The sequence below is a fragment of the Fringilla coelebs genome (genome assembly GCF_963513975.1).
Source record: "Fringilla coelebs genome assembly, chromosome: 3".
Classification (NCBI taxonomy): domain Eukaryota; kingdom Metazoa; phylum Chordata; class Aves; order Passeriformes; family Fringillidae; genus Fringilla; species Fringilla coelebs.
The window spans coordinates 36,208,521-36,352,699 of NC_140030.1; the positions used below are offsets into that span (position 1 = coordinate 36,208,521).

At 40.3% G+C, this 144,179-nt stretch overlaps 5 protein-coding genes across 9 annotated transcripts; 3 read left to right on the forward strand and 2 right to left on the reverse strand.

Annotated features, from left to right (window-relative positions):
* Window positions 1–1,579: 1,579 nt before the first annotated feature.
* On the forward strand, window positions 1,580–15,665 carry CFAP206 (cilia and flagella associated protein 206; the record flags this gene model as incomplete). Its single annotated transcript, XM_084201746.1, has 12 exons — window positions 1,580–1,687; window positions 2,982–3,065; window positions 3,360–3,450; window positions 4,509–4,697; window positions 4,964–5,122; window positions 5,581–5,789; window positions 6,498–6,617; window positions 8,607–8,805; window positions 9,527–9,664; window positions 11,615–11,808; window positions 12,827–12,970; window positions 15,435–15,665. The coding sequence occupies 12 exons, from the start codon at window positions 1,580–1,582 to the stop codon at window positions 15,663–15,665; spliced, it is 1,866 nt and encodes a 621-aa protein (XP_084057872.1).
* Window positions 15,666–17,322: 1,657 nt separating this feature from the next.
* On the forward strand, window positions 17,323–34,400 carry SLC35A1 (solute carrier family 35 member A1; the record flags this gene model as incomplete). The annotated part of the gene is made up of 8 exons (XM_084202864.1): window positions 17,323–17,551; window positions 20,659–20,836; window positions 25,935–26,094; window positions 26,417–26,569; window positions 27,898–27,964; window positions 31,276–31,452; window positions 31,873–32,007; window positions 33,295–34,400. 8 exons carry the CDS (start codon window positions 17,323–17,325, stop codon window positions 33,423–33,425), a joined length of 1,230 nt encoding a protein of 409 aa, XP_084058990.1. The 3' UTR covers window positions 33,426–34,400.
* An 827-nt stretch (window positions 34,401–35,227) lies between these two features.
* RARS2 (arginyl-tRNA synthetase 2, mitochondrial) lies at window positions 35,228–64,609 on the reverse strand. Of its 2 annotated transcripts, XM_084202334.1 has the most exons (20): window positions 64,549–64,609; window positions 63,851–63,924; window positions 63,123–63,228; window positions 60,230–60,313; window positions 58,801–58,898; window positions 57,587–57,642; window positions 55,968–56,051; window positions 52,471–52,547; window positions 50,877–51,032; window positions 49,705–49,811; window positions 48,997–49,092; window positions 47,045–47,105; window positions 43,589–43,665; window positions 42,173–42,297; window positions 40,820–40,887; window positions 40,611–40,720; window positions 39,507–39,602; window positions 37,660–37,734; window positions 36,687–36,750; window positions 35,228–35,366 (listed from the first exon to the last, which is right to left on the reverse strand). In XM_084202334.1, the coding sequence occupies exons 1-20, from the start codon at window positions 64,585–64,587 to the stop codon at window positions 35,280–35,282; spliced, it is 1,740 nt and encodes a 579-aa protein (XP_084058460.1). In that variant the 5' UTR covers window positions 64,588–64,609; the 3' UTR covers window positions 35,228–35,279. The 2 variants fall into 2 exon arrangements, with proteins under 2 accessions (XP_084058460.1, XP_084058461.1); XM_084202335.1 differs by lacking the exon at window positions 55,968–56,051.
* A 191-nt stretch (window positions 64,610–64,800) lies between these two features.
* ORC3 (origin recognition complex subunit 3) lies at window positions 64,801–100,262 on the forward strand. Of its 4 annotated transcripts, none has more exons than XM_084202703.1 (20): window positions 64,801–64,927; window positions 67,288–67,342; window positions 69,078–69,175; window positions 72,721–72,865; window positions 74,102–74,206; window positions 74,961–75,115; window positions 76,051–76,187; window positions 77,847–78,006; window positions 78,846–78,959; window positions 80,414–80,547; window positions 81,045–81,108; window positions 84,067–84,183; window positions 85,096–85,175; window positions 88,908–89,041; window positions 91,475–91,560; window positions 92,036–92,133; window positions 93,032–93,173; window positions 97,342–97,458; window positions 98,519–98,598; window positions 99,722–100,262. In XM_084202703.1, exons 1-20 carry the CDS (start codon window positions 64,904–64,906, stop codon window positions 99,825–99,827), a joined length of 2,151 nt encoding a protein of 716 aa, XP_084058829.1. In that variant the 5' UTR covers window positions 64,801–64,903; the 3' UTR covers window positions 99,828–100,262. The 4 variants fall into 4 exon arrangements, with proteins under 4 accessions (XP_084058829.1, XP_084058830.1, XP_084058832.1 ...); XM_084202704.1 differs by having other exon boundaries at window positions 91,478–91,560; XM_084202706.1 differs by lacking the exon at window positions 67,288–67,342 and having other exon boundaries at window positions 64,859–64,927.
* Window positions 100,263–104,548: 4,286 nt separating this feature from the next.
* AKIRIN2 (akirin 2) lies at window positions 104,549–121,259 on the reverse strand. Its single transcript, XM_084201959.1, has 5 exons — window positions 120,599–121,259; window positions 110,176–110,319; window positions 109,323–109,472; window positions 105,547–105,618; window positions 104,549–105,232 (listed from the first exon to the last, which is right to left on the reverse strand). The coding sequence occupies exons 1-5, from the start codon at window positions 120,801–120,803 to the stop codon at window positions 105,222–105,224; spliced, it is 582 nt and encodes a 193-aa protein (XP_084058085.1). The 5' UTR covers window positions 120,804–121,259; the 3' UTR covers window positions 104,549–105,221.
* Between the last annotated feature and the right edge of the window lie 22,920 nt (window positions 121,260–144,179).

Consider the following 144,179-nt stretch of genomic DNA (forward strand, 5'->3'; position numbering starts at 1 on the left):
CAGAAAAGCTAGAATTAATTGCATATTGACAAACTGAACCACTTACAGCAAGGCAGTGCATTCATCCAGTGGTGTGCCCACTGGTGTGTGCAAGAACTTGGGGCTCACTGGGCTGCTACTTGCGGGCTGTGACCTGTAGTACTTGCAGGCACTACACCCAGAGGAGCTGCCACCTCCAGCAGCAATCATGAGACCTGAAGGCAAAGATGGCTCTCTTGCTTGTGTTGAAAAGTTGCCTCATCTGTGCTGCCTCTGCCTACAGCACTCGCTGTGTACCATACACACATTTTGTTTCTACATCTATGTGTGAATTTATCTATGGATTGTATGCATTTAGAGGTATGTAAATACATTTATCTGTACCGGGTCTGGCTGGGATGGAGTTAGCTTGCTTATCAGCATTCCCTGTGATGCTGGGCTTTGGATTTGTGGTGCATTGTTAACACACAGGTGTTTTGGCCATGCACTTGCTTGGCATGAAGGTTTTCTTTTTCCCACTATGCCCCCCTCCAGCAGATCATTCATAGAATGGTTTGGGTTGGAAGGGCCCTTAAAGATCATCTAGTTCTGACCCCTGCTGCCACAGGGTGGGATATATACTGTATGTATGAGTATATATGGGTCTAGAGGAGGGCCATTAAAACAATTTGGGGTCTGGAACATCTCTCTCCTAAGGAGAGACTGCAGGAGGTGGGCTTCTTTAGTGTTGAAAAGACTGAGAGGGGATTTCGTTAATGGACATAAATATCTCAAAGATGGGTGCCAAGAGGATGGTGCCAGACACTTTTCAGAGGTTCCCAGTGAGAGGGTGAGGAGCAATGGCCATAATCTAAACCACAAGAAGTTCTACCTCAACATGAGATAGAACTTCTTTACACTGAGGGTGGCAGAGCCCTGGAACAGGCTGCCCAGAGAGATCATGGATCTCCCTCTGGAGAGGTTCCAAACCCAGCTGTACACGCTCCTGAGTAACTTGCTCTACATGACCCTGCCTTGGCAGAGGGGTTAGACTGGATAATTTCTATAGATTCCTTCCAGCCTTAACAATTCTGTGATTCTGTGATATTAAGGTACATATGTATGTGTGTACATAGGTATGTATGTGTGGTTTTCATACGTATGTATGTATATTTACACACACCTGCATAGAGCCATAGCTGCAGACGTCCACTCACACGGTTTGTGTGTGCGCCGAGACACTCACACCTCCACTCCTGTGCCTCCACAGCCGCGTGTTTGGAGTACATGCGGGCGTGTAAGTTTTGCACGCACACTGCCCTATCTATCCTGCACAAACACTGTCTCCCTGTGCTCGGAGTGTAAATTCACATCCCCGCCTGCCCTCGCCGCTCTCCCGGCAGGCCGGGCCGCGCCGGGCCGGGCCGCGTCCCCATGGCAACGCCCGGGGCTGGCGCTCGGCCGCGGCCGCTCCTGCCCGTCGCTAGCGGCCGGACGCGGGGACAGCGGCACCGGGGAGCTTCGGCGTCGGGAAAGCTGCTCAGCAAGCGGCGGGCTCTGGCCGGGACGGACCCTCGCTGAAGTGAATGTAAGCCGGTTAAGGCCTGCGTGCTTGGCCAGCATGTCCGGCGAGCTAAGCCAAAGTGTCCTCAAGAGAATAATCCGCCAAGTGGGCCTGGAGTGCGCTGCCCAGGGAGAAAACCTCTCGGAAAGCTTGGTGGCCTTCATGGTAAGCGCCAAAGGAAGCGTTCAGGGGCTGGCGGCAGCTGGGGCTGTCAGGGGTGACCTGAGCTTGGACATATCTTGGTTTCCAATTGCCTGCTGTGAGGTGTTTTAAAGGGGCACTCAGCCACATCCAGTATTGGGTCCTAAAAACATGAAAAAGTATTTTATTCCCCTGAAATCTTATTAATATAATGCTCCAAGAAGGCTGCAGGTCCCGAGTCCCGCAAATTATCTGAACTCCAACTCGGAGCTTTCTTCTGGCAGATAAACCATTGTTTTCTTACAGAAGTAAAAAAGAGAAGTTTTACCAAGTTTTAATAACGTTTCTTCACACTGTCATAAATGAGCCTGAGATGCATAGGTGAATGTTTACCGCAGCAGCTATATTTATTCTTCTATGTTCCCCTCCTCTCTCTCTTGTGATGGATAATTTTGTTTCTCTGCTCAGACAGGGCTAGGTAGTATAAATGGGCTGAATATTTGAAGGAATGGGCTTTGATCTCATTTAAAGTGAAAATTTAATGGAATCAATCTCAGTATTGTCCTTGGTAGACAACTGTAAGTATCCTAAAAGCATTTTACATTTTGGCATCTCTTAGGAGACACAGCATGGCTGCAGAATATAATCTGAATGCACCTGCAAAGCTGTGTCTGAAGAAAGATGGGCTAGATACCTTTTTTATTGGTGATCAACTCTGGATAAACTTGTAGATAAATGTAAATGCTTCACAGCAGTACTGTTAATATGCTATTTTTCCCCCTAAGGTGACATTGCAGCTTTAGAGAAAATATTGGGCTCGAAAGCAGTATTAATCAATTAAGCAGGAAAATTTTAATGAGTAAAAAATTTGTACAAGTGGCTGGCAAGACACCTAGCATGAATTGCACCAGTTGCAAACATGCACTTATTTTCCTGCATGTAGAACACTATAGGTTTTTTTTATTCAAATGGTAAGTGTTTATATGGATGCATATAACACCAACTTAGAAGTTTATAAACAACCATAATGGATTTTCAAAAAAAGTTACTTAGGAAAATATTTTTCCAAGTAAATTTTAAAGGAGCTATATTTAAATATTTGTATCACAATTTATTTTTTTTCATTTGTGCCTGAGAACTGAGATTGAAACTGGCGAGATGTGAAACGAAGTAATTTTGTTTCATTATCAAAGACTGAAATGGATTAAAAAAATAGTAAAGAAATATTGAATGCATCTGAGATCTTTCAGAAAATAAAAAGTGAGTTGCAAAGATATTTTGTGATGTAAATTAGTGTCTTTCTTTTGGCAATCTCTAGGTGAAAGCTGTTGTTTTAGATCCAAGAAATGATTTTAATACGGATCGAACACTTACAGAAAACGATATGCAGGATCTTATCCAGGTAATTCTAACATGATGTTGAGAGTCACTACTTATCTAAGACTATAGCATTATTTGCTACCTGTTCCTGTAACTAAAATTCCATGAACACTTCCAAAATTTTAATGCTGCTTTATTCTCATGGCTCTGTAGCTAAAGACTGGACTATGTTTCCGTAAATAAATGCCTTAGAAAAGCTTTATATGGAGAAAATGGTAGTGAGGGGGCTCTACAGCTGTTGTGAACCTTTACTAGATCACTATCAGTTAGATGTTTCCCCAGAGATGATAAAGGACTCACTTCTCTCTCTTTTTAGCTCTGTGTTACCAGACTGCTTGATACAACAAACCCATCCCTAAGCACAATTAAGATGCAAGTTTACTTTGATATGAACTATGCAAACCGAGGTAATTTCAAATATGTTTTCATAGAAGTTGATGCTGAGTTTATAATTTAAGAATAGTAATTACTGTTAAATGAATCCTGGCAGTAAACAAAATAAAAATCCCAGGAGAAATTTACTGTACAGGAGTCTGATGTTTCAGTATGGATATAGTAGGGAAAAGTGTACATTAGGTTTGAGAGTACACTCTTGTCATTCTGTCTGAGAGATTTACTGAACATAATGTATTAGGTTGCTTGAGGACACTTACACTTTCTGGTTCAGTGGTTAGCTGCCTTCATCAAGAAAAGCTTGCACCTGCACCTGTGTGTCTGAAGGCACTCAGAACTCAGTATTTTATCAATATCCCTAACTGAGAGATTTGAGTAATCTTGAACAATCAGTTACAACTTTAGCTGAGTATGTTTTTGTCTCATTAGTAGTAATTTCATATGGTCTGAGAATGAGAATGTGAAAATAAAATGAGATGGGGAAAATGACTCTGCTGCAAATGTAATTCCTGATCTCAAAGGGACAGTGGAGGCTGCCTGGAAAATAGAAGACACAGAACGAGAAACGATGTGAAAAAAGCATTTCGCTGTGGGGAGATAATGAAAATATTTTCCTGTTAGCATGGATTAAAACCAAAAATTAGTGCCACGGGGAGCTGCTCCTAAATCCTCTGAACTCTATAACCTCAGTAACTCCAGCAAGTTTTTGAGATCCTGAGTAGTATTCAGACTTTAGCATGTAACTTCAGGTGCCTTTGAAATATGTGTTGGTGTAAGTTATGTCCTCCTACAGTCAGAGGAATCCAGAGAGCCAGAGACTTGCTGTCTAGTTTGGCCTGCACGGTTCTCAGGACTCTACTGACTGATGTTAATCATGCTAATTAACATCCCAATCATGTTTAACTCTGCTGGTTTCAATTCTAATGGTGTGGTACTATGAACATCCCTTTCACGTACCTGCGCTTCAGAAACATTAAGTTGGTGCTCTGACTGTGGAAATGAATTACACCTTCTGTATAAGACAAATTTCAAAGGATTTAGATAGCACTTTTTAAGTGCCCTTCTTTCCTAGATGAATTACTGAGTGAGCAGGAGCGTGTTCTGGAAGGAAAACTGGCTCCTGTAGTCAGAGCCATCACTGAGAGTGGTCCACATGCGCAAGGAGAAATGGAGAATGTGTATCAAAAGATTGTTACCTATGTGCTGCTGAGATCTGGCCTGGGATCCCCAACAGATATTGAGGCTGTCAGGGAGGTTACAGGTCAGTAAACTCCCAGCTGTGAAATTGAGCTTTTCTTCTTGAAAAAATAAAATTTCACTTTCTCTTCACTGATATTTAGATACAAACATGGTAAACTGTGATGAATGCTTGCTATCCAAACTGTCACTGCTCAGTCTTAAAGTGTAAATTTCCCATAGATTTCCTACTTTTTGCATTTGTTCAGGAGAGGCTGTTTTGCTTATTTGATGATTTTCTTTTCTGTTCCCTCATACTGAGGGTTTTCTCCCACTGTGTAATGCTTACAGCTGCCTTGCAGAGTGTGTTCCCCCAGACGGAGATGATTACTTTCATCTCACTTGATAAGAGGGACAAAGAACAACAGCTGAAAGATCTTGCCATGATAGTGACAGGAATTCGTTTGTACAACAAGCAGTGCCAGAAAGGAGGAAGCTGCATTGATGACTGTAAGTAAACAACTGCATTTGAGCTGGGTATTTCCAATTCATTCTTCCTGGACTTCTTCTCTGGAGCTGCTCCAATAATTTCCCATCTCAGGGACGCACGTTATTGGTATTTTACAAATTAGGAAACAGAATTGAAAATTGTGCAGATTTTCTCAGGAAACCCGTGTCAGTTGTAGCAACAGAGTTGCATCTACTATAAAGCAAGTTTTCTCACATTCCTTGATTTGACTGTGGTATTTCCACACCTGTAATTCTAAATATTTGCAACAACCTGACTAGTGAGATAGGGTGATTTAATCTGGTTTGCAAGTATTTGGAAATGCATGAATACAAGAAAAAAATGTAGAAATCAAAATTTAATTGGAAGACCATTGTGCTCAAATATTGCATTTTAACCATGTGATAATGATTTCATTAATTCTTTTTATACATATTTCATATTTATTCCCCATGAATAGTGCCAGGCATCCTAAGCGAAGCCATTCCGTCGGCTACACGGACTCTCGATGAGCGTCTGAACTCCTGCCAGCTGCTGGCCCACCGCTACACCGCCCTGCTGGAAGCCATGCAGGAAGAGCCCCAAAGGTTCTCCCGGCTTAGATTTCTTAAATTAAAAGAAGCACTATTCAATGTGAGACAGTACGAAGCCTTCCTTTGCATCCTTCAGGTGAGATGTTATGTCCTCTGGACTTTTATTGCAGGTGGAATGTCTTCGAGTTACCTACTTGCACAGGACAGAAATATAAGAAAAAATATTCAGAAAGAATTGAAATAAAATAAAATATATCTTTAGATAAAGAACCATAGATTGTTTAGGTTTGAAAGTATCTTTAAAATCATTGAGTCCAACCATTAACCTATTAGCCTGGCACTGCCAAGTCCACCATTAAACAGTTGTTTGCATACTGATTCTCTACCCCAAAAGGCATGAGAGAAAAAAATCTCCTTGATCAATCCATAAATCATCTCAGTTTTAGTCTGCAGACAACTCAAAAATATATTGGCATCAAAAGTCTTTGAAGAATACAATTTAAATTCTTGTTTTGTTAATGAAGAGATTTTCATTTGTCTTTTGAGAAACTGCAGTCTTTTATTAGTCTTTCCTCTATAAAGCATTGAAAAAAAGTATTTTTTTTCTTTTTGTTCTCTTCATTGGTAAAATCCAGAGGATTTTCTATAAAAATTGGTAGTTTATGTGTGACTGAAGTGCCTGAGCACCTGAACATTTAAGAAAAAATGTATTTTGTGGATAGCTAGAGTACATTTCATTCCCTAAAGCAATTGTTCTGAAAATAGTTGAATTAAGAGGCCCAGATAAATACTTATTACTTGATTTTTGGAGTGTGGTACATCTTACCTGACATTCTCTTTCCAGTCTAATGCTATTACAAGTGCTCAAGAAGTTGAATCGTTGGATGTTCAGTTTGAAGCAGCAATGATGGTATTGAAAGATACAGTCCAGGATAAGACTTCCATAGAGTCCAGACAAGTTTTTGTAAGTATTATGAATAGAAAACCCATTACTTCTTCAGTAGAAAACATTAATTAAGTAAGACACTTTGCTGGTGTGTTTTTTAATAGTTTATGTTTAGCAAGAGGCTACAAATCTTCTCTCTAGTACAATAACATCTGTGATTTTTGAAGGAGCATCTAAAAGACTTGCTCTTAAGGAAAGAAAAAGGATGGGGTCTGTGTGCTCTCTGGCCAGTGAGCAGCCACTGAAGGATTGATATTCTGTACTGTTGCACCCTTGGTTGGTAGCTACAGGACATGGGAAGGAGGTATTAGGGGGAAAGGGAATGACTGCTGTGAACTACTGGTGTTATGAGGGAGGCTGCTTACTGAGCCTGTGAAAACCTGGGATTATTATGCTGGCATGTTATAAAGGAAATCAGAGAGAAATATGGTAGAAACCAGCTTAATTTAATTTGCTTTTCTTGTAAGAGCTTGTTATTCTGTGTGATTTGATTATCATTCCAATTCCTTGTGGTTAGCTGCTGCACCAGCATGCAGTTTCATAAATGTTTTAGGTTATTTTTCAACATTCTAAGCCAATTATTAGAAAGGAAAATAAAGCCTACTGTGGAGGAAGAGGAAAATCATGACCCCCACCTACTCAGAGTATTTTTTACACTTCTTATAAGAGCATCCAAGTAGGCAACTCATGGGAACAGCACTTATAACATCTGTGATTTATAAAATGAGTGATCCAAGCTTCACTTTATGTATGCTTTTGATTTTATAAACGAGATATTCTTGTTTGGAGAACATTTTCCCCTTTTGTCCACCTACTCAAAGCAGTTTTTCCTCTTCTATATCTTTGTGGGGCTTGAGTGACTGATATACCTTACCCTTTTCCCTAAAAGCTGTCTTTTGTTTGCTGCCTTCCTGGATTTTTTTTCTCTTCTGCTTGGTTAGTTGTTTTGTCTTCTCTGCTGAAGGCAGAATATATAATGCCTTTTGACTTCAGATCCTTTTCAGGTAGAGATTTTTCTATTAACACACCATTTAAATAACTTTTCTCGTCTCTGGCTTATTGCTGACAAGCTGGATCCTCTACAAAGGTAGAGAAGCAGGGCATTCTTTCTTTAAAAAAGCATAAGATAAAGCCTATATTTGTAGCAAACATTTGTTTTGAGAAAAATAGTACATTTCATTAATATTCTTTGTTTATGCTATTAAGAATGTTTTTGATCTTCCTTTAGTTTCTTCCAGTTTTGTAACCATAACATTTCCACAGCATTAGCAATGCTGATGAATTCCAGATCTGGCTCTGTTGGCTGCTCTTATGGTAATGTTGTTAACATGCATAAAATGTGTGGTTAAGTGTGCATTTCAGATTGGTTGAATCTCTTCCTGTAAATACTCTGTGTGTTTAAATGTAACGGGGAACATTTTATGTCACTGTCATTGAAAACAGCATCTAAACTTAAAGCTTATAGGCTGCTTCTTTATGTGCCTACACCTGTATGCCAACAGCATGTCCGTGCTGGGAAGGGCAGCGTCCAGTTTTGCCCTGAAGCCTGGACCACTCTGAAGAGACCTGCACCCCTTCCATTTGACATACATGATGGCCTGGGGGCTGTGGTACCAACTCACTCTGGAAGCAGGGTAGACAAAATAACAAAACCTATTGTATATAGGTGTGGTTTTACCTACTTTGGTAATTAATCAGGTGTGTTCCTTCTGATCTTTACTCCTCTACACCATATTTTCAGTTATAAAACTGTATTATCAGTGAAGTGCTAAATTCAAAGCATGGTCACACAGTATATTTATTTAAGAAAGGCTCTGAAGTAAAATACAGAAAAGTACAACTCTTGCCTGTGGGTTGACATGCTGGATATACTTGCTTTAGGCATATATGATAGAAGCTCCTCTTACAGTGTCCCTGAGTTCCCCTGGAATTGTTGTGCACAGTGCTTGGGTTACACTGTAGACATAAAACAAATCTGCATTTCAGATAATTTTCTTTATGTTCTAGCCTCTGTTTATGGAACTTTCTAAGCTTTGGACCGGGTTTCAGGATGAAATGCTACTGCTAAGTTTCCTCACAAATATGGCTGACAATCTGCAACAATTCTTGGAAATCCAATCACAGCTTTTTCCAGAGGAAATGCTAACATCTCTTCTGGAAGGAGTGACTGTGAAAAGTGATGTGGAAAGGATAAAAAAAACCATGGGTATGGAAAGTTGAAACTTTTTGATTTTCCTTAATTTTCCAAGATTTTGTAGTTTGAATTTTCTTTACAATAGGTGCTTTACAGAAGGTGCTATATATTGATTTTTTAATACTCAGAATTTTCACTGTAAATTAAAATAAGCCTTGTAGGGTGTAGACTTACATTTTCATGTAGTGTAGCTTGTGATTCTATTTTTACAAATAAAATTAAAATAGAGCTTCTAGATACAAGTATGCTTTACAAAAATGGCAGAATGATCAGAGAATATTTATAATTTAAAAAAATAATTAAGTGTATTCATGTCTTTTTATACCTTTCAGAACTTTGGAAATTGAGAGGTAGGGTATAAACAAAATAATTTAACTGGGCTTTGGTTACCAGAAGGGATTGTTTGTAAAATGATATCCCCAGGAACCAACTTTTATGCCAGGGAGCTTGTAATGCATGTGTGGGTGAAAACAAAATCAAAGAATAAAATATTATCTTCCTGTTGTTGTCCCATGTTTCCAAAGAAAACTAATGCTACTAAAGAAGGTTCTCACAGGACTGATTTTTCAGTAGGTTCTCTTTCAAGGTAGGACTAAACTTCGGCTTTTGGGATCAGGGCACTGCAGGTCATCCTGTGAAAATCGGAGTAATCTGGTCATCCTGTAATATTATTAGCTTTTAGACATCTGATATTTTAATATTGAAGTCCTCCCTTTGTTTTATCTTTTCTTAGGATCCAGAGTGAATGTTTCTGATTTCATGAATAAAGAATGGCTTTTTCCAGAGACTACTGATAATTTTGATCAGTTGCTGATCCAGTACCATGGTTTCTGTGCATATTCAATTGGCATGAAAGGTATCACCATACCAGGTATGCTTTGTGGTTAGATATTTTCCATACTATATATTTACACAAGGATTAGGAAAAATGTAAAGGCATTCTGAATGCATCCTCATATGTCAAAGCTGGAATACTGTTTCTCTACGTTTGCAATTTTCACCCCAGATAATTTATTACCCTTGTTAAAGTATCTTTTTTAAAATACACAAATAAACTGCCCTTAGTAGAAGGCAGGATGGCTTGAAGAGGAAGCAAGGGCAGAAACAAGCTGGGATGGATAAATGTTTCTTCCTGCTCTATGTGTGTCTCTATAACCTACACTGCAACTGAATACAGGTTTGGTTTCTGTAAATGTGCTGTAATGCAGGCATAAGGAAATGGCCATTCCTTCTATTTTGTGCATCCATATCTAGCAAACATAGCCATTCATGTCTTCCTCATATGTATTTTTAAATAGTCATGACAAAGTACTAAAAATCTTTCCTGAAAAGAATACAAAAGTGCACTTAAGTCAATTAATCATAGGAATTTTTGGTCTCTCTAGGCTCATTTGTCTTGAAAGTTAGCCTTATTTCAGCCATCCTAGTTCATGTTTTCCATCTCCCTATCCTTTCTAGAACCTGTCCATATAGAATTTTTTTAAACCTATGGGGGTTTGGAAGGAAAATATGGCCATTTACTTGTCAGTATTAAAGAACTGATATTTTTATGGCAATGTAATTTACTTACACTTAATTAGTATGGCACATGAGAACAGCTGTCCTTAGTTGGATTGAAGGTCTCTCTAGCCCTGTATCTGATTATTGCATATGGACAGTCATAAACCTTTAAAATTATGAGAATTCAAGTCAGAGTGATCTTTCCTTAATTATATCCTTTTTTGTTCTAGCAGTTGGTGGTTATGGGATTTCCTCTGATTAGTGTTGAGTCTGTAACCTTGTGTTGAATAATCCTTCAAAGACGTTTTTCATTTATCTAATTGATTTTGGAATCCATCTAGAGTTTGTCATGGGATGTTCATATTCTCAAGAGCCCCACAATTATAATTATACATGCTATGAAAAGGTACCTCTTTTTGAGATGGTTTTAAGCTCTGGCTTGATAATTTCAACAAAGACTTGATAGTCCTTCTGTTAGGAAAATTACTAAATAGTAATTTTATATTGCCCATAATTAATGGTTTTATAACCCCCTATCATATTATTTCTTTTTTCTTTTTAATGCTTTTTAACCCCTCCTTCTATGAAAGGTATCACAAGCCTTTGATCACCCCTAGCTCCCTTTTACTTGTTCTGTTGTGTTGGAACAAATTGTATTTTTACAAATATTATTACAGGTTGTTATAATATTGGTCTTCTTCTCTTCCTCTGTTTGCATACTAATAATTCCTTTTTTGACTAAGTATGTTCAAGGCACTGTCTATGATGATTCTGGTCTTTCCTGGGCAATGACATCTGAAGCCCAACCTGCCGCTGTCCTTGAAATCAGTTTGTGTTTTCCTGTATAAGTTATTTGGCCTTTATTGACACTTCATGTTCTATGTTAATTTGTTGTTTGGCTTCCCAGCTGCTTTATCTGCTTCTCCAGTTCATCTCAGTGTTATGCCTTTGGTATAAATGCACTACTAATCTGCAATCAGATATTTGCTGAAGATTTTAGGGGAAACATTTGAGGGTAAAGACTGGTTTCTTATGCCTTTGCTATATGTGTTTTATCTGTTGTTTTTCTGAGACACACCTAAGGCATGGTGAATGTGAACTGATCAAAAGCAGTTTTACTGACCTAACAAAATAGAGTTTACTATATTTTAAAAAAGCTTGCTTTTAAGGGTTTATACTGAGTTCAGAAATGAAGGAAGTGAAACTAACTTGAGGAAAACAGAGAATCTTGATTATAAATGTCTTTTGTATTGGATATCATACTGTTCACTATTTTAATTCGTGGGGCTTATTTTGGGTTGGTTTTTCTTCTCATTTTTAGGAAATCCTGCTATTGGAATTTTGAAGCACAAGGAGAAATACTATGTTTTCAGTTCAAAAGAAGCTGCATACTTCTTTGCTAAAGATCCAGATAAGTTCATTAAATTGAATATAGAAAAAGCAAAAAAATATGCAGAGCTAATTCAACTGCTTGAGCTCCATCATCAGTTTGAATACCTTCTTCCACATGCACAGGTACACACTGCCCACGCCTCTTGCTAAACAGCTGTTGGGTCACTGGTTGGTCTGTCCTTTCTAAAAGAGAACAAATGATACCTACCCTTAGGAAAGAAGTAAAATCCTCTGCCTGTCTGAAGGTCCATCTTTTCCAGGTCTTGGGAGTGTTGAAGAAATGTTTCTACTTAGTATCATTCTCACCTTATGTATTCATGGGAGAATATGTAAATCCAAAGCATTCTGGCAGTGATAAAAGCTGCTAGTCCATAGCCTAGGCAGGTCTTTTGTCTGATGCTTCTTTTCCTCATTTTTGCAAAAGTAGCTTAAAGGACCAGTAAATAAATGGAACAGAAGATATGTCAGATATCAAGTTAACTGGAGCTTTAGCTTAGCAGTCCATGCATGTGTGCTGGATAAGGGCGTAGTTGTATCTGGAGACAGGAGTTATGGAACATATTAAAAAATAAAAGGAGAGTCACCAATAATCAATGTGATGGTGTTATTCTGTAAAATTCAAAGACTTGATTTGGATTTATAGACAGCATTCTCTGTGATCCACTTGTGAATTTTAGATCCCTTGCAGTGGAAAGAATGTAGTCTTAACTGACCCTTGGTTTGAAACATAGTTTATATTCCAGCTATAGCAGAAATGTGTGCACTTCTCCCAGCTATGATTTGTGATTTTTAGTCCATTTATGAAGACAAACTGGGGTGCCTGCATCATAAAATACTGGTGGTGATGGGACCCATGGTTTCTAAAATCAAACAATTAAGCACTTACAAGGTAGACAGGAGCCTGCAACTCAGCTGTGGCCTCTGCCTCAAAGGTTTTTTGTCAGAAATTAAATTCACCAGGAATTTAATGTTTTCCTTTTAGTGGGGGCATGGGGAACAAAAATACTGTTGAATGTAAAAATCAGTATCCACTTGTGGTTTGCAGGTGTCTAATTGCTTTTAAAAAGTACCATAGCCATATGCTATTTCTGTGTATTCTTCACAATGCCTTGCTTGGCTTTGGTTGTTTCTTTTCATCTAGGCCAGAAAGGCAAGCAGAAGTTTGATGAAACCACCCCTAAAACGTGAGAGTGGTACTCAAACTGATACTCATATCTTGCCTCCAACTATTGTGAGATCCTATGAATGGAATGAATGGGAACTGAGAAGAAAAGCTATAAAATTGGTTTGTACTGTTATTACCAGATTTTCATTGTTGGATCTAACAAATTTGAGAATAAATTATTCTTAACTTTTGTTTCTTGAAACATAAACCTAACCTTTATTCAAAGACATATACTTCATTATAACTTTTTTTTCCTAGATACTCTCTCTCCTTATTTTTAGACTTCTCTCACTTCTTACATATTTTTCCCTGTTTTTTGAGCAGTGCTTCCACTGCTATATCTGTTAATTTCAAATTTTTCAGTTGCCTTCTTTATGTAATAACAGTTTGTTGTTTTGAATTGAATTGCATTGAATATTAAGGTTGTTCTAAATTCAAATCAATTTAATGGGTTGAAGATACTGCTGTATAATTTCTTTGTGAAAAAAAGCCAGAGCAAATGTTTGTCATACTATCTGGATTTTCTGAGGGATTGGAAATCACAGTCTGTCCATAGAAGGTTGACCACATACATACATAAAAACTTTAAAATTAACACTAAATATTTCAGAAGCTTCTTTCTAGGGTTTGCCAGCCCATGTAGTTGTCAAGGTATAGCATCTGATTTTCAGAATTCAATCAAAATGAACAGCTTGTGAGTACAGGGAATATTGCAGTTAACAATATCAACTGAACATATAATACTAAAGGGTTTTTCTTTTCTTCTGTGAACAGAAGCACTGTGGAGGCCTGTGGTCTACTGGGCAACATATTTCCTTTCTGTTTTCCTTTTTGCCATGATATCTCGAACATTATGAAAGGAAACCAAAATTTTGGACTGAGGAGTCTTGCCAGTGTTGCTAGCTCATAAAGGATTCTAAGAAATAGTTGTTATTGAGGGACATAAAGAAGCCAATTAGGTTTACAAGAAGCCTAGCTAAAAGCCTCTTTTGCTTCAGTAAAAGACAAAAGCACATAAATAAACATAAGATGTGGTCAGTAGCTCTTCAGCATAAGCAAAAGTGGATATTTTCCAATATCTGGTCATGAAGACCATTCCCAAACAAATTTGTAGCTCGTTAGTTTGAAATATTTAGAGACAGTACTTCAAAGTACTAAGAGTGTTTTAGGCTCAGCTGTCCAAATGTGAGATTAGTGATGTGGAGCTGAAAGAAAAAATCCCAGATGCATGCAAAAGTGCTTTGACTATGCTAACTTGTAATATGGAGGTGATAAAACATTTAATAACAAAGTGATAAAATAACAGAAATAGTTTACCAGTGCATCAATGAATTTGATACTTCAGGAAAACAATCAGAGATATTTGTAGGTTTTGTTAGAGGATGAGCTCACATGCCTTTGGTGTTTTTTGTTGTGTTCATACCACTACAAGTTCAAAAAACTTGTACTGGTATGAAATATTAAGCTATTACTTTGTTAGAAAACCTATATGCTGTTAGAAGTAAAATTTTTAGCTCACATTTGTTTCTCTGTGCAAGCACAGTTCCTTGTAATAGCATGCATTCCATCATTAAAACCCTCAGAAAAAAAAACCCAGAAAACTTAATATATTGTCTTTCTTCCCATGCCATCTCCTCTGTAAGTTCCTTATTTGCTGGATTCTGCTTGATGACTCTGCATATAAGATTCAGTTGTAGATTAAGGTACCAAGATATGCCTACATTTAGGTGCTTCACCTTCCATTCCAGCAGAGAGAGACCTCAGTGGTGGAGGCTGGAGAATATTTTACCTTGCCCTGTTACAATATTGAGGACATTTGGTCAGCTGAATCACTCTCCAGCTTCCACTGACTCCAGTCTTCACTGACTGGACTGGACTTCAGGGACTTTCTCACTTACTTGGAGGGGTCTGAATTCCAGCATGAGAATGTATTTCATGTATTTTGAGGAGAACATTATATCATAATTTACAGTGGTTTACATTGTTCTGACATAGAAGGTTCAGTGGAATAAGGAGCATTTTTTTTGTTTCAAGTGCTGGCTTTGGAATATTAACATTTTGTGAGAAGTAGTTTTGTTGTTGTATCTACGCAATTTCTGTGAATAACCAGCATTAATCATAAATTGCCCTAACTTTTACCCCTTGTTAAGGGGTTAGTGAGCAAAGTGGTATAAGAAGGCATTTTTTCACTTTTATCTGATACTTTGTGACACCAACCTCTAAACTTCATCACATTCAGCAGAAATCAGACAAAGATTGGAAGCACTTGCCATGAAAACATTTGATTCTAACAAAACAAAGGTGAAGCATTTAACAAAATTTGAAGGACAATGACAAATGGTATGAAATTATTAAGAGACTCATTTAAAATTGTGTGGGGTACCTAAAGTGCTGTTCAGACATCGTGTTAAATCAGGATTTACCAAATTACAGTCACAACTGTGTATTGTCAGGAGGGTAAGGTGGGCCATGTTCCAGGTTTGTGAAGCCCATGGATGTAAATAGACAAACACTCCTGAGTACATACTGGTGCTAAAATGTTCAAACAAAATTTTGCTTAATCTGATCCTTTTTGTGTCTTTAGGCCAACTTGCGCCGCATGTTAACTCATTCCATGCAGACTGATCTCAGCCACATGAGAAGAGAGAACTGCACCCAAGTGTATCTGCCAAAAGATGCTGGCACCCAGACTAAGCGTGACAACTCAAGCAATGTGCCCAAACCCCAGATTTTCTTGAAAGGTCTCCGAGGAGGATCATCTCCCACTACTCATATGGTCTCAGTAGACTTAACAAGACCACTGGATGAAACTTAAGTGAAAATGAGAAACCTGAAGCTGCATCTTGAATGTGTATATAAAAATCCCTGAATATATCTGAATTTAGACAGTAAAGATTTTGCTGTGTCTGTTGATTCCAGGAACAGTTGGTCTGTTTCGTTTATCTTATCTGTTGGGACTGCTGACTGGCATTAAGTGACAGAAGTGATAAGCCTGAAGCACAGATTTTAAATAGCAGTTTAGAATCAAGATGTTCCCAAGGACTTTCACTTCCAACATTTAAATATGTAGCATTCTGGGATTTTACTGAAGTTTTAATGCAACAATTGCATGTTGAAATACTGTCTTTAAGTGAAAAAACTTACTCCGGGAGAGTCACTTGAATGTCACAGCTCCAGCCTTAGAGCACAGACTTGTCAAGAAGGCAAAACCAACAAAATGAAACCAGTCTGGGTCCTTGGGCCTGTCTGTTTGTGCTGGCATTAACCCAACCCAATGAGTGTAGACCAAGGCTGGGAGGTTGAGAAGAGGGCATCTGTCTTGGGTGGTTCTGACACCCTTTTAGGTCTCTAGCAATTTCTTGGCTTAACAATGTACTGGTGAGCATACTGCAAACCATAGGAACTTGACATCAGGGGACCTTTTTGAAAGCTCTGTTTTGCTTGTGTTTGAAAAACTAAAGCACAACAGAAAAAGTTTTTAGCTTTATGTCATGGTGGCAAAGAAATACATGCCAGGTCTGATGAATACAACTGCAGATGGTATTTCTGTTTGTGAAACCCAAATTATTTGAGCTTCAGGATGAAACATCTTCTCAAATGGAAATGGGGTACTTTAAAACAGATTTTTTTGATGACAACAAAGACTTCCTCAAGCTGCTATCTGCACAATGTCCAGGTGCACAGCTGTGATTGCATAGGCCTTGTTAAGGTTTCTAAATCTCTTTTTTTTTTTTTGGTGTGTATTGTGATGCAGTGTGGTTTCCTGGCTCATAGCTACACAAGCTTGTGACAATGAAGATTCAAGCTGCTGAGTGATTTTTCTGTGGCATTGTGCAGGATAGCATTCTTTTGTTTTCCAAGGTATTTGGCTTCACTTTTAAAAGTTACACAACAGGGATGAATCCCCAAAGCATAATAAAAAAACAAAAACAAAGGAGTGTGAGGGGAGCACTAAGAAAGAGCTTTGCTAAATTGTTTTTGACTACGTGATTTTCTCTGTTGGGAAAAAAAACTAATCAGTAGCATCTAGATGCACCTCCATGTTTTTAAATTCTTAGCGGGCACCAGTGATTAGATTTATTAATTAAAATATCAGTGCAATTACTAGCTGCAGCTCTTTTTTTTTTCCAGAGAAAAATACCCTGTCACTTCTTTATTATTGCTGTGATTGCTTGATTATTGCTGTGATCTCTCTATATTGTCATCATTTGCTTTGAGGCTTTTATATTACAGATCTTACCAATAAACAGGTATTTCAAAAATCCAGAAATACATTTTATTTAAAAGTAAACCGATTATTGAAATTTCATTTTATCCAACTTTGTTATTTTCCACTGGAGAAGGTACTGCAGCGCTGTAAAATACTGGGAAATACAACTGTAACCTCCATCTCGGTTTTTCTCGCGGCAGAAACGCGTCGGTAGCTACGAGCTTGCTCCTGGCAATACGAAATACGTGTGTGAGATTCCTGGATGTTTGCCGCCAGTGAAACAGCTCCGAAATGCGGCCGGGTGGAGCAGGACGCTCTCCAGGATATCCAGGCGGGACGGAGCTCGACTCGATGGTTCAGCGCGGGCGGCGGGGCGCTCTGGGCGGCCTCGCCGCACTCTATGGTGCGATGGGAGGAGCGGCGGGGCACGGCGGGCGGCCCCGGCCCGGCGGTCCTGAAGCCTTCGGCGAGCACCATGTCGCCTCCGAAAGGTAAGGCCGGCGGTGCGGGGCGCCCGGCAGGTCCCGCGGCTCCCGGTGGGCGGCACGGCCGGAGAACGGGGACAATTTTCACCCGCTTTCCCAAGAGGAAACGCGACCCGCGCGCAGACTCCCCCTGCCTCCCCCGTGCCAGAGGGAGTGGAACTGTCCTCCCCGCTGGAGGCTGTGGCACCGGACGCCACCACCGCCGGAGCGAAGGGGGGGAAGGGGCTGCGAGGGGCCGCGGGGTCGCGCTGGGGAGGGGCTCTCCCCGCCTGTTTTCCCGCCCTCCCGCTCTCCTCCCGCCGCCCGGGAGCTTCTCGCAGTGTGGCACCGCTGCGTTCCCGGCGTGTGGGCGGCGGGTGCTCCCGGTACGGTGTTTGCCGGGTCCCCGGGACGCCTCCACCTTTAGGATCCGCCACAATCTCGTGTCCCTCTCCACCAGTTCCCCTCTGGGAGCGTCTGACCGTGGCGCAGCATCTTTGGGGCTTATCCCGGGGCGCAGGCGGTCAGTGCACAGGGGCACCCCCTGCGCCCACCCTGTGGGCACCGCAGGTGGCCCTGGAAGCGCCGCCGCACCGAGGTGCATATTGGAGTGTGTTTAGGTTGGACATTAGGAATAATTTCTTCACAGAAGGGATAATTAGTTGCTGGAATGGACTGCCCGGGAAGGTGGTGGTGTCACCATCCCTGGAGATGTTTAAGGAAAGACTGGATGTGGCGCTTTGGGACACGGTGTAGTTCACTTGGTGGGGTTCGGTCATAGGTCAGGCTCGGTGACACCAGAGGTCTTTCCCAACCCAATTGATTCCCTGATTCTCAGGGATTCCGTGTACAACGAGGCCAGAGCCCACACGGTCCCAGAACCTCGGGCAAGCCAGGTCGGCGCCGCCTGCCCCTCTCCCAGCTCCCCCATGGAGGGCCTTGCCCAGGGCTCCCAGCTCCGGCGGTGGCTCGGCGGGGCCTGGCAGGGTGAGGGGCAGGAGCTCCCGCAGTGTGTGCCGGGTGCCTGCCACCCCAGATAACCCGGCAGGCAGCGGCCTGTGCTCCCATGCCAGGCTTGGCCTGGGGCTGCCTTTCAGGAGCCCTGGCAGCGCCCTTAGATGAGCCGTGGAGATGTGTGGGAGGCTCGCCCTTTTATCATGAGGCTTTTGGCCTGTCTGGTCCCCTTTTGCCAGAAATAATTTCATCAAGGTGGGATTTACTGGGGGAAAAACCAAAAGCTTTTTCCAGCTTTTCTTCAGGAGGTGTAAGTTCAGATTTATCAGCAGAAGTTATGGGTGCCCCAACTATGCTTTATTCTGCTCCCCTCACTGCACTGGTACTGATGCAGACATGGGATTCAGCCGGAGAAATGTCTGGGCTGAAAAGAATTACAAATACCTTTTTACATAATGCTGGAACTATCTAGTCTAAATATTAGATTTGTTATGTCTTGCTGCCTTTGGCTTACCCAAGTTTCCAAACCATTGCCAAATTGGGGTTTTATTTTTTTTTTTTTAAGTAGTTACTAGAGGGAAGGTTAAGTTTAGCTTTAGTTTGGTGATGCATAGACTTAAAATCTTAGTGTATCAAATCACAGCATTAATATAATTTCTGTCAGGACTGAAACATCATTTGAAGATACGTTTTTGTAAAACCAGATAGGGTTATTTATATTTCCTGGTTGTTATGCCCTTTTTTTTCCTCCCCTCAATCCAAATTTAATTTAAAAATGGGTTACAGCTTGTAAGTCTCTTCTAAGCATTGTTACTCCAAAAACTAATTGCCTCTACCTTTTAAAAGTGGTTACTGACGTGGGTAAGATTTTTATCTATGAGGAAGTAGCTAATTTAAATGATTGCCGTGGCAGGAGGTATTAACTGTACCTTGCAGAAATGTTATGCAATTGAAGACATCTCTGGTTTGAAAGTAACAGGAACCAAGGCATTGGTCACACTGGATTCAGGAACTCATTCCTTTATTAAATGAACATTACAAAACTACTTATCCTGTTTCTTACTCCCTAATCAGCAGAGGAATACGAACTTATGTCAATTAAAACACATTTCTTTAGGATATTTAGACCATGACAGTGGCCCCAAAGGTGCTGCTGAATGACCGATACCACCAGAGAGATGCCAAGCATAACAATCTAGCAGTGTGAAAAAGGATTTTGTAGAAGCCACACATTTGCTGATGTCTTGTGTTGGGACTTGCCTTTGTGCAGAGAAATCCCATTTGGAGTTGTGTGCTGTTCTCCTAGCTGGTTCAGATGCAGGCTCAGCATTCCCTGACCTGGGAATGCACTGGAGTGGCCTGATGGAGCTCTCGGGTCTTGGAGGAGTGTGGATGGATGAAAAACTGCCTTCTTCCAGGGGACCTTGGACAGGCTAACTCCAAAATTTTGCAGGATAGTTGTTGGTCCGGGTCAAAACTGTTACAAGTATTGCTACTGTTGTAGGAGTAAATCAGGGGGGAAGACAGAGGGGATTAACACAAATGATACACAGTTTTTGTGTGATTTAATTTACTGCAAGAGCCTTAGCCTTAGACCTTTCCACAGGGGTTTTTTCAAGAAAGTCCTTTGTGTGATGTCCCATCACCATTCAGAGAAAAATCTTCTTTTACTAACTTAGGTGGAAAATAGGGCTGACAGAAATGCTGCCTTTTTTATTAAGATTTGCTAGATTTCTTTGCTTATACTGAACTTTTCCTTTCTTTTTGCTTTCGCTTAGTCTGCCAATGCTGTTTGTGTCAGAGTTCAGTATATCACACGAAGAGGATCAGCTGCCATTTCAGAGCGAGTGCCTACTGTCAGCTGAAGAGCAGGAAAGCACAAAGACTTTTTGATTGTTATTAGATAAATGTTAATGCATGATTCGTTTTTCTAAATTAAGGATGATTACAAGGGCAAGAGAGCATCTCATTTTCTAATACTTGGAGTTCCTGTACAAGCTTCTTTGAGAAAGCTGTAAAATTTAACCAAAATTTTTTTATGGAAAGTGTTTCCTAACATTATAATTATTGTCTGCTGACACCATGGTGTTTGATACACCCCTCCAGCTGGAGAACACGCTGTTTTAGTTCTTAAATTAAAATGGGGGTCACACTGAGTCGTCTCTTCTGTTTTGTTTCAGAAAATGTCAGCTTGCTGTTCAAGCTGTACTGCCTCACGGTGATGACCCTGGTTGCCGCCACGTACACGGTGGCACTGCGGTACACCAGGACAGTGGAGACAGAGCTCTACTTCTCAACCACGGCTGTGTGTGTCACCGAAGTTATCAAGCTGTTCCTGAGCGTGGGCATCCTGGCTAAGTAAGTGTGGGAGTGCTGATCAGTGTTTTGAAAACCAGTCGTTGCTTCTAACCTCAGATTCTCGGGTCCTGACGTGCAGGTATGTTTGAGAATGTGGCTGGATAATGGTGCTGTGGAAGGGTAATTTAGAGCAGGTTAGAGCTTGTGAGTCCTCATCAACTGAAACTGCTTTGTATACAGCACAATATTCAGGTGTATCCTTTCTACATATTTTCTATTTTTGTATGCTTTAATCAGTTCAAAGTCAGCATGGATTATCCATGATGTTTTGGTCTTTAAGATGTTGGTGTAGATGAAAGTTGGACTTTGATCATCCGCTGTGAGCCATCATCTGCAGAGCTACATAAAATTCTAATGTTCCTACTAATAAATTTTCCCAATGTTACAGACAGACATTTTGCTGTCTCTAATAATCTGCAAGCCAATGCTGAAAGACTGTGATCAAAAAATATTAGTTTCTGTAATCCCAGACTGCTGCTAAGAGGTAGAAGTTTAGTCCATGCATGAGCGTCTCAAGCAGGGAGACTTTCAGTCTGCTGCCTTTTCTCCTTTTCAGCTTCCCTGTGCTACATACTTCCTAAGAAGAATCTTTATATTCTGGACTTTTCCAAAGCTCAGTTCTTGCTGCTGTGGTAGAACTTGTTCTTTTAGGGTCTCTGTCTCTCTTTGTGGCTTGTGGTACTTCAGAAGGCTGGCTGTTATGTGCTAGAGGATCGTGGAGTCACATGATGTACTTCAGATTTTCATCAGCTCTTTTCCTCTTAACACACAAATGGCATTTTACTTGCTTTACAAGTGAGGCAATATTTGAATTTGGTAAGGTAACTGTGACAAACTGGTTTTTTTCTTTAACCTTTCATTAATTGGAATGTATTAGAGAAGGCAGATGTGACCTGTGGGGAATGTCTGTTTTTCATTACATGCACCCTGGACTTCTCTGTCAGCACAAAAAGCTGGCAGAAATTACTCTGCTGACAGTGGTTCTCACTGTTGTGACCAATGAGGATCCCACTTCCTCTCTGGGGGCTGTAGCAGCCCATGCTTTCCAACAGTGAGGGTAGAGGGCTACCTCTGGGTAGCCTCACCTGTGTGGGTAATTTGTCAAATCTTGTGCACCTGGGATCCAGGCTGTTTATGTACACCTAGTGCAGCGTGGCAAGCAGTCCTTTTTGTTAAGGATCTGTAATACTTTGTTCATTAAATGTATGAATGGTCTTTTTACTAGAAATAATTAAAAACTAAATTACTTTTAACTCAGAAAAAAGTCTTAGCATGTTGGTGTTTTTAGAACAGCCCTGTGCAGCAAAAAGTCTCTGTAGCCCATTATTTTCCCTTTGTCAGCAGAGGATGTGTAGAATGGAAGTGTAGCCAAGGGGGCAAGCATGGGCTGAGCTTTCCTTAGCTGGTGGCAGAAACTTATGGAGCCTGTTGTTTTGTGTTGACAGATATGATGAGTAATCTTTCCTCCTTCATTTTGTTTTTCATAACTCTACAGATCTGTGTTTTCATCACTGATTTATTTTCTAAGCCAGGAGCCCTAGTTTGATTTTTCTGGGATCATCATAGTACCCATCCTTAGAGCGTTTCCAGTATTGTTACATCCCTTTTGAAACATGATCCGGAGCTGCATGCTGTGTTCAGGATGTGAACGTGCCATGGCAGAGGGTGAAGGTGTTTTCTCTCTTGGCCTCAGTTCCTTTCCTAAGGATTCTGTTCATTTCTCTGAAGCTGATGCCATCCTTGAGCTGGTGCCATCCAAGAACTATTTGCATTTTTTTGCCAGGTGCCCATAACTGGATGACAGAGGGTTGCTGTATATAGGGGTGGCCATTTCTTATGGTTCTTTCTCATTTATTGGCAGCTGAGCCTTATTTACCAGTTAAATTGGGAAGAATCAGATTCACTGAGCTGTTTGGAGGTTATCAGGTCTATTCTGATCTGGTCAGCTGGTGGAGGTTTTTTCTCCATAGCTGAGGGAGAGATGGGCACCAGCAGATACTATTCATCAGGCCAATCTCACCTCTCCTTGGTAACATGTCTGGCATACTGGTGGGTCCAAAAGTTGCCAACTTTCTAGTAACCTCCCCTTTCAGATCACTTATGGATCGGCTGAACAGCATCAATTCCAGCACAACTTCTTTTTCTGTCTTCTTTAGAGCTTCCTTCAGTTTTAAATCCTAACCAATTTGTCTCACCCAAGGTAAGGTGCCTTTGTAGTTCAGTAACCAGTCCTGGTTTTTTACTGTACAGCAGCATACATTTGTGTGGGTACCTTTGCTTTTTGAAAGAGATAGCATTGGTAACTGCAGTATACAGGATACCAGAGTACAACTCTCCCACTGTTCCAGCTGTCAAATTTGTTTTCTTACACATTATTACAGGATGCCTTCACTGTTTACTCTTAAGGCATTTCCTGGAGGGCACATTGAATGGATGAATGCCAAAGAATTGTCTTTCAAAAGAGAAGCTTATGATAGTTTAAGCTGTGCTAATTGTTAACTGAAGTATACTCTCCATTTCTCATGCTTATTTAAAGTCCTATTCCCAATCTGCTAATAGCATTTGCTACGTTCTTAGCTGGTACATGACTACTTAGTAATGGGTGAAGAAAAGCAGAGCTGTTTTGTGAACTCTAGTTTTAACTTCAGCTTTTCTAACAAATATGGTTTTCTTTTACATAACTGAAAGTTATTAGTATCTCTCACCTCTTCATTCCTAGAAATTGGCTTTGTCAATGGGGTAATGAATTTATGAAAGGGGAAATGCCTTCAAAGTGAAAGAAAATAGGTTTAGGTTAGATATTAGGAGTAAGTTCTTTAATGTGAGGGTGGTGAATCTCTGGAACAGGCTGCCCAGAGATGTGGTGGATGCCCCATCCCTGGAAGTGTTCAAGAGCAGGCTGGATGGGGCTTGGAGCACACTGGCCTAGTGGAAGTTGTCTCTGCCATGTCAGGGAGGTTGGAAAAAGATGGTCTTAGGGTCTTTTCCAACCTGAATCATTCTACAAAGAAAATTGATTATGTTTTAAAATTCAAACCTAGATCAACATTAAGAAAGCTGAATTCAAGCTAGATATTTTTTTATTTTCTAATTTGATCTTGCAGTGTACTTCTTTGGGCACCTAATTTTGCATTATCAGCTGTACATGGAGGTTTGTTTTAAGTTGTTTTTTGGTCATGTACTGAATTCAACTTACAGTTAGAGATTCTTGGTAAGTACATGCTTCAGAAAGCACATCCACTGCACAGATGAAATATTAGATAGTTTATCATGCTCTCAAAAACTAAAGGGAAGGTGGTGATTATTAGACACATGTTATTCTTCATGGCTGAAATTTTGTTCTTGAAGTCAAAGTAGACAGAAGTACTGTCACTGTTGTGACTTTCAAAATGTGGTCAACAAATTCACTGAGCATGGTCTGGAACAGAAGCAGTTTAAATATTATTTTAAATATTATTTTTAATATTTTTAAAATTATTTTACAGTTTAAATATCATTTTCTTGTTTGACAGCCCACCTTAGTATCAATGAATAGAAGAAGTTATTCCTGTGTGGTATTTTTTTTTACTTCTTATTTTCATAGAGTAGAACCGTGTATGTGCTAAATATATTTTATTTTCAGTTACACATTTGAGACTGAAGCGCTTTAGTCCAGCTGTACTTGGGAATTACCCAATTTTCTTGTACATCTTATCTTCCAATCCTAGACAATGTAATAAATACATTGAGAAATGGAACAAACCAAAAAAATCTGCCCATAATATCAATGACTCCTACCATTTTATACAGTTCTGTATCTAGTGCAATTAACCATGGTGAGCTGTAGCATGAACTCTTCCCCTTTCTTGTATTGCAGACTTCACTTTAAGTGCTATTTGTCCATAGATTTTCTTGTCATGGTTGTTCCCTGTAGCCAGACATGTCTGGTTATTTGTGTGTGCCCTCTGTTATGAAAAAATACAAAAAGAATCCCTTGCAGCTGCCTGCATAACGACTGCTCTCCCTAGAGGGGAAAATAAAAGAGGAAAAGGAAGTATATGCTTGGTGCAAGTAGGGAGGAAGACCAAGAAGATGAGAAATTTGGATGGAAGGATCATGAGAGGGTAAAGTCTGTAAATTTTCAGAGAGGAAAAGTTGAACAACTGGAGTACAGAATCAGTGGTTGATCAGGAAAGGAAAATATGCTGAAACGAGGTGGTTAATGCTATTTTTTCATACAAGTGTGCAATAGAACCACAAGGAGAGTTAAATTTAAGAGCAGTACAGCTTACAAGTTGAAAGGCCTGTGGGAGGGGACAGGAATGTTTTTGGATGTTGGTATTTGTCAGTGCTAAGCGAGAGAAGATTGGAAAGGGGAGCCATGGGAGAACTGGAAGGAGGACTGGAGCAGCAGCAACAAGTAAGCAGCAAATGTCAGATTGATGTACAAGTGATAAGGGAATACCAGTATTGCAGAGGGCAGCTGTAAAAAGCTGAGTAGCAAACTGCAAAAGCAGCCAGCAGCAACACATTCTTCCCCACTGCCTGCTGTCACACACTGTAATTACTTGAAGGAGAAGTGTGAAATACAAAGACAAGGACAGGCGACAGGGAGCCCCCACATACCTGCCAGGGCTCTTCATGTGTGTGCTGGTGCTGTTCCAGCATCTCCCACAGCACAAGTGAGACTGGGATCCCATGGCTGAGGAATGAGAGGTTTTTCTTGGTAAGAAGTGTGCAAGGGTACAATCCTTTTTTGACTGTACTGCGAGGCCTAGTTTAAAAGGGATCTGGAAAATCATGGGCATTTGACATCACACACAAACATTAATACTCAGTAAAAAAGGGGAGATGTGAACAACAGTCTTCTCTTCCACTGCCTATATTGACACACAGCTACACAATAATGCATCTAACTTCCTGATTCCAGAACGTCTGTCACCTTCAGGACTTTCTACTTATTTTTTGCCAGTTAACCTTTTTTTCTTTTATGAGCAGAAAGTACAACTGATTGTGAAGGACAAATTGTCAGCCCTCCCAAGGGATTAATTTATTTGATTTCTGTTTTAAAATACCAGTTTAGGAATGCCCTCCATTATGCTAATATTTTATTTTGCAGAGAAACTGGAAGTCTGACAAGATTAATAACATCTTTAAAAGAAAATGTATTCGGAAGTCCTAAAGAATTGCTAAAATTAAGTGTTCCATCTGTGGTGTACGCTCTTCAAAACAATATGGCATTTGTGGCTCTTAGCAACTTGGATGCTGCAGTCTACCAGGTAATACAGGTTTCTGTCAATTCATTAGGCACACGTGTCAGGTATCTGCCTGGAACACAGCACTCTATCTTCAGCCTCAGTGTTAAAAGTAAAACTGTGTTTTGTTCCATTCAGAGCATACACTCTGCTGCAGAGCTCTGGCCTTCTGAGCTAAGCCACTCACTGCTCGAGTCACTTCAAATTCATGTTGTTGTAGTTGGAGATGTATGTGTAGGAAATCAATGAATATAAAAATCTGTCATTCTGTAGTTGAATTTTCTATTTTATTTTCTTGTTTTGGAGAAGTTTATGTCCACTACACTACCTTCCCATCTTTTTTTAGGTGACATACCAGTTGAAGATCCCTTGTACAGCTTTATGTACAGTCCTGATGCTGAGCCGTACCCTTAGTAAGCTGCAGTGGTTCTCTGTTTTCATGCTGTGTGGTGGTGTTACCCTTGTTCAGTGGGAGCCTGCTCAGGCTACAAAAGTACAGGTAAGAGTTAAAATTTTCCCTCTTCAGATAAAGAATAAATGATCCTTGAGTCTTGGCTTTCACCTGTACTGTGTACCAGTTCAGGCAGGCATGTGGTATTGCTCTGGTCTCACTTGTTGGAAACGCAACGGATTGCTACAATTAGTATAAATTACCACAGCCATCATAATCTAATGCACCATCCTAGGAGTGTCTGAGTAATAGATTGTTTCCAGCAGTTGGCCTTGGTAACATTGTAATTGTTACAGAGAACGTGGAATCAAAGTACTGGGAGGAATTAGGAGAAAAACACCAGCGCAGTGTGGGTATGTCATTTAAACACACCCTTCAGAGGCACTGACCTAATACCGTTGTAGGGAGAAACAAGTATCTTCTGTTTCTTAGGTCATAGCTGCTGCTCAGCTGCATTAGAGGTCATGCCTCTGGGAGTACTGGCCACAGACAAGTAGACAGTGCCTCTGAGCGCTGTGAGAGTACCCACAGAAGGTGAAACACCACACAGCTACACTGAGCTGACTGAGGGACGGCCCTAGATGAGCGAGGGCGCGTGGTGCTGCAGTGAAATGCAAATAATTTTGTTCTACTTAATGAAGTAGCTCTGTGCCCTGGTTTTGGCTGGGAGAGAATTAAATTCCTTCCTAGTAGCTGGTTCAGTGCTGTGCTTTGGATTTAGTATGAGAACAATGTGGTAACACTGGTGTTTAAATTGCGGCTCAGTAGTGCTTAACCACGATTCCAGGGCTTTTCAGTGTCTCCTGCTCTGCCAGTGCGCAGGGCCACAAGAAACCAGGAGGGAGCATGGGCAGGACAGCTGACCTGAACTGGCCAAAGGGATATGCCATACCATAGAATGTTGGACCCACTATGGAAAATCAGGGAATTTGTCCAGGAGGGGCTGATTGCTGCCCCTCCTGGGCAGCAGGATGGGCTGGGCATCTGTCAGCAGATCAGGATCAGTTACTTTGTGCATCACTCAGTTTTCTTGGATTTTACATCTCTCTCTCCTTTTGTTAATACTAGAATTATTAGGAATTTTTATTTTTATTTAGTTATACTTAGTTTTCTTGGGTTTTATCTCTCTCTTTTTGTTAATACTAGAATTATTAGTAGTTTTTATTTTGATTTAGTTATTAAACTGTGCTTATATCAACCCACAGAATTTACCTTTTGTTTTCAATTCTTCTCTTTACTGTGGGGCTTGGGGGCAATGAGTGAGGAGCTGGGTGGTGCTTAGTTGCTGGCTGAATTTAAACCACAGCACTCTGGAATTGATTACTGTGAATGACTGAAGTGTTGTATCCTTTTTAAAATAATGGTTGATGTTGCAGGTGGAGCAGAACCCATGGCTAGGATTTGGAGCAATTGCTGTGGCAGTGTTTTGTTCAGGATTTGCAGGTACAGTACTATTTCTGTATGTGGGCTGTATCTAAAGGACTGGAAAACTCTCAGTGCTTGAAACTGAACATTCTACATTTGTTAACTGTCTTCCTCTAATAGTTTATTCCCTCTGCTCATAACTGTCTTCTACTTTTAGTAATTATGGCAGATTCATAACATGATTACTCCCATTGTCAAGCAAATGATAGGAGCATGTACCATTGGTTTTACACGATGCAACATAGAGGGCTGGCTTGCAATTGGAAGTGTCTTTCAAATGCTGTGAATAAGACTGTAGGGAGCAGCATAATGACTCACTCCTTGCATTTAATTAATGTACATCAATTTTATAAAGTTTACTTTGCAGTGAATAGCTCCCCTTTGGTGATCACATTAAATACTTGCATTTTTTTTACAAGGGGAACTGAGCTCCTCACTCAGTTCTGTACCGGCTCAGCCCTGAAATACACATTGCCATAGTTCTGTAGGTGGAAAATGTATGGGATGTAGAGGGAGCATGAGGAAGGCAGAGAGTTAGAGTAGTAGCAGGAAGCCTGGATAAACTCAGTGAAGGATTTTTGGTTTTGTTTGTTTTTGCTTTGTTGTACAACCAGTGTCTCCCCTCAGTGCAGTTTTTTCTCTGGCTTCTGGAGAAGGACACCAAAACTTTGGGACAAGTGAACTGGTGTTCAGAAATAAAAAAAATGCAAATTACTTGTTAATTTGAAATTTTGCTCACAGGGGCATATTCCTCTGACTGTAAACTGGATTTTTCTCCTCTCCCCGGTAGAAAACAAGGTACTATCACCCACCTCTAGTACTGGAAAATCTTGCAAGAATGATCTTGTGCGGTGCATAAATGCTCATTACTCATGGAAAAACATTCTGGTGGGTAGCAGAGGAGAGTGTCATTCTTATTTGGTGTCGTTTTCAGTAAAATAGGCACATTGAAGCAGAAATACTAAATAAAACTGTGTAGAGCTCAGTCAGCTTTTCCTGGAAGGTTATGGATTTCCTCATTTAAGTAGATGCTCCAAAGCTGCAAGACAAAATACAGTCTTCAGAGTCTCCTAAAACTCCTGCTTTCCCCGATAATGTGGGTCAGCAGCTGTGCTTCCAAAGACCTGCAAATTCAGAGCACTGCCAGGCTGATGCAGGCAGCGGGAGACACTTAGGGCTTTCTTCTCCTGCAAAAGGATTGCAGCTTGGGTTTCCTTGCTGACAGCTGAAGCTCTGGGGCAGCTGGGAGGGACTGTGTGTTTCATCCACAGAGCTCCTTGTGCCCTTGGGGCTTTACATGTTGAAAACATAAATTCTGTTCAAATCCCTTCCTGTTCTTCCTTCCCACGCTCACATGAAGCAGTTATTTTGCCGTTAGACCTCCAGTTTCTGGACTGACCATGTTTTATGGAGTGTTTCCTTAGTCCAGCAAAATGAAAAAAAGGTTGTGTGTCTTTTTCACTTAGAGATGGAAAATAAGTTTTTTCTTCGAATTGCTGATCCTGTGATAATTTCCAAGTATCTGGGGCCCCAGCAATGCTTTTAAAAGCTTTGGAGGGATAATTTAGTGGCAGATCCTTTGTGACTTGAAACAGTTCTGAGGAGTAGGTTCTCCTAATCAGCCCCCATTCTTTCCTTCTTCTTGTCTAGTGGATTTGTAAATTGTATATTCGCAAATCTAGAAGTATAGTTTTATTGATTTGCCTACTATTTTCTCAGTTTATAATATTTACAAGTATGGTTCATACTCTAGCCAAACTTCTGTTATATTGATTACATCTCGTGCTCTGTGGGTCTTCTCAGGGGGCAGAAATCTCAAGGTAATTATTCTGGGTTATTTTAAAGGCTGCAGTCATTAACAATACTAGTTTGTTGTGGTTTACACTTCAAAAATTTATATTTTTATGAGATAAGATAATATTTACTTGGTTTTGTAATTATTTGAACCCCTGAAATATAAATCTGCCTTCTAATTTATTCACCATAAGTACTCACTGTATTCTAGTAAATTATAAATTGCATTTTTCATTAATAAAAGAGTAGAAAGACCTTCCTTGAAGCTAGTTTGGGGATTTTTTTTGTGGGGGAGGGGTGTGTGCCTAGGGCTTCGAACACACGGGTCTTTGTGCCACCTTTGTTGGTTCCATATTATTTTCTCATATTGTTTGAAGGATGGTGTGTGCTATTAATCACCAATAAACTTCTAGTCAATAGGGCTCTCGCCAGAAGGTCATGGAAGTCACTGGTAAGAGTCCAGCAAACTGCTCTCTTTGTTTTGAAATGTGGAGGAAATTCTAGAGCTTGGCAGAGTCGTAACTGGGTGAGCAATGGTTAAAAAGGCAGGTGGTGAGGGCCTTGCCAAATGTCTGGCTCTTAGTCTGACAAATGCCTCCCAAGTAGAATAATGAAGAAGTGTTTGGGGAGTTTCAGTAATGCAAAGCAAAAAAATAATGCTCTTCAATGTGGTATTGAGAGCTAGAGCTTTAGAGCAAAATGAATTCCACTTCCTGAAAACCAACCTGTATTTTCAATTAGCAGAACACCTCGGTTTTGATTTGCTCTTGTAATCCCCCTGAAGCTGGGGTTTCAGAACGGGCTGCTCTGCCAAGTGCTCTGCCAGCACAAAGCTCCTGAGGTGTTTTCAGTTTCACTACTGAGGTTATATAGATCCTCCCTTTCTCACCTACCCTCCGAGAAAAATCAGACTAAAATAAATCTAAAACTAAAATCAACATAAAATTATTTTCATGGAGTCTGTGGATTGAAAAAGGGTGGAGATAGGAAAGGGTAAGGATAAGCAGGATTGAGGGAGACCTTCCCATTGAGTCAGAGCGGATCCCCTTGCTAAACTTAGCCCGACTTGACCAATGGGTTAGGCCTGAAGGTTTTAACTGCACTTAAATGTACCACCTAATTGAAACAATTTAACAAAGATTCCGTGAGACAACAGTAACTCCTTACAGGGCTAAGTTAGTTACAATTCTGAAGTACTTGAGAATGTAAGAGAGGAACATTCCTAGTCCCTTTGCTGTAGCATATTCGTGCTCACACACAGCTGTAAAGGAGTTCGTACAAGGTGGAAAACGCCCCTCGTGTTCACTGAAGCACTCCCATGGGATGCCTTTTCATCTTCTCAGCGGACCAAGGGCCTTGAGGAGTGACAGCACCAACCCTGGATCCATCATTGTGTTCAGCAGTGGTCTTCCACAGGCAGTGAACTTGAGAGTTTGCCGGCTCTAAGAGGTTGTCTGGTTTTAAAATGTGGTAAACCATGAATAATTCTTCTCACTGAAATATTTTCGGGTTTTTGTTTGTTTTGGTTTTTTCAGGAGTTTATTTTGAAAAGGTGTTAAAGAGTTCAGATACTTCCTTGTGGGTGAGGAACATTCAGCTGTACTTATCTGGGATTGTGGTGAATTTATTTGTTGTGTACATGTCAGATGGAGCCAAAGTTCTTGAGAAAGGGTTTTTCTATGGCTACACATACTACGTCTGGTTTGTTGTCTGTAAGTATCTGGTTTGTTGTCTGTAAGTAACTACTATCTAAGTAGTTTTTGTCTTTTGACATTGTTTTTCTTCTTTAACAACTGATTGCAGGAAGCTATAAATTCAGTCTGACACACTCTTAACTGTGTATTGAGAGATTTTATTTAAAAGTATCATTTTCTTGGAAGCTATTCACTTACTCAATTTAAAATTGTGCTGAAACAGCAGCCTAAATAATTGACTAGCAAGCAGATGATTTTTAAATAAGTTGTATCTTATTTACTGGATGCCATGTAGACATCTCATTCCACTGAATGATCTATTAAAACATGAATTAGGACAATGTGCCCCAAAGTAGGAGCACACTAGTGGAGTAAAATGCATCATTTCAGAGTAACCTACTGCACCTGTACTTATGGTAGCACCTTATCTGCTTCCAGTTCTGGCCAGCGTGGGTGGCCTCTACACCTCGGTGGTTGTTAAGTACACAGATAACATCATGAAAGGCTTTTCTGCAGCGGCAGCCATTGTTCTCTCAACTGTGGCATCAGTCATCCTCTTTGGCCTCCAGATAAGTAAGTGCCTTTTTGCCTTTGATTTGGTGGCATGTTTTCTGCCTGCCCAGCCTGCTGCACACAGCTCATACCAAAGCCAAACCTCTCAGTTTTTCTGGTTTTAGCTTCAAGTCTTCTCCAGGAATCCTGTGCACTAATGCATCATCGGTCCCTGTTGTGGTGTACAAAGGTGTCTGATGACTGTGCTTTCAAAGGCATTGGTGCTTTCTTCTTTCAGAGGCATCTGCAACTTCAAACAGAAAGAACCTTTCTGGTTTAGACAGCTTTATTTTCATGCATCACTTTCTGATGCAGTTTAGTGTGTGATACAGCTGTTTATCTGGGACTGCTGTTGATGGATTATTATTTCTTGTCGGGTTTAGTACAGCCAGTGCCAAATTAATTCCTCAGCTATTTCTTCAAGGGCTTTACACATCCCTAATGAGTTACACCCACTACTGCATTAACTTTTATTTTTGCCCATCTGCTGCGGACACCACCATGAGAGAAAGTCAAAGAGCAGCTGGGGTTGTGACTGACTGATGTGGTGAATGTCTTTGAGAGGAAACAGCAGATGGCTCTGGGCTGTTCTGCAATTTTCTCCCCAGTCAAGTCTGTGTCTGATACTGTGCCCAGCACTCCCGCTCAGTCCTTCACTGTTTAGTGGGTAGTTTCCTACCTTAATCCAAAGATGCTGTGGGAAAATGGTGGGAAAGCCAGCTTTTTGATGTAGTGTTAGTGAGACAAAACATAAGGAAAGTTTGCATTAGGAGAAAATAATCAGTGTTTGCCTGCAAAAGAGCACCATAAAGCAAGGGATGAAAAAATTTTAAAAACTTACTTGGGGAGTGTTTTCTTGACAGTTGACAAAAATCAAACCTGGACTAATGACCTTTCTGTGAAAGCCTCATTAATAGAGTTTCTTAATAACTGTCTAGACATGGAAAGGCAAAAAAGGTGTTATCACAGGGTACTTTATTACATCCACTGGCTTTTTATGATTTAAGTTTATTGTAATGTAAGCCTGTACAGATGGCACCTAGAACTGCAGGAGATGCTTTACTCTTGCTTTTATGACCACCACCACCACATTCTTGCTATGAGACCAAGTGGAAGCATGTGGGGATTGTAAACACTCAAGAGATCCCAGTGACAGAGGATGAGGCTAAATGCTGTGACTTATCAAGTTTGCTGTCTTGTTTACTTTTGGGTAACTTCAATACTGTCATTCAGATATCATAACTTACATGGCTTGCTGAAGGTTTCTTATATGTATGTATTTATCTAAACTATTTTGTCTCCTTTCAGCTGTTACCTTCTCCCTGGGTGCTCTCCTGGTGTGTATTTCTATTTACCTCTATGGATTACCTCGACAAGACACCACAAAAATTCAGCCCTCAGAGACTAAAACCTCTAAAGAGAGACTTGCTACTGTGTGATGTCCATAAAAATGGACAGATGGACAAGAGAAAAAATGGACTTTAAAAAAAACTTTTTTTTTTTTCAAAATTAGCCTTAAGCTAGTCATGAAATGGTTTAAGTGGGATAGACTTAAAGCAGAAGTTAGTTCTGTTTTACATGTGGAGTTTCCAGTGGCTGACACTGAGGTTATACTGCAGCTGAGGAGCTGGCTGAGTATTTTATGGAAGGTATTCTTCATTCACATCGACAATGAAGAGTCTCATTTACAAGGAAAACCCAATGAAGGAACTGTTCACTCAATTGTATATAATGTATATAATGGAGGGAAATTGGTTCTTTGTGTATTTGATAAACTGTCTTGCTCTTTGAGGGCAGAAATGCCTGAAAAGCTTCATAAAAAAAACTATTAAAAAAAGCAACTACTGCCACCATTTTCTCTTAAGATACTTGGCAATTGCAGTTTGATTAATGACAGGAAGGGTTCCTCTTCTAGGCACTAAGCACAAGATGATGCAACTCTACAGGGAAGACCCCAGCTCTGAGCATCACCTACCTCCGACTGACTAGAGGTAGCCCTTGTTGTTTGGTTTAAAAAGTCAGATGAAAGAGTCTGAAGCTGTGGCTTTCCTTTTATTCTTTAAGTGCTTTTTATATTAGCTGTAGGTGGTAAAGGGATCTTTTATGCATAGTATATGGGAAGGTTTGTATTTGTTCCTGCACCTCTGGCTTAAGTGTGAATGAGTCACACAAAGTTTCTGTCTAGAAGACCTTTTCTCTCTCAACCTCTCTGTGCATACAGATGCTTGAAAAGGTTCCTGTAATGTATGTTCACCTTTAATTTATCAGTGCCAACTGTCCAACTTCAACGTCCTTCCTCATCTTCTGAGGCCTTCCAGAAATTTCAACTCTACATTGAGGGAGAACTGACCATGGTGCATTTGGGCAACTTGTTGACATTCACAGCGGAGTTGAAATGTGACCAATTTCATGCTCTTGGCTACATATCTTTGGACATGAATTGTTTTACTTGAAAGTGGGGCGTGTCAAACACGCTGTAATAAACATGCCTAAATTCTCTTCCAATGGGAGAGAATGGTCCCCTCTGCCTTTCACCAACTGTTCCACCACAGTGTTGCTCTTGGAGTCAAGGCTTCCATGTCAGAAGGTATTGCCAGGCATCTGCAGGACCTTACAGGTGCTGTTCCACATCTCTACAGCAGCGTGAGGCTGAGGGGTGCCAAGCAGCACCTGCCACGTCTGCCTGTGTGCACAGTGCTGAGGGAACACTGTGCTTCCTGTTCCACCAGCTGGGCAGCAGTCTCTTCTCACCAGCCATCACGTCAGTGGGACTGAGGAAGGGCTGAGGAGCAGGGTGTGACAGCTGGCAGTTGGGCTTGGCTGAGGTTTCTGAAGGAGGAATGCAGCACAACACCCAGGAAAAGGTCTCTGCAGGGTCTGAGTAACTCCTTTTGTTACAACAGACAGAGAACCTGAAGCCATTGTGCCATTAGGCCTTAGTACACAGTGGCAACCGCAGGAGTGGAGAACTTTGCTTAGGGCAGCACAGTTAACACCACTTCCTCTACGAAAAGGATGTGATATTTACATGGCAAATACACAGCAGTTCTCTTTCATGGGAAATTCCAGATAGAGTAGTGTCTTAAATAATTGCTGCCACCAAATGTCTGAAGAAAGGGATTGTGACAGCCTTGCCCTTGCAAATGGCTGTTCCACACCTGCTGCTAGGATGGAGAACACAAACCTGCAGATGGAGTTTCCAGCCTGCAGCAGCAGTGACACACAGGATTCATATTATTGTGGAAAAAAATCATTTTACTACAAGATATGACTTGACATCGGATATGGCCTCATTACATTTGATTTACGGGTGTAATGCCAAGAAGTTTCATTCCATTGGCTAGAACTGAGCGTGCTGCATGGAAGAGACAGAGCCGTGCCTGCAAAACAAGGAAAAAAGTCATTTTAGGGTAGTGCTAGAGAACAGGGTGTGGTTCTTGGGACAGCAGTTAGATACCGAGGTGAGAACACTGTGTGCAGCCTGTCCCTGTACAGTCTTGGCCCCCACAAAACCAGAGTATTAAGGAACAGGCCAATGCTGCCAGAATTCACACCAGCTGTTGGCAGCCCACTGCACTGTCAACAGGGGGATGCTTTGTCAAACAAAGGAAGGTGGAAAGGAATGCCAGCCCAGCCCTCGAGGCAGAGGAAGCAGAGATGCATGAAAAAGAATGCAATGACTAAAAGCTGAAAATCTTTCATGCACTAGGGGGCTAGTACAGCCTGAGGATACTGCGGGAATCCCGCCCCTTGCTGTGCCTGGGTGATAGGCTGTCAAGCAACTATGGGCTACTTTGAAAATTTCACTCTCCGTCAATGTCTTGGGTGTTACGCAGCTGGCTGTTGGGGAAGGGCTCTGTCAAGCTTGCTCCAAAAATCATAGCTCTTGAAAGCTGTCACATTGCAAGATACTTAATATTTTTATTTACAGGATAAGGAACTGAAGTTTTCCTTGAAGTTTGATGCAGTCAAAGGCATGAATACCTAACAGTATCTAAGCTCAAATACAGACTGCAGCTCCACCAATTCCACTGAATGTTTTTACCCCACAGCACAACTCAACACTTAAATGTGATTTCCTACCAAAATCACATAGGTAATTCCTTTTGAAACAGATGAAAGAAGATAAGAGAGGCAGTGTAATTAATATATCATTTACTGAGTTGTTAGAGGGTCAAACATTGCCTGGGAGATCAGTAAAAAGAATTTGCATTTATTTGGAATGGCACATTAACAGCTGTCAGCCTTTGTGTTTCAGCTAGAAAGGCAATACTGACAACTTGGGATATGTAGGTGGCAAGAGGGAGGAGACAGATTCAGGTCTCTCCTAATTCTTTATCTTCCCACATAACCACTAAAGGAAACCATCAAAAATCAACGAGCAAGTTAAATGCTCAAATGTTTACTCTTAAAACATTTAAAAGGAAAGGTGATGACAAGGTGTTTGACTGGGTCTGGAGCAGTTGTCCTGAGGGAGTGTTGTGTTTTTGGAGGATCCAGCAGAGCAGCCCTTTCCAGAAGGCACAGCTGTGAACAGCAATCCCTAAAGCAGTTCCGCCCACGGAAGAGCCTGGCTGTTGGCTCCTCCGCCTGCGGGCTCGGATTCCCCCCAGCGGTGACACAGCTGGGCTGGCAAAGCCCTGGTGGATCCTTCCTTGGCCGCCCCCCAGGCTCCAGCCCCCAACCCCGCTGTGCCGCACCTGTGCCACGTCGGGAGCGCTGCCTTTCACCGGGAGGGTTTTGTGTGCCACGGCTGCCAAGTGGCTGAAAGGGAAAACACGGGAGAACAGTGAGAAGGAGCAACTCACTTGACAAACAGTGCTGGGAGCTACAGAAAGCAGCAGAACTGGAAGGGCCGCCCACAACTGCAGCATGCCACGGGCTGATTTCCAACAGCCTCTTCAACAACCTGGCTGAAGGAGGGCATGGTTTTCTGTAGCCTGCATGGTGTTAATGGCATGCCCTGACAACTTCATTCTCCTAAAATAACCCCAAAATAATCTCCCTGCTTCACACCTACCTTCCCACTCACCGTCCTCCTTCCCCCAAAAAAAGCCACAGAACAGTCTCAAGACTGCTCTGGGAATATCCTTGAGAGCTTACCCAATCATTCACAAGATGCATGATTCTTTACACAATTTTCCTTAACTTGTTAAAGCCTTCCCCGTACACAGGCTCTACAGCTTCCTCCACCAAGCCTACACCAGCATTTCATGGTGCTGTCCAATCCCTCTGGGAATCAGATACACAGTATGACTGACACTAATAACCAGCTTTGTTCATGGGCTGAGATAGTGGTTAAAAGCAGTTTGGATAAAATTCCCTAGCTGAAATGTTGATATTGAGAGGATGTTATCAGCTAAAATCTGCTCCTTAAGACATCGTTAGTCCAGCATGATTTGGGGTTCAGATACTGGCTTTCAGCCAAATGATTATTTTTTCTTAAAAGCTGTTAAGTTACTCAGGAGGCTACTGGCTCCAGCCTTAATCTGAAATATTTATTACATTATTTGCTATCCTACTTTCTATATTTCTTGCTTCGGGAAACTGTGCCACAAATTTGCATCTTCCCACTATTTTTTCTCTTCAAAGCAGTGCAGATGTGAGGGCTGCAGAGCCAGCTCAGGAAGACCTGTCTTCACTGGAGACAGCCAGTATCAGCAAACACCTTACCTCAGTGTAAGGAGGTAGCTGACAATGTGCTTGGGTTGCAGATCCTGAGAAGATCTATACAGGACCTCGTCATACCTGTGAAGGAAGGAAAGCATTGTTTGGTGCTGAAGTGGTACAAGGTGTACTCAGACAGAAGACTCATCAGACTTGCTTAAGTCCGAACAAGCACACAACCACAGCTGTAGAATTAGCAAAACTAATCTTCTGAAGCAGACCTAAGCCATGTCATTAGCACACAACTGATTATTCCTTCCTTGTTCACTTATTATTGAAGGAGATTGCTTCTGCTCTTCATCATGCAAACAGCTCAGAGAGGCAGGCTATAGCAAAGAGAACACAAGAGCTATATTTGTTCCTGGAACATTATGTCTGGTTTTACATCTCAACACTAATTGTACGTTTCTAGGAGCCAAAAACATGTTAAATAACTGAGAAAGTCAAAATAGTCCCTTAGAGGACATTGCCTTTAGTAAATGCAGCTGAGAATTTCAAGTAGATAAAAGGAATCTTGCAACAGTAGAAAAAGACAAATCCTGGAATACAGAGTCACACAGAATCACACAGAATGGTTCAAGTTGGAAGAGACCATAATGGGTGACCTGGTCCAACCTCCCTGCTGAAGCAGGGTCATCCTACATAACTTACACGATACACTTGACTTTGTAAAACAGTATTAAACAGGGTAGTACAGGCCGTCATGACAGCTATGTTTTTTCTCCATGTGTTTTGCTGTCCTTTTTCACAGCCTTCAAGAAGGGACCAACACGTCCAGGGCTGAAGGGATTTCAAATTCAAAGTGGGGACTGGACTTCCTGATCTCTGCTCAGCTCCCAGACCCATCCCTGCCAGCATGTCCAAGTTGCACTGCCATGCAATCTTCCATTCTTTAAGACAAGCTGCAGAACTGGGGAGCACACAGTGGTAACAACAGCTCAGCCGTCATGTAAGAGTATAAAAGAGTCCCAAGGAACAGCTCACATGTTTTCTGTGAAATACAATGGCACTGCATAAATAAGACACAAGTGGTCTTGCTGAGAGCTGGCTGGTCCTGCTGTTGCTCAAGAGAGCGTGCAGCAAACGATGGACTGCAGGCAGGCCTCTGGAGGTTAATGGTAGGGCTTTGCAGCCCACATGCACAGGTCAAAGGAGCCACCTGGTGCACTGGCATGACTTTTGGAAGTCCTAATTTTATTCAGGTGGCCTCAGGAAGGTCTTAGTATGGTCAAAAAGTTCTTGCTGGCACTGCACAGTGTGCAATGCTGTATACAGGAATTCTCAGTAGGAATTCTGAAAGCTTTGGTTGTTTCTGACTCCATCACGGGCTGTGCAACATGGGCAACGCCCTCATCTCCATAGTTTAATTACACATCTATGAACTAATGAAAACAGAAACTGCTCAACCTAAAGACTGAATTAATGAAGAACACCACTGTTATTAACAGGTACCAGTTGTGCATGTTCAGCAGCTCTGAAGGATGCTGAGCCCCCAAATGTGCATACTGCACCACCTCTCTCTTTCCTCACATGACAAAAGCAGAACATGAGGGACCAAGCAAATCTGCAGCTAATATTGATACAGAGCTGAGCACACTTTTGTGAAGACATGAAATAATTAGGAGGCTCATGTACATGGAGTATGTTCCAAATACTGCTTTTTCCATCATATGGCTTCTAAAGCCATGGACATCCCAAATGCTGCAATCCATGTGGCACAAAAGGCAAGTCATTGCCTCAAACAAGCCATTTTTTTCTTACAATCATGCAGTCTATGCCCTCTGAATAGGTCAGTGGCCTATCCAGATATTTATTTTAATGAAAATGGAATTTGGAAAGAAAACTAAACAAACCTGAGAAGATGCTGAAGAACAGAGATGGCATCTGGCTCTTGCAAGCATGCCACATTCACATCAGTTAGCTCTGCATTCCCATGCATCTGTTCTAAACTAAAACATAAGAATGGAAAACAAATGTTGGATGAAAACCACCTCTTAGCAATGCTGAACAAAAAAACCACAGAAATCTGTGTTTTTAAGAAAACAGAGTAGGCTCAGCTCAAGCTGAATGGAACACTTAAACAGACTAGCTGACTTCAACCTAAGATTAAAAAAAAAAAAAAAGTGTGTTGGCCATTCAATTATCAACAGGAATAGAGATATACATGGACAACAGGTCCAGAAGCTAAAAGGACTAGGGAGGTAGACAATCCCCCACTAATGGTACCTTGGAACCACCAATACCTACATGAGTACAAGAAAAACAGACCAGAGAAAAGGATCAGGCTTGCACAATCTTCCCTAACACCATGTCTTGCTACCATTGCCTCACAACATCAACCCGCTTCACACCTTTGGTCTCACCCAGGGAGGAATCTTACATGAAAACACATATTGAGGTCTGCTCTGGCAGTTCAGTATAATTGATAAAACTATTCAAACTGGACTCTTCTGAAACTCTTTAAAAGAAATAATTAAACATGTCAAATGTTTGACCTGAGTCAGCAGGAAGGGATCTCCTTTTAATCTCGGCTATCAATGGTGGGAAATAACAATGTAAAAAATAATCCACTAGTTACTGTGGGTAACCAAAACATCCAGGTTCTGTGACGTGGTGTGTTTTACAAGTATGGGCATTTTGGCTTTTACATCAGTTTCCTTAGTTCTAGGCAACCATTCCTCATCAGTGACACCAACCACAGAGAAGTTGCTCCTAGAACTGAGAAACTACATGAACAGTTAAGTTCAGACCCATGGAAATGAGGTAGAAAATTAATTTCAGTTGGCCTGCTCTTCTGGAAAGTCTCAATGATTTCTATCTTAAACTCGCACTTCTGCTGAAAAAGTGACCATGTGTCATATTTAAGGAGTTAGCACTACTACTTAGCAAAGCAGTAAGGTAAGTTAATAAGGTTAAAATTCATGTCAGGCTGTGCTGTGCAGAAATGCTCCTCTTACCTATGGAGTCTGGCATGGGTATACTGCAAGAAAACACCTGTATCTCCCCGACTTTGGAGAGCTCGATCCCAGCTAAACTGGTAATCAGATGACAGAAGGCCCCGAAAGTCCTGGAATGATAAGTTGATGTCACCCAGACATGGCTCTTCATCTCAATTTGCAATTTCTCACAGACAATGCAGATGCCTCATGAGGCAGATCAGACTCACCTGAATTATGAGTGCTGCAAGACCAACCTTCTCTGCTGTCTCCACAGGATCCTGGAGCTCTTTGGTTGCTGAAGAGACAGAAAAACATTGTTACGTCTGCAGCACCATAATGACTCCTGCTCAGATTTGGAGATGCGAATAAAAGAGCAGATCTTCCATAACTGTAAACTAGCAATATGGAAATTGTCAGGATGCATGCAGCAAGGAGTTCAGGATAGAAATCTTTATTAAAAGCTGAAAACAGCTGTTTTACTTCCCCTCATATGTGTGGCACAGATTTTGAGGTGAGAAGGGTCCATTACAACAGACTATGCAGGCTACACTGAATTCCTTTTTACAATTATGACAGCCAATATCCAAGATCAGGGAAATGCAGATTTTGTTGAAAAACCTGATAAAAAGCTCCAAGTGATACAAGATGCATAAACAAAAAAAGTTGTTCCAATGGCTAATGGACCATCTGGATGTACATTTAGGGAGTATTCACATCATCCACTGTAAATATGTGAACTGACTATACTGAGGGAATCTGTACTGGGAGAATCACAGAATGCTTTGGGTTTGAAGAGACCTTTAAAGATCATCCAGTCTAAACCCCCTGCCACGTGCAGGGACACCACCTCCTTGTCTATTTTACAAGGAAAATCGTCTGTTTCAAAAAAGCTGAAGAGGCAGAGCAAGGGAGATGCATACTAAAACTGATCAGACTGCTGACTCAATACAGCACCTAACTCCAGAGAGCACAAGAGGGGGCAGCATTTCACTAGGAACTGCCTGGATCTGTAGTGCATCAGGAGGAAACGATCCTGGAGCCACAGCCCAGTGAGGTGCAGGCAAACCCCCCCCCCCCCCCCCCCCCCCCCCCGCTTCAGCACAATCTGGGGCAGAGCAGTGACCTCCCTGACACTCGGGAACAGCCACGAGGCTGGCAGGGTGACAATGCAGCAGTGACAGGCAAGCAAGAGTCCCTCTTGTCAGAGAAAACTGTCAGAGCTATAAATCCTTCGGATGAAATCTGACTGATCCCTGAACTCCAGCCCCAAATCTACTACTGACTAATTTGCCCCTCCAGAAAAAAACCAACTGTTGTTCCCAAAAGGCAGGTACTTCCTTCTCAGTGCATGATAAAATAATTTCACTGAATGTTAGAATTTGCAAATCTGCAATTTAGGGGAGTTCACAGAGTTGCAAAGAATTATTGTAATGTTGTTTGTATTATGGTTAGTACAAAAAGAAAGAAAAAGAGCATAATACTGTGATTAGTGCAATACAGGGAGAAGTGAAGGGTGGAAAAGACGACATAATGAGATCAGAGAATATCAAAAGAAGCTAATAAGATCTGAAATAGCTAACTTTTTGTGGAAGTCATGTTTTGTAACATCCTTGAGCGAACTTCATTTAAAACATCTTCCAGAAAAATTACTTCTCCTCTCCGAGTCTTCATTCCTTGAACTAGACCAAAAGACACATGCTGGCACCTGTGTTGATAAGCAGCAGGACCAAAATTATATTTCAATTGAGAGAAACATTTGCAGTGTTTTTTCAGAGCTGGGTTCTCTACCAGGAAACAGCAATAACAGCTGAATAAATAACCCTCCAATGTGGGAAGCTCAGTGATATAATCAGTAACTCTCATTTCAGCAACCAAGCTCCATACTTATTATATAATGGGAAAATTATGATCAGAGTTATGATAGCCTGGTCATTTGTGTGCTCTCAGGAATCTCTTGCTACTAGCGTTAGTACAGAGACCTCAATGCAATAATTTGCAATAAATTGAGGAGAGGCAGGATGTAGACAGATCAAATTACTGTGGCAACAGAGATCTCTTAATATAATTAGAAAAGGAGTCATAATAATTCTATTGTGGCCACATTAAGTAACAGTATAATTAATCATTGCTAATAATAAAGTATTCACTCTTTCTGCTTGTAATAACCCCAAGCATTATTCTTGATTCAGAATCTAAGGTAATTTTAGCACAACTTTAAGCACTGTGAAAGGAGGCAGGTTGGTATTCCTGAAGGCTAAAACCCTATACATAACCACAAAAGACATGCAGTCTGGCAGAGAGGAATATGATTTAGTCTGGAGATCCATTACTGACCTTTGCTCAGATTGCTAACAAGATTGGTAATTACAATGAATAACAGCAGGGATACACTTCCCTGCAATAGATACTTTGAGCCTGAAACATGATTCACAAACTCAGATTCTGATCTCAGCTAAAATAAAATACTTTAAGAGGTAATAATTTAATATGTGACCACACAATATCCCAGAAGCTATGCCATGAAGTCTCTTAAAAATGGTTTCCCTTTTTCACATCAGGCAGTTATGAAAAACCTGTTAAATGAGAGACAGGGCTGTTTTTCACATCCTAAACACACAGCAATGATTTCATCCACAAATAAATCAGACTAGAAGGAGTGGACACACAGAATGAAAAGGCTGCAGATAAGGACCTGAGGCCCACATTGCATATAATTCTGAGGGTTTGTTTCTCTGTTGGACTAGTACTAGTTGGGTGCTACAAGTAAAATGTCTGCTTGTACTCTGGAGTCCATTACTCGCACACCAGCATCACATCTTGTAGCTTAGTTTCATCCAAAATGCCTACGTGGTATGTGCTATAGCATGGTGGACACCATCAGGAGATTCTCCTCAAAAGAGCACTCAACTAAAGTTCCAATGTACATGTTATACACATTCCTGAGGAAAAGAAATTAACCACCAACCAGTATATAATTATGATTTTTCAGTACATACCTTTCTGCCCAGTCATAACCCATGAGCTTCAGTATTTGGAATAAATGTTGAAAGTGATTACTTTGGCTTTTATCTGTCTAAAGAAAAGAATTAATGCATATCAGAAACACTACAAGTCTGATAAGGAGTAGCTTTTAACACACAAACACACAATACCACAATGCTAGCAAGTCATTGCAAGCAAAATTAAGACTCGTGAAGACAAGCAAGTCTTGAAAATTGTAACAGCTGGAATCTATGGCAAAGGGATTTTGAATTATGTTAGAAAAAGAAATCCAGCTTTTCAGAAATTATTATTCTCAGGTCATGTAGGCAAAGCATGAAGTGAAAGGAAACCTTACTGTTCTTTAGTTTCTCATGATCTGAGAGCTGCCCATCAAACAAAACATCTGTTTTCAGTTCAGACCCTTGCTGCTCTTGTTATACCCCTGAGTTATATCACCAAACTCCAAGGGTCCTTTGGCTTAGAAATAGAACACCTCTTTGGCTGTCTGTCTCCAGAACCCACTAGTTTCTATTGTCTCCAATGATGATGATTTGTAGCTTTACATCATAAGGCAGTAACACAATGAAAAAAAATGTATAAATGATCACAATTTCATAACAGTGATGCACCTTGTGCTCTCTTCCCCCTTCAGTTACACTCCCCTACAAATTGAAGTTATTTCTGACTGTATGTTATGTTTAACAACAGCCTTCACACGTGTTTCTAGCTACAGCTGCTGCTACGAGGTTCATTTTCCTATCCAGTTGTTTTGACTGCCTCACTCAGACTCCTTTTTATCCCTCCTTAAAAAACAGTGCAGAGATAACAAAAAAATCACTATTTCTCATTTGTTTGCTGTTCTGGGACAAGGAGTGAAATGCTTATCTTGTGCTCCTTCTCAACTACCACTGTATAAGCACCTGCCTCCTCTCTCCTAGCTCTGATAACCTGCTCTGCTCCTGGGGATCACCTCTCCCTGCTGACTCACAAGCAAGGCTGATAAAGGGACAGCTGATAAATGGACAGCAGTGGCTGGTGCTTCAAACAAGGTTTTCCAAGTCCTTTTCCATGCACCTTACAGATGAGATGCGTCTCCGCACAAATCCAGACCTCTCTCATTAAGTGGCTGGCTTTAAGGTAGAAGTCTGCAGTCTGCCAGCATGGATTATATCTAATTCTTCATATCTAAAAGCATTTTCATCTCCTTCTTGAGTGAAACATTCAATGGAATCTTAGTACCTCTTTCATACCATGCCATATGTTTTAAGATGTTTTGAATATTTGGCTCATACCTGCCTTTTTATGAAATAAGTAGGATTTTTTAAAACCTAAACTAGTGAATGCACTGATTTACAGCATTACAAGTAGTAAACCATTTAATGTTCTTCTGAAAAAGTTGATCTGATGAAAATAAGATGATCTTGTGAAATAAGACTCTAGAGTCTCTAAATAATTTTCTTGTAACAAGATCAGCATTCTGAAATATGCTTGCATTTAATAATTAAAGACTAAAATCATTAACATTCTCATTTAATCCCATGAAGTCCTCCTGCCTCTGGTAACACTGAGTAAAGTCCTAACTCACTACAAAGCAGTGCCACAAAACAGCAGCAAAGCTCAGCAAGGCTGGCAGTGCCCTCACCAGGCTGTCTGTCCCACAAGAGTCTCCTAAGAGTTTGTTTTGCTCTTTTATTTAATGACCCACTTTCTCAGCTCTCAGAAAATCAGAAATTATAAAAATACTAACCATGTCCTCTGAAAACCATGCAACCTGAGCAAGGCTGAGAGGACAGGACAGGATAATCTGTCATTTCCCACTTGGACAAGACATTGGCTGTGATGGACAAATGAGTCACATCACAGTCTGGCTGTGCTGTGTTTCCCTTTGGACTTGAAGGAGACCAGGGAGGCCCAGGCAAGGAATTAAACAGTGACTGGAGTTTAGCTACAGCAGTAGTCTGCTCAAGACTCTTGCTCCTATGCTTGCTCACTCCATTAGCTGAAAGTTCAGCTGACATCCTGATTTGTGCAAAGTGGACACCCGAGTATTTTTGTTTCTAGTTGTTACTTCTGCCTTGGTCCCTGCTACCTCCTGGAACATCAAACACAAATAACTGCCCACCCACGTGAACCAGACAGGAAGCACCCTTAACATCGAATGCGTGCACTTGCACAGCCACACTGCCCTTTGATGTCAATCAACTCACTGTTCCAGCCAGCAGGGGCAGGAGAGCTCCCACCAAAATCACACAATTTCCTCCCAGAATAACCAAAAAGTGTCTGTTCTAGGACAACATGTGAGAATGGCAAACTACAGGAAACTTCCTGAAGACTGAAGCTAAAAGGAGGAATGTGGTTTAACTGGAAGTCGCACTTTAAACTGTGTATTTAATGTTTTGCTTACTGATCTCTCTCCTTGCATCTTGTTATGTGTCACATTATATTGACTTTTGAAAAAGCTGTACAGAGAAGGTACAAGGACATTACCAAACATGACAACAGATTTTTTCCACATGTTACTAATTTTGGACTTGATATAAAAGAACACAGCTTTTGTAATTTTTTTTTTCTAAATCTGAGAAAAAGAAGATTTAAAAGCATCACATGATATTTTCTAGCTAATATGAGATCAAAAACAGTTTCAGACAAGTAAGGAGACAGTCCTGCTATTCATATCCATTATTGATACTGCTAGAATTGTGAAAAAACAAAATAATGAAACCAATAAATATAAAAAGATTCCCTGTCTACAACTACTTCATTCAGATTAAGTAGTACTTTATCTGCAATTTCTACATAATGAAACTAAGGCATTGTTCAAAGCCATAAAAATGTACATTTCAGATAAGATATCAGGACTTCAGAGTAGACTTAGATTCATTTTAGACTATTAATTTCTAAATTAACATTTTAAAACCCTTTATAATAGTAACAGCTTTCTCTGGTTTGTTTAATTATTAATTACAACATCTATAAAGAAAATAAAATGTCAAATCAAGCAAAGTTCCTTTCAAACTAATTGCAATGAGTAGAGAATAACTCCAGAGCTAATTTTCATAAAATCATAGAAAGGCACCTTAGATCATCTTGTTCCAACCCCCCTGCTGTGGCAAAGGGCATCTCCCACTGTACCACTTGGCCTTCCAACCTGGCCTTGAACAGGTCCAGGGATCCACAGCTTCTCTGGGCAACCTGTTCCTGTACCTCAGCAACCTCAGAGTGACAACTTTTTTCTAATATCTAATCTAAACCTACTCTCATTCAGTTTAAAGGTATTTTTCAGCCATGCTGGGGGTCATGCACTGAAACAGAACCAAGAAACACTGCCACACAGTCACAGCTGCTGGGCAGCAAGGGCATCCATTTTACTGCCAAAAATACTGTGTGTCAAAGTCATATTGCAAGCCAGAGGCCCCTGGGTTATGCAGAGAGTCAGCACCAAAGTGTGAGCTGAATCCAGAATTACTTACCACATAAATCATGGTATCCCAGCTGTGCTTATTCATTCTGTCTATAGCAGCTGCAAGATCTCTGAAAGAGATAGTGAGAAATTATTTGGACTTTTTCTCAGACACACCTCACTACTTGCCTCTTAGAAAAATAACCTGCTTTTTATGGAGGGGAATGGACTTCCTGAAGAGAAGGATCCATGTATGCTTTACACATAAAAAAGGACGTGTACTTTGCTGCTGACACATCTGAAATGGTTTTTATAAACCACTACCTAAGAAAGTTACTGAGCAAACTGTTCTTTGGTGCAGAGTAAGTCCAGTGTCTGCCTGCTGGGACCTGAGAGAAAAAACCCTTTCCTGGAAAATGGACCCATGTTCAGCCTTAGCTTAAATGGTACAAAGCTCATCTACACATACACAAGCACACAGAACTGTCCCAGGAGAACCATTAGCCTTGTATTCCAACCTGAAAAAAGCATTTGCAACTGCACAAGACTTGTTATGGAATGCTGAGGGGAGGAACCAAAGATAAGGAAAGAGAAGGAGAAGATGATAATAGGAATAGATGGCTTTTTAAGTCAGTTGCTGGTTGTAGCTTTGTGTAGTTCTGTCCTGCACCTCATCATCACAGTCTGTCCTGTCTTCCCATGAAACTCCGTTTCAAACTCTCCTGGGGTGAGGGGGCCCTCTCCTCTGTGTGCACATTTGTTTGGAGTGTCAGTAGCTGCAGCTGGGGACTACAGCTCATGTAGGCCACTCATCTGTGGTGTCAGAGACTGAGGGGACTGGACATAAGTGAATGAAGCAGTAACAGCTGGAGCCTGACCAGGGGACACAAGGTGTCTCAGCCAACAGCTGGAGTGAAGACACACACATCCTCCTATGAGTGACAGCAAATACCAAGCTGAATAGCCAAGCAAGTAGGCAAAGTATCCCAGGAAGTCTTCAGATGTGCCTGCAGAGAAGGGGCACCGCAGAGGAGTCTGTACTGTTGGCATCAGAGGGTCCAGGCCAACTGCTGGAGAGACCACAGGGACCTCCAGCTACTGCAGGGATACTTAGTGCCCATACAGTACATATGTATATTGATGAAATTATTAAATAATACAATTATCACATACACAACACAAGTACATTTATCACAATATATATATCACATACACATATGTATCTATACATATACATCCATTTCTTCACAGGAATAGATACTCATCCTAATCATCCACAAGGGAACAAAGTGCCCACTGTGCTGAGTGGTTTTGGGTCTGTGTGTGGGCCTGTTGAAATCAGGTGCTCATGCTTACTCCTGGCTGACCTGTGGGCATGGAGCTGTGGCATCTTTGTCTCCATTTGGCTACAGGATTCAGCAGCTCCCTAATGCACAGGATTGACTGTAGCATCTCTCTAATACCCTTGCCTTGAAAAGCTGTACAGAGTTTACCCTGAGGGCTAGACACTAGATTTATTTACATTCCTGGCACAAAGAAACTGTTAAGGCTTCCATATTAAAATACCCAAGAGGAATTTTAGGATACTGATGAGATGGCTGAAAAACAGCAATAAAATTGATGTTACAGCACTGGTGGTCCACTGAGTCAATGAAGGCAAGGCTGAACAAGCAATTTTTTCCTGTATCACAGCATCAATAAACATTTTAAGCAGAGGTCTTTTTAAAACCTTTATTATATTATTACCTTTATCTATTTATTAGATCCAGAGAGCCCAGCTTCGTTTTCAAAGTTAGTAGCTGGAGAAAGTATTATGCAAAGAGGAGATTTACTAATGTTACTTAGGGGGAGGAAAAGTATTTAAAAGCCATTTTCATCCCATCATAGCTACATTGCTAGTTTCACTTACAACCATCCTAGGATAAAAAATATTCAAAATCCATGCCATCAGTTATCAATGTGCTGATGTTCAAAAGTTCCCTGGCAGAATGCCTGGCAAGGAGCACAGATGGGCTTACTTGCCTTGTTATATAAAGAGATGTCCCATCACTGCGCATGACAGTGGAAACTGTCGAGAGGTCTTTCTTCTTGGAGAGATCCACAATTCCTGTCCCTTTTCTGTAAGTCAAGGGAAAATACTGATGACACTGCAAGCTATTACACAGGTAAGTTCAGGTAAGACTGAGATCAGAGCCAAAACCAAGGCCTCTTGCCACAGGCCCCCTTCCCTCTAGACAGTCTCATTCTTTTTCTTTGAATGACCATCTCCTTTAAGTCTTTTTGAAGACTGTATTCCTGTAAGTTTGCTGCCACCACTGCTGATGCCAGGGAGCAGCCTGCCACATTCTGGTGCATTCCATGATTACAGCTTCCATCCCAGTTCAGCCAGGCACCCCTTTCATCAAGGTAAGGATCTCATCTAATTCTGCTCATTAAATGGCACATACAGCTACCAAACTAATCAATAGCCTAAAACGCCATTAGGAGTTGAACACTGTCATTGTACCCAATTTGTCAAGGCCAGGCTTCTGTGCTAGTCACAGAAAAGGAAAATGTAAATTTTAGCTGTGACTGCACAAATCCTGATGGTCTTCTATTAGAACAGCTACCAAAACCACATAAAGAAAACTCTTCCCCTCAGATTATGTACAAACCTCACTCATCTTATCTTGTTTGAAGTGCAACTGAGATGTTAAATAAAGTGCACCAACAGATTGAATGAGCTCATACATTGTTTTCTGAAGGAGTCCTTTATCTTCCAACATCTTCAGAACTTCCTGGGCCTTCTCTTGGTAAAATGATTCTCCAGAATATTCATCAAAGTGCACTCCTAGACGCTGAGACGTTACAAGAATATCAAAGAAGGGTAATAGTGTTAAGATCAGAGCTAATTATTTTTCTTCAAATTAAGTCAGATGATAGGTCACAGATCAGACACAGTGCAAAGATTAACATTATTCCAGAAAATGTCACTTCATTGTTAAAAGGAAAGGATGCTTGGATTTTGATTTAATCTATTTCTGCATTAGAATGAATCTCTCCCTGAGGTGAATATGGTGTCCAATGTAACATTCATGAGAAATCAGGCATAAACTGGTTAGAGCAATTCATACACAATTCTGAGGCAAGTCTCTTCCTTGCTGTGCTGGAGGTGAAACCAGTGGGCTGCAGAGGAGCTACCTGGACACGAAACCAACCCTATTTTAAAAGGATGCTAAAAGGAATTTTAAAAACTAAAAGCTGCTCACAAACATTGCTGAGCATACAGAAGTTAAGGCTGAGGAGACAAGATGACCTTAACTGTCAAACCCGGTCAGTTCATCAGTTCAATACTTTTTAGTTCAAATGAAATTGGGAGAGAAAGACCTAGCTGTATCAGTCATCATGTGATCAGCGATGGGTGACCTTCAAGACACAGCTGCATACACAGCCCAGTACCTAATTACCTTCAGAGGCCAGCTTGCCACAAGAATTCTCAAGTGTCTCACTTAGGAGATCTTAACTTAAGAGCATTTTCTTAACTCCAGTGACATGCTTCAGGGAAGAAGTTAAAGCACAGCCAGGTTATCTGGATTATAAACTGTTTCAAAATTTTTAAGGTTAATTTTTAGGTCAGAGGCACAACCATGTCCCATGAAACAGCAGAAACTGGCTCCACTCATGAGATCACAGTGTGCAACAGACAGCTGTGTATTAGCTCAACTCCACCTGCAGGGAACTCCTGCTGCTGAAATGTCTTACACTCAATTTAATATGCAACATTCCAGCATTAGATCAGAAATGTGAAAAGAGTCATCTTCTAATAAAATTTATTACATGGAAATGTTTAACTTTGGCGGTTGTTGCTGACTTCAAAGATAAAGCAAAACCAATAAATATTTATGATTATATATGATTTGTACCTTATAAATCCGGATGTATTCCTCAATACTGAGGTCTCTAAATTGCTTCCAAATTGACAACACCTGATCATCATGTTCCTCCAGTTTTCTGAAGAACTCCTTAGCCAGCTTTTTTGTGTTTTCATCTTCTGCTGCTTTGTTAATCTGCACATACACCTAAAATATGACACTGAAAATGTTGAAGTAGTATAATCCTCTCCTCCAATAAAAGCAGTTCTATAAGAACAATACAAATACATTTAAAGATGACATTTTTACATCAAAATTTTAAAAGACTTGTTAAAGCAACACATTCCCCATTTAAAGAAAGAATGAATAGCCCAATAGGAAAATGTGCAGCTTATCTTGAAAGAAAACTAATGCTCTAATTCCCTACTGCTGCCACTATCACCCTCTTCATAACCTTGAAACAACTGCAGCAAAATACGGAAGAACTAATTTATGCATGGAAGGGAACCTATCACAGACTTTTAAACCACAGCCATGTCTTCAGAGGACCAGAAAATTGACATTTATGGCAACTGCACTGCCTAAAATTGAGATAGCAGTTGAAGCAGCAAAATCTTTGATAGACTCAGTATTTCACAAGCTTATATTCATAGGAAAGATTGATTTCACACACCAGCAGAAAAAGCACCACTTCGAAACACATCTCAGCTTTTGATACAGCCAGGCATACAGCTGAACAAACACTTAAAAATTGGGAATAACTGAGAAACGAATTTGGTCTCAAACAATTACTGTTTCAGAATCTTTTGCATCTTGACTGAATACTGTTCTCTACACTTAAATGCAATTTTTTGAAGGTCATAAAGCCTATATGCTATTGCAATAGCTGATATTTTGAAACATTAGTGCAAAATTCAAGCATAAAAAAATAAAAATTCTAAGAGTGGACAGAAATCAAAAATTAAAATGATGCACAGTGATGCACAACCCCAAATATATGACTACTACTTGTTTTCTCTTTAAATCAGCTCTAAAAAACCTCAGTACTGAGACTCTACCAACTTAAATCCACAGGGCTCAGGGAGGAGGGAACAAGCAGACAAAGTCTACCTGCGCTGGCAAGCTCAGAAGGAGCCACCCTGCCATATAAACAATCTGACTGACATGCCTTCAGCTGCTGAGTACCCAAGTATTCAAACACAGTTTGCTCCTTTGCTACGAGACAGATTTGCACAGAACAGCTATCCTGTGGCACACTGCCTGAACACCAGCATTAGCCACAGCTCCCATATGCAGCCCCAAGGAGGAAGCACAGCACAGCTCTGTGGTAAGAAAAGACACCTGAAAGTGCCACACAAGAACCCTGACTAAGCCCCATTAACATGTGACATCTTTTAGAGGACAAGGGCTTAAACACTAGCCATCCTCTCCTCATGGTTACTGGGTCTGTGCAGGTCAGTACATAAATCCCTTATGTGTTTTGTATCTATATCACACACAAAGATCACTTATGAGTACCAAAAAATTAACAAAAAGTAAATACTAACTCAAATGCTATCAGGCATCCTTGAATGGAGCAAGCCAACAAACCATTAACCTGTTTAATCCTGGAAAGACAAATCTAGTTGGTCTTCTCTGAACTTACCTCAAAAAGGTGTTGCAAAGGACTAGATTTTAGTTTTTCTTTGTTGCCAAAGGATTGGAAACCAACACCCAATAAGCCTTGAAAAACAATTACATATAGAGTTAGTCGACAGACCAGAGTATATTGACAGGTTATTTTTGTTAGTCTAGTCTTAACTCTAACATTTTAAAAGAATGTAATGGTGTATGCTACAAAAAGAAAATCAAAAGCATAACCTATATTCCACTGCATAATCACACCCCCCACTGGAAATATAACAGCTAGAAAATAGTAAGAAATACTATGTTGATTTCTCAATTCCTCATTAAAGGAATTCGTGTTTCCAGACTTGTAAAGACAATTATCTTTTACACAGCAACAAGATGTAAATGAGAAGCCACACGGTAGAAACTGTGCAGCAACAGAACATGCTCAAAAATCCTTGTTTTGCTTCCTCCTTTATTAGTATTATCATTTTAAGGACAATAAGAACTAGGATACAACATAGAATTCCTCATACCACTCATGCAATGTTTTCAAGGGAAATTTTTGCTGCCTCTTAGAATATGCAGCTTTTTGTGAGCATCCAATTCAGTTTCAGGACTTTCCAAAAGCCATCTAAAAGGGAAAGAAATCCAAATCCCAATCTTTTTGTCTAAATGAAAAGACCCCATTAACTCCTTCAGTAATGCAGCAATATTAACCCATCAGCCTTTTAGATTATCTGAGACTGACTTTAAGGCCAGCTTATTCCTCTGAGCTCAAGGACCAGGACTGATGTAGGAACAGGTATGCAGGTAGCCCTTTGGAAAACTCTCTGCAACTAAACAAACAGCACTGTCTCAAGAATTTCCCTCTTAGAAACACTGAGTACAGAACAAGGCATGGCAGAATTAAAGAAGAAAAAACAGGTCAGGTTTTAGGAAATAAAATTAGTATTGTATTAGTTATCCTACTGAAAGGAAGTTTAGTTAAGGACAGCTTGTTCTATGAGCAATCAGAGGTGGGTTTCCTAATGATCTCTCTTGGATATGAGTGTACCTAAACATTCCACTATTCAGTGCTGACCTCACACTCCAATCTCCAGCACAACTGTCAGTCTTTATTCAACCCAAACACATCCTTCCACACATTTTCTGTCTTTCCCATATTATCACCAGACCTTGTTACACTCACCAGTTAATGGCAAGATGCAGCCCATGCTGGAACAGATTCTTACTTTGAGCTGCTGACTGGTTAGCCAGCAGGTTAAACACAGAAGTTAAGTTTCTCTCCCAGAGGTCAACACGTATTTCTACCCTTACTGGGCTGCCAATTGTCATAATGCCAAAAGAAATTCAGTCTCATGGAAATATTTTTTTTTGTCAGTTCTGGCTAAAGTTGCCCAACGGGGTCAAAATTTATTAGGAGCAGAGTGACAGAAAGACAGATGGACAGATAGTGTGACTGCATATGCTTTGTTACCTTAAGAAACCTGCCCCAAAAATGCCTAAAGGCTGAGGGGCTCTCTGCTATGTTTCAGGAAAATATGTTTTCAATTCTTACATTTTAAGGCCTCTGACAATAGCAGTTGTAAAACCAGCTGACAGATCATTAATTACAGCACTGCTTCTGAGAAAGGACCATTACAGTAACACTGCTATGCTATAATTCTGTGAAGCAGGACCATTATTTGTTATAATACTGCCATATATTTGAGCTGAGCCAGGCCAAATAGAGGGGAGCACCTACTTTGAAAAAAGTCAGAACTACTAGGTCAGAAGCGTGATTCTAAGTTGTGTGCTGCACAAATGGCACACATGTAAATAACAGGTACTGTAATTGTTACATCTTCAGGAACCTTTATATTAAAATATATAAAATCTTTGATATTCAAACTTCAGAGTGCTACTTAGTATCTTCAAAGGCAGACTGAATGAGGTCAGCTGAGAAACCTTTTATCCACACAGCATTTCACTGCTTAACTGTCATTGCCACATTCTTTATACAATAGCATAGTGATAAAATTATGTCTAAGAGGCAAACATGAATGAAATATGCAAGGATGAAATTTACTCAATTTTTGGTGAACCCATTCTGTATTCAGTTCTTATGAAACAAATCATAAGTGAAACAAAGCTCTGCTATAAGCTACAGTTTCATGGTATCAGCTACAGAAACATGATCAGGAAAGAAACTCCAGGGGATATAATTTAATAAAGAATGTTTTATGACCAATCTCACAGTCCTGAGAATGTTACACTGCACTGTCTAAAACCCAGGAACTTAGTCTAGAATGACAACAGGTAGAACTGAATGTCTTTTAGTTATCTACACTTATGAATCTGAATATAAAAATGGAGTGAAAGTAGGGTACTGACTTGAAATTTTTAACCCAGTTCTGTTCAGAAAATTGATTCCTTGATGTCCCCAAAACCAGCAGTATCATTGAAACTGGAGGGGGCAGCATAAGGGCTGGAATAACCAGAAGTGACCGCTTGACAGACATTGCACTTTGTGCTTGCCACTTAAACATCAATTAATGGACAGTTTCCAGAGCCTAGTGCAAAAGAAGTGGGGATTTCTATAGATTTCAGAGGTGTACCACGTTTCAAGAATGAAGAAGTGGGCATGACTGTCTTTTTTTAAATGCCTAAAAATATGCCAGAACCAGCTTTTTGGGGGAAATTAGAGAAGGAGAGGAGAATATAGATCAATTTGAAATGCAAGATTAACAACAGAAGTCAGCAAAGCTGTGAATGCTATGGATGGATCAGCTGCCATAACAGAGGGACAGCTATGGATCCAGCAATGGGACATAAATGATCTCTGGTGTGGCAATAAATATTAAGCCATGCATCCTCAGGCTGCACTTGAGAGGACTTTTCAGTCCCCACTGATCTGATGATTTCAGAAGAGATGGGGGTGCCTATGTGTGCATACTGCACTGATAGTCTTCCAGCCCCTACTCACTTGCACATTCTCCATCTACACACCTCTCTTCAGCTACACTTTAAGGGGAAACTGAATATTTTGGGGAAAATGTAGGGATATCTCTAAAAATATCTCTCTGGGCCATAATGCGCCAAAATGTGGTTGTTGTGGAAATTAATTATGCCCTATGAATAATGAGAAAAGGAACAACAACAAAAAAACCCAAAAAACCCCACAAACAAACAAACCAAAAAACCCCAAACCACTCCTGCCCCCCAAAAACCAAGCAACCAAAGAAACAAAATCCAAACCCAAAACACAAACTAAAACATATAACCCCCAAACTACACATTTAGTCTGAGAGAGGAGCTACTGACGGACAGTTGGATAAAATTGGTCCTGTTATTTTTTCAGCATCAGTACAGGTCATACTGCTGATGGATCAGTCTGGATTGTTTTGTTCAGATTTTTTAAGGAAATGAAACTATACATTACCCCCATGGAAACAAGATATCCGATGGGTCTACAAAAACTGAAGCTGGAAACCTAGACCATACTATGCAGTAGAAAAGGGCACAGCAAAAAAAAAAAATATTGAAACATACCAAACTGCATGCCCCAGTCACCAAGGTAATTTATTCTCACTACTTCGTGTCCCAGCGCTACTTTGAGATTTGCTATAAAATTCCCTGGTAATGAAACAAAAATTATATTATTAGTCAGTTGTAGGTAGTCTCTCACCCCTATGGAACAGTTTTCTGGTTTTTCCTATTCAAAAATGAAGAGGAAAAGCAATCAGATGGAATACTCCACAGGATTTGCTAAAACATCTGACAACTGAAAGTGGCAGCAGTAATAGTAAAAAGCAAGTTCCTTTCTGAGCAGGAAAAGAAAAGAAAAGCTATGCATCTCAATAGTGCCACAAAGTGTCTCACACAACAGGGACAGAAACATACACAGGTGGATGGATGTACATGCACATATTGCAAAGTATAAGATCACAAATGCCACAAATAAGTGGCATTATACATAATTCCATCACAGTCAGGCACCCTCATATCAGTTTAGGCAAGCACTCAAAATTCACAAACTGCTGTTGATTGTGATGCTAAAAAGAGAACATCAAGTCCTGAATCTCCATAGACTGCTGGAGCACTTCTGAGCTCTGCACTTGACAGACTATGCTCCAAACTTGCCATATCATATAAGGACATACAAATAAGTTCCAGCTGCTCTTACAACAAAAACCCTTCATCTCTCTCCTGAGCTTAGTTATAACCTTAGAATTACAAAGAAGAAATACCCACATCCCTTCCTCTATTTTCCTGTGCTTTAAGGGTACCTTTTAATTACAATTCTGTTGTAAAGGATGCAGAAAGCTCTCTTCTTGTATTGTTATAACACCACATTATAGCTTGCAGTTACTTCCAATTCCATTCTCTGTAGTTAATTAATTGTCTTACTCTGGGACAAACACTGCTCTACAGAACTACTTCTGAAAATGGTTTTTTTTAATGTAACAAAGGATCCAGAAATGGAACATTAAAAACCCCAAAAAAACATAATTTCACTCAATTATCTGTCCATGGAAGAAGCAATTACTTTACATAATTAATAACTATAAATTATTAAGTATAATTAAAAACTGATACATTATTAAGACACACAGATTTTGTAGGATCTTCTGCCACAACCTACTCGTTTTTATTGTGAGATCAGGAAATGAGGGACAAATACAGTTTTCCATATACTATTAGAGCACTGCAATAGAAATTTATTAATTATTCTATTAGAAATTACATCAACTGTCTCAGTAATACTGGCATAAAGTAATTAGCATATAAAAGCAAGCTTTTTGCAGGACAGCCACCAAGACAATGATCTGAACTGCTCTGCAGTCCAGTACAAGTTGAGAATTTAAAATTCAAAGGACTCTCATAACACCTCAATGAAAACTGCCTTGGGTGTCTTTGAAAACCAATTTTAAGCTACTTCATTTAATATTCACAGTTGTAAAACTATATTATGTGTGACTTAATAAATCTGCCAGCAACACACCACGTTCTTTTCTCCCCTGCACAATGAGCAGAAAGGTTTTAATTAGCAAGTGGAGCCTGATGAGGCCACTCACATACGCGAGGAGGGAGATGTTAGCAGTGCTCCCCTGCCCAGCGAGGCAGGCAGACAAAGCAGCCCTCCAGGAGGCAGGGAAATCCACACTCACCTACTATGGTGGAACGCAGATGTCCTATGTGAAACTTTTTGGCAATATTAGGGGAGCTGTAACAGATTTTAACAAATAACGTTTGTGCAGTGGACAAAACTGACAGATCACCAAGTTAAAAGAATTCAACTTGTGCATCTAGAAGAGCGGAAATAAAAGCTCCATTTTCAAATTTTCCCATAAGATTCCCTGATTAGCTTCTGTCCTAGACAGCAAGTTCTCCTATCCAACCAGCTTCCCCTCCAATATCAGTTAACAGACAGTGTTGTGGTTAAACCACCCCACAAACAACAAAAAAATCTAACCAAAGCCCAGTCATGCTGGTGACAAAGAACCAAAACAATCTTCTCACTTTTTACAAGTTTTGGACATAGGGATCCTTCTCCTCATGTCTTTTCCAGAGATAAACCAGGATGAGAGATTTTGTGTACAAGGATCAGTAACCAAAATCACATCTTTTCAGCAATGCCCACCCCCACAAAGAAAAACAACAACAAAAAAAAAAAATCTCTACACATTTGTTTGCCCAGATAACAAAAAAGAAAGTTCAGCTATGAAAATCCAACCTCCAAATTAAAGACAAGTTCTTACTTTCTATGACTATCGAAGCCTGCACAGGGAATATTACTCAACAAAAATATTTATACAAAAAAAAAATTGAGTTAGCCTCTTATCTTTCCATGAGTAGGTGACAATCAGCAAAATTGCACCGGAAAAAGACTTTGGAGGCTGCAATTAAGAAATACCTGCCTGCTTTAACAAGTCAGGGAAGAAGGTATTAAGGTGCAAAAAGAAATTCATTAGCGCCTGGAAATCCAGATTTTGTTTCTTCATAACAAAATAAAAAGAAGCTTTATTAAAAATGGAATGCTATTATGTGCAAAATGAGAATATTCTTAATGGAGGGCTGTGTAAGGCATGAACTCCTTAAATATGAAAAACATGTTCTGGGAAAAAGCCTCAAATCCCTGAATATTATTTATATTCTACTTGGTGAATATAATATTATTTATATTATATTCATTATATTTATCAACTTGGTGAATATAATATTATTTATATATCTACTTGGTGTGTCAAATACAACTAAATATAATACTGGTTAATATGGTTTAACACCACAGGCACCACACTTTACAGCAATGAATATCAACCAGAAAATATCAACCAGCAGACAAGGCACTTGTCTCAAAGGACCCCTCAGATGTGCTTACCTGAACTCAATCACTGTCTTTTGTCTGGGAAGTGTAGAGAAAAGTTCACTTTTTACTCCATACTCTGAGCCATCTTTCCACACCTGCTGCAGCACAGTCTAAAGCACAATTCAAAACAAAACAAAACAAACAAACAAAAAAAAATCCACACAAAAGAGTTTCATCAACAGAAGGCATTGCCAGGAAAACGGTTTGCCAGCCACAAAGGAGACTGATCCCACATCCTTTATTCACATTAGTAATTAGATGGCTGGTTTGGCAAGCAAGCAAGGTCTCATACGCAGATTAAAATGCCACTGACATTTGAAAGCTCTATCTGATCAAATAAAAAATCTAAAAGAAATTGTAGGCAAAGTTCTGGTGAAAATTAAGGCTGAATTTTGTGAAAACCTTCTAGTGCTTCAGTGCCAAAGAAATCCAACTCTTCCACCCTAATGTGTCCAAACAACTCTTCTTTCTCTCTCCCACCTGCAAGTCTTTAAGGCCAGTATGAATGATCTGTACTAAAATATGTCTGCTTTGAAAGTCTGGAGGCTGTGAAAAATGCCTTAAAATATTCCTCAAGACAGTTTGTGAGAGTTTTGTTAGTAATGCGCTCATAGCACCAAGTCAGCCCCTACAGAAACTGAAATCTGTAAGGTCACACAGGCCAATGCACCACAGACCTAATCTATGAAGCTGTAGGAACTGGACAAGCTTCCTGAAGATAACAAAAGCCTTTAACAAAGTGAAATAAAGTGAAATCTTGCTTCATTCAGCAGAAATTTCTCATTAAAAAAAATTCTCTCATTCAAAAAAATCACTTTAAAGTTTTTCTGCAACAGCTTTTTTTTTAAGAAACAGCATCTGAAAAAAGCCTTTAATTCTGTTCTTATTATGACACCTAAGAAAGCAAGCTAGACACACACAGAAAATTGACTTATAGATCTATTCTCTAATAGCCATTGGCTTGGTTACACTGTATATGTATAGTTCAGTCAGGATATTGAGGAATACATCTTCCCTTTGGGATTTTTTCCCCAATGATTTTTTTTTTTCCCAGCAAAGTGTGTAATGAAAGATCTGCTATCAAATACTTCTATGTCAGATAAAGCCAAGAGTATTTACAAGAACAAAACTTTTGAGTTGTACACTGTAAAAACTCAAAGTAGCTGTAAATAAGCCTGCATTTTAAAGCAGAGAGAGATGAAAATGAAGAGTTATGATTAGTGAACAGTAGATGCATTGTTTCCTCACAAGAGGAAACTTTCTTGAGCCTCATTTCAAATTCTAGGTCTACATAACAAATCAGCAACCGGGATCCTCAGAGAAAACTTGTGAAGGACAATTCCACATAGAAAATATCTTCCTAAGACAATAGTAGGGATTCTATAGTTTTATACTGAGAAAAGTTATTCTTACCTTAAAGCACTTGAAGGACACCACTCACCTTTGCTAATAATTCCCTGTTTATTGTAAAATTCACTGTTCCTGGACCAGCGCTGATTGCACTCACTACTGAGTCACATTTTAGCTAAGAGAATAAAACAAAACAAACATTAAATGAAAACAAGTGAACTGGAAAACTGTCATTCAATCCACTGTGAATATTAAGCTAATTCACTGTAAACATTCAATGTTATTTATTTGTTTGTTTGAAGCAATCATAAAGGGATCATTTCACCAATGCTGTTGGAAAAGGGACAACTTTATTATTTCCCATTCATACTTAATAAGCTCTGAATACAACTTAGCTTGAAATGCCACACATATGTTCCCCTTCAGACCCTGCCTGTGCACAGTCTGTGCTTCCTTTTGATTGGGAGCAGTAGTTGAACTCTTTGTACAGACAAAAGCTGACATACATTTAATAACTTACACAGTAGCTGCCAGCACTTAACAAAAAAAAAAAAAAAAAAGCTAAGTGACAACATTCTGCAGCACCCCATGTCACAAAATAAAGATATTAAAGGCCAATTTATTGAAAATTTCATTTACAATTTCCATAAGGCACATGTCTTGAAAATTCTGAATCTGTAAGGCATATTTGACCAATACCTAATGTCAACAGAAATCTGGGTCTTCACAGGCCAAGAGCTTTGGATCTCAACCTGTCAAGTTTGAGAGTTTCTTTTTAAACTAGCTGTCTTTCATAGTCAAGAAGTTGTCTAAAAAAGGAAGAGGGATTGAAAGCATATAAAAATATGACACAACCACCTTCTCCCTTGGACAGTAACTATGAGAGAGGCAAGCTAAACTCCTGCTGAAGCTCATCACCACGAAGAGGAAATTGTACCCCCATGCTAGGTCTCCAGCTTAAACAGTGACCTATCCAGGAGAAATCATAGCTAGCTTTGAAATTCTTTTATTTTCACAAGCTCTGCTAACAACAAATTCCAATGCTAACTCCCAAGCTACGTGAAAAAACTATTTACTGTGTTGACACTGAATTTTCCACCTTACTGTTTTACAAATGGTCCTTTCTACTTATGGGGCAGAGAGAAAACAGAAATACCCACTGGACTCTCCCCACAACCTTTGTTCAGATAAATGCTTTCCACATAATCTGCCATTTGTCACGTCAATAGTTTTTAATAAGAGTGCTCATTTGTCCTCTCCACAGCTTTAACCACCTCTTCTTCAAGTGCCCTGTGGTCCTTTAGTAACCAGATGTCCCTGTGCCCAAGGCTGGGACTAGGATGCTGCTGTGCAGCACAGAAGCACTAAAAAACCTAACACAATGTCTCCTCCACAAAGAGGTAACAGTACAAAAATGAAACAGGAATCAGTCAGCCAAATGAAATCAAAAACCCATGGAAACAAGACCCTTCTGACTTTCTAAAAGACAATTTTCAGTACTTCAGAGCACACTGCTTCATCTATTGTCTCACGGCTCTACTACTTAGGCTATTTTAGGCAACTGGAAAAACTTCCATCTTTTTGCCTAACCCAAATACCTGTATTTCAAATATTGTGGCCCATTTCCTCAGAAGTGACTAAGAGCATTCTGTTGAACCTTGGGGCACTCCATCAACTGCTTTTCAGGACAAAAACCAGTAACTGCCTGCATTTTTCTGTCTCTCTGCTAGTTTTTGATACATGGTTATATTTTGCTAATTTAGACACTGCTTACCTTCTTTGGAGATGACATAACCACTCTAAACAAGTTAAAGTAAATGCATCTCATTTATTCACCACCCAATGAAAAACACCCCTTAGAGATTATGGATTGTTATTTTCCTTTGTCTAGCTGGCATAGTCTATTTAGTTTGGGGACTTATATTGATGGTCTGTTCTTTTTTACTGTTAAAATTGCTCCTCCATGGAAAGGCTGTAGAGCTAAACGTTTCAGGATTATTTACTGAGCCACAAACAACAAAGAAGGGAGGAAAACCTGCAGCTTCCTAAACCCTGGGAATGGCAGCTGTTTTTAAAATGGCACGCAAGGAAAAAAAAAACTTGTTACTGTGATGATACAGTCATTGAAACAGATTGAGAGGGAGGCTGTCAAGTCCTTGGAAGCTTTTAACACCTCACTGGATTTCAAAAGTCCTCAGCAACTTCATCCAAAACACCTGCACTGAGGAGGATATGTGAACAGATAACTTCCTGAGGTCCTTTCCAACCTGAATTATTTCATGTTTCTAGACAATCTTTCAGTTGTTTCAGAACTTTTGGTTGTGTATCTGTGCATTGTCAGTTCTCCTTCCACCCGAATCAGAATATGTATTTTGCTAGAACAGGTCCAAGACATAGATAACTTCGACAGCTCAGCAGCGAAGAATGGCATGAGAAATAGTTTAGCTCCTCACCAGTATCATAACTGGCTTTATTTGTCCTTTTTTCAGTATTAACACCCCAGCTACTGCTATTTCCCAAACTAGCACACCTGAAAATCTGCTGTTTCAAGAAACTTTCAAATCCTTATCTGATTGAAATTGAGTTAAGGCCTATTTGTCCCAGAGGCCAACTTTATCCATTGACTTTCCAGAGCTGGGTTTTGCAGTCTGGTTTTCCAAGCTACCACACATTCAACTTCTTCCTCAAGTGCTGGGCAGCAGCACAGACCTTGGCACACCCTTTAGACACCCACCCAGCTTCACCAGCACTGCTTACTTCCAACTGTTTGAAAACAGCAACTCCACAAGAACCTGAACCAAAGCTGTTTCTCCAGCCTCTGTGAAAATGCTGTGTACAATTACAGTAAGTACAGCCATCAAACTACTCTGACCCAAAGAAACGCTTGCAGAAAGAGAACTTTTTTTAATCTTATTATGCCCCTTACACCTCTAGTGTCTAAGTTCATTATTACATACACACACGTGATGAATTCATGAGCATACCCTTTCAGCAAGCTGCTGGGCTTGAAGATGCAGGTCCTGTGCTAAGCAATCCCCAGAACTGTTTTCTGTTACAGAAGCAATGGAGAGCTGGAAATCTGCAACATGCCTGGAAAAAAAAAACCAAAACCAACAAACCAACATATGAAAATTGAGAAAAAAAAACTGCTGGGGAGATTTGGCAGATCCACACTGACTCTGCATATGAGAAATGCAATTGCCAAGCATAACCCAGCCACAAATATCTGCGGATTCATTATATTTAGAAAGGTGGAAAAGAAGGCCAAACATCATTTTTGCTCTAATACAATCAGAAAGTAGGTATGGTGAGAACATCATCTCAAAGTAAACAAAAACCATGCTCATGAATAAGTAAAATTTACTTGCTAACATTACTGCAACTCTTGAGCAGGACAGTGAAAAAAAACCCATAAAACTTCACATTGGCTCTAAGAAGTTTTACATTCAGATCATCAGTGTTGAAGCATTTGCCATCCATGCACTGCCAGTAATTTGTACAGGCTTGTAAGCAATTATATTTACTTTGAGCTTTCTGGAAAAAATGCAAGGATTTAATTCAACTGAACTACCTTATAATTACATTGGTATAAATTGTTTGGGATTTTTGCCTGCAATTTTTCCCCTGAAGTTTTGTTAAGCTTTTGCAATAACAGGCATGACATAAAATAATAAAAGACAACCAACACTGTAAGAAAAAGGTAAACAACTACCGTTTTTTGGAGACAGGAACTGCAGATATGGACTTTATTAAATTCTCTGGTGGCAGATCCAAAACTTTTGAAAGCTAAATTGAAAAATGAAGAAAAAAATTACTTAAGCAAAAAGACCAGTACTGGGACCAGTAATAAATACCCACAGGGGATGCATCTTTTGCACCTGAAATCTAACTTCAGCCCAAGTAAAAAACAGCAAAGACTTCATAACTATCGTGAACACTACAATAAAGTAGAAACCTAAGAGGTATTTAAGGAGCCTTGGAAAAAAGGCAAGGCAAAACACCACAGAAAGCTGATTTTTTTATTTTTTCTCACGAAGACTCCCACCAAACTCTTCATGGACTAAAGGAGTCATGGAATGACAGAATGGTTTGGATTTGCAGGGACCTTAAAGATCATCTCGTTCCATCCCCTGCCACGTGCAGGGACACCTTCCAGAGCAGGCCAGGCTGCTCAGAGCCCATCTTCTCGGGCCTAGATCACTCTCAGGGACAGCAGCCATCCCTCCGTACCTCCCTCATCCCATCCCATCCCATCCCCAGCTGGAACCCCAGAGCGCGCCCCGGGCAGGGGTGGGGCGGGACAGCGCGCGCCACCCGGGCAGGGGGGACCCGTACTGAGGGCACGGAGGGGACACCTGGCTCAGGGGGCACTCCCGCTCATCGCCAGCTATCGGAAGGAGCCGTGCGTACCTGGGAAGCAATGCTCCTCCGGAAGGAACCTGCTGCCATAGCCACACCGCCCGGCGGAAGCTCCAAGGCCGACCCTTATCCCCCCCCCGCCCCGCTCCTTTCCGCCCGCCCCGGGGCGGGCTAGGCCGTACCATTCTCAGGCTACAGGGGGAGGAGTAGGCCATTGGTTGTGCTGGGGGCGGAGAATCGCGCGGCGCAGCGCAGAGGGGGTTGTACCACTGCTCCGGGAAAGGGGTGGGGGGCAGCGGCGCGGGGACGCGCAGGGAGGTGGGCGGTGCGTCGGGAGCGCGCGTGCGCGGGAACCCCTCCTCCTCCTCCTCCCGCCACTCTCCGGTACCGGCGGGCGTGGGGCGACATGAGCACGTGCTCCGTATCCAAGGTGAGGAGCGGGACGGAGCGGGGGGGCTCCCCAGGGAGCAGCGCGGCCTGTCCGGGAGCTGGACCCGCGGCACCGTCCGCCGCGTCCTGCGCCTGCTCCTCTTCCCTCCTCCCGCCGCTGCCCTTCCCTCCTCCCTGGTGCCCAGGCTCCGGTTGCCCTGTTCCGCTGCCCTCCCCTTCCCAAAGTCTTGCTGACTCCTCATCCATGCCCGGCCTCGCTTTGCCCAAGGCGCTGTTTGTCCTCGTCCCTCAGGATCTCGGCGTATCCTGGGTTGGAAGTGCGCCACAAGGACCATGGAGTCCAGCGCTTATCCCTGCACAGGGCAGTCCTGGAGTCCCACCATGAGTGCTGAGTGACCCCGCAGTGTCACCTGCCCGCTGCCTGCCTTCCACAACAAATCCCATTCCTACTTGCAGTAAATCTCACCTAGAACACAGCCTGGGGTATGTGGCTGAAGGTTTTGTCACTTCCAGGTGAAGTCTGGTGGCTTTGCCTCGCTTTTTCCGCTGCCCCAAAACTAATTCTACGAAGAAATAGAAGTGGAAGTGCTGTCTACGTGTAATGTTAAATATTTGTTATTGCCTTGATATTTCCGAATTGAAAGCTTTTATGTAGGCTGTGTTCAGAGCGGGCAGTAGGGATAGTGCTTTCACCTGAGCGTCAATGAGTAGCGAGACTTGAAATGTTGGATTGAAACACTTAACTTATTTCATCTCTTGCTTGGTCATGCAGTGAACAGCAGCAGTGGTTCACAGCGTGTTTTATCAGCCCAGGAAGACTCCTGCCCCTCCCATTGTTTTTCACTGAGTTGTGATATGCAGCTGCATGCCTTGGTGCGAAGCACTGTGCAGGTGATTGCTTCCAGAAGTGAAGTGCTTCCAAACAAACTTCAGAGTTCATCTGAAACAGCTGGATTTTGACAATGGCTGTTGCCTGATAGTTTTGCAGTGAATCTTGTCCCTTCACCTTGCCTCCCACATCTTTTATGTAATACTTCTTTGCAATTTTATTCCATTTTATTCTCAGCCACATTTAGTGGTGTGGAAAAGCCAACGCTTGCAAAGGATTCAGCAGCATTTGTGTTTGGTTTGATTAAGCATCCATTCTTCTTTTTGTACATGATTTATACTTTCTGTGGCCCATTCCATTTCTGCATGCAGCAGCACAAATAAATCCATAGGACACCTTCTTGCAGTGAAATTGTTCCAGAGTGTTTAGCACTTTTAGAATAACCACCACTTTTGTCCAGCTGTTTTTAAATGGTCCTTAATACATGTGGTAAAATGGAAGGTGTCTGAAGGCATCTCCAGTTCGTGAGGCTGTTTTTCTGAGAGGGTCAATATAAATGTTGGTGTTTTACTGCAACTTCTTATTTGTGGAAGAAAGGAAATAACGTGTCTGAAGTCACTCAATAGACTGGTAACTGTGATCAAAACTGAACATACCTCTGGTGTTTGATTTTCACTACATCATTCTTAATCTAGTGGTTGAGTTCAGCAATCCTTGTGTAAGCATCTCCATTGAGAAATAGGGGATTGAATGAGTCAGTTTATTTCCAGCACTTAGGTGTTTCCTTCCCCCTTGCTGCAGCACAAGAACCTCACATGAGAGTTGGGCAGCAGTCCAATAACTTTTCAAAGGAGATGAACTTCTGTAGAGAGGATGGGGGAAGAAATTTTGGATTTTCTAGAAGAAAATGAAAAGAATCTTCAAGAACTCAAAGCTTAATATTTGAGTGATGAAATAGGTCTAACTGGGAGATTAGTTCTCTCTGCAGGAATTTGTTGGAACAGAGGGTTTTATACGAACCTTTTCCCAACCATTTGTCATTCTGCTTCTGACCACCTACTTTTTTGAGTTGGGATGCAGTTCACTTTGGCTTGGGCATGTCATTTCCTTTTATAAGTGACTTAATAATGCTCATTGCATTATTCTGGACTGAGTTTTCTGTTAATCTCTGCCTCTCACCTTTTGTTTTGTATTTAACTGAAACTGTACTGAGAAGACCGTACTGATGTGTCCCCAGGGAAGAATTTCCTTTTAATTCTCAACCTCTTGGAGGTTTTGAGACATTTAAAGAATCTGCTGCTGGCCCAGTTGATGGCTGAATTGCAAAACATAGTGGAAAGATGAAAAAATTCTGAACAAGTGTGCTGGGTTACTGCTTCCACTAGTGTTCCAGCTTGAAACACAAACACAAAGGGGCAATATGTAACTTGATATTCTTAAGAGGCTGGCAATTCAGTGCAAATTATTGGTTCAATGAGCACTGAAATAAAAGAACAATAAAGTGGCCTCTGGAGCCAGTCAGATTGATGCTTATATTGAAATCTGTTTGGGGTTTTTTTGCTGTTCTCTAGGGCTGCTTTGTTTTTAAACCAAGTACCAAGAAGAGAAGATTGTCTGATAAAACAGGTTAGTGCATTTTCATATATATTTCTGTTTTTGAGAGGGGTTAATCCTGAAAGCTTCATCATATCTGATTGAGTTCATATCATGAGTTCTGTCATAGCTGGGTGAGGTTTTCTCTTACTGCTTGATTGCTGAGAACTCATTTCTTAAGAGGAATGCAAGCAAATTATTGGCTAGAGTAAATGCTGGGTTTTTCTCATCTCCAGCAATCAAGATTCTATTGGCATCCTTGTCTTGGCACTTCTTTTTACAAGAGAACTCCTCACCCCATGCTAGCATAAGTATTTTGCTAACAGGCAGACAATTCACCTGAAGGTCTGAATGAGCCATTTTTAAATGCTGGGAGTCAGAAATTATATCCCATCCTTAAATCTCACATTTTGTATTTTATATACAAAATACATTAGGTATTTTGCCTAAGTTTCTTTGGGCATTTGGCATCAACATTTGTGGCTTCTGTTGCTGTGGATAGCAAATATTTGCTATATGTTTTCTCTAGATGTGTATGCACGTCTGTTTTCATTTGAGGACTGACTCTTCTTGGCACCAGAAATAATGTATCTTAAATAATTGCTACTTGCAACTCAGTTGGGAAACTTATGTTTTTATTCCCAAGTGAAACTACTTTTATCATCATTAGAGCTGTCAAAAAGTTTGACAATTTATATGAAAAAGATGGAGAGGAAAGTAATGAGGTCAGATTTTTGTCATTGCAGCCACCAAGGCCTATGCACTTAGACCACATTGAAATTTTACCCCTTACTGGATATTATGTTTTTGTTTTTGTGATATTAGACATGCTTGGATAAACTACTAAGCATATTGTTCTAGTTAGCAAGTTTTGAGGTGGAAAAATAAATTTGACTGGACTAGCCCTAAAAGAGAGAGGCAGAGCACACAGTTTCACAGCAGTTGGTTGGAGTGGTATTCTAAAACATGTACTTGGATGTGCATCTGTCCAGTCTGGAAGCCAAGTCCTGTCCAATGGGAAGTTTTAGTTGTGGAACTCCTCTGCATCAATAGTTGATAATACTGTCACACCCCACAAAAGGCCTTTTGAGGAAATTTGCACCTATAGTTTGAGTTTTGGTAGTGAAAAAAGGAGATTATGCCTTGGTGTGTTGCCAGATAATGTGGTGGCTGGATTTTCTTCAACTAAAAGTCTATGATCTGTGTAATCAGAGTTGGTTATGTATTCTAAGTGATTTTTCTTAGGGACACAAATGAGGTGATAGGGAAAGACAATGAAAATGGAGGTGGAGGCATGTCTCTCATTTGTCATTTACAGACCTGTTTTGGGTAGGTTTAGTGCTTTAGGAGATTATGTTCATCAACTGGCTCTTTTCTAGAGATCAAACCACTGCTATTCCTCCATTGAATGGCAGCCAAGTGGACCCACAAAGCTTTCTGAAACAAGAGCAAGATGAAGATGATGATGATGATGATGATGATGTTTGTTTTACTTTAATAATGAAGGCTGTTTGCTCTGATTTAGTCTTTAGCTTATCTAGGACTTGAGATAAAATACTCTTCTTTACTTTTTGCCCACGTACTTGGGGATGGATTCTGCTTGTTCCCTTGCTTATTCTACCAAATACCAGCAATTAATTATTTGCTTAAGAGAAAAGTCATCTCCCTGAAATACACATGCACAGTTGGGTCCTTTTTTATTCTCAGGAAAAAGAGTTTTTGTTTTCATGAGCTTATTTGTACTTTCGTTTGCTTTCTGTATTTCCAGTTCCTGATTTCAGATGCATAAGCAATGATTCAGAGGATACTGAGCTACGGTTTGTCACCTGTCAGTCTTTATGGAACCAGATCAAATCTGAAACAGAGGTGAGTCTTGTGCCTCACACTAAAGTGGTGCTTTGCATTTCTAACAATGCTGCTTGCTTCTTTGTTTCTGAGGATCTTTTTGTCTTGCTTAAAAAGTGTATGGCAGTTAGTTAAAGCAATGGGAGGGCCAGAAATATTCACTGTCCTGAATATAAAGTAGTAATAATAGATGCATCAAGTACACGTTACTTGTAAACACAGAACTGTACATTTTGCCACTTCAAGCTGCTGCTTCTAAGCTTCTCTTCCTACTAATTGTCTTCTTTATTAACTCCTGGCATACTACTGTTTTAGTTCAGTTAATCCCTGCCAGCCCTCTGAGGATTTTAGGCTGGTCTTGACTTCAGTGTTCCAGAATTCATACACAGCAGCCCAGAATTCACAATGGATTTATGTGAACACAGCGGCATGGATGTCAAATATGGAATGACACTGCTGCAAATATGGCCCATTGAATTAGTATGGGTGGTGTGAATGGGGTCAGAGGTAATTTCATAATGAACTGTGGCCTCCTGACTGCTGTGTGTTACATGGCATTGCTGTTGTTGCGTCCCTATAGCCAGCTGGCTTGTATTATGGTTTGAAGAATTGCTTCCATACAGCAGAGATTTCCTTCCCTCCACTATCCAGTGTCATGGATTCTGGGCAAGTATTCATATACCTCTCCTTGCCCTTGGGCTCTATAGACATTAGGAGAATTTTTTTTCCCAAAGTTTGTTTTGGTATGTGCAGTAGAAGCCAGATGGATGTAGCATAAAATCTGGACCCTTGGGCTAAGCTCATAAATTCCTCTAATTTCATTCCTACCCTTGTTTTCTTTGAGGCTGTTAGGAGTTTTCCAGATACTTTCTTCTGGTCTTATTCCTCCTAATGGGAGACAATTCCTCCTATACTGACATATTGATATGAGCATTTTTTAAGAGTTTGAATTGCCCAAAGGCAGATTACCTGAAGTTATTTCTGCTGCTACACAGAGAATTTTTTTGGTACTGCCTCTGGTGTATCAGTGATATCTTTCCTACTGGTTTTTGAATCATCATCCTTTTTATTCTACTGTTGGCAAATGTGGAGCTGATGGTTGTTCTTACATCTGAAATAGTGTGGTAATTTAGGTTGGAAGGGGCCTTGCAAAGTCTCTAGTGTGAACTCCTCAAAGCAGCACCATCTGTGAGGTCAGACCAGGTAGATGAGGTCTTTAGCTAAGTCAGGATTTAATTTCTTAGGTGTTTTCAAACCCTGGTGTAGCAAACCTGATCCATGGCAGAGTACGTGGGAAGTGTGTGGCTTGCTGGTTTGGGCTTTTATTGTAGGGGTTCTGCTAGCATGCTAATGGAGCTTAGCAGAACAATCTCCAAAGGTTTTTCCAGGGCACTGCTGCCTGGTGATTTTTTTGGCAGGCCTTGTGCTCGCGCTGGTGTTATCCTGGTTCTCGCCTGAGGTGTTCAGAAGAGGATTTGCCCTCCAAGCCACTTCGTTGTAGAGCACTCTTGGCTTTGGATGTCCATTGTAAACTGTGCTGTGGTTGTGACAGCACCATCTGTCATCTGGTGATGACGTACTTTCATGCTTCTCACAACTAAAAAGCTGACAGAAGTGTGGCAGGAACTACCCTTTGTTTTTGGAAGGTGAATTTTGGACTTTTTTGTTTCAGTATTGCAGTGTATCCCAGTTTTGACTCCTGGTGTCAGAAGTAGCCTTGCAAATGTTCTTATGATAAATCTCATCAAGAGCTTACAGAAACATTCTTCTGCTGTGAGGTGAGAATTTGTTCTAGCAGGATCTGGGCTAGAAACAAAAAAGCAAAGTGCTTTTTTGGTAAAGGGCTAAAATACAGTAATTTTTGCTCTAATATGAAGATAATGGTTTTCGCATAACAAATAGTCATGATGAAACCTGGTGTCATGGCAGTAACTGAACTTCCAGTTCCCTTGACTTTTCCAGAGTGAGAATGCCATGGAAGTAAGTGACTTGGTCACTTGAGATGCAGAGCAGCCTGGTCAACTTTCTGGAACATTATTAAAACAGTGCTAGTAAGAAAGATGTTTTGACAAGGAAAGACTGATATATTTTAGGAAAGCTAGGTAAATGTGTAATGCTATGGCAGACTGAATTCCGTTGTCACAAGTACACAATGTAAGAAATAGCATATACTGTAATCATGCAGAGTAAAAATTGAGGTTCTTATTAGGTCATCTTAGCAAAAATAATAGTGATCACTGGAAGTATAGGGTTTGGTGGAATCTCAGAGATTTGTTAAGAAGAAGAAGCTCAGAGGATTGTTAAAGAATTTGTGGTAATACAGGAATTGTTACAATGGTGTTATAATGCTGATGATGTAAATTCTTTCAAAAATGTCATGTTACAATTTGTCCTGAGTTGCAAAGGATTTATCAGGTGGGAGTTCAGAGCTGCACAATCAACATCAGAAAGGCCAGAAGAATATTCTTCAATAAGTGGAGGATGAAAAGACTAAAATTACTTTGTGTACAGTTTTATCAGTTGTTTAGGAGACCAACAGAAGCTCTTCTGTATTATGGAAATGGAGTTCAGGCTATTGAGCAGGCATCATGTGCAGTCTCCTGGAGATGTGACCGTCACTCTTTGATAGTGGCCTCTTCAATGCTGCTAGAGACAGCCTTTGCCACTTTGCTTAAAATCAAAGTGTGTGTTTCTTTTTGTTGCTAATTAATCTTGATGATGATTTTGTTTGGAATAAGGGTTTAATCTTGTTTCTAACATGTGTGTTCTAGAGTATATATTGATATCCTGAACTTCAGAGTACAGTAGGGTTTTTTGTTTGTTCTAGCATAAGGTATATCTTGGTTTAGGGACGGATTTTCAAAGGCACACTGATTAAAAAAAAAAAAAGGAACACAAAATACTACTGATATATATTTGCTTTTAAAAGTTTTATCTCCCCTCTTTTAAAGCTTTCTCTCACCTTTTTGTATGTTCCTGCTTATAGAGATTGTTGTGTGAAAATCATCCTGAATGTCAAAAGACCATGTAGCAAACATTGGAGTCATGTGGTTAAGTATTTTTACCTATAAAACATACTTAGTTATTTCATTTAATACTGTTTTTACTTCTTTCATCCCGAATTAGATTTGGAGAAGCAGAATATTTGCTCTCATTTAGATCTCTCAGAAAAATGTGTACAGATGTTTTTTAAGGTAATAAGGAAGAATAGGAATTTCCATGGACATTGTTCCAGCAACTAATTCTATTGTTTTTTTCTGCCAACGTCACTGAGGCTTTGTCAGTTTGTTGGGTTTTTTCTCCTTCTTTAAAGCCTGTGGTGTGACAACTCAGTTAAGGTCACTTGTTTTTCAAATTATTCATGAGGCACTTGACAAGAAGTTCCAAGATGGGAAATGGCTTAATTGCCACACAATTAAGAAGTTAGTGTGGTTTATAGATCACAGGAAAATTTAAAACCCTGGAGTTTCAAGGCTTAAAGATTATGCAGGAAAGGAGCAGAAAAAGGACAATGCAGTGGTGTTTTCATGTTTTTACAGATCAATTCTCTCTGTGTATGTTTGCAGCAAATACAGGAAAACTTGAATAAGCAGTTGCTTGATAATCTGGTGAGTTTTTTGAGCCGGTCTCATTCTGACTTTCAAGAGAAGACAACAGAATGGACTTGCAGGATGAAGTTCAGAGAAATCCCTACTGCAGCTCTTGTCTTAGGTAATTTTAAAGATATTTTTTGTAATGTACATCTGATTAAATCTCACAGACTCATCAAAGAAACTTACTGAGTCTCAGTAATTACTGTGAGCGATATCAGCCTCAAACCTGTCAACAGAAGAGATTGGGCGGGGAGAAAGAAGTCAGATAAAACCTCCTTCCCCTTTTGTTTATGTTGCTTAATAGTCCAGTAAGTCAACAACTCCCCTACAGGTCTCTCTTAAGCAGCTGGTAGTGATTTGAGGTTTTTTTTGTTTGAGGCACTAGAGATAACTTTGATTAGGTCCCTGTTACTGCCACCAGCATGCTTGGTGGTTTCTGCAAGTTAACCCTGGGAATTATATAGCTTCTGACAAGTGTTCTTGCAGTGCAACTTTATGTGAAGGAAAATAGTGTCTTTATCTGGGGAAAAGAGCACAGAGGGGGAAAAATAGCTGGAGATTAAGTTAGTGAAGTTCTGAAGTCTTTTTTTTATTTTCTTCCCTTCTCCTTTCTTTCAGAGGTTTGTACATATAAATCCTAAACCTGACTCAAGGCAAGTTGATTACATTTTCAGTGGATTATTTTAGGGAAATTAAAATCAGGCCTGTGCTTCAAACTTGCCATGTAGGCACTAACAAAGAGTGGGCAGTACTCTACTTTTGTAGGTAATAGAAAGTGAAAAACTTCTGCTTCAAATATTTCTGTGGACAAAGTTCTGAATTTCCTCCTGGAGGGGTTTGGTTTTTTTTTCTGTTGATTAAGGATATTAACAAAGGCAGTAAATACTAAGTAGTTCATAGTGAATTCCCTCTAAGTTTCACAGCAATTTACAGTGATTTTCCTCTTTACATGAGCCATGAGAGGATCCATGTATGGATGCAGTATTCTTCTAGAGAAGGTAAATTTCACTTCTTGTCTGCAGGCCTTACATGGCTGTGGATGGCTTCTGAGGGATTTAAGAAAACCAGTCCTGCTTCTTGCAGGTTTGCATCCTTGGAAAACTTTCTTTTAAAAACCCCACCAAGCCATATGATGAAGGGTATTCACAGTGACTCCCTGTTTCTCTTAATCAGGAACTGTCAACATGTATGTCTAATCATCTTTCCTCACAGCTGATGTGATACTTTTCATTCTTTCCTTAAATATCTAAGGTATCTTCTGGCTTTTGTCTACTGTTCAGTTTATTGTCCAGTCATTGTGCTCATTAGTCATGGGAAAATGCCCTTAAAATTTTGTCCTTTTTTTTTCTTCTAGGAGTGAATGTTACAGATCATGACTTGACTTTCAGAGGTCTCTCAGATGTCCTTCAAGATAACATTACTCCTTATGTAGCCTTGCTGGAAGCCAAAGATTGCCCAGGTAAATACTGCAATAGTGTAGCTGCTTCTTTTGAATAAGGTATCAAATCAAGTAGGAATTCTAGCTTTTGCCCCTAAATGCTAGAGTAATGGACAGAGGGATCCTAAGTCTTTCCAAAGATTTGCTCAAACCTATGTAAGCAGAGTAGCAATGCCTACTGTATTTTGAGAGGTATCCAGTGCAGTTTAAAACACTGAAGATTGAAATGCTCCTTAACTGTAGCCTAACAGTTAAGAACATGCTGCTTAGTGTACTGCATGTGGATGTTGTAGGTTGGTTTTCTTTTTGTTTAATTGGGCAGTGGATGTCTGCATTCCACTTTTTAAATGCTTACAATCACATTATTTAGTGAGAGAATGGGCAGAATAGAATTGTCCCACCAGCCTTGCTCCTCTTTTTTATTTTTTAAGTAAAAAGATTAAAATCACATGTGGCAGCATCCTCAGTTATGTGGAGTAGCTGCCTTACTTATTTCTAGGTTACTCTTAAAAGCATGTGGCTGGAGCTCAGGTAAAGATGGAAGACCAACATCTTAACCTCAGTTGTTGCCATTTAGGCAAATTGCATGAACAGCATGCATATCATTAATGCTTTCAGGAGCATGAGATGTGCATTCTGGAGAGAGAAGGAGAGTAATTAGAAATGTGGAAAATAATGAGTAATAACTTTGGGGTAGTTTCTTATAGTACGAGACAGAGAAGTGTTGCCAGACAACCAAATGTCTTTACCACATTTCTAAAAATGTTTTGTGAAGGTATAAAAAATCTGATGCAGAAGCTGATGGGGCAGCTGATGAACTGTGATATAGATGTGGACTCACAGGAAGATGAGGACTGTGTGCAGGTTTCACAGAATAGAATACGTTGTTCAATGCCGTCTCTTATCAGCTGGTATAACAGTGTAACAAAGGTATGTTGCTGGCAGTCTTTATCCCCAGTTTATCAAAATGCCTGACCTTTAAAACAAATTTAGTATCTCACCTTTGTGTTTAAAACAGAAATTTAATAATTCATCTTTCTGTGAGAAAATGCCTACGGTTAATTTTAAAAAAATAATGTGATATTGAGGTGATTTGAATATAATATGTGACACATAGAAGCAATGTGGAGTTGGTTAATGATGATGTATGAATGTCAGAATTACAAAACACAAGCAAGAAGTACTGTTTTCTCATATGTTTAATTGGGAACTGGAAGCTTAAAATGCAGTATCAGCTTCATGCCAAATGCTTTTCTCCCAGGAGTACTGAGCTATTTTGTTTATTAAAACAAAACTTTGCAGAAGAACAGCTGTCCAGGGCAAAGGCACTGTATTAGTGCTAATGGGCCATGATGTCATCTGCAGCCCACACTACATTGGCAAGCAGTAAGGAGATAACTGTCAAAATGTTTTTGTATCTTCCTGTTTGCTAAAGCTATTGAAGTTTTGTTTCTGTCATGAATACAAGTTAGAGCTGATTTTCTGATGACTTAATCAAAGCAGTGTGATAAACTGAAGTGTCCTGAGTGCATGCTCTTTTTATTACTGCGTAAAGATAGGGAAAATAAGCAATGTCTGTGTACACAATTCAAATCTCCATCATTCCCAACAGAACTCCACCAGTTCTATCTCTCAGAGCTATTCTTGTCATTGTTGGACTGTGTGTTTAAAATCTCTTTATTCTTTGTACTTCATGCTGTCCCAAACAGAAGGAAGAAAAATGGCAGTTTTAGGTGCTAATAATAAATACAGCTCACAAAAAGTCAGTCATGTCAGTTTGGAGTACTGTAATATCATAGATAGGATTCACTATTTTTTTTTTTTGCTGGCTTCTGTGTAGTAATGTTTAATTAATGGCTTTAAAGAAAACAGATTTTGAAACTCCAAGCAAAAAAAGAAATTCCTCCTCTAGACACTGGCAGTCTCCTCCAGTTGTAGTCATATTCAAAGACATGGAAAGTTTCACCACTAAAGTTCTTCAAGACTTCATAGTCATCAGCAGGTAATGTGACTTGAACTTTAGTTCTTCCACTCCTTTACCGTTTTCTATTTTTGAAATTTAACAGTGAGGCCAGTGAAGCGTTGGGATCAAATATTTGTGCTGCTTCTTTGCAGCAGTGATTGGGCAAAAAACTACTTGCTAGGTTTTAGGGGTAAATTACACTAAAGCTAAACTTCAGACTGTGAACCAGAGTGCCTAAGGGCCAGGTTGAGATAAGGAGTGGCTGATTTAATTCTTCACATAGTAGGATTTACTGGTACTAGTTGTTAAAGAATTTGTGAATGTGAAACTAAATTTTCAAGATGTCTATATCTTTTAAAATTGTTTGCAGAGTGTATTTTTGTGTGACTACTGAGGTAATGCTGCTGCTTCAAGGTCACTAGATTACTAATAGGGGTGTATATAAAACTTCCCCAGCTGGCCAGGATTGTAATCAGCAGCTGACTACTTCAGGTGCTCCTGTACTTCTGTTCTTCTTTAATATAACCTGTCTTCCTTAATGTAATTCTGTTTCTGTCTTCCTTAATGTAATCTCAGGCATGCTAATCAAAAACTCATGCTGCTCTCCAAAAAGAGCATCATGCATTTAAGTCCCCAGGTTGGAGTTGTTAGAATTGGGGCTGCAATTCCTCAGCAGTTCACTTGCTGTGCCACCAGCAAGAAATTGTATAGCTTGTGTTATTATCTTCATCTCAGTCTTAAACATGTTTAATAATAAAGGTGAAGTGGACAAATGTTAAAGGTTCGTCTGATTTGTTGATCACAAGTTCTGATTTCCTTTTTAAGATCTCTAAGGTTATCAACAGTGGACAGTAATATATGAAGTTTATTGGTTTTATGTTTGTCTTCAGCAATTTCTTTTGAGAGGTCAGAGGAATGAAATAATTGTGGGATAACAATTAAAATCCAAAGCCAAAAAGTTGCTGTGGCAAAAACAAAGGAAAGGAATAAATTGACAATTTTAACCTAGAAGGTATATATGATAGCATATTTTGTACCTCCTTGAAACTACTATAAATGGAATCATTGACAATACAGCTAAAACATTGTATTTTGTATAAATTTTATGCTGTCCTCAAGGAATACACTTTCAGTCCTGATTTTCAGTTCTAAAGCAAATACTAAAAAATTATCGGAAGACGAAATTTAATCTGGAGAAGTTGGAAATTTTTTTAAGTGTGATTGGAGCACTCATTCATCTTCAGACATTGGAGATATTTCATATTTATTTTGAATTTATTAAATGGTGTAAATCTTGCAAATTTTTTTGGCTGTTTCCTATTTAATGTATCTTCTTATTTTTTCTTTGTATCTTTAAAAAAATGCTATTATAAGACTCAGCTCTCTGAATGTAACTTTTTGGGAATATAGGAACAGTGCAAAACTAACTGAAATTATGCTTTTTGTGCCACTTTCTGAAATTTGAATCTGAAATGGAGTTCCGTTTTCTCATCTACTTTAGGGCTTTAAATAACATCCTTTCTTTTTAATTTTATTCCACACCAATTCCTCTGGGTTTACTGGCAGCAAATCTTTTAATTTACCCCTTTTCTGCATTAAAACTCAATGCTATAGCAGGAACATAATGCATTTGTTACATAAGCTTCTATAATGTAACTATTAATTTTTATTTTCCTTTCCTCTTCCCCCATTATCCAGTCAGCATATCCATGAATTACCTCTAGTGCTGATTTTTGGAATCGCTACATCACCAATGATTATCCACAGACTACTTCCTCACTCAGTGTCCTCTCTGCTGTGCATAGAGCTTTTCCAGTCCCTTTCCTGTAAGGAGCACCTGTCTACTATAATTGACAAGGTAACTCCCTTTCTAAATAGAAATGAGGAGTGTGTGTGTGTGTGTGTGTGTGTGTGTGTGTGTGTGTGTGTGTGTGTTGAAGCACAGTTTACATGTGTGGCCTTTAAATGCAGGTTTGTCTGAAGGTTTTGGAAAGGACTCTGTTCCTGAGAGCTGAGAGGATTTTAGATATTTCTGCTTGCAGCTGCAGATTAGTGCAATGTTGAGAGCTCCCTTCTCATACTGAGACACACATACACACACCTGCTTTTATCGTTCATTTGCATTGCCTTGTGCAATTACACTTTGACATTCACACTTCTTCATTAAAGTCAAGCTGTGATTTCGGTTTTACTTTGTTCCAGAAAAAGATAGCTTTGAAACTTAGCTAAAATTCTGAAAAATAAAGTTCAGCCTGAGTTTTGCCACCTGCCAAACATTGAGTTATCCATATGTTCAAGCCATATAAATGTTGTGCCTGTGGATTTTTGGTAGACCACAGGATTTACAAAATCTCTGTTAGACATGCTGAAAGTAGTGGTATCATTGCTTATTATAGCAGTCTCTGTTCTATTTGTAATTTTACAAAAATAGCATTAAGCAAAATTAACTTAAAATGTTGCATTAGTGAAAGATACTTATGAAAATGTGGTAAAATAATAAACTTAAAAAATCAATCTTTGCAAGGATATTTTAGTAGAAATACTGTTTTTCAAAGCCGGCAATGTATTTAGTATCTCATTTAGTTGAATGTTAACACATACTAAGAGTTGTATCAAGCTGTATATATAAGCTTTACTGATTTGAATTCAGGAGAGAGTTTCTGCTGTGGCTACTTTTTCTTTTTGTCTCCCTTTTAGCTGCTTCTGACATCCCGGTTTCCCTTTAAACTGGGAGGAAAAGTTCTGCAGGTTCTCATCAACATATTCCTGTACCATGATTTTTCTGTACAGAATTTTGTCAAAGGATTTCAGGTAATAAGATGGTAACATGGTAACAACAATTCAAATAATGTTTGTGAAAACAAAGGGTAATTACTAGGCACTGAAAGATTTCTTAGGTCCTAGTACTGCTGAATTGCATGAAAAAATATCTTCTGGAAACAGTTTGGATCTGTGAACAGATGGATATTAAAAATCTTTACTGATAAGGGTTTAAGAGCAAACTTGTAGGACCTGTATGAAGAAGCAAATAGAAGCTTACTGTGCCACAAAAACAATGATATTTTAAGGTTAGGTTTAAAAGGGTGACCTGGCTTAGTGGGCAGAAAGACCTGTATTTTGCTATAGATTATTTGTAGCTTTCTATCACCCCTGACAAACGTCCCCAGTTCTGATAATCTCCTTGGTCTCTGGTTTGTACCAGCTCCTTGGTCTCTGGTTTGTGCTGGTGTCAGTAGGCTACAGCAGTGTTTCTTCCCCACTTGAACTCCTCTGGCACAATTTCTGGATGCAACTTTCCTGCTTTTTTGGGGAAATGGGAGCTGCAGAGTCATTTACTTGGTGCCTCAGAGGAAGTAATACTTGTGCTCTAAGCAGTTGTGTGGCAGTGTGGGAGTTATATTTACCCTCTCTCAGGAGACGAAGTAGAAGAGCTCAGGGGCTTCCCAAAAAGAGTCTCTAGAGAGCATGGTAGTTAAGTTTTTATTGTCTTATATAGCTCTTCATATCTAGATGTATTTCTGTGTCTAGGTCTCCTTTTAGCTTTTGTGGATTGCAGACAAGAGTTCTCTGAAGAATTTGTAGGCCCTGTCATCTGTTTTAATGCAGGATTATGAAATGGTTTCTTTCTTACCTAGTTCCCTGTGGGAACATGCTGTAAAATATGCTCTTTTAATGTCATATGTATTTAGAATTTCTCTGATTTTTTGGTATAGAAGATTCAATGATTACATGTGGCCACATGTGGAAATATCCTGGCTAGCGTACCTCTTCTTGAAGACAGACCTTTGTGGGCTCTCATAGGTTTCAGTTCCTCTTACTTGAAAGAGTCATCAAAGTTTAGTACTTCTCCATTGGCCTGGCATGCAGATACAAGTTTTAGACCTGACAGTGTATGGCTGTGTCCTTGTGCGTGCAAAGAATTCAAGGATGAAGCAATTTCAGATCAGATTTTTGAAATGAGAAATACAAGAGAACAGCATCATGTCATTATATCTAGGTGTGATGTTACATAAGAGGGGGGAAAAGCTGAGGTACTGAAAATAAGTAGCACATAGAGCAAAGAAGGTAATTATGTGACTGTGAACAACTGTATAATCAATGTCCTGTAGTGACTTATGGCATATTTATGAATTGTAATTAATTTTTTTTAAAGGAGTACCATTACTACCATAGTATATACAGTGTAGTAGTAAGAAAGCATTAGAAGGTAGCTTGAATGGAGATTGAATTTTATTAACATCCCTAGTTCTTGGTTTGTTTTTCAGCTCTGTATTGTGGAGCACTTCTATTCCCAGCCTCTCAGTGTACTGTGTTGCCACCTGGTAGACCTTAAGAAGAGAGTTTATTCTTTATTACATGATCAGTGTGAAAACATTCGAAGACTGCCTTCTTTTAGAAGGTAAGGGTGGAAATTCTTTTTTTTTGGACAAACATGTATTGAGTTGGCTTTAAAAAAGTTAAAAGTATCTGTAAATGTAGTTCTGTGAACACTGTAGCTCATTTGTGCACTTTCTATATCAAAGGTAAATTGATCAAACAGAGGACATTTCTAAATAATTTCAGGAAGCCTTAATGTTCCGGTTTAGCAAGTACAGCTCCTGTGTTGTGTAATCACTTGAATTTTTTTTTTTTTCTTCTCATTCTTAATACAGAAACAAGTTATTCTGACAAATAGCCATAAATCACTTTTGAACTTGTTAAACTGATTTGAAGCATAATCTCTAGGGTTTTGGAGTGACCTTTCGACTTGCTGGATTTGACTGTCCTTTTTGAATCTTTCCAAAGAAAGATACATATTTCTTATATCAGCATAAGCATTTTAAATGCTTTTAACCCTAGGATCTTCCTTTACATTATAATTTTATGTTGGTTTTATTTTTTTTTTCCTGCCATAAGGTATGTGGAAAAGCAGGAGTCAGGGAAACAGATTGAACTGCTGACAAACGACAGCTTCTTAAAGGTAAAATTTTAAGAATGTCTTTGGAGAACAGAAATAACTTGCCCAGTATATTACTTTGTGGAGCATAATAAAATACAAGACCAAGACATATAATTCTGTATAATATCTTTCACACAGAACATACTGTGCTTTGTGACCAGTAATGAGGAATTAGGATTGGCAGGTCAAAATTCCAGATCTCTAGGGTTGCCAGGTCAGCCTTTATATGAAGCTGCACAACTTTCTTACATCAACTTTTAGCTATGTCTAGAAATATAACTGCTTAAAAAGAAGGATACAAGGTTTATTTATGACCGGGTCTTTTCATGCTTGCCCAGACTGACTTTCTTGGACAGTCAGTTAAGTGTTTGAAGAATGTGTAAGTTATCTTGGAGGTTATTTCATAAGCTTTTAATCCTTCATAACCTTTGCATAGTTTCTGATTGAACTCAGTAGGGCAGAGTCTGTGTCCCAAGGCACACATTCACCCTACACCTCATACAGGATTAAAACTAATTTGTTGCATGTTTATCTGAAGCTTTGCCAGTAGGTTGAAGTCAGACTACTACTATTGTGAGCCCTTTAGGAATTCACCAACAAAAATCTGTTGGTTATTTTCACCATCTGAGCCAGTCCCAGTAGAAGTATTGCTGAAGGTAAAGGGTTTCTCCTGACTCTTCAAGTATTTGTAACCTGTCAGTGTGTACACATCACTTGCCTGGTGTGTAAGGCTTTTCAAGTGTGAAGAGCAATGGTGATGGCTGGAGGGGAGGTTAGGAGCAAGCAATATGGCAAGTACAGTTACAGTATTTAAGATGAGATATGATTTTACATCATTTTATAATCCATTATCTTCATTGGCAAAAATAACTTAAGCTACAACTGTTCCCTTGCCCTTTATTCACACCTGCTTTGAAAGTTGAATAATCATCAGCTTAAACTTTATATGTTTTCAGCCTTACATATTTAATAATACACCCCTTATTTCACAAGCCTCAACTTTGGGAAGGAAGCTGGAATTCTCAAACTTAGGTGCATATGATGCTTCTCACAGATTTTAATTGAAGACATTCTTCTAATCTCCACAATGGAGGTGGGACCATTACTGCTTTGCTGGCATAATTTACTGGCATAATATTCTGCCTGAGGAAAAAAGGTCCTACTGCTGCATTAATGAGGTGCTGTTTGTTATGATGTCATGCTAATGTACAGTCTCATGCCCAGCTTTGGAAACACTTTCAAAATCACTGTAGTAATCTTTCATGTGAACTTTGTGTTTCAGCACCAGGTCACTTTAGTCTTTTAAGTCTTCCAGCTTAGCCCCTAAACCTGCAATACATTTTATTAGCTTCATTTATATTCCATGTTGTTACCACTTTTTTTAATAACTATGGGAAGAGTTTCACCTATTTAAAATTATCAGTTTCAAAAGCAATTTCACATCGTAATTATTAACAACTCTGTCTGAAATGTTTCATGGCAAATTTAATTTTAAACTATGTAAATGTGGCAATCTGTCTTTTATCTCTGTTCTGGAAATAATATTGCATAGTCTTCTAATGACATTTTCAACTCTTCTAAAACAGATTATGCCTTTTCACTTCATTATTTGGCAAAATACATTGCTATTTACTTACATTAACTACATGTGTCTTGAGCTAGGACCAAGATGAGAGAAATACAGATGTGTTAATGCTTGGGGTTTGGGGAAATAAGGTCAATGAAGCAGCATAAGAGAGAATTTGTTTACTTTTCTTAGCTTATTTTGTGGTAGGGATAATTTTTTTCTTAATGATCCTACTTAAAATTAAAATACAGGCTTGTGAATGTGTACCTTAAGGTTTTAGAGGTTGCCTTAACAGTTGTTATATCAGTGACTCTTAAATTTCCATATTTAAAAAGTCTATGGGGGGAAAGATCGTTAATGTTTTTAATAATTTAAAACTTTTTTTAACATCAGAAAGCTCTTCGTAGCACTGTCTTTGTTACTTTCAGTCTTTGTAATATGAAGAAAACCTTTTCTTTCCATACATCTGTACTTCCTTATATTGTTTGTAGGCAAGTTTTGCTTTTCTTTTATCTTTAATACCCTTTGTTTCACTTTCACTCTAGAAGACTTCAGTGGCTTATTTTGGTTTTCTTTTTCCATTTGGAATAGTTTGCTCAGAGTTAGGCAAAAGGGTAATTAAATATGTAGAGGATTCAGTGGTTTTTCCTCTTTATTTTTGACTGAAGATAGAGGAAAGAAGATCTTTTGATTCACAGACTTAAATGTAATGACCACAAAGACTAGATGACTTCTGTACAGTTATCAGAATTTCTGAGTGTGGTTTTCCAGAAGCAATGTATGCTTCTATGGCAGGCCAGTGATAATGTGGTGCCATCCAGAAAATTCAGTAGCAGTAGTCAATAATTTCTATTTCTTAAAAATGTGATTTCTTTATTTCTTTTGTTCTCAATACATGAATAAGCAAATTCAAATTAAAAACACATAGGAAAATCAACTGAATATTTCTTTGTTTTCTGTGAACTGGTCTTTTTATGTGCATGTAACTAATAAAAGCAACAGCCATTCACAATATAAGAAATAAATTTTTAAATGCATTTGTAGTATAAAAATGCCGGTTTTCGAGTAAAAGTAGCTATGTAACTTCTCATTGCCTGCTAAAGGAATAGTGTATACTCTCATTGTTGTGAGATGACATTTCATGTCGAAAGGCCTTAATATAGTTGGACATGGTAGAACACTAATGCTAGTCAATAGCAGGTCTCTCTGAGCTGGAGGAAGACAGTAAAGGTAACAGTATCAATGCAAATGCAGTGAACTGTTGAAATACAGCACATTTGCTTAGTGGTCTCAATTTAAGGTTGATGATTTAAATTATAGCACACTACAATATCAAAAGTTCAGTTTTAAGTGCTTTATGAGGGTTTTAAATGAATGTCAGAATTAATTTTAAAATTATTCTATCACTGTAGGAAGAAACAAAGAAGTTGCTGGAGGACTTGCATGTTTACCATGAAAATTACATTCGAATTCTGAGATGTCTTCACGTTTTCACAAGTTCTCTTCCAAAGTATCCTTTGGGCAAGCAGGTGATGTACTGTTGTATGTGGGTCTCGTTGAGTTTTTGTTACTGTGGTTTTGGTTTGGATTTTTTTTTCCCCTCAAAGTATGACAGTTAAATAAATAGTTACTCTTCATGTATTAATGTACTGTTTTGCTCCCTGCTTCTTAAAATGGAGAGAGATGCTCTCTTTCTATGGGCAGAGGATGAGAGTATGTGGTTTCTTTTCTGGAATGGATGATACCTTGTCAGTCAACAGGAAAGAATTTCCAGGAGGAGGCAGGTGCACAGATCAACAAAAGGATGCACACATTGACTTTCCCACATATGAGATTACCTGTATGCATTGCAGACAGTGTGCACTCTTCTACCACCTATTGGTTCGCTAGTCAAATTCAGATGAAGAGACTGAGTTTTTAGCAACCTTCTGTACAGAAAAAGGCAATTGCAGGAGGAACAGTTATAATTGCTCTGTTAATAGTCCTATTGTTCTGATGTAATTTAATTCACCTTCTCATGCTAAGCAATTTGTTCCGCTAGAAGAGCAATTACATATTCTGTGCATGTGCGCTTGTCTCTCAGTTCTCAATGTATTCTGTACTGTTACTAGAATCTGTCACTGACTACAAAAGCATCATGAACTGTGCCACTGTTTGAGAATAAAAGGATGTTTTAGCTGGGGTATTTGATTGGAGCTCCTTTCTGTTCACTGCAGTTAACTTCACCCGATGTTAGTTGTTTGGAACCTGGTGCAGAGCAGCAGTCTCCAGCAGAAGCTTAGTTCTGGAAGATATTAAGAGCTGTCATTCCTTTTGCAATCATTCTGCATCTTTGGAAAACAGGCTCTAAAGGAATTGTATATTGCTTTGAACAGCTTGTTGTAAGATTCCCTTATTACTTTGTAAAACACTTTATCTTTTCTTCACCTTTTGCATAACAGATCAGGGAGTTGCACTGTGCTTGTTTGGAAAACCGAGTGTGGGAGACAGAGGAGTATGAGTCATCTCTTCAACTAGCAAGGTGATTTTTTTTTCCCATTTTGTTTTAATACTGCCATACACATGGAAAGTATCAGTCATCACTTACTCTGGAACTTAAAGCTGAGGCTATTACCTGTTCACAGCTAATTTTAGGGTTGTTTGCAAGTGTAATTGGCTGCTGTTTTCAGTTTGGTTTTCTACTGATTTCTGCGAAATTCGCGCAGGTTCTCGTATCTCATATGCCCTGAGTAATTTTGCTGAAACCACTGAGATTACTTTGTGTGAATGAGAATGAGTTGGGTTTTGTCTTTTAAAGAATGATTGTGGTAGATATTATCAATTAAATTATTAGTCTTAGTTGTCTTAAATTTTAATCTGTTGTGAAAATTAGAATCTTTTCCAAATGAATAGTAGATGAGGCCTTTCTTTTTTATTTTACTGCTTTCCTTCTCTTCCTAGTTTGCCTTAACAGTTTTTACAGGGACTGAGTTAATTTTTTCTGATACTGTGGGCGTAGGAATTTAGGAGAGGCTGTACTTGTGTTGTCTGTCAGAGTTTAAAATGCCAAAGTTGTCAAAGCCAGTTTTCTTGATAGAAAACCTTTCAGTTGCAATGTTGCAGCTAAAGACTTCCAAATGTGCTTTCAACAGACACGTGGCAGTGTCTGTCTCCTGATAGTTGCACTCATTCAAACGATCCCTTGGCTTTGTCACACAACCCCATAACTGTAACTGCCTCTCCCAGACCCCCTGAGCTGCTCAGGTTGATGTGTCTGGCAGTAAAACTGCACAGAAAAACCATTTCAGTGGTGGATGGAGGGTAGCTTTCTGGGCTGATACGCGCACACACACAAGGAAACACACTCTTCAAGCTGTACATTTGCCGTACTGAGTGGTTCTTGCACATAGCCACTTTTCTGGGTTCTTTACCCTCATCCCTTTAAAGGATTACATGCTTGAGTTGTCATTTCTGCAGTCTTTCCTTTGTGTTCCTTCTCTGATTCTCCTGAATCTTGACAGCACTCAGTCACCTCTTGGCTCTTGCCCACAAATGTGTCATTCTGCTTTCTCTGCTGTCTGTCTCTAATCTCTTAATAACTCTTGGCCTTTTTCCCCCCTCTCCTTTTTCTTCTCCTTTGTTTCATTTGCTTTCATCCTCTCTCAATTCATCTGTCTCTTTTCCTATCTCAAAGCTGATGCTGCCATCAGATTCTCGCTTGCTCCCCTTTTATTCTTATCTGTTCATCTCCCTCCTGTTGTTCTGGTCCTGGCTCCCACTGTGGGAGCCTCTGATAGAAATACAGTGATCATGGTCGCTGCTTTCATAGATGGTGATTCTATGATTTTATTTTTTTTTAATTCAGAAATTCTGTCATTTTCCTAGCAAAACTTGTCCAACACAACTTCTTCAAGTACTTGGAATTCTAGCTGTGATTATCATTTTTTCAGCTCTTAAATTCTGTTTGCCTTTTTACAAATAATTCATCTCTGCTTTTTCTGTATTGAAACTTGCTGTTATCTTTTAGAAGAAAATGATAAAATGTGGTCTTTCCCCTTCTACTCAAAATCTTTTTTTTTCAGTTTTGTTCAGGTTTAAAAGTTACTCACTGTTCCTTAATATTTCTGCCTTCCTAGGAGTCCCATCACCTGTTGATATCCTTATGTTCACCCTTCCCCATCCCTTACTCCTTTTCAGTGTTTTTCTGGAATCCATCTTTTTTTTTCTTGTATTTAGAAAGTAAAAAATAGAGAAGCTTTAGATCAGCTTATTTCTCATTTTCTAACAAAGTACTTCTTTTGCCTTTTATGAATTATGTTTGAATGTAAGGTTTTAAGTTTCTGAATTGTATTTCTTTTGTGATTAGCTTCTCTACTTCAGCCTTTCCCTGGACAGGCTTTTATGCCTTCTGCTAGAAGTGCTCTTCCCAAAGATGGTGTTTCAGGTAATCTAACTTGAGCAGTCTAGACAGTAGTTACTCTACCTAAGTTTTCCAGAGTCTAAAAGATGCCACGGGGTGACAGAGAATGTGTGAGCTTTAGTTCATTTTGCATTAATTCCATCACAAGAAGATTGGAGAGTGTCTCACTCGATTGGTTATGTGGAACTGACTGGCTGGGACATCTCATCTACCTTTTGGGTGGCAAAACTTGAAGGACTGTCTGCCCTATTGTCTTCTGTCAGATATTGTACTCTGGTTTTTGTCTGCTAATTATGGGTGGCTTTTCATCACATGCTGCTTATCACAGTGCTGCCCTTCTGTGACTAGTGCTGACCAACATGGTATCACTTCTTCAGGTGATTTCCCTCTTCAGCATTCAGAAGGAGTTTCTGTGGACTTCATTGTAGCTTCCTTTCTTGCATAACTTGTGTGAATAATCAGAGTTAGATTTATTTACTACCTTTTGGTAATCTGAGATCTTCCTTCCTGCTTTAAGCCTGACTCCTCACCAAATTAAAATCTTAACCCCACTGATACCTGGCATACCTTGCAGTAATCTCAAACCTAAAAGGTTGCAAAGGATCTTTACTGTTTTCTCATATGTGCTAACTGTCTTCTTGCCTTTTCTTTGGGCCCTGTAATCCCGTTGTTGTTGTAAATAAGATTTTCTAGAACTTGCAGTTTCCTTTTGAATAATACTAGGAAAATAAATTTGTTCTTTCCCACTCAGAGATCTCCAGATCCGCTTTTATTTCCTCTCCACATTGGGTGTTTCACTGCTGTGTTTTGTCTGGCCTGGAACAAGGCTATCTTGTTTACCCATTATAATACAAGACAGTTTCAAAATGTTTGTGATCAAGGTCACCCTTTCTGTTGTTAACTCCTGATGCTTTTCTGTACAAAACAAGTGCATCTGAAGGCAATACCTGACCTGCAAAAATCTGCAACCCTGAAGCAGATAAACTGAAGTTTTAAATTTTAACATTTATAAGCATTTAGTATCCATTGCCGGTTAGAAACTAGAGCTCAAATTTTAATTGTCCCTCCAGATATCCACAGAGCTTCCCTAGCCTCTTCTGAATTCTTCCTTAAATTTCTTAGCCAGTTTTTAGGTAGCTGATAGAGAATCCCCCTGCTTGAGACACTGACCACCATCATTGCTTTGATATCTTTTAAATTAAGATTTTGAGACTGGCCAGTGCTCAGTGACATTTGGGAGAGGCCCTAATAACTAAATAGTAAGTAAACGCTGAGCTGGAGGTTGGGCTAGATCTCAAGAGATCCCTTCCAACTTGAATGGTTCTGGGATTCTAGTGATGGCTAGATTTACAGCAATTAGATACAGAAAAAAGCATGCAAATTTCATTTGAAAGTCATTCTGAGTCACAGAGATTAATTTTGTGGATGTGTTTACATAGTGAATTTTTTTTTTACCATTTCATTTACTGGTTTTGGGAATGAGTTCTGAACCCTACCATGATTTGGTGTTGAGTGCTGGGTTTTTTTAAATTTTGTTTTGATGTCTGACTCACAGCTTCAAAAATTGCAGCTCCTATGTCCAGCAAATGTTTTTAGATAATCAGGAAAATGACTGTTCTGCAAGAAAACGTGAAGGACATCATCACCAAAACTGTTTCTTTCTATTAATGACAGCAGAAAAAAAAATTGACTTTACTGCAAGACTGAATGCTTGTAATCCTGGAGATTTTTTTCTTTTAAAAGTTTTTCAGTTTGGTTTTTTTTTGGTTTTTTAAAAAATTTTTTCAACTAAGAACACTGAAAGCTGTTTCATCATTCTGCATTTCAACTTCAGCCAACAATTGTGTCTTTTAGGATGCTGAATAAGACTGATTTGGTAACCATGCTCCAACAATGTGTGGAAATTTTGATGTCATCTTCTGGAAAGGAGTTTGATAGGGCAGTAGAAAAGTTGAAGGAGTTCTTGACCCAGTTTCAGAATCTAGAAGGTGGGTGTGTACCATCATGTATTCCATTACAGATTATATAAACTCTATTTTGTAATCTGACCAATGAGTAATCTGACCATTTTCCTTGAGATAGCCTGTCATCATATTAAACCATCATATTTGCAGGATTATTTTTTAATACACACACAAATTAAGGAAATGTTTATATTCTCTACTGGCACGTGGTTCGTGTTTTTTACAATGCAGGAGAGTGATGTAAGACAAGAAATTGGACAGATCAGCAAACATTACCCACTAAATCTCTCATACATGTATTTTGAGCATTTTAGCAGATGTTGTAGTTGCTAAAAACAAACTGGTTTTAAAGATAAATAGCAGCAAACAGGCAAGGACTGCATAAGCAGTCCTTATGACATAGTATCTAATCCAAATGTATGTGAGGTTCCTTCCCCTGCACATTCAGAGCTAGGACCCCAAGTGCCAGTTGACAGCTCTGCTGACAGGCTGTGACTTGTCAAGCCCCTAGATTTGATTGTTCATGGTACAGGACATATTTCAAAGTTTAGCAAGGCAAATGAGTAGCAACATTCTGCCTTTCAGAGGTTAACTGGAACTCCTGCATTCTCTCTGAAACATGAGTATGATGTATTCCAGCATTTTTCTGGAATAGGAATGTTGTTGTCCTCCCTGGATTATGGAGAAGCACTCCACAAAGATTGGCTTTTGAAGATTAATTGGTTATCATCTGGTCTGTTTTATGCATATTAATTAAGCTCATTATCAGTGTGGTAGCTGTACAGCATTTGGACAAGTAGGCAACACCCCCCAGATGCAGTCAATATTAATTAAAGTAGTCACATCACACTGTAGGGTTAACTGGGGGTTGTCCAAAAGAATCAGCTCTTGTCTGTACTGTGTATTTTTTAATAGCTGTAGTAAGAGCAGAGCTGTGGTAGAGGAAATAGGTCATCACTTTGAAAAAGCTGTGTATGTCACTGCTGGTACCAGCACTGAGGAATGTGAACTATGATGGAAAACCAAAGGTTTGTCTAGTTTGGAAAAAAAGAATTAAAGCAAAAGGCTTTTAAGTAGTTGGATTATTACCTTGAGGAAATAATTAAGGAACAACAACTCTGGGGATTCAGAACTTGCAGAACTATAAAGCAAAAAATACAGTATTTATGTTTACTTAGGATTTGAAGATGAGTTCAAAATAGAGAAGGTCTGCTGAATCCATGAATGATTTTAGTTTGTTTTCAAAGTGGATTTAATTTAAGCTGCAAAGGAAAAGTGAGAAGGGGAAGCTAAGATATACTGTACATGAAGAGATTGCTGAGTTAGATAACTTTTTATTTTATGTTCATGTGATGGTGTTGATCTTTAGTGAGGGTTCTCAGATGTCTGCCAAAAATGTGATGTACCCAAATTGCCCACAGAGCTCTTAAAGTGAAAGGATAGTCCAAAATACTGTATTTTATAATAACAAGAGTCCGTTGTCCTGACTGCACAATGAACTGAAAAACATAAAATCATGAAGCTTGAACAAACAAAATATCTTCACATTCAGTCTATTTTGAGCTGCAGGATTTGGAAAATAATAAAATATTTTGGTGTACTAGTGGAGAGGAAGTTTTCTGATTTGAAGTCTTTAACACTCAGACAAATGTCCACAGGACTGTGGAAGATACCAAATTGTTCTCTGCAGGTCACCAAAAAGCTTTTAAATATCATGATTGTCACTGTTAATAGAACTTTACCTGTGATATGTGGGTGGAATCTCCATCTGCCATCTTCTTAAATAAGGCAAGAAATCTAGATTCCTTTTTTTCTGATTATCACTCATCCTGGCACTGATTGGGCTTTAGGAGGTTTTGCTTCTTTGTTTTTACCTAAAAATTACTAATAATTGGTGCAATTGATCACTAAACTACATGTCCACGAAAGTTTAATTTCTTATAAATTTAGGTGAGAATAAAGGTTTAATTTCTTATAAATTAGGGTGAGAATAAAACTGGGCAATGAAGTACCTTAGCATGTTTCTGTTTGCTGTCCTGGTTGCAGTTTCTGCATTAGGTAGGGAGAACTCATTTCTTACTCATTATTTTTCTGCACATGAGAAAGAAAAAAAAAAAAAATGCAGCATGTGGCTTTTTGAATATTCCAAAAGCATGAGTAGTACCTAGTCCTAATCTGTCAAATTAACAAATGTTGAGAGTATGACCTAGGATGACCTGAAGAGAATTAAAGTGATGTGCAAGGCTTGTGCTGGGCCTTTGCTCAGGGCTGAATTGTTACTTAATCACTGTTGGCTGAGCTGTACTGCAGACTCCTTTTTTAACAAGATGCAAGACCCAAAAACTGCCTGTGGTTGGGTCTATGTGAACAAGGAGCTGCTGAGTACTTTGAGATTGCTTGGGTTATGTTTATGTAGGAAAAGTCTACCCCACATATCAAACATTAGTTTTGTTCTAGTAGCAGAAGCTTCCCAGGAGCGAGATGTGTCCGTATCGCCACAAAAGGAGCTCCAGAAGAAGACAGACCTTTATCACCTTCAGAAGGTTAGGCCTGCAGAGGCTTTACTGACTGGTTCCTTAAATTAATGTTTTAACATGTTCATGGTTAGTTCTTCCCAGCTTGCTGGAGCTCTGAGTAAAGGGTTGTGTGTGAGTGTCTCATCTTAAAAATGAATGAATAAGTACCAACTATGTATTTCAGGGCTTCCTGACACATAGAAAATTATAGAAAATAATCTATCATAAACCAGAATTTTAAAATGCAAATTAGATGTTTTCTTTTTATTTAACTTGTAATTTAGACATTCTGCCTAACACATTTTCTTTGAATTTCTCAAACTCCTACGGGTTTGAGAACTGAATACATTGGCCTAAATAAAAATAACTGCATGATTACATTTTGAACATCATCAGTGAGAACATGCCAGCAAAAATTAATTATACATGTTAAACACATAGATTGTGTTCTCCAGAGAATAACTGCCTCCCATGTAGTCTTATGCACCACTTTTTTTTAAAGACTTTGTTGGAGTTGAAGGAATCAAGGAGGTCTAAGAAACTGACAAAGTTTGAAATGCTTCGTTTTGAAGTTGTTGACTTTATAGACAGTCTTGTAAGGTGAGCCTTCCTGTTTTATATTCCTGCATTAGTTTGCACCATAAGTTGCAAATGAAATTTTATTAACATGTTATTCTTGTCAAAATTGTGTCTCGGTCCCTGTGGCACACCTTTTTTCTCTTCCTGTTCTTTCTTTGAGGGCTCTAAAAATAATAACTAAAAAAGCCAAAACCAAACAAATCACACCTCTTTTCCAATAGGTCAGTTGAAATAATTAGAATACAAATGGACCAACCTATTTTGGCTACTGAGACTGTGTTGAGGGAGGAGTGGGTATAAGTGGTAAAATAGAGTCAAGAGTCTTTACCCTAATCTTTGCTGATCTGTTCTTCTTACAAAACTGTACAGATGTCAAGTGTGATATCCTGTCCATTTTGGGAACTGTTTTGGTGAGCAAGCCATAGCAGATGCAGTTTTGGAGGCAGCTCTGCAGTGGAAAATGTGAAAGGCTTATTGTGGTGGGGGAAGAGATGAAGGCATTTGTTAATTATAGAGGCTGGGGGGAGGCAGAGAAGCTAACAGAAGTATGACTGCCAAGCAAAAAGCTTCAGCTAGGAAGGCCAAGATGAGCAGAGATTCATGATGAGGCCTTGAGAGAGATAAGTAAGATCTGTGGAGCATTTGACTGGGTTAGCACTGTGGCTGCTGCCCTTATATTTGAATTTTTCAGTGTCCCAGCTAGAGTTCTGTGCTAAATCCATTAGCTACAGAGTCGATAATAACAGACTTCTCTGCTTAAAAGTTTATTTCAGTGCTGTTCATCTTGTTTTTCAGAGATTTTTCAGTACTGGATGGGAAACATGCATTTTTGTAGTCTGACAGCAGTAGACTCGTGTTGTTTCCCTTCAGCTGAAGCTTGTGTCTCCCCCCCCACCCCCCATACCTCATGCTTTTCCAGAAGATACCTTGTTCCTGCAGACGAAAGGACCCTGCATGAGATTGTGTATTTCAACGCCGCCGCTGTTCTCCGAGGGCACTTGAATGCTGCCCCCAGGACCGCGCTGCACACGGCTTTGAACAACCCCCACTGGTACCTGAAGGTGAGAGATGGCTGGGCTGGTTGGGTCCTGGAGTAGTTCTGAAGGCTGCGTGAGGATGGTGTACAAGGCTGAGTTTTGCTGCTTCATGAAGCTTGGCACATATTCAGCTGTTTTGCAGAGAACTAGCAAGTGCTGATAAGCAACTGGGGACTTTGTTCAAGGAGCTGGGGAATCTGTCTGGCGAAGGTAATTCTGAGAAGTGCTCTGTAGGAGGAATCCATTTTTCAGAGTGTGTTCTAGCCATGATATTTTCTTTCTTCTGTAGATGTAGCAGAAAACTAATTTTGTCCTCCACTGCAATTAGGATGACTGTCCACAGGGAAAAATAAAGTGTCTGTTACTCTTTCCAGAGACTTTCTTAATAGGGCTGGTGCTCAGTCCTCCCTATGTAGATTAGCTGTAAGGTAAAGGCTGTTCAGGTGGAGTCATAACATTAAAATAGCACCATTACAGTGTATTTGACCAAGTCCTTTGTTTTCCTCTATAATTTTATTTTAATCCTTGTTGTACATTGATATCCTATGTTTTCTGAGTCCAGGAAAGCGATCAGCTTAACCCTGTCCTTTTTTAGAAAAGGAAAGCAGACTGTTCTCTACTTCTTTCATAAGTCAAACTGAAAGGATGACCAAAAGAAAGAAATAGACTAGGATTTGGAAAAGGAGTGAACATACATTTCTTTTTACTAGATTATAGAAGGTGCTTGAACTTGTTCTTACTGCCAACATTTTTCCTAAAAAACAGATCATAATTTTGAAGAAAATATTGGTTGTGGCTGTGGGTAATGCACTAGTTGAATCAAAGCTAACAGTTATCAGGAACTGTAAAGGCTGATAAAGATCAGCCTTTGAAATCTACAACCTGATTTGTATTGGGTTTGCTGGCACTGTCCTCGATTTGAATGAGGGTTAGCAGTTTTGCTGTGTGCAGGAGTTATTACTAAAACCATTTACAGAGCTTATTTGTGAGAAGAGTAGTTAGCAAGTTACCAGTAAAGAAACCTAATATGAACCTCAGTAATTTGTATTTTTAGAAAACCTGTAGATATATAGATGAGGACAGCCAAGAAAATCGAACTACTGATGTCTTTAATAAGTATTCTGTTCTCTTTGATGAGTTGACAAGATTTAAAGCCCTTTGTCATCCTGTACTTTGTACTTGGACATGCTTTAACATATTTCCAATGTTTTCTGAGAAGATTGTGAAGTTTTGGCATAGCTTCTAACAGTAGCAGTATTGGCTGAGTACCTTACTTAGCATTTTAATCCATGTGAGTCAAATATTTTCTCTCTATGACTTCTGCATGGTTTGTGTTTTTCTGCACCATGACCAGAGCAAAGTTCTTCAAAACTGGAGAAGAAGGCCAGGAAGGCCTTCCAGAAGGCCAGGCAGAAAAGTGCTTTAGTAAGAGTACCAGTGAATGATTAATATGTGATGCACTGCTCACAGGGGTCCAGTTAGTTATTTAGCAAAGCGTGAACCAAGGGTCATATTTATCATGTTGGGGGGAGAAGAGAACCCAAAAAAAACCTGCACCAAACCCAGTGTTACTCTGGTTTCACTGATCCCTTGAAAATTTAACAAGCTGAAACTTGGGATACCAGCTCCCATATCAGGGAAAGAGGATTTGGTCCTTGGGATAACAGCATTGATTCCAGAGCAAGGTGTGCTGTGTCCTCTGTCCAGCCTTGGGGCAGGGTCAGTCAAGAGCAATTCCTCATCAGCTGTGTTCTGGGTTGCTCCCACTCCTGTTCTCCTCTTTTGGGAGCAGCACCTCTGTGCTGTACAGATGGATTGACAACTGGCTGCTCGTTGTAGGACAGCTTCCTGCTTGTCAGCCTGGGTATTTCCTCTCGGGACCACACGTGTGCTGTAGCCTCAGAGCTGAGGTTTCCCCACTGGCAGCTGCAGCTCCCTCCCAGCTCCCTCCAGCTGCGCTGCAGAGGTTTGGCCCAGGTACCACAGGGGAGGCTGGGATCTCTCAGGTGCTGCTACAAATGAGCCTGTTCCAGGAGAGTGCAGTTGCTCTGGGAGTTGCATCCTCTCTTGGTTGTGATAACTGTCCTGACCTTAAAATTAGAAAAGCAGTGCAGAGTCCAGCATTGCCAGGTTGGCACACGGGTGAGTAGTAGGAAACCACAGAGCTGGGTGCTGTAGGAGAGGGGGAAAGAGAAGAAGGGTGTAGTATTGTCCTTTTGGGCAGTGGTGAGTCACTAGATGTAGATCAGCCAGAAGTGTAACCTCATTTGTGCCAGGTACTAACACAGGAGTGTTGGATGCTATTGTGGTACACTCCTGAGTTATAGAAGTGTACCATAATACTCCTGAGTTCCTGATGAACTAATGTCAGCATTGTAACACTGTGGGGAGTTAGCCATATTTCTCTGAATTTTTCTGGAAACCCTCTTGTAATGAACTGACAGATACTAACCAAAGGTCTATAGCTTTTTTGTTCCTTGTAGAGGAGAGTAAATAAACTTGAAAATTTCTAGGTGTTCTGTAAATTGTGAAATGTCTCATAAGTGACAGAGTCCAAACCGGAGCCGAGTCTCAAAAATTGCAGGAATTGAGATCTATGGATAAACTACAGATTCTTGAGCAAAATTTTTTTGCTTAGCCTTCTTTCCTGTTTTGAAAAGCATTTTTCTTTTGGAGGTATCTGTCATTGCTACAGCTTTATAACTTCCCTAAAGTTGCTTGTCTATTTTACTAACATATGAAAGTGTTTTAGAACAAACCTCTGTGACCTGAAAGGAATGATCAGTGGTTGTTTTCATGTTAAGACAGCTGACTTAGAGTGCATGAAACTGAAATGAAATGTTGTAAATTTCTGCAGCTGTACAGAGACTTTTGCCTCTGGTTCGAGTGGCTTTTCAACTTCCCAAGTAAATGGTTCAGTGCTGATGACCTTGAATCCAAGAGGCTGGAAAGCTGCCCAGCAGAAAAGGGCCTGGGGGTGCTGGTCAGGAGTGGCTGAACATGAGCCAGCTGTGTCCAGGTGGTCAGGAAGGCCAATGGCACCTGGCCTGGATCAGCAATAGTGTGTCCAGGGCAGGGATTGTCCCCCTGTACTCTGCAGTGGTGATACTGCATCTTGAGTGCTGTGTCCTGTCCTGCGCCCCTCACTTTAAAAAGGACGTTGAGGTGCTGGAGCATGTCCAGAGAAGGACAACAAAGCTGGGTAAGGGTCCTCTGAGGAGCAGCTGAGAGGGATGGGAATGTTTAGCCTGGAGAAAACTAAGCTCAGGAGGAACCTTATCACTCTCTACAGCTGTCTGAAAGGAGGTTGTAGCCAGGTGGGGGTTGGCTTCTTCTCCCAGGGAATCTGCAACAGGACAAGAGAAAATGGCCTCAGGTTGCACCAAAGGAGATTTAGGTTGGATATTTGGAAAAATTTCTTCCTGGAAAGAAGCAGCATTGGAACAGGCTGCCCAGGGAAGTTGTGGACTCATCATTCCTGGAGAGATTAAAAAGACATGTAAATGTGGCAGTAAAGAGCACAGTTTAATGGTGGCCTTGGCAGTACTGGGTTAATCATTGGTCTCACATGATCTGCAAGGGCTTTTCCAACCTTAATGATTCCATGAATTTCCTGACATATAGTATACTTAGTGAAAAATTAGACTTTTGCCTTTGCTGAGTTTCAAGACAGATATAAATGATTGTTACATTTCAAAGATGAAACTCTGAGATGAGAGAAGCAATTTCTTCTAGTACATATGACAGATCTATAGTAAGTCTTCCTCTTCCTTTCAAGGGGCCAGGGGGAAAAATTATACTTTCCTATTTTCTACATGGCAAATCATGAGTAGTTTCTTCTCCTGACTCCATAAAATGAAGTATTTCTCTCTCATATGTAAATAGAACTAGCAAAAAAATTGTGTAAAAGAATAATCAGATAATCACTCATTACAGTAGATACTGCATAAGTGTTATAGGAGGAACACCAGGAGTGTAGTAGCTGTGGGGGGCGTTGTTGCTTTTTTTTAATAGTATGCTTATTTTCCTGTTTGTTTTTTCTTTTTTTTTCCTTTGTACCATCAACTTGCCATTAAACACACAAACAGTAAACATTTACATAAAATACCTGAGATAATGTTTTGTCTAGCCCTTGGAATTGCTCAAGATTACACACTGATCAAAGTTACTGCCTTCAATTTTTTTTCATCAGAATCAAGCTCTGAGATGTGATGGAGGAGGCATTTCTAACAAAGCCCCTGACATATGCATAGTGTATAAGCTTCATTTGGAATGTGGCAGATTGATCAATCTTGTTGATTGGTTAGAGGTACGTGATGATGCAAACAGTACCTTCACCTGCTTTCAGTATTCTGATTTACCTTTTTGCTGCATGTCTGCTTTTCCTCAGTGCCCCTTTGACAGCTTAAATCATTGCATACCTTGGTCCACAAGACCATAAGAACCCACAGTAAATCAAATAAGTCTTTCTCTATTGTGAATCATTTATATCCAGCTCTGTTAATCTGTGATGGAACTATTTTGCTTCTGCTTCTATTTTATCCTCAGCACAGATCAGATTTTGTGCTTAACAAAATTGCCTTTCTTTTTTTGTCTTTAAGTATTCTCTGACACTTTTATGGAAACAGGCAAGGGGAGCTCTTGGAGAGAATGCTTGTGCCAGGGAAAAGCCTGGGTCCTTCTAGCTTGATAACCTGTCTCATCCTGTAGCCAAAAGCAAAGAGAATATAGCAAGAGAGCATACGTTAGAATGATAAAGTCTCCCTGGCTAACAATCACATTTTAGCTCTAAGGTGTCCTAAACTTGAGTGGTTCTTCTGTATTTCATAAACCTACCTGGATGTCATTACCAGTATATTTTTGCAACCACAGCATCCTCTGCAAGAAACTCTGTAGCTTAACCACCCGCAGTTTAGAAGATACTCCTTTTACTTCTTCCAGCTGTGTTTTGTTTGCTGCTGCCCTGGCTGTGTATTGTATATTCCTGCCCAGACTCTTGCTGTCCCTCAGTTTTATAGATTTCTTCACAGCCAATTTAACTCTATCACTTCCCCAGAATATTTAAGCAGTCTCACCTTGAGAATATTTTTTCAGTTCTTTAGTTTCTCTGAGAATGGGTCAGGACCCAGAACCATTTGAGATTTAAAATGCAGGCACAGGAGTTCAGATCTTGCATTGTGTATTCCTGCCATGGTAATGTGTAACCTTGCTTGCTCTTTGATTGCTGCTGAACTGACACACTCTTGGTGTTCTCCTTCCAAGATCTTATTCCCCCTGAGTGATAGCCTTTAGCTCAGAGGTCACTATTTCATATGCAGATCTGTCGGTCTAAGAACTGGAATAAATCTGTGCTGCTTTTCCCTTTCTAGGCTTTCTCAACTGTGGTGATGGCAGCTGAGGACCCAAATGCAGATGCAGCTTCCTCAGACCAGGTGGATGATGTTATCCAGTATCCTTTCTCATTTTTCTCAGGCTTGACATGGAAAAGCTTACAGAATTTATGAACCTGGAGTTTTAAAATATAGTTTTGTGTACACTGATTAATTAATTTTAAAAAAATTACTTTAAACAGCCTTAATATATTGAAAATGTCTAAGAAATAAATCAGTTTTAATAGTTAGGCTGGGAATGGTGAGGTAGGAGAGCAGCTTTTGTCTGCAGGTGTTTACGTCTGAAACAGAACCAAAAGTCCATAAAACAAGTTGAAACTGTTTGGGTAAATCATCAGGGAGTTGGTATAGCTGCTGGATAGGGGTAGAGCATTACTGGGGAACAGATGGGAGGAGAGCTCTGGCCTAGAGAGCAGATGAAGAAATAGAAGCAGTAGTTCATTATGGTACAGTACCGTGGGGTTGAGACCTTACTTTGCACAGGACACCCATTCTGCTTCTTACTTTGTCCTGATCCTAAACTGAAGTCTAAAAAATATTTAATAGAAGAGCATTAGAACCAAAACTCACGGCTACAGCAGTAGTGCTGCCACAGAAAAGAAATGAATAGTTGTACAAAAATAGGCTTAACTAGAGGAAGGATAATTATATGCTCTAATACTATACCTGGCTTTCCTGGCCCTTCCTTTTTTACAAGCACCACTGTTAATTGTCACTCACAATAAATTTAATTCTCTAACTCGGGAATATAAACCTGTATGTCAGGGAGGCAGCAGCAAAGGCAGAGTGAATAAAAAGGAGGAGGTGGTGCCATGAAACCTCAGAAAAAATCTCTGTAATTATCTATCCATTTTTTTGTCAAGGCACATAAAAGTATAAATTCTTCTGAGACATTACAAAATTGGTATGGTTGTAGGCTTTAAGCTTCTCTTAGCAGTGGGAAAAGGAAGTCTGTTTGCTGTCATGTCGTATGCATGTGGCAGAACTACTGATCAGATCAACGATTTGTGTTTCTGTAGGCAGCTTGTGCTCTGCCCTTATTTCCAACAATTGTATTGTGCAACACGTTGTGAAATCTGTGCTTACCATGACTTAGAAATCTTGCCCTCCTAGAAGAGAACAGTGTGTCTGTCACTGTCTAATCAAGTGCACTTGGTTTCTTTCCTTCACTGACATGTCCAGCGCTCGCTTTATTCGAGCTGTTTCTGAACTCGAGCTCCTGGGCTTCATAAAGCCCAGCAAGCAGAAAACTGACCACGTGGCAAGGCTGACATGGGGAGGCTGTTAATGTGCCACCAAGGTGCTAATAAACCTTCCCAACAGAGCAAGGGCTGTGTTGCCACCATTCTACTTCTCGAAACTTTGCATACTGAGTGAGTCAGGGGTGCCTGAATGTTGTGATACGTTCTGAGTGCCTGGGCAGGCTTGAATAGAGTTGTTTTTTAATGCTTATCTTCCCTGTGTAATGTTCTGCTGTATTAATGCTCATGTTCCAAATACTGTATTGTTGTGCCAGTTTCAATCTTCTTTGATGCGTGATATGTAACAGTCCACTGATACAGCTCAGGCTAGCAAGCCAAAAGGACAACACTGGCTATGTCAGCCAAAAAGTGATGAAGCAGTATTATTAACATCCTTATAAGCTGATAGGATTTGAGTCATTAATATAAAATGCCTCCTGATCCTTGAACTAGGTTTAAAAATAAATAAAACAAGTATGCTAAAGAAGACAATGAACTTCCATGTTCAGCCTCTGCTGTCTGTTCTTCCAAACTGGTCCTCACTCCCTAAAAACTCCTTGGGGAGGAGAAGGCGAGAGAATAATTGTGAAGATGCGAGGTTTTGCCCTTTGGCAAGAGTAAAAGTGAACTGTTTTAATTCCTTTTTCTAGTTGGAGTTGATGGGTACTAGCTGACTTCTGCAGTTAGGAACACTTCTGTCAGCAGACTGAGAACATGGCAGTTGTGCACTCAGGTGGAAGGTAGGAAAATCCCCACCTAAAGCACATGTTGTAACCTCCCTCTTTGGCAAAGGTTTGTGCTGCATGCAGGCAAAGGAAACAGCTGTGTGAAAAGCAAGGTAGGCTGAGTGTGTACCAGCACTGCTCATCTGATGATCAATCTTCTGATGATCAATCTTTAAAAGGCCTTCTCAGACCACCCTTTTCCCTTCACTGTGTAAGGAGCAAATGTGCTTATGCTAGTGCCTTTACCCTGTTCTTCAACCATGGGAAAAGCCTTAGGAACCAAAGGGGAAAAGCTGCATTGCCCTCCAGAGCAGTGCATCCGCCATGCTTTGATAAACCCTCCATAATCACTTCCATAAACCAGATCTTTACTGGAAAGGGGAAGTCCTGTTACAGAACCAGTAACTTAGCCAGCTGTTTCCCTGGGAATGCAGATAAGAGATGTCAGGCTTGTTTTAAATTCGCAACTCCTGCCCTCCCTGAGCGTATTTTCCAGCTGCAGGAATCGCAGAGTTACAGCGTCATGTCCTGCTGCGTCTAAGTGGGGGTCAGGTTCTAAATGCTGCCAGCCAGTTCAGAAGGGGGAGGAGGAGGTAGCTTATGACTCTACTGCCTTGGGAAACAATGACAAAAACCTCAAGAGCATGAATTTTTAGGATCGCACTTGCAAGTTTCAAGACACAGGTAAAATACTCCCATTCTTCCCTGGTAAGCAGGCTCAGGGAGCTGTTCAGTAGCACAGACAGCTTTCCAGGAGCAGAGAGGAAAGCGAGACATTGCAGCAGCAGTGAAGGCTGAACACCCCATCCTGAACCTCACCCCATTTATCTCACAAACACACTTGACAAATGAAAGGGAGCAGCACCAAATGTCTCCGTGATGTGCAAGAGGACAAGAAGCCAAGGGCTTCGCTGTGTAGCTGTCTCATGCCACCCCCCTCTGCTAACCTCACCCAGGTAACTCACACCCCCAGAGGGTAAAACATTCAGAAATAAAGAGAAACCAGCCTCAACAGTGTGTGGCCTTTAATCCCCAAATGTGCAGGCAACATGACATTAAAACAGTAAAATTAATAGTTAATGGCTGTTTCTTCCCTTGAACTAATAACAAATTTGTATGGTTAAAGTCACATTTGCTGTGCTACATACGGTTTCTCAGATCAAATCTTTAGTTTTGTCCTTGGCGCTTCATTTTCTTCAGCAAGGAGGGTAAGAAGATTGAACATTTAAAAACAAACTAAACTGGTCTTAAATTTAATTTAGTTCACCTTTCTTTCTTCAGAAGCTGGTCTTTGCAATCAGTTCTACTTTCCTGGATAAAGAGCTTAACAATCACTGAATCTGGAACCAACATCAGTAACAGCTGAGACACCCTCACATACCTTAGCTGAAACAGAGATTTCAACTGGAAAATTAAAAATTAGTTTCTACAACTGTCTGCATAGTAATAACATGTTTTGCAGACATTCCAAAAAATTTTCACTGTCTGCAATGTTCACTTAAAGAAAACAGTACAAAAAAACCCCAAAGTGCTAATATCTGTAGTAGTTCTGAAACTCTAGTGTAAAGCCTCACCTCTGAACTAACTGTATCATATTCTTAGGTAGCCACATCTTTCAGCAGAACTACTGCCAAAGATCAGACCTGAATGCAAGTTAACACTCATTACAATAATTTTCCAACCCTTTTTCTCTACTGTTACAGATGCTGTTCTTTGACACCTCTTTACACTACTGTACTACTGGTTTCAAACACAAACTTTGTAATTTTTTTTATCTTGAAGCCTACAACAGCAATAAACTATACGAACAGCCCAGGTGCCTGTAAAAGCCATTTCATCACTGAGAATGACTTCCAATACAAAAGTCACAAGCACTGGTTAACAAGAGCATAAACTTTTAATACTTTACCAGCCTCCCATTTTTTTTCTCCCCACTGTGGAGTCAGAAATCTAAAATCCTTCCCAATTCCCAACTCGGGAACAAAGAGAGCTTTCACAAAGCAGTTTACAAGCAGAATCTGTGACTGGTCATGCTGTTCAAGTGTACACAGGCAAACCTCAAACATCAGCACACGAGACTGCTTGAATCTCCTTCCTTTGCAACCTTGAAAACTGCCGAGTCATCTTATGGTTATATGCTCTCACATCTAGACACAAAAATCAACACGCAGGATGTGCATGCTGCTTTTCAAGTACACAAGTAACTGAGATCTGCTTGGAAAGAAAGAAATACATCACTACCTTAAAAACAGGTTAACCAAGATCTTTGGTTTCACTCTGTTAAGTTCCACTTAACTGTTCTCTGCTTGCTTGGCTTTTGGGCAAGACTGCAGTTACATACAAATGGCAGAAACATTCTACATGTGGCCACCATAAAGTAGTGCCAAGAACTGCCTGGTTATTGAACTGTATCCATTTCTCCTTGACTCTAAAGCCTTTGAAAAGGTTCTGCAAAGCAGGCTGGTTTTCAAGCACAACTGGCTCCTCACAGTACCTCAGTTTCCCTAATTTTTTCAACAGCCATCAAGCTGCCAGCTATTTTCCTATTGAAGAGTATGACTCTTGTTAGAACAAGTCTTTCATGTGTGATTCATCACACTAGATACTGGCACTGAGATTAAGGAAAGGAGCCAGTTTGAAGTGGCCAAGACAAAACAAGCAGCAGGTTAAAAAATGAAAAATTTTAAAGAATGCAACCTCATTTCCAAAACAGGCCCAAATTAAGCATACCACAGCTGTGATACACAAGCACCCACGGTGCCAGGCTTTTCATCTGCCACAAGACTGCTTATAATGCATCAATTTGGAGCAGTACACAAGTGGCTGGGTGCTAGCATGACATCACTTCTTATTTATAAATCTTAATATCCCAAAAGAAAAGATAATAACACAGGAAATACTTGAGATGTATGAGGATGCTAGAATTTGCATGGTGGTCTACCTAGAAGCAGTGATTTTCCTAGCTTGGGCAACTTAATAAAAGGAGGTCAAAAAGTGAGGAGCAGGAAGGAGGGACTGAGGACTTTAAGGCAGACAACAGAAATTACAACCCTTGATAGTTTTATCTTCAGTGACAGAAGACCCGGGAGGGGAGTCTAGTAGAGATTTCTCATTTCTGGGATTCTGAAAATAGAGATAATCCAAATATTTAGGCAAGATAGGTTTCAGGGAAGTGAGCGGAAAATACCTGATACTGTGGCAATGCGTCCAATTCTGAACCTTCAATCTCACTCTTAAGTGAAAGAGTTCACCCAACAGCAGAGCTCATCACAAGGTTTCTCTGATACTGTAAGTAAGCATGAGCCAATTGCCAAGTTCATCTACCAGCTTCAACTCAAATCCTCTGTTAATCTGAGATGGGACATAGATCTATCACAGAGCAGACTTCCCTTTAACCAGAAGCTGACATTAAGTTAGAGAAGACAGCAGTTTATAATCAAATGATTACTTTGAAACTGCTTTCTTGTCCCCAGAGCAGGTAACTTTGGTAGCAATACTTCCACTCCATAACACACAGATCTGGACTTGCCATGTAGGAAATTTGCAGTGATTCAGAGACCCAGCAATGCCCAGACAGCAGCAGCCAGCACCAACACAGCAGTCTGTCAACAGCTGAATGCATCCAACAAGGCCCTCAACCCTTAATAGGCATTACACACCTTCAAATCTTGCAATAGCTACACTGTTCCAGCTTGCAGTACATGCACCTGCTCTATCTCAATAACAATTTCCTTTAATGTGTCACTGAAAGCTGAAGGAAGGCAAGTGCAGCTGCTGTTTGAGTCAGCTGCAGCAAGTGACATCACCAGTTTTGTGTCCGTTCTGTACCAAACATGCTTCCTCAACACGAAACACAACAGCCAATATAAGGAAGATTTCTCTGCCTCTGAAGAATGACCTGAGATTTTAATCCACCTCCTTCTCCTGATCTAAAACTGACCCACCCACTATTGCTAGTAAATAAAGTTTTCATTTAAACACTCAGATTTAAGTTTATTCATACACACAGCAAAAGTTCCACCTGCATATTAAAAACAAACAGATTAGAAGTAAATGTTTTATTCTTCCAACTAAATTCCAGTACTACAAGGGCAGTAAAACAATGATACACTGAAAAATTGCAGCAATAAACATTTGTTAAAGACTGATAGAATAAATAAAAACTACAAAAATGAGAAATCATATAAACCCATTCTTAACCCCCAAAAAAGTCATGGAATACAGAAATGCCCTCCTTCACTATTTCACAGGCAGTACTGTGGGCTATTTGCTTAAAATTGTCCTGGGATTACATTCTAACTTAACTGTGATTACAGCTCTGTTGTAGTGCACAGTTATGAAAACCACACTAACTTCAGTCAGAAGTGTCATTCTACATTTTTATTTACACAACCAGTGAAGGGCAACTTCTAGAACACCAGCTTTAATCCTTTACTTTTTCAAACTTATTAACATAAGAAGCCAAATTGTAATGATACAGCAAATGAGGCCACTGGTATTATTACAGGTAGCAAAGGTCCACATCCAGGTGGTACTGACATCAGGGAGCACTCCAAAACCAGTTGCTGCATAAGAGTGGTTGCCACTGACAAAAGCTTGAAATAACCTGTGTTCACAGGGGGGAAAAAATATGGCATTGTTGCAAGTCTTTACTGGGACAGCTTGCAACAATAAAACAGGGTGTATAGGGCAGCCCACATATGCAGAAAGTGTGATTCATGAAACATCTGGAAAGAGAAAAAATAAAAGAAGCATTAAGGACAGCAGTAACAAGTATCAGCTCTGTGCAAACCTTCTCTGGTAGTATCAAAACTGGTTTCAAAACTAAACTCCAGCATGCTATGGGAAACCAGGTCTAGATGTTTTAAACGCAAGCTGCATTTTCTCTCACACCTCTCTTTCAATCTCAATATTCCATATTTTCAATTTTGAGTATTTTACCTTGGGGCCTAGCAGCTTAACAGCAAACAATGGCCATTTAAATTATTGAACACTTGGTAATTCAGTGGTGCCACAGGGACCAGAAGAAAGAGATACTCACAACTGGCAGGCTGTTCTCCATATCGTCGCATGATCTGATCATGCGTGAACTTCACAAATGCGTCATATTGTTCTGCAAGGATGAAACATTGCAAGTATGAGTATTAAGTTCAAATCCAGCAGAAAAATACTCAGGGCTAATTTTTATATACAGAAATTATACAAGTCAAACACACCCCAAACTGCAGTAGTTTTAAATAACTTAATACAGTTCATAGCTGCCATTTCTTTTATCCTCCAGAACAACTCAGGTAATGTCCCCTTAAATTAAAAGGCTCTCCCATACAAACTTCTGTAAATGAGAAAGATGGCAGTAAACACAAAGAGAATTATGAAGCATGTAACAAAGACCTCAATATACCTCACACCTGCTAAGTATCACACACTGTATTTTGAAGAAATGAAGTGTGCCCATTTTACAGATCCATAATGGGGCCAGAGTAGAAAACATGGCACAAAGGTCTGTGCTAGGCTGGAAACATAATTTGTCTGCTCCTACCACTACCAGAGGTAAGAAAATTAATTTAATGAAATGGAAACACAAAAGTACAGGAAAGGGACTTGCTACAGAGTTAGAAATTATATTTGCTGACTGCCAGAAAAATCAAAAGCAAAGAAACTAAAAGGATGAAATGCTAAGTGACTAACTTTTGAGTCATTCTAATCACAGAAGCAGCTACTCTGGGAGACATATATTTGACTGTGGACTGCATGAAAACAGTTACTGTGTCATCTGAAATGAAATTTTGATATGAAACATACTTGGCTTTGAACTAAGCACTGTTGGAACTTATTTCACAGAAAGGTTATTCCTTCTATACACATACATACATACAAATACATTCGCAATATTTTATTCAGTTTTAATACTGCACTCATCAGCAGGATATCACCTTTCAGAATTAGGAAATTGAACAAGGAGAGTAATATCTACCAGATGCCGCTCCTCTCCATTCCCCTTCCTCCCTTGTGGAAAAATACATGTGCAGCAATGTGGGGTGTTCTGAGAAAAGGGCAAGGTCAAAGAAGGCAATCTTCAACCAAAAATGCAGTTAGATTTGTAGTGGTTCCTAGTCCCACAGGTTTGCCCCAATAAAGTCCCCATCCTCTTGCAGGGATGAGCTTCACCTTTGAAGTAAACAGGGTATCAGTAATCAGCAAGCAGTGCAGCAGCAGCCCAAAGTACGGAGCGGACCCAAAGATCTAAGGACATTCATCCCTGACCAAGGGGGCCTGCAGTCATGGTGGCCAGCTCCCCTCTGCCCACAAGCACGACCTGTTTCACTGCAGTTCTGATCAGCCGCTTTTCAGCAGCTATGTGAAGACTTCAGCCAAACAACAAAATAACACAAAGGGCAGACGGAAGGATCCAGCGCACTGAAACCATTTGAAAATGTAACACCAACTAGAATTTTTCCTAAAAGTATGTATTAAAGGCCAAAATCAAACTTGCAAATGTTCTTCCATTAAGGTGGAAGTTGGCATACACAGCTGCTTTGTAACATCGCCTTAGTTAGAACTATAGCTTTGCAATTTTTTTAAAAATCCAGTTACTAAAAAAGCCCCGTTCTTGCGATATTCAGATTCAGAAGATAAGCAATCCAAAGATAGGAGCAGCCTACAGTTAACTACTTGAGAATTTAAGTGAACACTGCACAAATACTTACATCACTGTATCATATACATCTTAATTATTTTAAGTCAGGTGGCTAAATGACATGAAAACAAATACAATTACAATACTATAAAAGGCTGTTTTTCAGAGATTCTTTAAAACCTTTACAGCCAACCTAGTGTTTTGCTAAGGCTCTTGCAAAACCAAGTTTGCACTAACACAGCAGTTTCAGGTAACAGAGGCAGGAAGAGAAATCAGGACATTACAATGATCTGAGTTTTCCATTTACCAAACATTTATTCTGCATGAAAAGCAACTCTACTTGCAAAGAACATGGAAGAAGGAAAGAACAGGCTAACTACCTACATGACAATCTGGCTAACTACCTACATGACAACTCTGATTCAGAAAATACCCCAAGATGCAAACATTCAGTTAAGTCACTTGAAAGAATCTATTCAACTGAGATTTATTATGGAATTTCCAGTTACATTTCCTTTGACCTCACTTCTGTAACAAGGAGTATCACCTTACTGCACTAAGTTTAGAAAAGGATATAACCATTTTGTCAGCAGACAACCATAACTGGCCTTCCATGCAGGGAATGTCTAAATTCTTTTGCCAGTCTTTAAATTCTCATATAATGTTGAAAATGTATTACTGGCTTAATATATGTGATGCAGTAACATGATCTCCCTAACTGCTCTTTTGGTGAGCACCATGGTAAGAACAAGTAAAACTAAATCATCTCACTAAACCGCAACTCCCAGATAAAATTCAATCCCCTCCCTTTCCCAAAAACAAACTAAACAATGCTCCTTTTGGGACTGAGAGACAGAGCACATGTAAGGAACTTGACAGAGGGGCTTCCTGTTTGTAAAGAGCTACAAGCTTGTAGTCCACAAGAGTCTGGAAGAAATGTAAATCTATGTGGTTTTCAAATGGTTATGAATGCTGCTAAATGAAATGAATTTCAGAAAACACAAGAAATTACCCAATTCCTAACATACATAAATTAGGAGAAAAAGTTCTATAGAGTCCTTATTCATCAGGCTGAAGCAGGTTAAAAAGAATAACACTGAAATAGAGCACCAGGCTCAAAGCAGCAGAAGTATTCATGGCTTTAGTTATTGTTTGTAACAGATGTAGATTTAAGAGGGACATAGAACTATAGCAATTTCTTACACAGAAATGGCAGATCAGCAGGTGCAGAACATGAACAGGATCTTGGGTGCACAGACAATACCATCACAAGCAACTTACAAGCCTGGTGACTTTCTGCATGTGCATGCCTGTAAAAGGTTTTATTCCCACCTGAAGAGACCTGCCAACTTTAATTCTGATGCATTTTCAGGTGGAAAGCACAACAGCAGTAGGTATTCAAAAGCACATCTGCAGAACAGTGTGCTCAGGTTTTCATTATCATCACACTAAATATTAAACTCCACATCATACTGTGAAAACACCTACCTCTGAACGCACAAGAATTTAGGTGCTCAAATGCTAGCAAGAGGCTTAGAAGTAATGGCCCTCAAACACTGAAGAAAGGTCATATTTACAGTGCTGACATTAGCAGATCTTGATGGAAAGATAAGCTGGCATCAGGTGCCAAGAATTTCAGCTGAATTGTAAAATACAAGAATTCAACATGGAGCTTCAGAAAAACAGTTGAACTGACTCTCAAGCAGATACCAAACACTGCTGGCAGCAGTGTAATGCTAAGTACTGGGAAGAGAAAGGGAAATCTTAGGTACTGTCATCTTGCCAAATTCCAGAAAAAGGAAGTCAGTTCCCAAGCAGGAAAAAAACAAAACAAAAAAACAGTCCTTCAAAAAGAGCTCTACAGGCAGTCTTTCTGAAGAAGGGAAAAAAAAAAAGAAGGGAAACTGTCAATTCAAGACAAAATAGCAAGAGAAAGTTCTAACTGAAATAAAACCACTGTCTTCACTGAGTAGTAATAACTAAGAGTCATACTTTCTATCCAAAGCAGCACAGAAGGAAAAAACCTATCATAGGGAGTAAACATCATTTTTTCTGGTATGTATGCAACCCCATTCCTTCATCAGATCAGGTCAGAAAAAAACATACACCGTAACAAAAACAAGAGAAGTTTTAAGCTTTCAAAATCACTCTGACTTATATTATTCTGAACTGTAAGATACCTGCAAGCTTTGTGGTCAAAATTTCTTCATACTCTTCACGGATTTTCTCTTCACGTTCTTTCAGCAAGCGTTCACAGATCATTCCAACTTGTCTGAGAGTAAACAGGGGCTGTTCTTTTTTCAATGGTGATGATGCTGCAGATGAAGTACCTAAGAGTAAATATTTGGGCATACCAATTTACAATTACAAGTAGATCAGAACCAGTTTTTTTTATAATCAGGTTTTTTCACATCTTTAAATTAAAGGAACTTTACAAAACATTTGAAGATTTACTCTGCTATTTGATCCTCCTAATTACTACTGAAGCAGAACTGGATGCTCAAAAAGGAAGACATCTGCAATGGACAACATGCACAACCATCAAAACCCCAGGAACATCACACAAACACTGTGAACACCATTTACATGGCAGTTGCCGCATACAAATTTAAGCTTCTATTTTATATAAAAATTATAGTACAGTATATTGGTGCCGAGACAGCTGCTTTGCAAAAGCCTATTACACTATCAGTGACAGAGCAGGCAAGATGGTCTCCTGAAAACAGTGCCAGGTTTTTGTCTGACCAATTTTTAAAATGCAAAGCTACCATCTTCCAGACCAATACCGCTACTGCCAAAAAAAGCAGCAGTAACTAGTGGGAACGTGTCATAACACAACAGGTAACGGGGAGAACTATTTACTCAAATGGAATCTGACAGAATAACAGAATATAGCAGAATTACATCCAATTTATGGCCAAAAAACAACAGTAACCGGTGAGAAGGTGCCATAAACCACCAAGTAAGTAGAAGTTGTTTACACAAGCAGAGTCTAAGAAAACATAGGAAAACTACACAGAATTATCTGAGTACCTGGCAAAGCTGGTCCAGTGAGGAGAAATGCATGTGGCTGTGCATCAGTAGAACAACAAGGATCTGTCTGCTGGAAGCTATTTTCTAAATGTCTTCTCTTCTGCATGCGTTTGTACTCCTGTTTTATGTTGTACAGAATTTGTTCTAAAAAGAGAAAAAAAAAACAAAAAACCCTAAAATAATTATCTTTACATTTTACCATTTCACTTGCTTTTCTCTCAAACATCAAATGCTGTAGATAAATAGCAGATGATAAAGGACAGACAGACTCTTAAAACATGACCTGCAGAAGTGATGTCTTACCTAAGACATAAAACCAATAAACTAATTAAAAGAAAGGTAACCCAGGCTGTTTTCACCAGAACACTAGCAAAAATGTTCTTATTTAAGGTCAAGTACTGGTATCAAAGTATTGCTAACAAAAAAAATCCAGCATCCTAAAATTTAGGAATGATATAATGTGCATGGATAAAAATATGGCTATAAAACTTATACTGGTATTAATTATATTCATGAATTTAATCTTTAATTTAATCTTTCACTCCCAGACAGCATTTTATCACTCACAGAGGTAAGAGTAACAAGACACTCAAGAATAAACAGCCACAAGAATTGCCATTCCCTCTCTGTAGGCTGTCCTCCAGGCAGCACAGTGAAGAGGAAAACACAATTTAGACAATACCATTAAGCACCTACTGCTTAAAATATCAAAGAGTTGGAAACTGACAGGAAAAATACAGAAGCCTTCCACAACATTTTTGACAAGTCTCAAATTTATCCAAATAAAATACAGTGGATGGATCAACAGTCTCTTTTAAAGGAGTATGACAATATGTAGTGCAGCTTTTGATTGCAATGAATGAATACAGCAGGTTATTTTAATAATTCATTTCCACTGTAGAATCATAAGGGAAAAACTAATCCTTGGAACAGGAACTACCAATCCTGTGTGCCTTCTCTCTGAAATTACACATACCAAATGGCTCTCAGGTGCATAAGTGGCCTAACTGCATATCCTCTGGCAATGTAAAATATTCAAGAAAAAAAAAAGAATTTTCTATTTTTTACATTCTTTTCATGAAGAAATTTCCACAGATTCTCATCCTTTATGAGAACTCTTACTTTTAAGTGGTCAAATGCTTCAAGAAAAAATTACCTGCACAATTGGCTTCCAATGACACTTCTACACTTTTTAGCAAGGACAACTTTCCAAAATTCAGGTACATAAAAATTTGCATGATCATGTCAGAGTTACAAAGGACTCCACTCAGACCCTTCCGATTTCTGTCACATTTTGCTAATACAATACCATGAAAACTTAAACCAAATTTTGTGTTTGTAATCCATATGCTATGAGGTTCCATATCTGAACACTTCTAATAAGGAACCATGTGATGCAGGTACCTTCAGCTACCACCTTCTTCAGTCAGCCGCTGAAGCCTCTGCTAGACCAAGTGGAAGGAAACACTTAAAATTATCAGTTCAGACGTTTAAATACTGTCATGGTTCAATTCCATGAGTCAGTCTAGAGATTTCCAATTTATAAAAAGAGAGAAACCTGTTTTGAGTACACAGGACTGTCAGCAAAGGAGCTTCTTGGATTTTGTCCACTGATTAAGGACTTGACAGCCTTTCAGTCCCAAGTGTGCAAGTGTAAAATTTTCAACTCTCTTATGGGAGGTCAGTAATATGGTTCAAAGAAGCAGCAAATGCAGAAGACAGTAATAAAACAGTAATAAAAAAGCACGGCAGGTAAATTAAGATAAGAAATCACAAGACAGTGGTGTGGGGGGATGAAGGATTCATACTTTCTGTAGGAGAAGATACAAACACTCCTGTACAGTATCAAGGTACATAAATCATGTTAAACCAAGATGCAGCCAGGCTTCCAAAATTAAACAGACCTGATCATGTGCATACACATATCACTCAGAGAGTGGCCTAACAACATTTATACTCAGCGGCACTATGGCGGCAGAACAACACTTCTCCTCAAAATCAAGCGCTGTTCTGGCTCCAGTGATACTGCATAATTCTGAATGGGAACCAAATTAGCTCCTATGATCATCTGTCCTAAAGCATGTTTACACTATGAGAAACCTGACTGCACATATTCACATTGCATTTGTATTAATTGAAGAACATAACAGACCATGACCATCCTTCACTATGACTACTTTGTCCTGGCCATACTTTCTGAACTGCAAAAAAATCAGCCAAATTTCAGGTGTAACAACTTTAATAAAAATATTTTTACAGTTCTCCTTTCATCTTTTTGCAGAAACATTCTCAAACCACATTAACCACCAAAATCATTAAGGACAAAAAAAAGTGAACAGACTCCGCTCAAATGATAAAACTGCAAGAGTTAAATCAATAATCATATGCCATGTCTCCTTCAGTCCTAACAAAACCAAGAAATTAAACAAGGAATGATTTAGAGAAACTGTTAAAACACCAGCCAGGACAGAAGGAGCAAAAGCAAGGAGGGGCGTATGGGGGAAACAGGGAGAGGAGGCAGAGAAATCAGGTGCGGACTCTGGGAAAACAGTAACAACTAGGATAGAAAATCAAGATTTGTAGACCAAAGATACACGACTCTATTCTAAATTATACTGAATTGTGGAAAAGAAGTCTCAATGACATTACAGCAATTTCATCTACTTCTAATTTGGCAACACTTTTTAAATTGCCACCTTCAAATCCTACTGTGAAAATCAAAAATCTCAAGAAACACTACTGACAGATCTGGGAGATCCCCATCCTGACAAAATCACTTTAACAGCTGGCATTACTATGACTTCAGCTGAAGGTATAAAACTAAGCAAAGTTCAAGAGAAAGGACTATTTAAACTAAACTGCACTGTATTTTGACTACACTGCAAACTGCAAGGAGGAGAAAAAAAGCCTGAAATGTTAAGCACTGGCTGAACACCTGCTAAGCATGCCTATAACCTGGTTTGGTAAACGGTATTCCTCCATTCAGACTAACTTAGAAGATTTAAGGCACAACTGCTCAGTACAGAGAACTGGACTGCAAGGCATCCTCAGTACCTCAGCAGGCAAGGAGGCTGACTTATCTAATACTTCCCAATTTCCATCACTTATAAAAAGGGAGATTGACAGTCAAGAAATGCAAGTTTAACACAGCACCAAACTCTCACTGACATCTCACATGAAAGATGAGACCAGAAATGTTTTAAATAAAGCAGGTACATTCTTATATCAGGAAAAACTAAGCAGACATTCTTATTAACCTACAGTAGCATAAAATTTTAGACTTAAAACTACTTCACTGTGAAGTGAAATGTAAGCCTGCAAATATTTATGACTCATTTTAAATGAAAATCTGAATGTCAAATTAAAATAATCTAATACAGTAAGAAAATATACCCAGTTACTTCTTCCACTTACTGGTCTATTTTGCAATTCCACACAAATATATTAACAACACTTTTATAGCATCTCAGCACTTGCAGGAAGCCATGAAATATTAAGGCAGTGCAAACCAGACAACTTCTGAACACCACCTATACAGCAGACATCTGACTGTAAAGAATTTTAAAACTCTGACTCAGTTAAACAAAGCTTAGAATCAGTAGATCCAACCTACTTTTGCTTCCAGAAAACCTTCCTGCTTTTTCAAGTTCAGTTTTCCAACTTCTCGGCCTTCCAATTAGCTCTGACTGTTCTCTCTGCAGTGCACAACTAACTTAAAATGTGCACTGAACTGGTGTAAAACACAGCACAGTTTTTTTATGTGGAAGCCCAAATTGTCCTTTAAAACAATGACATGCATTTTAATTAACAAATTATTTTATATATAAAAACTTAGAATCTGAAAGTACACTCAGTGAAGAAAATCTACTATCACCTTCTCTAAGACTGTAAAATTTAAGTGCGGCCTATCCTCAGTTTCTTCATAATCTCAGTTTGCCCCCTGTGCTCAGTGATTTTACTGGTTAGAGATGCCTCTGAAGGCACAGAGCTATTTAACAGGAATCACCAGGCAGCGGAGCCAAAAGTGAAAATCCGACTTGTGAATATGGTGTAGCAGCAAGAAAAAGCCACACTGCTAACACACTGAAATGAATTAGTAGTTCATAAATAGCATTTCAAATTCAACATGACTATGAATCTCTACCAGTTACACAATAATGTGTTTTAGGCCCCCCTTCTCCTTCAGGTTCAAGGCTAAGATAAAGAATAACAAACGAAAACTACTATCGTCTCACCATAACCACCAAAGGCATCAAGGATTCAGTCAAATATACCCAAATATAATGAAATACATGATTACTCTTTTTTTTATCCAGAGCTGTGTACTGAGAGCATAAAGCTGAGTACACAGGCTCTCTAAATTCTGCCTTAAGATCTTTCAGAACCCAAGATGCCATGTGGAGAACAATGATTTCCAAATGAAGAGAGGATGAAATATGAACAGGGTAAATTAGACTTCAAGTTTGACATCTGAAATATAATTGTCACACTAATGGACTGCAAAGCCAATATTCATTTACAAGGAGTGATGTAGCCTTCCTACTTTAATTCACGATAAGAATTTTTCAAAATTCTGCCATCTAATTACTTCACCCTGACCTGTAATTACCTAGCAATTATGTACAAAGGAAACGGCAGTTCAACTTAGAAAGTTTTAAAGTCAAACAATTATTTTCTTCATTTTAATAACTGCTTATCAACTATGAAGGTGCTGATTGTTTCACCTGAAGGACTTTCTTCTTTGGGCTTGATATTTAAACTATCCATCTCTCATCCCAGTTCCTAATTTCTCTCATTTAGCTAAAGAAAAATTCAGCAAAACACACAGGAAGGTGACTCAACGCGCTGAAATCAGAGTAGCAGTCTTCCAGGCCTGAAATGGAACCTTTAGCTCAGGTTTCAGTTGGCAATGTCACCATTCAACGTATGCATTCAAACTTGAACCATGCCTGAGATTTCTTCTAAGTAATCAATCAAATGCTATCCTGATGTCAGTGGCATACATCTTTAGGGATTTCAGCTTCTGTTAAAGCCAAACACTCCACTATCCTAGTTCAAATTAACATATAACATTTCCATTAGGCCTTCAACCTTATTCAACACCTAGCTGATGTTACCACATTCCTACTTTTGGTCTCCCCACCAGACTACTGACATACGATGTTAATTTGAAGATGCCAGATTCCCCTAAAGACAGCACTGCAGCAGAGCAATGGATAAAGGTATTCCTCAGGGGTTTTTTCCTACTTAACCAGGGAACTCTGGCAGAGACAGAAAATTAAAACAACCCAAATATTCCTCTTACTCTCTCGCTTTGGTCTCAGATGTCAACCACTCCACTAATGCTTCTCAATTAGGCATGTTATGAGGTTAGTACCAGAATGCATACTTTTGGAAACCAGGCTCCCCCTCATAGGAGCATGCTCTAAGCCAGAGAGAAAACACTGATAAGGGTACATGCTGACACCTCATAGCCACTGGCTACAGCTACAGAACAGACAGAAGGAGCTTGCCACAGACTGGAGCACAGAGCAGGCAACCTCAGGAGATCCAGTTACTCCAGATTTCACACTGACAAAAGTTCTGGTTCTCCCACAAGCTCAACGTTCACATATGCATTAGCTCATTCTGCAAATGTACTATTTCAGGAAGTCTTCATTCTCCTGATCAAGGGATTGAGGAATGAAAAATAAATCAAGTAATGCAAAATGTATTAGACACAGCAATTAGATCTTTCCCTTCACAGGAAAAATTGTCACACTGCATTTATCAGACTTGCCATTGAAACAAAAAAAATGGCTTCAACATTTTATGACATCTACAACCAAGGATATTTAACATTTATGGTCATCACAGGCACCTATACAGAAATTTCTCATATAAATTAAATTATGAAGTCCAGATGCAGCTATTATGTGACTTTTTTTAAGAGGTGGGAATGTTTTTGTTTTTAAAATCCTAATGAATTCTGCAATATTGGAGCGCAATGAGAAACTTGGCATTTCACCCAGACAATTTAGCAATAAATACACACGTGGATAAGTTAACAAAACAGAAATTAAGCAGAAAGAGGTGCAGCACTACTAATATGTCACATTCCAAAGCCACTGGATCTGCTCATTTAAAAGCCAAACCTATGCTTGGGCATTGCCTGACCAAGTTTCAGACAGAAGTAGTGCAGTTTGCTCAAGAGGGCAACTCAAAGGTCGTAGGAGGACAGCCCACAGGGAAGACTAACAGTTCCTCCTATTCAAAAAGGTCAAAGACATTTTCTAGCATTAACTTTGAAAAACTGTGTCAATTACATGAATCTCTTTCCAGACTTTTCTGTGAAAGAAAAAGGACATTCTAAAGGCAAATTTACCTACCTTCTATTTGTAATGAGTTCCTCACAAGAGGCCTGTTATCAACAGCTCCACCCACTCTGGTTTTTAGTTTGCAACATTAGTTAGTTGCTGGGGAAGTGCTGAAGCAGATGAAAGTTTCAGATGGAGGAAAAACTGCATGTACTGAAGTCGGTGGACTTCTAAATTATTTAATCCTTTTTGACTGCATAGAGGTCTTTCAAGTTAACCTCTGGTTTTGGATGAAGTGTGGAATCTCAGTCTGCCTTCAGTGTTTATATGTACCAGGAATTAGGAGATTTAAATCCCCAAGATCAACATTATTTCTCCCTTCTGACCCCCAATTTCTTTCAACTGTATTTCCCACTGTAGCTTCAATCTCAGAAATGTCCACACATTCAGGCTTTCAACAACTAGCCTGCCTATGAATTTAAAAAATTTAAGTGTAGTTTTTTCTTTTTTTCTCCCTACTCCCAAACAATCTTTCAACTGGGTAAAACTGTAAACAATGGTTCCAAAACAGAGAACAGAGAAATAATACTGCTAATGTTTTCTCCGTTCACTTTTGAATTCATTTAACAGCTTTGAAACAGAATAGCATCCTCTGGACTTCAGAGGAAATGTGTATGCATAACACATAGGCAGCATCCAGACTCAGGTGCAGTTATTCTGATTACACAAAACAGTCTCATTTATAGCTAGAACTTACATGAAACTAAAACTCATCTGTAAGTATTCAAGCAATAGAAAAATATTTAAGGGCAGCCACTCTTTCAAAACTAAACCAGTTTTATGCCAGGCTGGTATGTTCTGCACTGCTTATAGTGAACAGTTTTAAAAACATCATTCAACATGCAAATAATGCTATTCAAAAATTAGCAAACATACTCATGAGTACGGCTCAAGCCAGTAAGCACAATTCCACAAAAAGTACAGACTGTAAAGCCACAATTACAGTTTGACTGCCAAATTCACCGAGAAACTGGAAGTGACCTAACAGCTGTTCAAATAACCACAAAATATTAAAACACTCTTGTGAGAGATAAATTTCATCTTGAATAAGCCTATCCTCTCTCAAACATTGGTTATTTGTCTATGACCACTCTATACAGACAGCTGTTTTCTCATCTGACTACCACACTGTATTCTCAGTTCCCCACACACCCCTCAATCAATCTGTAGCATTCTACTTCCAGATAATTCATTTTTGAAATGAGGAACGATGTGGTAAGAAGTCCTGGTGCTGATATGGTTTCCACTGTGTGAAGTTAAACACTACCAGGTCAGAGTATCAGATAGAAGAAAAATGTTTAAGCATAAAGTCTAAGCATCAGGTCCTTTATATCCGGAGCTCTGCCTTCATATGAACGTTAATTTTCATTACACAAAATTCAGACAGACACTTTTGAAGTGCTGGAAATCTAAGGATTGCAGTAACAGGCTGAGAAAAGCCCAAGTCAACTGAATTGTGGCTGTTGTTAATAAATTTCCCAACATAAAAATGAACACATAATGGTTAACTTTTTAAATCAGACTGGAATTCTTTTCACAGATACAGCAAGATTTATCTGATCCTAATACAGACATCTGCATCAGAAATGGTCACGTGAACTCGTTTTAGAATTAATGGAAAGCTATATATATTTCTGCAGCACACTAGGCCTCAATCTAAGTCAGAGCTCTAGAATAAACCATCTGATTCTTCCAAGTGACTACCAGGAAAAAGGCAAACTAATAGTTCACAGGTACATTTACAAAATTAGATGAATCACACACAACTTTTCAACAGGCCTCTTTAAAATTGTGAGCTCTATTTTGCTTAGTGAGTGTCGAAATGAAATAGATACAGTGTGATAATACCACCAAATTCAACTGAAATTTGAAGCTAAGCAAGCTGATTAACAGATTCATTTATACCAGCACGGTATAAAGACACTTTTTTTTTTTCTGTAACGGAAACCACAGAGGGAGCTTTTAGGCAAGACCCATGTAAACGTGCACAACTTATAAATGCTTCACGTTTTGCTTAGGAGTATTCAAGTGCTGTACGAGACATTTTGATTTACTGTCATTCACTCTTCATTATAATAAACACATTTTTTTATACATAAAATACACCTTTGTTTGTACACCAATCACCTTTTCACATAGATTACCACCTGCACCTCTGATTTTCTCAGGAGACAAAGAGGCCTGTATTTGCTCAATTTCAGTTTTTAAGCCCTTCAGAATGGTTGGAGCAGAAGCTTAGGTATTACCTCAAATACTGCTCTAGGTTGTCTCTTCTGAAAATTTTATTGATTTGCTTCCTTTCAGCAATACATATTTACCGGCCAGACAATATTTATATTAAATATTCATATCCTAAGCCCTTCAAACCCAAAGAAATCAAAAGAAATCACTGCAAAGAAGCAATACTTATCCTCTAAAATAATTAAATTAGGTCTGATTTTAAATAGCTATTTCAAAGTACATGCAATGCCTTGCTGTACCAGGGAGTGCCATCCATCACAACTCTCATCTCAGACCGCTGACTCATTCAAGATCCTTTCCTAGAGGTTCAAAAAAATATCAAGCACTGATGCCAAGTTTTACTCTGTATGCCCTCTATATTTCCTCCATAGCAATTTTTTATTATTTGAATAAAAGCTCTAAAAAATGTATTGTACAGTACCGTTTTCCGAACTAAGAATGGAAACGAGGCACCGTCCTACGTGTAGATGGCAATCTGAACATTCAAACTTAGTGCTCGGTAACCTGGAGCCAACTTGTGTTATAAAAGGGAGTACCAAACACAACAGCGGAAGGAATTCTGCTGCAACAACTGCAGAGGGCTTTTTTTTTCCCTGCACACAAAGGACACGGGTACATCCATACCTCGGCGCTACAGCCGCTCATGGCCGCGAGCTGCACCGTCCCTGAGTGCATTGCTGGAAGCTGCCCACTGGACTAAGCATGGCACGGGCCAATCAATCCTTCGTGCCCAACCAAGATTCGTTCCTTTCTTCTCTCCCTACTCGCTGCTAAAAAGAACTAGGTTGATTTTTAATTGACAACCATTACACATGCAGACCTCGAGCTTTTAGGGCCGCCGGTTGACTCATCTCTCGCACCTTAAAAATGTAAAAGGGCTTCGCTCTTGCTCTGCGTCTCCCAGATGAGAGCAGGAGACCGCCCGATCCCATTTTATCTGCCCTAAAGGCAATTCTCACCCTTGCACACAACCGCTTTTAACGCTCGGGTTTCCTAGGGAACTTTTAAGGATACCACAGAATGGGTTACCCGGGACGATAGCCCGTATTAAGGAGCTGGGAAGTGGGATTACCCCTTTGTTTTATTCGCTTTTGCCTTTTCCCACTGGCGTTTTGCGGGTGATGGATGACAAGCCGGCCTCCCCGCCCTGCCCCCCTCGCCCTCCCCCGATGTCTGAGCAACGGGAGGAGGTGCCGCCGCCTCGACCCACCGATAATGGCTGCGAGGAAGGGATCGACTGGGGCCCCGCCGACTCCCGACCCCAGCCCCACCTCGCCCGCACCCCTGTCCCCTGCCGCCTCCAGCGTTTCCGGAGCTCGACTCGCCCCTGCGGCTCTCCCTGCCACATCCAAGCACTCGTAGTACAAGGAGGAAAGGGGAGGAAAAAAAAAAAAAAAAACCGGCCTCCTCCTTTCCTAGGATCGAGCTTCCCCCCAACAGCACCCCCATCTCCCACGCCGCTCGGGTCCTTTTCTCCAGTCTCATCTCATCCCCCACCCCCCGCCTTCACCGACCCCTTTCCTATGGCCACCCGCCCGCATCGGCTCAACCCGCCCCCCCTTCTTCCTCCCCGTCCCTCCTCCTCCTCCCCCTCCTCCCCTGCTGCAAACGGCCATTTCTATTGTGTCTCTCGGTGCCAAGCCGAGTAGGGATCGCCCCGGCCGCTGCCAGCCGCACAGACCGGCAGAAAATGGCTGGAGGGGGACGCCAGACCCACCCAAACCCCCCTTCTTCCTCCTCCCCGCTTCCCGGCCGCCTTCCCGGCCCCCTCCCCGCCGAACTGCCGCCCGGGGGCTGCCGGGCGCAAGGAGTGCCGCGTCCCTCACCTGTGGTGAGCCGGGACGACACCTCTCCGAAGGGCGAGGGCTCCATGCGCAGGTATTTCTGCGGGGAGGAGGCAGCGGCGGCGAAGGAGGAGGAGGCGGCAGAGGCCGGGGCTGACAATGGCGCACATCGCCTTCGCTTCGGGGACGCCGGGCTCAGCAGCGGGTCGAAATCCAGAGTCCTTTTCAAAGTGGCGCCGCAAGCCATGGCGCGGAGCGGCCAAGGGGGCTCGGAGCGAGGGGCAGCGGTGGAGACAGCAGCAGCCGGCCCTGCCCAGAGGCGTCTTCCCCGCTGTCTGGAGTGGGCTGGGGGGGAGGGAAGGGAAAGGAGGGGGCGGCTGCGTCAGGGCCGCCTCCGCCGCCTCCCCGCCGGCCTCTCTCTAGGGAGCGGCCCCGGCAGCGGCAGCAGCAACCCCGGTTGAGTCCAGCTGGATCTCCGCTCTCCTCGCCCGCTCCGCCCTGCCCGGCCGGGACAAATTCCGCCCGCGGCCGGTGGCGGGACACGAGCAGTGCCGAGAGACGCGGTGCCGGTCCCAGGTGCGCGGTGCGGGGTGGCCGATGCGGGGCGATGGCGATGGCAGGGCCCGGGCGGCGGCGATGGCGGCGGCGATGGCGCTCCCGGCCGTAACCCCCGCACCAGCAATATGGCGTCAACAACAACGCCGCCGGTTCAAACGCCGGCCCCCCCCGCCGCAGAGGCTCACGGGACTCGTGGTTTCCCCGCCCTGGCCCACGCCACTCAAAAGCAGGATGGCCGCTGGGGAGCTGTGACTACAGCTCCCGGCGTGCACCGCGGCGGCAGGGTAGGCTTCCGGGGTCTGGTTTAAATCCCCCCTGGGAGGGTGCGGGCTGGGGTGTGGATGGGGGACGCGGCGGGAGCCGGGGGAAGAGCTGGCAGGTCCCTTGGGATGCGGGGATACAAAAGGGGTGCTGGGCCTGTCCTGCCTCCTGTTAGCGCAGGTGTTGGGCGGCCCGGGCGGCGGATGTACGTCCGCGTGGCGCTTGTCTGCATGTGAAATCGGGGGCAAAGTGCGTTTAGTGGCCTCCATGGCGAGGGCAGAGCAGGGAGCGTGCGGGAGTCCGAGGTGGCAGCTAAGGACACGCGTGGAAAGGCCTCACGATGTCGGGATCTGTGTCACGGCGTAACCGAGTGGTTTCCTTGCAGTTGCATAAAGCACATTCTTGCTTAAGGAGGGTGGTGAGGGAAGAGGTTCAAAGAACTATAAAGCTGCTGGGAAGAGCATAACTCTTTCCTGTGCAGCTTCCTGATTGAAACAAACTGTGTTACAGGTCACCACAGTGGGAACGCTAACAGAGGTTTATAACCCCCGAAATATATGTAACTTCTACATTTTCTGTATCTATTGTTAATATTGTTAATTTAGCCATAAACACAAAGACATGTTGTCTTTAAAAAACAAAATTATGAGTATGGTGTCATAAAGTTTTAACACTTTGGTGTTTTTTGATTGTGTTCTGAAGTGTGAGCTAGACTTTCCCTACTGGCATAAAAAACACCCACAAACCTTACCATCCTTTGGAAGCAGGATTTGTTGTACGTGTTTGCTATGTGGCATGTATTTTTAATTAAGCCAAAGCGGCACCCAGTCAGTCAAAACACCAACCTGATTGTGCTGGAACTGTGGTTGTGCTGCTCTTGGGGTAGCTGAGGTTTCAGGCGGTGGGGTGACCTAGCAGAGCCTTCCTTCTCAACAAATTATTTGTTTTCTGAGACAGATAGCTTGTGACAGTGTTGGTGCAATTAGGTGAAGTTTACCTTATGCTTGTCTGAGTTGCCTTGGCCTAAAATTAATGCTGCAAAATTGCAAAATGAAACCTCTGCTATGAGCTGTTCCTCTGAAGAGGAAGTACTTGGAGTGTTTCCTTGGAAATAAGGATGCTGACAAGCCTTTCTAAAACTAAGACAAGTTCTGCTTCTCTGCAGCAAGATTCAGGAAATGTACTGATGTTATTACAGTGTTACAATTGTCCTACTATTAGTGTACTGGTATAACTACTTCTGTGGACACTCTTCTTTGGAATAAGGCTGGCTGGTTTTCCATTCATTTAATTCTTCATTTCCATTACATTTCCCTAAGCATATACCTTTCCCTGTGTTTGGGCACTGGTGATAAGTATTCTAACCAAGCACTTAACCCAGCAAGACTAAGGCAAAATTGCTCTTGCAGGCTTTGAATTAAGGGAACCCCAAGTGTCTCTCAGTGTGTGTATGATGTACCTGTTTAGTTTGGAGTGCTCTGTGCCCTGCTTCTGCCATCATTTGTATGCTGAGAAGTGCCTGTGTTTGGGTGTGGTAGTGGAAAAAAAAAAGTTAAGTTTCAGAGAAACTAGTACTTCCCCACTGAAATTATTATTTTAGATACATATTCTGCATTCAGCAGCAGAAGCAAAGATTTGGTGACATTACCCATGTGGCAGTAGATCCTAAGAACCATTCAGGCACAATTTAACTCAATTAAGACAGTCTGAGGAATCAGGTGAGACTTCATCAAGATAAGCTACTAGAAAGTCAGCTTTTGCCAGCACAGGCAGCACTATAATTGTAAGCAATTGATTAGAACAGTGATTGTCCTAATCAACAGAGTTATTTGGCTTGTATCTGACCTTTAATTTGTTGAACTAAACTGAAGCCATTCTGATTTAGGTCAAAATAAGAATTCACATAGTCCTTTGCAGCAAATTAAACCCAGACAAGCCAACATAGACGAGCATGTAGACAAGCCCTAAGGCATCGAAATGTCCAACAGCAGTGACAAAGTGCTTGATGGTTGTCAGGGAACATATGTTTTTACTTTCATTGTGGCAGGAAACACCATAGGGTCAAGGCTGCAAACCACTGTTTATATTGTTCTTTCTTCTACTTACTTATTATATAACCAATTTGCAGTGCCCCATTATGTGCTACATGGGGTGCCTTTAAAATTATATATTATAAGCATCTTTTTAAAATAAATAGCACCCACAAATTTTATTAATACTGGGAGTGGGAGAGCTGATTCATAACTGGCATTGTGCTAGATTTTATTGAATATGTTCTTCGAGCATGACACCTGTTAAAAAGGCAAGTCCTGACTCAAGAAAATATTTTGACCTCTGTAGAGCCCTGATTGAGGTGGGAAAGTAACTCTTTCAGTGTATTGCTTTGGGATGGTGATGGAAATATCATAGTGGACCAAATATTAGGCTTTGTGCATTCTCTTTTCTTCCCCTTCCTTCCATTGCTCCATTTCTCCTTTTTTTTTTTCTTTTCTTTTTTTTTTTTTTTTTTTGTGTCTTCCTTTCATTCTCTTTCTATACTATCTTGACTTTGCTTCCTCTTCCTTTTTCTTGAGACATCCTATTCATTTGATGCAGGATCCAGATCACAGGTCCTATTTTTTTCTTCTACACCATCTAACGATATTCTTCCCACTTCACCTGTGGCTCATTTCTCATTAACCAGTTGTGCTTGACATCATAGGACCACAGATTGGCTGAACAGTTTCTAGGGCTCGTTCATTTCACCACAAGTGAACAAAATTCACTTTAAGTGGTGTCATGCCACTTGAATTGGACATGGTTACCAAAGGTTTCTTACTTGGGTATTAGGCACACACTGTGGTTGCAGATTTGTGGACAAATTGCAGTGGTGGTTATCTGCCATTATGTCAGTGAAGTGTTTGTATGGTGCCAAGTGAGAAGGGATTGGTTAAGGTGATAAAAAAATGGAGGTTAGTACATGAATTGTAAGGTGGAAAAAAGAGCTGAAAGAAAACTGGAATATATTCTCAGTCTGCTTTGCTATATAGGAATATAGATGGTGCTGGCCAAAGGGAAAGGATGCAAGGGAACAGGAATGAAAGGCAGCAGTCAGTGAAGATCAGCTCTGCTTCTTTAGATGCTGACTTATACTGATAAACTGTACCAAAAATTATGACCTGAACCTGTAATATGCACTGACTTCCAATAGGACAATCTGTTTCTTAGGCTTGAGCTACTAAGGTCTTGCCAACAGAAGTATATTTCCCAATATAAAAGACATTCAAAACACCTATTTCCTCTAAAATACTGTATATACTTACACATATTCAGAAAATATTAATTAAAACCAGAATCTGTATAGGAAAAGGTAAGTGAGCCAATTAGAATAATATAAAAGGGAAAAATTAGCCCCAGGAAACTAGTGTTGTTATTTAAAAGTTATTGCCCCTACTAATTGTTGAATTCTATGATTTTTCCCTAAAAGCACAAGGAAAAAATAAGTTCAGGAGATCTATTTTAGTTATGAAGACTATGTTGTGATGCAGGAAGTGTCAGTTACCTCACTCAAACTGGAAATAAGAGGAAGATTTACAGGTGTCAGAGGAATGAATTTCCAGAACATTCTTTCAGTAGCACCAGTATGGGTGAAAATAAACCCCAATCTTTAGTTGCAGGTTAGGTGGGCTTTAGGTAAGGCTTAGTATTTTTATAAAAAGGGATTCTATGGTTTTGATGTCTTCAGTGACACAAGACTACTAAGAATAACCCAGGAAGTTTTGAAATACAAAATGACAACAGCAAAGTCAAAGTGGAATTAAACATTTTACAGGTGTGCTGTTTTGACTGGGATGGAGTTGATTTTCTTTTCAGTAGCTGATGTGGGATAAGTTCCGGATTTGTGACCAAAACAGTGTTGATAGTACAGGGATATTTTCATTCTTGCTGGCCAGTGCTTGCATAGCATCAAGGTCTTTTCTGCTTCTTATCCCACCAATGAAGAGGCTGGGGGTGCTTAGGGAACTGGGAGAGGACACAGCCAGGACTGCTGGAAGGGGCATTCCACATCGTGTGGCATCATGCTCAGCATATAAAGCTGGGGAAGAAGTGGTGGGTGGAAATTCATAGTTGTGCTATTTGCCTTCCCAAGTCACTGTTGGGTGTGATGGGGCCCTGCTTTCTTGGGGGTGTCTGAACACCTGCCTGCCCACGGAAAGCAGTGAACAACTTCTTGATTTGCATTGCGTGCGTGCATGGCTTTTGCTTTCCCTATTAAAGTGTCTTTATCTCAGAAAACCCTTATGAGTTTTCTCACTTCTACCTTTTCAATTGTCTCCCCCATCCCACCAGAGGAGTGGTTGTGTGGTGCTTAGTTGCTGGCTGGAGTTAAAATGTGACAACTTGAAAGGATATGAAACAGGAATAACCCATTTGAGTCAGTTCACCTATATTCAGAATAATATATTGAAGCTATAAAAAGAAAATTACTAAACTCACTGGTGTATATGCATGAATTGTGCTAACAGACCTGGATACAGAACAATTAGGAAGCACTGAGTAAAATTTTGCAGCTCTGACTACTGCAATTATCTCAATGATTTCAGGAAAGCATCAACTAGCAAAGCATGGATCAGTAATCTTTTCTATCTGTTAGTCACAACCTTGTGTAGGATCACCAAAAAAAGGAGGCCAGTGTCATAAAGTACTGGAAATGCTACTGCAATGTAAAGAAAGATTGCCTTACATCACCATGTCCTGAATACCCTTACCCCCCAAAGTCAAACATTTTTATACACAAACGTTTTACATTGTGCCTATTGGTTTTTTACCTTCCTCTTACTATTGTTAAGAATTCACATTTTTAAACTTCACATATAATTTTCCCTGCCTGGATTTTGGACAAATACTGCACCATGTTAAACTCTCCTTTGCTATTGATCTTAGAAAAAACTGTTACAGTGGTTTAGCGGAAAGAAAACTGTACTACTTATGAAAAGATTTTTTTTTTCAAAAATGTTCTCTTACATCTTTGTAAAAGAACTTTTCATAATTGATTCTAAGGGTAAAGGAGCAGCATGGTATTGCATATTAATTGGAGTGTAGAATTGAGTCAACTAAAAATATAGAACTGGAATGGTAAAAAAAATTACAGGCCAAGTATCAATAATGTGAGTAATACTGAACATATACATTAAGAGCCATTGAAGTCAAATACACTGAGCTGTGAACCTCTCTCCACTTTTTCAGTGGACTGGAGCCTGGATCCTCTGAGCTTACACAGCTGTGTCAGGCTGAGATATGGTGAAGGTCAGTTTTTCTTCTGTGCCAGTATGTTAGTGAACAAGCCAGCATAGGACAGAGTGACACCTCTCCTATTGACTTCTTCAGAGCTAGGAGGAGGTGTGAGACACTGTTCATTCAGTTCACTTGCAACACATAAGAAATGGGCAGGTACTTTCCCCGTTGCCTCCTTGGAAATTTTGTGTGGAAGCCAGCTGGAAATTTTACTTGTATTAAGCTCAATTTTCTGCATTGAACAATGGAGAACTGGGGACTTGAGTTAATACTCCTGTTTTTCTGGATCGTTTATTAAGTGTTCAACTCCTCTGTCACTATCTTGCCTGTCTTATCCATCCTTCTGTTCTTTGCAGGTAGTACCTGGATACATTTTATTCTCAAAAGCTTCTTCCTGCCTGCTGCAGCTGACCTCCAGGATGCTCCTTGGTCTCCCAAGTAAGGTGCTATGTATGTGTGCTCTACCATCTGTACATACCTATGGCTTAACCTACTTCTCCCCCTCTGATCAATCGCCCCTGTGTTCCCCTCTGCCAAACCTGTACAGTACTTCTCATTTAGCATACCTTTTCTATTCATAAAACAAAAGACAGCACCCATCTTCTGCTGGCAAACCCACTCCTTTCCTTTCTCCACCACCACTGCTAATTCTGTCATCCTTCAAGCTGATCAGCTCCTTTTTCCTTCTCATATAAAAGCTAGTCTTAGGTCAGGGTTGCTCTTCTGTGAAGTATTTCCAATGACCTGTTTCCCCACCTCAGACCTTGTTTCCAAAATTCTTCCCCAGACTTAGGTCACCTCTAGCCTGAAGATGCTCATTACCAGCTTTCTAGAACTTTCTCCCAGGGAATCTTTAATTTCTCCTTTCCACCCACAGTTCAGGGTCTCTCTGTTCACCATTTCAGGAGACAAAGTTTTCACTGCCCTCTTACCCTTTTTCCTCACTAACCAGGAGCATCTCCTCACCTTTGCCCCCCTTCTTGGACGTTCTTGGGTTATTCATCCCTTTGTTTCAGGCTTCACCTTTGGGGTCTGGCATTCTTCTGCTGATGCATTAATTTGGGGTTTATGTCAATCACACACATTCTGGTCCAGTCCAGCTTTCCTCTAATAACTTCCTTCCCTTCTTCATTCCCTCCTCCGGCTTTCCTCAGAGGACTTTCACTCATGCTGCCCTTTTTTTTTTAAGCCTGGAACAACTGCATCCATCTTGTGAACCAAATCCACGCTGCCTTCATTCCAATATCCCCATAAATTGTACTTTTGCCATAACACCTATCCAGCTCAGATTCCTCTCTGAAATATATCCAATTCCTCTACAACAAAACCAAATCCTGTTTCATAACAAAACAAAAAGAACTGAGCAAGAGATTGACTACACAACTAATTTTTGGCAGTAGCTTTCTGCCAAGAGCAGCATGCTTGCTCTTATCCCACTCCTTTGGATTGTCCTCCCTGTGTGCCTCCTGTTTGTCCTTTTGTTTTCAGCTTTTGATTCCTTCCTCAGGGCTCCTGGCCTGATCCTGTGCTCACACTGGTGTGAAGTGAGGAGTAGCTCCGCTGCAGCAAACAGAGCTTTGCCAAGGCGAAATTTCTGTGGAAGGCGATCATCCCTTTGTTTTAATATTAGCTAATGAAGCCAGTGCACAGCTCCAGCACAGCACTCTGGTTTTAATTAATAAGAATTAGCATATACAGCTACATACACTCTTCTTTTTCCCTCAGCTACTTTGAAGAAAACCTCTTTGTATGTCTTCCTGGTTGCTCTGTGTATTGACATTAAAAAAACCCCAAACGAATAAAACCCCAAAACCAAAGTAGCATCAAACTCCCACGCAAACAAAAGGTTTGGGTGCTGCCGGTGGCGGGGAGCGCTGGGAGCAGTCCCGGCTCCCGGCCCCTGCTCCCCGCCGCTGGGGAGCCGAGCAATTCCCAGCCTGCCGTCCCTTCCTCCGCCTTTGCACAATCCCACTGCAGCGACTTCCCAGTCTTAATTGGAGCCTCTGGGCATTATTGTGTTATTATTATTTAATAAACAACCACATAAAACACTGACATTTAAATAAAAGTAAAGAAAGGAAAGCTCTGACTCCTAGTCTGTTTTGTTTTCCTGTTGGCTTGGGTGGAAGCAGGAGCAGGTTTTCTCTACAATACCCATGCTCACAAAGCACAAGCTTACACTTAATGTTATAGGAAAGAGAGCCCACTGTGGATGAGCAGGCCAGACCTACTGCAGCTGTCAATCCCTGTTGCAACATAAGGTGTAAATAGAGAGTAATAACCTGAACATTCCTGAATAAAAGGCACTGCTTTTCTTTCCTGAGCTACAATTTGCAAGGGTTTAGCCCTGTTTTCTGCATTATGACCCATTTTCTGCATTGTGACCTTTCTGCATGTCCTTTTGAGTGGTAATATGAAACTCAGAGCCATAGGGATGCTATTAAAAATAATAAATTGAAAATATAGGGGGTTTTTTTGCATTTTATTGTTTGAGGCAGTCCAGTGTGAGAGTTATCATGACAAAAGAAAATGTGGTATCCTTGAAGTGAATGCAGAGGAGCACAACTTGTTCAATAAGGTTTTGAAAGAAAAACAAAGAGCTGAAAGCCAGGTCTGACTCCTTTAGAAACAAGTCTAAAATGAGACAGGATTCAAAGTGCTTAAAATACTTTGGTGACAAGCAACAAAGAAGCGTCTGTTACTAGAATTGATTGAATTAGGGAAAGGGAGAGAAAATCTTGAGAACTTTTAAAAAGTGGTTTTAATGTGTGGGGAGTATAAGGGCAAAAATTCTCCCAGGCCACAGTTAGAGCCCTGAATCAGCATAGCTCCTTTTCTTGAAGAAAGTGAAAACTAGACAAGGGCGAGTACGCACGCCCTTATTATCCTTTTTCATAGTGGATCAAAGAGGAGGAATTCAAAGGGCTGCCAGGTCTCCACTTTCCTGCAGTGAGTCTGGAGTGTGGGCTCCGTTTATTTCCCTCACATTAGGCAATGCTTCTCTATTACTCTAAATGATCCAGTCCTGAAATTGACTTCTTGTGAGATCTGAATTCTATTTACTGGTTTGTGTTTTTAAAGTACTCAGTAGGAATGAAACATTCCAGCTATTTAAAAAATTATGTATATATGTGTGCTTTAATTCTAGGGAGTTCACCCCTCATTCTTCCCACCATTTCATTACACATTTTCTTTCCTGTATCATATATTAAAAGCTTCATGCAGTGGCTCACTTGCATTTACATATAAGTACTGTAATAATTCTGTGATGTTGCTTGGAACTTCTGTATGAACATGTTGTATAGAGTCAACGTGGGCATGACAAATGTAGATTTTTTTGTAGATAAACACAGTCAGTGAATGCAAATATGAGTGAATTTGTGTGCAAGTTTTAATATCTAAGCAGAGCTAATAAGTGCATGACACCTGTAACCACAACTGCCAGTGCAAACAGGGAAACTAGTTTTAAGGCATTTGCACTGTTTTAAAAGTGCTGGACTTTGAAATATTTCAGCTGTAATGGTTGAGAAGTGTTCATCCTCCAGCAGGTATTTAAGTGTATGGACTCTGTTATTAGGAGTACTGAGTTTATTAGCATCTGATATGCAAAAGTCCTTGTGAAAGCAAGTACCAGAATGGTGAGGACTGCCTTATGAAGCAATCTGTGGCTTTTAAAGACATTATGGAAATCTTACTGCGATATAGATTAAAAAGTGCTGGTTGATGATCTTGGGGAGATGGGTGTTAGGCATGGAGAATTTTTTGGAAAGCAAAATAGGAACTTATTGGAAGGGTGCTGTATTTCCATTTGTGGCTGTATAGCCAGTAATAGCTCTGGTCTAGAAGCAAGGAGCTTGCTTAGGAAAGGCACTGCAGGGACATTCAATGTAAGGAGGAAATGTAATGAGTTTGAATATGGGGTATAGTAATTCCCTAGAGGGGGATGGAGTGACTGCTTTTTGTGAGAATACTGAGGCAAAATATATTAAATTGTTACCAAAGAGAAGTATGTTCTATAAAGCTTTCTAGTGCATTTTATCAAAACCATTTTGTCAAGGCCAGGTTGGTTGGGGTCTAGTGGAGTTGGAACTAGATGATCTTTAAGGTGACTTCTGTCCCAAACCATTCTATGATTCCATGAAAATGTTCATGCAACAAAAAGGAGATACATGCAAGTCTAAGACTTTAATCGACAGAAAGGTAAAATGAACCTCTTTCACCTCTTTCTTTATTCATGAATACAAATCTTTGCTTGTTTCTGTATTTGGTAGAGGTAAAGTTGTCCTTAATTTGCCTGCAAAATATTTCCTAGAGATGTAGTTCATGTTTAACATGTGAAGGAAATTGTTTTGAATTCACTGGAAGTCCACCAGCTCTTTCTAAATAAAACCATATTAGTGTAGATGTTTGAACTGCTACAACAAATGTTATGTTTCTCAGAGAGAGGAAATTAAATTTTGTATTTGCATTTCTTTAGACCTCAATCATGGTTATTTATTGATGGAAAATCAGAAGGAGACAGTCTTCAAAATGGCTGGTCAACTGAAGAAGCCAGACTGTGAACATCTGTATCTTCCCATTTGAAAACCTCACCTGTTGCTTGCTCCTACAGAGTACCTGGAAACACTGGTAGAAAACAAAATATGGCAGTGCCATTGTATTTTAGCCACTCTTTTTTCTGCATAGCATTAGAGTGATGTCAGAGGTCGATGACGTATTAAGTTGTTCCAGTGAGAACAATTAATTTGGTGGCAAAAACCAATGAGGACCCTGTCAGACACTGAACAATGTTTTTGGTTTTCATGTACTGATTCATCAGTGTTTATAGGCCTCCAACATGTAAATCACCCTGAGGTAATCTGGAAAGGAAGGATATGAATAAGCCAATTAAATTGGCAAAGAGCCTAAGGAACACCCTGTTTAGGGATAAAATCACGCCTATCCTAGTGCCAGTAGTTTTGGAGAAAGAAATAGACTTAAAATCCTTGCAGAGTTAATTTCTGTGTAGAGAGAACCAATTTAGAAGACTTTAGTCTTCTTCTTTTGTATGTGTGAGGTTGGGTAACTGAGATAAGGCAGTAAGTGATGTGTTTTCTGCAAGTAACTTTAATTTTGATGACACAGAAGGATGTCATCCAGGTTGCTGAGGGTGTAGGAACTAGTTGCCTCATTTATGGTAATTATTTCGTATTCAGTTTTATGATATGAGCATTCAAAGGACTGAATTGCCCTTTATCTCTCCAAGTACCACCTCTTTTCTTTCTTTTTTTTTTTCCCCAAAGGGAGGTACAATTTTCCATCAGGAAGCTTCTCCACCCAACTTAGCAGTTACTAGCATACATTAAGGTGCTCTATATCTAAATAATAACAAAAGCAACTACTCTTTTTTTGCCATCTGCCAGGTCTGTGCCTTCAGAGGTGTAACAGGAAAAAGAGGCAGAGGTGAAGAGAAGTTTTCACTGAAGGTTGTACAGAGGGAAAAGTATTTCCATTCTCAGTTTACTTCCTTACAGTATAAATGGATTCTCTTGGAGTTTTCAAGAGGCTTGCTGCTTGCTGGGAGACTGGCTCTGTTTTGCTGTCATTCCACTCAGGTCTTTGAACTCACACTCAATTCCAGTCAGGAAAATAGATGTCTCTCTAGAAGAGACATACAATGTGTATGCCTTCACTGGAGTAAAGGCCCAGGCAGAGCTCAGATGTGACACCAGACACTTCACGTGGGAGTGGATCATTATGACCTCTCCAAGTGCCAGAGAAGCTGTAATTGGCATTTGTACATTATTAAGCACCAGAGAATTTAACTGTAAACAGGAATCCATAGGAAACCAGGAGTCACCAGTTTCATTGCTCACTCATTTAAGAGCAGCTTTTGGACATCATTTCTTCCATCATCTTTGTAATTCTAGAGTCATATTCATGGTTGAAGGGAAGTAACTTCCTGAAAACAGAAACAAGCAGAAAGCAACAGAGACATGAGATCACTGGAGACACCACTATCAGTCCTCTGAATGCCTTGGAATTGACAGCATCAGGAGATCCTAGATATAAATGCCCTGATGGACAAAAGACCCAGATAAACATGGCTGTTAGGATGATTTCAGTGCCTCTCACCTAACCCCAGCCTGATAGCTCAGCATCTAGCTCATACCAGTCTTCACACCCTATGGAGACAAAGAGACGCCTTCCAGGAACAATCTGTACCAGCCCAAAGTAGGAATAAAAGGGATGTGATGTACTCTCTTTGTCTGTCTGTCTGCATTGTGTGCTGAGGAGGGCTAGATGACCATCTGAATTTTTTAGACAGCAGGTGATCAGTGATATGATTCCCAAGTTTACTGTTCAGCTCTTGCCATACATTGCTGGCAGAAGATCAGACTCCTGTTACTAGATGAGGACAAGAAATTTTGCACCAGAGGTCTAGTTCAAGGATCCCTTTTGTTTTGAACTGGAGCTAGAGATTCACTCATCTTCTTGGAGGTGTCTCTGGCTCTTATTCACTTTCAAGCATTCAGGAACTGCCCAGAGCAGTCAAAAGAAACAGAAATAGCTGCTTTCACTTCTCTTGTTGGTGTATGTGCCCTGAAGAAACAGGAAGCAAAGTAAGGTTAAGCTAGGTTTAAAGGAACAAGATAATGTTTGGTAGAGGAAGGGAAAAATGCATAAGCTGGCCATGTCTCTAACTTTAGTGTACATAAACTGTTGCCGTGTCCTCAGGAAAACAAGGGATTAGGGAAATAGTCTAAATCTATGCTGCATGAAACACAGAGCACATGACACAAGCCTGAGCCCCTTTGTCTCAATAGACAGCGCTCTAGAATTGGTGTGACCTTACTTCTGCCCTTGTTAGTCTGAAATATGTAGCACAGCTGTAGGACGTAGTTCATCATTTATCAAGGGAAAATACAGTTCTGCATGGGAACGTGGAGGTGAAAAGTGTTCTGCACACCACGTTCGCTTTCATGTCGTAACTTGCTGCTTGGAAAAAAACAGAACGCTTTGTCTTCTTGTAACACTGGTGAACAACTCCTTATCATAACCTTGTAAGAGGTTTCAAGTACATTCATGAATAGGAAGATGATTAGGATGACACATCAAGGTTTTCTGAATACTTTTTTCTATTCATACGCATCCTCATATTTTTCTTAGTTTTCTTTCCAGAACAAGGTGTTTCTAATCTCTGGTGTGATTGGTAGATAACATCCTTTCACTCTTGGTGGCCCAGCATGCTGTGAAACTCAAGCTGAGCAGTAGGAAAGTGAGTTTACATGAGGGGCTGTCAGACCTAAAGCAGCTAATTTAGCTGGAAGGCCCTGCAATGACCTTTGCAAAAGAGGCCACTATTGCTCTGAGCAGTTACTGTGACAAAACCCAAGGATAAAACCCCCTTTAGCCTGACTAAAATGTTTAGTGGGAAAGAACTTACATGGGGGATTTAAAGGATCTAATTTGTAGGGTAGAAAGAGGAAGATATCTATGTAGCTGGGGAACAATTGAAAGTCTTACTCTGAACACATCCATAAATCATCATGCCAGGTAGGGTATTTTCCCTTCCTTCAAGTATTTCCCAGGCTGGGAGTCTGCTTTGGCCACAGCTGCTTCTCTTCAACAGTCCATTAGAGTCCTGAGACTGGGTTTTGAGCCAGCTGTGTAGGAAGGCTGTAATACTTCTCTCAGCTTGCAGCTGAAGAGTCAAGTGTGTAGCCTGATAAGCTTTTTTTGAGGAGAGGACTCATATTAATTACCCTACATCTAAGAAAATCTAATTTCAGAGCACAAGGACACAGAGGAAAAAAGGAAGCCTGATTTTTCCAGGGTTCAAATGATCATATTAGTGGAGAGATTTGTGTCACAGGGAGTGCCTCTGGGCCTTCTTGCCACCAGGGTTGTTAACAGAGGGCGGGAAATCAACCAATGACTTCAGTGACAATTGCCAGAGGAGTGGAGGTGGTGGTATCTTTGGCATTAGGCTGAGGGGGCTACAAGCGGTGGTGCAATGGCTGAAAAGTTTACCCCGTGTCTCCAGGGGTGTAAATGAGTGCTGACCATATGGACCAATAGCACAAGTTTCACCAGACTTGCTAAGTTAAAACCTCTGGTGGTTCCCTCTTCTCTAAAGGGTTTTGCAAAGCCACGTTTGGGGGAAGAATGGTATGGACATGTCCAGTTCAGTGAGGTAGAGTTAGTAGAGAGGGTAGGTTGAATTTATTTTGTAATCTTACTTGATTTAACAGAGCAAAGAGAGAAATTCCAGAAGCCATGTATTTTGAGATTTGCTCCAAGTCAGTTACAGAGAGTGAATGAAAAAAGTAGACAAGCTTTTTGAGATCGCCACTCTGACATCATACACTCATGATGTATGGCCCCTGCTGTCTACTTTTCCAACTCAGCCCACTGTTCCTACCTCTGTAATTCTGCAGCCCCAAGGACACAGTTAACACCTGCTCCTTGCTGTCTGGTGCCCTCTGGTGCTGCAAGTACCTGTCCAGGCTACATCCCGTTGCACCCTTGTGCAGCTTGTGGGAGCCAGCCTGTACCACAATGGGGACTCAGGCTTTTCCCCACTGCAGTCTGGAAGTGGCAAGGGCACTCTATTATGCCTTGGGGCAAGTGGAATAGGCCTGGGAAGTATGAAAAAGCTTCTCTGGCCCTGTGTCTGTCCTTGAAAGAGGAGAGTGGGAAGTGTACAGGATCCCTCTGTACACTTGGACTGGTCCCCCTCCAAGCATATCTCCTTGCTTTACTCCCCTTCCCTTGCTTTAGCCTCTAACTTCTATAATCCATACTCTTTTATTACTGTTACCTTCACATAGTTGCCTGGTCTCACTACTGTGTCTTCCTCCTCCAAGGTACAGCTTCTCTTCCCCCTGGCTATTCCTACCACACACTGATCCCTCTCCAGACACCTCATACTGCAGTGCCCATGGCTAAGTAATGATTGGAGTTTACACATGCTCAGTTTTATTGTTCAGAAAACAGGATTACAGTATCTTTGCTGTCATTCTTCTTCCCTTTAATTAATCAATGCTAATTGAGTGATTGATTGGTTGGTTGATTGATGGTGGCTCTCTGGTTAAACAGTCTCCCAAGCTGAAGCAACAGCCACATGCCTATCCTTCCCACATATTTACCTGGAGCATCCAGAATGTATCAATCTCTGGAAATTACTTAGGGCCTTTTCTAAATTAGTTTGTACAAATTGGCCGGGCTCATTTTGCTGTACTTACAGAAAACTGATAGCAGAAACAGATAGCAACAACAGGCTCACTCACAGGGTGTTCTCTTGATTTGGTCCAAATAGTTTTTAGCTTTTCAGGGAATGAGTGGATCACTCAACGACTGCAACTACACACTGATGGCAGGTTCTTGCCTGCAAGCCTGCTTCCCCACACCTGATACTTGTGCCCTGTTCAGTTTAGTTCTCCCTTCCTGAGATGGTCAAATGCTGTTCCCGATGATGTTGTCACAGTGTGACACAGTCAGTCAGTAGCTGTATGGAAAGACCAAGCTTCAGGACCTTTGCAATCTGATTAGCTAAAACATCATTAGCATGGGCTTTCCTGGCAGATTCATGACCTGAGGACCATCTGCCTGACAAATTTCAGTTCTCTGCCACAAGGAGCAATTATAGGAAGAAATCTACAACATTTTTTTCCTGTTGTTTTTGTTTGCTTCTGTCTTTCTTTGTTTATTTTTGACAAATATCTGTTGGAAACAGCTAAAGTGATTAAACACAAAATAAGATATCTGCCCCAAAGTCAACCAAACCAAATCATCAAACCCGACTAGCAAACAATGAGCTGTTGGCAGGACTAAGCTTGAAACTTGTGAGCTGGAACTGATAAAGGGTTGGCGGAGATGTAAGGAAACAGAAAATGGGACCTTATAAAGAGAAGTTGGGCAACCTTCAAAAAAGTGGTGCTACCAGTCCTGTCAATGAATACTTAGATATGGCCTTTGCAGATTGCAGGTCTTTGATGCAATGCTCACTGGTGAGTCATTTGGAAAATCACTAATTGAAGGATAGAAACTGGCCTGCTGTGGCCTGCAGCCATTATGAGCTGTGCATTTTTTTAAGAGGTGTTTGTTGCAATACCCTCTATTTTCTGCAAATGGGGTGTGGCTCTCCCATTCCTGGTAAAGTGACTGGTGCAGCTTTTGGTTGGGAAAATATGGGTGCTGTTGCATGACAAGCTGGACTTCCCCTAGGAGGGAAGTCAACTTCTTCCTCTCCAGTACAGCATCTGGGGTGTGACAATTCCCAAAACCACAATGGAACCGCACAGGAATCTGGCAACTTTACCCAGTTTGTAGTTATATGGATCTGCCTCATAAAAACATCTGAATCACATTTCTCACTACCTACCTACCTACCTACCTACCTACCTACCTACCTACCTACCTACCTACCTACCTACCTACCTACCTACCTACCTACCTACCTACCTAAACACAACCCCATCCTCTTCTTAGGATCTGAGCCTTATATTCTCAGACTATGCCTCCGTTTCCTTTTTTCATCAGAGGTCTTGTGACTCTCACTCCTTACATAATTATCTGGGCTTTAGTGAAAACACCTGTGTTTCAGCCTGCAATCAAAAGTGACACTGTCAGTCACTCTTTGCTCATGTTAAATACAGGCACACAAAGTTTATTTGGCTCTGATGCATTAGAGAACTCATTCTTCATGCAGGATGGGAGGGACACCACGCTGAGCCTCATGGGTGACAAAGCACGGATAAACAGCCATCCTGCAGCTGGTTCCATGGTGGATAAGACAACTCCTACCCCTCTTTGACTTCTTTTCACATTTCCACCACTCTGCTTTTCCAGACCACTCACTTTGCTGATTGAAGATTGCCCAGTCAGCTCTGCTGGAAGCCTGGGATCCTGGAGAAGGAGACAGACTGCAGCACTGTGCTGCAAGTATGGGAAGAATGGAATTAGTTTTGTGGAGGCTGCAAGGAGGGAGCAGTCTGGTGAGTATTCACACAGACACTGCATCTAGTCTGGTAGGGAGAAGCTGAAATGCACTTTCCATGTTTATGGGAACATGGAGGTTGCTGTGCAAGGACAAGCTGATTAAGTCTGGTATCCTGCTTCGGACAACAATGAACACTGGCTGCCAGAGGAGATGCAAGAAATGCTGTAGTAAACCAAAGATTTTTCCATGCAGCATGGACATTTCTTGTCATCCTACAATATCTAGGTCACCAGTTAATCACGTCAACAACTAGTCCAGCATTAGTTGGGAAGGGTGAAGGCTTTACGCTGAACTGTTCCAGTCAATGCCCTACATGATTCCTCTCACTTAGCTGAAACAATAATGAACAAAGAATGATACCCTCCTCATCCTGTTCCTTCTGAAATATGTGATGAACCCATATTATTAACAAAGGTGTAGGTTCAAACCTGTCATTATCTCACACAGAGAGCAGTAAATATCGTGACTAAGCATTAACAGTGTGTCAGCAATGATCATCTCTAAGTCTCATTGGCATGCTTGATGTGAACTGAACCAGGTTGTCAGCTGCCTTCTTCAATGAGAATGCAGCAACTACTCTGAATAACCATCTTCCATCACTGCATACTACAGGTAAAAAATGCTGGTGAACAATAGTTTACACACACAGATATGTAACTGATTATATTACAAAGAAATGCAATAACATGTAGTTTGTTTTACACTTTCAGGAATTTGAATGAAGAGATCTCATTACCCAGGATCAGCATGCATCTAGCTTGGTGAATACAATAAAAAATGGGCTCTTCAAATCACTAATTCAGAAGCATTTCAGAAAGAGAGAGTGTTCAGCAGCACAAGAAAGATGTCTTATTCCTAGAAATCTCCATACTCAACTGCTGTCCTGTATCTTTCAGTGATTCAGTAGCATGGCAGTTATAATTGAGCACACACATACCTCTGTTCGTAAACAGGAAGAAGCTGTGCAGCAACGCCAAGATGGCTTTGGACTCTGTAAGTACCAAGGTGGGTGGTCACACCTGATCAGGGCTGTGAGATTGCTCTGAGATTTGGGTAAAGTGGTCAGGGTTGCAGAGGGAAAATCTGAATTACCTGTTGTGATAAGGTTGTGTTGTGATAAGAAAGGAGGATGCACTAGGAGGATGGTAAGCTTGGGGGGCACCTAACAAGGCAAAAAATGAGAGGAAACAATGCTTTATTTCTATTTCTTTAACTAGTAATTTGCTTACTTTTTCCTTTAGATTGAGTACTTTATGTAAGAGAAAGCACTGGCTGGAGCATTGAAACAGTGAGTTTACACTACCTTAGTGTACTATTACAGACATTGTGTGACATGATTGGAGAGAGGATGGACTAGCAACAGGTAGCCAGAAACCTGGGGGGAGTTTCTTAAGATTTGTGTGCTCCCCTGTTCATCTCCTCAAATCCAACCCAGTCTGCTTTGGGGAAAATAAAAAAACCACCAACCTGTGACTGTGCTCCATTTATGAAAAAAAGTTAAATCAGGACAAAAATATAAGATCTGTGTAGTTCCTGAAGGTAGGAATTACTCACAGGATGTTGCTTGAGCGTCAGATAAAAATCTTAACAAATGGATGTAAAATTTTTATCACAAGTCTGTGTTTAGGAACCATTGGAACTGCTTGTATTTTCAAAAGTGTGTAATCATGGACAACTTCAGCTGCTCTCTTCTTCATGCTTTTATTTTGTGAATGGAAGAGAGCTCAGTTGTTCAGGGTTTGTGCAAGTTTTTCTACTTGCCTGAATTGGTAATGATATCCTGACATAGACTATCCTGAATGGGAAAGGGACCACAAGAACCATCAAATGGAATATCCTGATTAGGGAGGGAACTACAAGGATCACTGAAATCTAATTCCTGGCCCTGAACAGGATCACCCCAAAGTCACACCATGTGCCTGAGTGTTGTCAAAATGCTTCCTAAACTCCATCATACCTGGTGCTGTGATCAGTTCCCCAGGGAGCCTGTTCCAGTGCCCAGCCACCCTCTGTGTGAAGAACCTTTCCCTCATATGCAACTTAAAACCTCCCCTGACTCAACTTCCACAGGCCATTCCCTCCAGTCCTGTCACTGGTCACCACAGAGAAGAATACCCATAAGAGACCATAAGATGAATCAGCTACTTTTCTTGTCCTTTATTATAAGTTCTTTAAAATTATCAAATCTCTGCATATGCACAAGCTATCAAAATGTAAATAAATGAAAATGAACATTTTCTGTTAAATGCCTTTCCACTCCCACCTCCTGGTTGGAGGTTCCTTCCTATCAAGTCAGATCCCTACACCAGTCAGTGTGTGGACACATACTTCCTGCCTCCTAATGGCTCCTTGGGGAGAGAAAAATCTGTCCAAATAATCCTAAACAGAGATTATGTCCTCACTGATTAAACTTCTTGAGGCAGTGATGTGTCCAACTGGGCTTATGACTGCAAATCATTAGTTTCAAGCATAGTCTCAAGGGCAAAAAAGGCTTCACCTGCCAAATTTGGTTAGTTTTGCCAGCTGAAATGTTTGTTGATGACTTGAACATGTGAATAGGTCTTGTTGATGAGCTATCTTCTCAAACATCTCAGTTATATTTGTCTTGTTGCCAACTTCTGTTGACAGGCTTTTGGAGGGAGGAGAGGACATAATGGATGCAGAAGAGCATCTACATTAGTTAGGTCATTTTCTTTTTCCCAGCACATGCATCTAAAATGGCCCTGCTGCCTAGTTGCTGTTGCTTGATTGCATGGATCAGAATTTAGTTAGCATTAATTTTCTGGCCCTAAATATTTGAAGTCTAGAGCTATTCCAGAGAATAATTCTATTTCATAACAGCCTTGCTGTCATGAATATGTCTTGATCATCCCTATTTCAGCCAGAGTCTGAGCTTTCAGTCCAAGCCTGTGCTATTCTTGGTAGTAAATGGTTTCTGGCAATCAGTGCATGGAGATTTTTGAAATAAGATCGTTTGTAGCAGAGAAACATTAGAAAAGTTATGAGCCCATCAGGGACCTGATAGCAACACAGTATTGTCCTGATTATTCCATTTTGTAGTGTGGGGAGGTCCAGCTGTTTGACTGGACCTTGAAGCCTTGGGCACCATAACTGATTGCCCAGTGTGCTCATGGTGATCAGTGCTCTGGACCAGACAGCCCAGGATGAGGCATTTCTCCCTGTCTGTGCTTTGTAGGGGTGTGAACTTCAGGGAGCTCCTTCCCTACTGCTGGAAGAATCAACTTTATGTTCACAAAGTTCAAAAGAGGAACTTGGCCTCTAGACAGATGTTCTGATATGTGGGGGATGTCTGGGTCTATGTGGTCTGACAACTGAGCAGAGGCTGTCGCTTATGGGCCTGTGTTTGGAGAAGACTCGTAGGAGTGCTACCAACAAGCAGCTCTTGGGGCCAGCCATGTCTTTGTGGTGCTCCTGGGTGTACATCCACTCTCTCTTGAGGAAGTGAGTGCCCAGAAAGTCAGATGGATGCTGTGCCCCACACGTCACTTCCTAAACATTGCCCTGTCTTATCCAGCTGCTGTGGACTTACAGCATAATGTCGCTTTGTCTGAATAAGCAGCAACAGCATCTAAAGAAGCAATAGATTTTGAGACAACTGGAGCAATCATTCTTTCATCCCTGGCAAAGCCCAGGGGCTTGATTATTATCCAGTGGAAGGAGCTGAGATAAATGAGTTTTCAGGAGTAGGCAACTCAAAAGAGGTCAGGCTGGAGGAGGATTAGAGTGAAGGGTGAGAGGGTGTGCCCAGTTCCCAGGATAATGAGGTCAGTCATGAGCAAGCCACAGGGTCCTCTCAGAGCCCAGTGCTTTTACAGGGCTCACATGCATTTTCTAGGAGCAGGCAGGAATGCTTCTTTCCATAGACCTCTGTCACCTCCTTGGAAGCTGATCAAACACATTTTAATAAAAACCACCATTTGACTCCTGATGTTTTTATACTGATTAAGAACATTGACTTGGCTGACTGAACAAGGGAACTCATTGTAGCTCATTCACTTTATGTCGGAAAAGCTTTGATCGGACTGAGTGGGAGTTTAAGGTACTCTATAAAATGAATTTTGGTGATAAGCTTTTAAACTGAATTTGAACCTTGCACAGGCTCCAGAGACAAGGGATAAACAGCTCCATTTATATTCTCTAAAGATACACACCAAGATGTCCCTTTAACCTTTAGTTATATTGCATTGGAGGTCAAACTGTTTCTTAAACTATTTGAAATTATTTGTCCAGATTAGCTGTCCATCCCGAAGATGGAGAGCTTTCAGGCTGATTCCCAAGAGCCAACTATAATGAATGAGTTTGGTGCTTTACTTGAAGAAAAAAAAAGCTGAATGAGTTATGGAGCTGCTAAATAGCCCCAGTTCATTCACACAGAGTTGAGGATGATGTGCTTATCTTAACATCGTATTGTTAGAACAGCTTATTTCAAGGACATTCCTGTCTAACATCTTCCCTCCCTCATTACTTATCAACCTCTTTATTTATATATGGAGGTTCAGGAGACTGTGGTATCTGACAGGAACCCTGGGGAGCATGTAGGATTTATCTCCCATTTTTGCTGAAGCTGGTGACCAAACTTGCAGTGGATCAAGTGGAAGCAAGCTCAGGTGGCCATCCTGTGAATTCCTCTGGTCTAATACATCTGGGGAGGCTGTAAATGCACAGGAGACAGTCTGAGGAGTCTGCTAACTGGTCAAGTAATTATTTACCACCAGTGGTGCCTTCAGCACCGATCCCACACAGCCATTACGGAGAGTCCAAGGCTGCTCCAAACCCCAGGAACAAAGGAATTACACATTGCAGCAGCGACGTGGTCTTTGCCCAGAACAGATTTTCTTTAGAAGGTGAGATTGTGATCTGTATGAACAAATGTTTAAATACTGTATCAGAGGATTTACCCCACTGATACATAAGTCTCACAACATGAGGACACTTCTGTTTTTATTTTTTCAGGGTGGAGAGTGGAAATGAAAAACCTGTGGTCTGGGTCTGTAATGTCCTGCATATCTGCAGGCAAGTTCCTCCCACTGTCATTCTGCTCCTGAAGTCTCTCCACATCTACTCCAAGAGAAAAATGCTGAGACCCAGGAGCATCCTGAGCTTCTGCAGTCATTCCTCCTTTCCATCTTCAAAACAAATGCACTCCATTTATCATAATAAAAGGAATATTTTCTTTTAAACATAGATGACATTTTGTGCCCTTCATATGTGCATAGGCCTCTTCGACCCTAATACCCAACTCCAGATAAGTATGGAGGACTCAGTGGAATCAAAGTTACATTAAATTTCCATGAAATTGGGAGAATTAATTAAAATGTCACTTCTCCTGAGAGAGAAATCTTACCAGATGTCCGAGAAGAAAAGGGATAGAGGGACAGAGAAAAAGATATAAGAAACAAGGCTTTGTTTTCTCTTTCTGTTGCACATGGTAATTTTATTTTGGGTTTTCTGTTGGTTTTCTCATGACCCATCATTCTCTGAACCTTACTTGTGATTTGAAGTGTAAATTAGTACATTAGTAATCAAATATCCCTCCCATGAGCCCTCGGTTGATCTCTGCATTGTATCTGGAAAAGGCTAATGCTCACCTGGTGTTGACTCTCCACCAATGACAGGGGTAGAATTTAAGTAGCAGGGACACTGGACATGCAAAGGGAACAAGTCTGTTAGGAGCTGGAGAAGGCCCATTCATTGACCAGGTTCACTAGATATTAAGGGAACACAGTAATGCATGTCTAAATTGGAGACAAATTGCAAAAATTAATTTGTGAGCTGGGGTGCCATTTGTTGGAGTAACGATCTTCTGCCTCCCCTGCCTTTGTCCATATAGAAACAACTGTGGAAAAATGCAACACAAACCATCAGTTTCTGCTAGCCTTCCGAGAGCATTATTAACTTCTTCACATGCTCCCATTCAGGAATCATAGACTTCTGAACACTCAGTTTTGAACTGACTAGCTTTACCCTCAGCCTGCTCTATTCATCACACATTATTTTATTCATCTGCCCTAAAATAACATGGTTTAATTGTCAATCTGGTTCTGATTTACTAATATCTCCTTGTGCATGGAAGGAGACCTTAAATTCTGTGTACTCATCCTCAATCAACGTCAGCTTGGTATTAACTGAGTGTTATTACATTATTGATTTTATTCATCCCAGGAGCTACATCAATTTATCATGGAATTTACACTTCTTTAACAACCAACACAAATCAAGACCATTTGTTAGGCTTGCAGTGTAGAGTAGAAGGTTTTTGGAATCTGATCCTCATTTTCCTTTACATTTGTTTAGATTTCCAGTTAATCTGAATTCCTATCTTGCCCCTTTGAACTCCCAAGCAACTGTAAATACTTTTGATAAATTTCCATGCTAAAAACTGTATTGCAACACCGTTCTTAAAAAATAAAAAAAAAAAAAGGAAAGCCAACTGCAAAATACCCAGTGCTTTATGATGTATTGATGTAAACTGGTTCAGGGAAATAAGCAGTCAGCTGCTTTGAGTTACACAGTGGCCAATGTAAA

Coding starts and splice junctions, on each gene's coding strand:
- ORC3 (XM_084202703.1), top strand. CDS start 64,904: ATGAGCACGTGCTCCGTATCCAAG. Junction 84,184..85,095: donor AGTATCCTTTGGGCAAGCAG/GTGATGTACTGT, acceptor TTTGCATAACAG/ATCAGGGAGTTGCACTGTGC. Junction 97,459..98,518: donor ATCTTGTTGATTGGTTAGAG/GTACGTGATGAT, acceptor TTCCCTTTCTAG/GCTTTCTCAACTGTGGTGAT.
- RARS2 (XM_084202334.1), bottom strand. CDS start 64,587: ATGGCAGCAGGTTCCTTCCGGAGGAGCATTGCTTCCCAG. Junction 60,314..63,122: donor CCCAGCAGCTTGCTGAAAGG/GTATGCTCATGA, acceptor TTATTCTCTTAG/CTAAAATGTGACTCAGTAGT. Junction 43,666..47,044: donor GGGATACCATGATTTATGTG/GTAAGTAATTCT, acceptor TCTTTTCTTTAG/ACAGATAAAAGCCAAAGTAA.
- AKIRIN2 (XM_084201959.1), bottom strand. CDS start 120,803: ATGGCTTGCGGCGCCACTTTGAAAAGGACTCTGGATTTCGACCCGCTG. Junction 110,320..120,598: donor GTCGTCCCGGCTCACCACAG/GTGAGGGACGCG, acceptor TTCTCTTTTTAG/AACAAATTCTGTACAACATA. Junction 105,619..109,322: donor TTTGACCACAAAGCTTGCAG/GTATCTTACAGT, acceptor TCATCCTTGCAG/AACAATATGACGCATTTGTG.